Source organism: Ranitomeya variabilis, chromosome 1, assembly GCF_051348905.1.
Source record: "Ranitomeya variabilis isolate aRanVar5 chromosome 1, aRanVar5.hap1, whole genome shotgun sequence".
NCBI lineage: Eukaryota > Metazoa > Chordata > Amphibia > Anura > Dendrobatidae > Ranitomeya > Ranitomeya variabilis.
The window spans coordinates 783,810,245-783,954,423 of record NC_135232.1 but is presented as its reverse complement, the minus strand read 5'-3'; the positions used below and the strand labels follow the sequence as shown (position 1 = coordinate 783,954,423).

At 46.0% G+C, this 144,179-nt stretch overlaps 1 protein-coding gene across 2 annotated transcripts; it reads left to right on the top strand.

Moving 5' to 3' along the window:
* The first annotated feature begins 66,807 nt into the window (after window positions 1-66,807).
* Window positions 66,808-143,794, top strand: LMNB2 (lamin B2). 2 transcript variants are annotated; one of them, XM_077272722.1, is made up of 12 exons: window positions 66,808-67,175; window positions 84,339-84,475; window positions 92,688-92,844; window positions 94,871-94,996; window positions 95,269-95,439; window positions 96,473-96,598; window positions 96,746-96,966; window positions 119,749-120,052; window positions 121,108-121,215; window positions 123,828-123,951; window positions 138,205-138,305; window positions 139,591-143,794. In XM_077272722.1, exons 1-12 carry the CDS (start codon window positions 66,978-66,980, stop codon window positions 139,630-139,632), a joined length of 1,815 nt encoding a protein of 604 aa, XP_077128837.1. In that variant the 5' UTR covers window positions 66,808-66,977; the 3' UTR covers window positions 139,633-143,794. The 2 variants fall into 2 exon arrangements, with proteins under 2 accessions (XP_077128837.1, XP_077128829.1); XM_077272714.1 differs by having other exon boundaries at window positions 66,820-67,175; window positions 123,828-123,947; window positions 138,201-138,305.
* Window positions 143,795-144,179: the final 385 nt, after the last annotated feature.

Below are 144,179 nucleotides of genomic sequence, written 5' to 3'. Positions count from 1 at the left end.
GGCGCTGCAGGACCTGTGCAGGGGCGGTAATAGGGGAAGCCGCCGGAAGGTGACCGGGGACTTACATTTACACGTCACTCCAGAGCAGACAAAAAAAAAAAACACTGTAGAGTGGTGCATTAAAAGGGGTTGTCCCAGTTCAGTAAGGCTAGGTTCAGATTGCGTTTTAGTTTGAGCGCTAACGGACAGCGTTGCACGGTGAAATTAACGCCGTGCAACACGTCCGTTAGCGCTCCCATTGCCAGCAATGTTAAAGCGCATTGCTAGCGCGAGCCATTTTTGGCACGCGCCAGCGATGTGCCGTTCCTTTGTGGCGCGCCTCGGACGCTGCTTGCATCGTCCGCGGCGCGACCGAAGTCCGTTCCCCGCTCTGGCAGATCGGGGATCTGCGCTAGCGGGGACGTTTAACGCGACCCCTAAAAAGACATTGCGTTAGCGCAATCCGCTAGCGCTTAGCACTAAACGGATTGCCCTAACGCAATCTGAACCTAGCCTAAGGCTATGTGCACACGTAGGAAATGTGGTGCGGAATTTTCTGCACTAAATCTACATCTCCTGGCAGAAAACGCAGGTGCAGTTTCTGTGCAGATTTTTATCATGGAGGGGTGCAGAAACGCTGCAGAACTGCGCAAAAGAAGTGACATGCACTTTTTTGAAATCTGCAGCGTTTCTGCGCAGATTTTTCTGCATCATGTGCACAGCTTTTTTTTTTTCACATTGATTTACATTGTACTGTACATCACAGTGCAGTTCTGCAGCGTTTCTGCGCCAGAAAAATCTGCTGCAGTTCTGCACCAATTCTGCACTAAATCTGCATCGTGTGCACATAACCTTTAGCTTTTCCTAAACGCTTCATTAGTAAAAACAGGCTGAGCTTTCCTCCCCCTCCTCGGGTCCAGCACCGAGACCCCACTGCTGCTCCCCTCGTCTGATGCAGAGCCAGGACCCCAGCACTATAGGCGGGAGACCGCGCTGGACACAGGAGGCTGCAGAAAGGACGGCGGGCCTCCATTAATTGGAATAACAGGAAAACGGACGACTACGAGAATCACACACAGCGTGCAGACACGGCGGGGAGGACGGGCCCCACAGGAGAGCCAGCACTAACAGAGCGCCGTACACACGGCCCCCGCCAGGAGATAACGCACACCCAGACCCCCGGGGACGCGCCCCACCTAAGCACACTGACATGCGGCCGCTCAGGGAAAGGATGGCAGAGATATTACACGGATCTTACCAGCCGCTGCTAGGAACGTACCTGTGCAGTCTGATGGCGGACACACCGGAAGGAAGGAGCTGAACCGGAAGTGCTTTATTTAATACGTCGGCTGAGACCTCCAGAGCCTGGAAGGACGGCAAGAGCGGCGCCGCTCTATCCCAGCTAGCGTGCTTACGTCACCACCGCGCGCCAAGTTCTGCAGCACTGGGCGGGATATTGCAGATTGCAGAATAGATTGCGTCTAGCTCGGAGGGCTGTAGGGCATAGTTTAAGGACCTCGTTCCAGTCCATTCAGTGCAGTGCTGAGGTGACTACAGTGGAGGTGCTGCAGGGAGGTCCTCAAAAAATCCCCCTGATGCAGACACCTCATGACTGACAGCACAGAAGGGAGCTGGCTCCAGGACCCTCAGAGACCCCATCCTTTTCTCCTCATCTGGCTTTTTAAGGGAATTGTTTTTAATGGAGCAAACATTCAAAGTCATACATCAATTTTTTTCTGCTGTTGTATATTTTATGTAGGTGGGCAAAATTATTTTTATTCTTCCATATTAATAAAACCTGCATTTTTAGCATTGTTTTTGTAATATGAAAAATGGCACTCAGTGCTGATTGTTCCATTTTACCAGAATGTGACTTATGCTGTGTGTCCATCAGTCCCAGCCGCAGCACTGACATGGAGAGAGGCGTAAAAGAACCCAACCGACAGTCATCATAACAGAACGCAACTGACAGTCATCATAACAGAGCGCAACCGACAATCATCATAACAGAGCGCAACCGACAGTCATCATAACAGAGCAACCGACAGTCATCATAACAGAGCAACCGACAGTCATCATAACAGAGCGCAACCGACAGTCATCATAACAGAACGCAACCGACAGTCATCATAACCGCAACCGACAGTCATCATAACAGAGCGCAACCGACAGTCATCATAACAGAGCAACCGACAGTCATCGTAACAGAGCGCAACCGACAGTCATAACAGAACGCAACCGACAGTCATCATAACAGCGCAACCGACAGTCATCATAACAGAGCGCAACTGACAGTCATAACAGAGCATAACCGACAGTCATCATAACAGAGCGCAACCGACAGTCATCATAACAGAACGCAACCAACAGTCATCATAACAGAGCAACCGACAGTCATCATAACAGAGCAACCGACAGTCATCATAACAGAGCGCAACCGACAGTCATCATAACAGAGCGCAACCGACAGTCATCATAACAGCGCAACCGACAGTCATCATAACAGAGCGCAACCGACAGTCATCATAACAGAGCGCAACCGACAGTCATCATACTAGCGCAACCGACAGTCATCATAACAGAGAACAACCGACAGTCATCATAACAGCGCAACCGACAGTCATCATAACAGAGCAACCGACAATTATCATAACAGAGCGCAACCGACAGTCATCATAACAGAACGTAACCGACAGTCATTATAACAGAACGCAACCGACAGTCATCATAACAGAGCACAACCGACAGTCATAACAGAACGCAACCGACAGTCATCATAACAGCGCAACCGACAGTCATCATAACAGCGCAACCGACAGTCATCATAACAGAGTGCAACCGACAGTCATAACAGAACGCAACCGTCAGTCATCATAACAGCGCAACCGACAGTCATCATAACAGAGCGCAACCGGCAGTCATCATAACAGAGCGCAAACGACAGTCATCATAACAGCGCAACCGACAGTCATCATAACAGAGCGTAACCGACAGTCATCATAACAGCGCAACTGACAGTCACAACAGAATGCAACTGACAGTAATCATAACAGCGCAACCGACAGTCATAATAGAATGCAACCGACAGACATCATAACAGAGCGCAACCGACAGTCATCATAACAGAGCAACCGACAGTCATCATAACAGAGTGCAACCGTCAGTCATCATAACAGAGCGCAACCGGCAGTCATCATAACAGAGCGCAACCGACAGTCATCATAACAGCGCAACCGACAGTCATCATAACAGAGCGCAACCGACAGTCATCATAACAGCGCAACCGACAGTCATAACAGAGCGCAACTGACAGTCATAACAGAACGCAACTGACAGTCATCATAACAGAGCGCAACCGACAGTCATAATAGAACGCAACCGACAGTCATCATAACAGAGCGCAACCAACAGTCATAATAGAACGCAACCAACAGTCATCATAACAGCGCGCAACCGACAGTCATCATAACAGAGCAACCAACAGTCATCAAAACAGAGCAACCAACAGTCATCATAACAGAGCGCAACTAACAGTCATAACAGAACGCAACCGACAGTCATCATAACAGAGCGCAACCGGCAGTCATCATAACAGCGCAACCGACAGTCATCATAACAGAGCGCAACGACAGTCATCATAACAGCGCAACCGACAGTCATCATAACAGCACAACCGACAGTCATCATAACAGCGCAACCGACAGAAAAAAGCCCAACCGACAGTCATCATAACAACGCAACCGACAGTCATAACAGTGCAACCGACAGAAAAAAGCGCAACCGACAGTCATCATAACAGCGCCTCCGACAGTCATCATAACAGTCCATCCGAAAGTCATCATAACAGCGCCTCCGACAGTCATCATAAAAGTGCATCCGACAGAAAAAAGCGCAACCAACAGTCATAACAGAGCGCAACGGACAGTCATCATAACAGCGCAACTGACAGTCATAACAACGCAACCAACAGTCATCATAACAGAGCGCAACCGACAGTCATAATAGAATGCAACCAACAGTCATCAGAGCGCAACCGACAGTCATCATAACAGAGCTACCGACAGTCATCATATCAGAGCGCAACCGACAGTCATCATAACAGAGCAACCGACAGTCATCATAACAGAGCGCAACCGACAGTCATAACAGAACGCAACCGACAGTCATCATAACAGCGCAACCGACAGTCATCATAACAGAGCGCAACCGACAGTCATCATAACAGCGTAACCGACAGTCATCATAACAGAGCACAACCGACAGTCATCATAACAGCGCAACCGACAGTCATCATAACAGAGCGCAACTGACAGTCATCATAACAGCGCAACCGACAGTCATCATAACAGAGCACAACAGACAGTCATCATAACAGCGCAACCGACAAAAATAAGCCCAACCGACAGTCATCATAACAGAGCGCAACCGACAGTCATCATAACAGCGCAACCGACAGAAAAAAGCGCAACCGACAGTCATCATAACAGCGCAACCGACAGAAAAAAGCGCAACCGACAGTAATCATAACAGCGCCTCCGACAGTCATCATAAAGGTGCAATCGACAGAAAAAAGCGCACCCAACAGTCATAACAGCGCAAACGACAGTCATCATAACAGCACAACCAACAGTCATTGTAACAGAGCGTAACCGACAGTCATCATAACAGCGCAACCGACAGTCATCATAACAGAGCGCAACTGACAGTCATCATAACAGCACAACCGACAGTCATCATAACAGCGCATCCGACAGAAAAAAGCCCAACCGACAGTCATCATAACAGAGCCCAACCGACAGTCATCATAACAGAGCGCAACCGACAGTCCTCATAACAGAGCGCAAGCGACAGTCATCATAACAGCGCAACCGACAGAAAAAAGCGCAACCGACAGAAAACAGTGCAACCGACAGTCATCATAACAGCGCCTCCGACAGTCATCATAAAAGTGCAACCGACAGAAAAAACCACAACCAACAGTCATAACAGAGCGCAACCGACAGTCATCATAACGGCGAAACCAACAGAAAAAAAGCGCAACCGACAGTCATAACAGTAGTCTAAAAAAACTTGGCACTCAAAATTCAAAGAAAAAAGTGGTTAATTTATTATGTATCCAGACAATAATAGTTGAACATTTTCAGTCCTTACTTGGACCTTCCTCAGAACAAACTATTTCAGCAGTGTGGATATCTCCTTAATTATATTGTCTCAGTGGAAGATAAAAAGTGCCTGTGTGTCTGGTTAGAGGAGTCAGCTCTTCTGTTTGCTGCGTGCTGCATTGCTGTGGGTCTGCGCAGATGAAAAACAGGAAATGTGTCTAAGCACTAACAGGTGGGTAGTTACTACTTACCTGCCTGTGGTGCACAGCGGCGTTCTTTCCCGGCACAGAGCGGTCACAGACTGCTCCTGCCGAAGATTCAGCTGCCTCTGCTGACGTCATATCAGCAGAGCGGAGGCTTCTTTTCCGCTCCTCTATGTTGACAGGGCAGGACTGCTGACATAATTCTGGTTGACAGCCGGATTCCTGCTGCCTAACTGGGGGAGCCAGCTGTTAATCAGACTGATGTTGGAAGTCACTCCCTGTCGCATCAGCAGAGACAGCTGAATCCCTGGCAGGAGCGGTCTGTAAATTCGCTGTGCTGAGGAAGAACAGCGTCGGGCACAACAGTCAGGTAGATAGTAACTACCTGGCTGTTAGTATTTAGGTACATTTTTGGTTTTTCTGTAAAGTCCTGTATACCTTTAAGACTGGCATACAAAATTTTGTTCTTCAAGAATTGGGGCGTAATATTGTGTAACTGCTAAGAAATACTGCTCTGCAGCAACTTTATTCTAGCTGTCTCACTGCAGAAATGACTAGATCAGAGTAGCTGCACGGAGGCTCATGATTTCTGTGCACTTCGCACTGCCTATATGGACATCCTTCATACAGCAACTCCATTCTAGCTGTCTCACTACAGATGACTAGATTGGAGTAGCTGCATGGAGGTTCATGATTTCTGTGCACCAAAGGATGTCCTCTGTACAGCAACGCCATTCTAGCTGTCTTACAGCAGAGATGACTAGATCGGAGTTGCTGAACAGGGGTCAGGGGTGTAGCTAGGGTTTTGATTCAGGGGGGCGAAACTTCTGAGCAGGTCCCAAACCAGGTAACCTTGATTACAACTCGGTGACGCGCCCTAGTAGTGGAGGAGAACCTCAGCAGATGACCGCGCTGTTAGTGTAAATAATATCTATACAAAGACCAACATTGATATTACCACCATATGATATGGTCAGTGGTAGATACCAGCCCTACAGAACATATAAGAGATCACAGCACAGTTATAGATGGTGACTTACCGCTGACGTTCTTTCTGATGGAATCGTTCTCTTTTCCCGTCTTTTCTAACTGTCTGGCCCAGACCGACATGACAACTTCCAGCAATGACTAGGCTGCAGAGATTACAACAAAGACACATTTCACATCTCATATTTTCAGCACATCACCAACTCCTCATCCTGCTGATAGCCCAAATACTGAGCCGCTGCTGCCGTATGTGACCCTACTACTGCACCTGCTGTGTGGTTCTATGTGGCCTCTAAATTCTAAAGCACCCCTCTAGAATATAATAATGCCGGGTGCAAGTGCCCTAGAAAACAATGCCCACATTTTTTCCCCTAGAAAGTAATATTGCCCTGTATGCCTCTTTGACAGTCACAGTAACCTGAGTTCCCCTATAACAATAAGTGCCCACTTTAAATTGAATAATATCCAGAGTCTTCCCCCTGTACAGCTCCCCTATACACAGTATGATGCTCTCTTATACACAGTATAATGCCCCCTCACTGTATATATACTGACCCCTTAATATCCCCCAAACTGTGTGATGGCTCCAACACTGTATGATGCCCCCCTCCTCACTGTAATCTCCACACTGTATGATGGCCCCCTAGATAACCTCCATATAGTATAATGCACCAGATAGTCCTCAATATAGTATCATGCACTCCCCATAGGTCTCCATATAGTATAATGCACTCCCCATAGTTAGACTCTATATAGTATAATGCACTCCCCATAGGCAGACTCTATATAGTATAATGCACCCCCCATAGGCCTCCATATAGTATAATACACTCCCCATAGGCAGACTCAATATTATATAATGCATTTCCCATAGGCAGACCCTTTATAGTATAATGCAACTAATAATGCAGACTATAGTATAATGCAGCCCCCCATAGGCCAACTCTAGAATAATGCAGCCCCCCATAGGCAAACTGTAATATAATGCAGCCCCCCATAGGAAAACTGTAATATAATGCAGCCCCCCCATAGGCAGATTCTAATATAATGCACCCCTTTAGGCCTCTATAGTATAATGCACCTCCATAAAAAAATAAATACAATACTCACCTCTCTTCCTCCTGGTTCCTCCACTGTTCCGAGTGCCCGCACATCTCCGGACAGCGGGCGCCGAGTAGTGACGTCATAACGCCCGCTGTCAGTGTCTGCGTCGGACGTAAGACGCTGACAGGGGAATGATGGGAGAGCGAGCGTGACGCTCCTTCTCTCATCAATGTGGTCAGCTGTATCGGCATCTAGCCGATACAGTTGAACCTGCAATGACGAGGGGGCCACTGCTGGTATGGGGAGCCTACTGCTAGCATCGGGCCCTCCCGCCTGCTCAGGAGACACATAGCGGCCGCATGGCAGAGCAGGGAGACTCTCAATTACAGTAGCCTAGCTCTGGGTGGGCCCCCTCTGAGCGGGAGGCCCCACCATAGGCAGACTCTATAAAGTATAATGCACACCCCATAGGCAGACTCATTATAGTATATTGCACCTGACATAGGAAGACTCTATATAGTACAGTTGTGCTCAAAAGTTTACATACCCGGGCAGAATTTTTGCTTTCTTGACCTTTTTTCAGAGAATATGAATGATAACACCAAAACTTTTTCTCCTCTCATGGTTAGTGGTTGGGTGAAGCCATTTATTGTCGTACTACTGTGTTTTCTCTTTTTAAATCATAATAACAACCCAAAACATCCAAATGACCCTGATCAAAAGTTCACATACCCCATTTCATTATATGAAATGGGGTATGTGAACTTTATTATACCCCAATCAGTAAGCCCCATATAATGCTCCACCCAGAATGAGCCTCACATAATACTCTATACATAAAAAATAAATAGTCAAACACTGGCTCCGATCTCCTCAGCTCTGGTGTCATCAGCCTAGCCTGGCTCCCTGCACTGCTCAGCACAGAGGGCATGCTGTAGTGACGTCATCACACCCTCTGTCCTGAGGCGTCAGAGAGTCAGAAGACGTGTTAGAGACCGGACCTGCCACCAGCAGGGATTGAGGAGAGGTGAGTATTTCAAACCATTTGAATCTATGAGGGGTGCCCAGTGCCAGCGCCCCCTTCAGCATCAGACCCCCTGACTCACGTGCCCCATAGCGTGCCGGTGTCTCCGAAGGCGAGTGGGCCCCCCAGCTTGCTCAGGGCCCCGGCACTTGCCCTGTGCACCTGGTGGTGATGCCGGCCCTGCCCAATTAGCCCTTTTGAAAATTACAAACTTGAGGCTAAATCAACATTTTAGTGGAAAAAATTTAACTTTTCATTTTCACGGCCCGATGTTATACAATTCTGGGAAATACCTGTGGGTTTAAAATTTTCACTAACCCCTAGAGGAACTCAGGTGTAGTTTCCAAAATGGAGTCACTTGTAGGGGTTTCTACTTATTTGGAACCAAAAAAAATACAGGGACGTGTGCAAAAGTCCAAATGTTAAAATGGACAATCTTTATTAAATTTTTAATTTAAAATATTATTAAAATAGTTAAAAGAATTTGAGGGAGAAATATGGAGCAGAGTGATATCCACCCTAAAGACAATCACACAAGTGAATATAAAGTTATAGCACAGGTATGCACATAATTGCTGGAGAAAATCTTTATAAACATATAGAGATATACAGATCACATATCCAAGAGACTAAAAAAAATAAAAAAAATTGCATATTAGTGTCAACTAATGAACAACTTGTAAGAAAATCAAGGTACCAAACTGTCCTATGTATATAGTATGGCCAAGAAGGTATTTCTAGTGGTGTGATAGCACCCTCTAGTGGGCAACTATTAAAAAGGCAGAGTCTCAGCCTAAAATATCCATGAAGTGTATTATGCATAGTAGTTCACTAGCTCAATGCATCGACTGAAATACATAGATGAGATAAATGGTGTGTAAAAAGAATGTGCTGCATTGTTGATCTAGAATAAAGTGCAGAAGTGCAGAGTCGATCCAGTCAGTGTTGAAGTTTGACATTGATGGATAGAAAGTTGTTATGCCAGTATATAAATAAAACAAGAATAATACCTGTGAGTGAGGATTTTTTTTCACACTTCCCCGATTTTTGGTTGCTATGTGCTTTGGAAGTTATTCCATCTCCATATACTTTATGGACAAATTATAGGTGCTATTTGGAACCTTGATGGCTCTCCAAATGGGACATGGCGTCCACAATCTCTTCCAGACAATTTTGCACTCTAAAAATGAAATGGCGCTCCTTCCCTTCCAAGATCTGCTGTGTACCCAAACAAGAGGTTCTGACCACATATGTGGTATCCGCGTACTCAATAGAAATTGGACAACAGCAGGCAATAATTTATTAAATACCCTGTATTTCAAGAAGCAATGGCTACATCAAGTACCCTGGATGGACAATAAAGGTAAATAAAGAATAAAACCATTGCAAATAAATGCTGAGACAAAAAAATAACAATCTTTAGGATAATAAGGACATATATATGGCATATTAAGTGGATACATTTTTTTTATCTTTGCAAACTTAAAAAAAAATGGGTAAATGAAACATGCAATATTATCACATTGCCAACAGGTGGCAGCAACAGTTACAGATGTTTTATGATGCTTGGCCGAAGAGAATACTGGACTCAGAAACTTGGCTACAGTGAGTTTTGAAGCCAAGATATGGTCTGGTGGGCCTCCATTATGGCACTAGTGCTTGTATTGATGTTATAGGGGTGATGACATCATGTTATGTGAACTCAGTGATGGTATCTGACATTGCGCATGTTAAAGGTTGGGTCATGGCCGGCAGTGCCAAGGTGTTGAGCAAGTAAATTGAGTATCAGAACCCACAGACTTAAGACAGCCACAATTGCTGCTCCCATGGGTCCCATTATAGCACCAGTGTATGTGATAAAAACACAGCGGTCTATGGGGTGATATCACGGGGTGGATGATGTCACATGAGTCATATTATATTGGGCAAATTAGGTGAGAGTGCTTGATGTGTCCTCTGTATAAGTCTTATCCTCATTCACATCCTGTTCCTGGTCGCAGTTTGTCATACAAATGGAAACCGTGCTTTACTCGCGACCCCAGGGGTCCAACGATGAGTCTTCACTTCCGGTGTCTGCTATTGGCTGCATAGCTGACTTGCTATTTTATCCGGTTCTTAACCAGGCACATTTTCTTTTCTTTTTTTCGTACATGCAATTTAACCCTTTCCCGATATATGATGGACAGTACATCATATGCTGTGTCCCCTTCTATGATGTGGTCTCAGGAGCTGAAAAATAAGAGATTAGGGGTCTCAGAAAATGGCAACATAAGCACATTCTAATTTCTCTGCCTTCTCCATGTGGAGTCCGTTTGCTCCAAGTACGGTAGTGTACTTTTAGAACATAACAGCAGAGTAGAACACGGACCCCCAAGCGTTTAAAATCTATACTGTGCCTTCCTTTAACCCCTTAACGACAGCTGCTATGCCTTTTAATGGCAGTCATTAAGGGGCTTTATTCCTCAGCGCTGCTTTTTCACGGCATTAAGGAATAAGTGAATAGTGCTGCCCAACAGGTGCAATTCCCATGGGTGACAGCTGTACATGAGAGCTGACACACTGCGGCATCGCCCACAACCTGTTTTGGAACCGATAGGAACTGATTAGCCCCTTAAATACAATTGTCAATCTCAACAGTGGTATAAAAGTGTCACCCCCATGGCTGAAACCAGAATGTTGGCAAGAAGAATAAAGTTTGTTTTCTCCCCCCAGCGTTCTGCTAAGTGCGGGCAGGTTAATAACAATGTTAACCTCCAGATTAACCCAATATCTGCAGGTTAATAGCGTTTTTTTCTGGTGACAGGTTCCCTTTAAGGTTGAAATTGGCTCTGTCACTAAGGGGGTAAATGGGGTTTCCAACTTTAAAATGGTTATCTGGACTTTGCTTATTTTTCCCTATGTGGCTAAGATCTTACAAGCAAGTAGTTGCTAAATACCTGACTGTTATACCAGCACAGAGCGGTCACAAACCGCTCCTACCGGCGATTCTGCTGCTTACTTTCACCACACATTAACCAAGCAGCTCTTCCTCTTCTGGTCTGCTCTACAAACGGGGCAGCACTCCTGACATCTTGCTGATTGACAGCAGGGAGCCAGCTGTCAATCAGCATGACATTGAGCGAGACCAAAGATCAGAATACATGAAGTAGGTCTGTTGGCGTCACGTCACAGGAAGCGACGACAAGAGCTGTCCGTGACCGCTCTGAGATGGCAGATATTAACAGGCAGGTAGTTAGCAGTGATGAGCAAACGTGCTCGGATAAGGTGTTATCTGAGCATGCCAGGGTGCAATCCGAGTGACTTTGTTGTGCTGTTTGTTAGACAATCCCTGCATGTGCTGCGACTGTCAAATAGCAGCGAGACCGGCAGCCTCGGGGACTCGAACATATTTTTCGAGCACGCGGAAGACATTCAGTTAGCACTCGAACATACAAGGATAACACCTTATCCAAGCACATTCGCTCATCACTAGTAGTTAGTAATGTTACTGGCCTGTCAGTTTTTATCCCCATAGCAAAAACTAAGCAACGTCTCAGATAACCTCTTTAACCTTTTTAGTCCTAAGGTGTGACGCTGAGTCACGGCCCAACCAATCAAATCTTGATGACCTATCCTGAGGATATCAATGTAAAAGTCCCAGAAAAACCCTTAATTCTTTCTCTGGCCTACACCACCAGTGTTGTTTCCATTGACTACTTCAATATACTGGATTTGTGTTCCTCAACTATTGACTGTGAAAGCCACTTATGTCTATTTGCGTATAGCTTCCTAATTAGTGTTGAATGCAGATAATATTATTCTCTAGTTGCATCACATGAAGGTTAAAGCTTTACCAGATAAATTGGCACCAAAGGCAAAATTATATCTTTGCAGTTACCACCAGGGTAGTAGCCATTGCTAGGGACATATTTAATGACATCAGTGTATTGGGAAATTGCTCATGGCCTACACAGGTTCAGAGACATTAAACATCTGAGCAGTGGGGGTTTCGGATGTCGCACCCCAACCGATGAAATATCAATGACCTATCGTGAGGATAGGCTGTCAATGTACAAGTCCCGGACAACTCCTTTAACTCTTTCTCGGGCCTACACCACCAGTGTTGTTTCCATTGACTACTTGAATATACTACACTTGTGTTCTTCAACCATTGACTATAAAAGTTCAGAGACATCAAATGACTGTGTTAGAGCTCACCAGGTGAGATGGATCCGCTAAGCCTCTGAACCAGCTGGGCACATGGACCCCAGGCATTGATGCAGCTTCCAGAGGACACATGGAGTCGCGAAACAGAAGTACTCGGATTCCCTGAAAACTCAGGAGCAGATGGTCAGAAGTAAAGATAATGGAGCTTACCAAACAAGGAAAACTAGAGTCTCAATCACAAGACACAGGTGTCTGTCAATGGGCCCTAAATATGTCACGCACAATGTAAGAAGACTAAGTGCAACACGAAGGGATAAGGGAAAGGGAACCCAACACTAGGGAAGGGGAGAGTGGAGACCCCTAGACTGATCTAATTTCACCCTGTATGCCCTATCATCCATATATAGGTTCTGCACCTATCGCCGAGTGGGATACTTAACACCTGCCTGACCTGGTGATAAGCCCTACACAGGGGAGGACAGGATGTGCGCTAGTCAATCCCCACTACCACTAAAGACAGATGGGATACACAAACAAGGGGAATACTTCGCTTGAGTAGATTCAGAGAAACACAGACATCCTCAAAACACCAGAGAGGAAGATAGCCGACTATTATAGCTCCAAGCCTCAAAAGGGAAATGGAAATAGAAATATCACCCGCAGCTCCCAGCAGCAAGCTGGGAGTTATAAACACCCCAGTCCAGGTGTGTCAACTAGAGCCGGGGGAGGTTGCCGCTGGGTCCTAGAGTCAGAAGGACCAGGAAGAAGTCTGCAAAGCAAACTGCTGAGACCTTCTGCAGTCAGATGCAGCCTCTGACACACCCGTGATAAATAGATCTTAAGAGATGATGTCATAGATCCACGCTGGGAAACCTGCAAAACCCAACATGGAGCACAACAGAGGACAGTGGACCCAGGAGAAGGGAGAGGAGTCCAGAATACCAGGACAGGTTTGTAATAGCTTTATATTATTAAAGATGTTGGCATTTACTCCTTCAGTACTTGGGCCACTAGGGAATCTAATATTAGCCAATTAACTGTTCCAGCCTTTAGGAATGTGGACATTGACCGTTTAACTACTTAGATCAAATGGGATATTGAGCAGTAAAAGGTCTTTACTTGAAGTCATGGCCCCTTTTTTTGCAGATGGGATTTTCTGGTGGTAAAATTGGCAGCTGGCAGGTCTTTCCAGCTATCATGTAATATTTCTAATACTTGTGACTTTTTATGTGACAGTGGGGCCTTCATTCATTATGGTATACCTTACATGCAATTGGTGTCCCATCGACATTGCCATTGCCAAAAAACTAACATGCAGCCTGTAAATATGTTGTTATTTGTGCCTTCACTTAATATATCCAATATTTCAACTTGTGACATATACACTGGGCTTTTTAATAGCCACAAAAAGATACAGTATTTTTATACTAAGAACAGACAACTTTTAGTTTGTGATGCCATGTTTTTTAATGGTGTACTTCATAGTGTGTGCAAATACAGTTCTTACAACTATCATATATTAATGATTTGATAAGGAAGTTTATAGATGTATATGTCATTGCTTAGCAACGAAAGAACTAATAGTTACTGAAGATAGAAACGGAAGTTTTCGAAAGCATGACGTCCCGAACCACAGGACTTGTGAGAGAAACGTCAACCACAAAAGTATCTGTTTTACCAATATGTGGTTTGGAACAACAAAATGATGTATACTTCTCGTTACTGTAGATTCCCCTTTTTAACAAAAGCAAAAACCAACAAACGTAATACGAATGCAACAGGGCCATTACCATGACAATGACAAAAACGTAACAAACACTTTAATAACATGAAATTGCAAAATCTAAAGGCTTAAAAGCAAGAATTTCCATCCTATACAGCAATATTATATCAATAGAATATGCCATCACTTTATGAGGTGGGTATAGACATCTTGACATTTAAAACGCAGGCAAAAACAGTGAGACACAATTCAATACTTAATTCCGTTTCTGCAGTTCTTAGAAATGTCAAGTATGTGGCCCTAGTTTGCTACTTGAGTGAACCACCTTTAAGGGAATCTGTCTTCAGGTTTTTACTACATCATCTGAGAGCAGCATAATGTAGGCAAAGAGACCCTGAATCCAAAGATGTATCACTTATATTATTGGGTGCAACCGTTCTGACACAATCAGAGTTTTTGCATTTAGAAATGCAGCAGAGCTGAGATAGACATATATTTGCATTTTTTTTTTTAAGAAGACGAAAAGTGTCTCACAATTTGTTACACAGTTTCAGTATGACCAATACCCCATATGTAGTCATACATTACTATTTGGGCACAAGGCATGGGTCAGATCGGAAGGAGTGCCAGTGCATCCTATGTCAAGTCTCAGTGTCTCCTATGTGATGTATACACCTGAGTCTCAGGTATACTATGTGATGAATACAGTGTATCTATCTTATGTAATTTATACTGCAGAGTCTCAGTGTATCCTCTGTGATGTGTACAGTGTATCCTATGTGATTTATACACCTGAGTCTCAGGGTATCCTATGTGATGAATACAGTGTATCTATCTTATGTAATTTATACTGCAGAGTCTCAGTGTATCCTCTGTGATGAATACAGAGGTATCCTATGCGATTTATACACCAGAGTCTCAGGGTATCCTATATGATGAATACAGTGTATCTATCTTATGTAATTTATACTGCAGAGTCTCAGTGTATCCTCTGTGATGTGTACAGTGTATCCTATGTGATTTATACACCTGAGTCTCAGGGTATCCTATGTGATGAATACAGTGTATCCTATGTGATTTATATTGCAGTCTTAGTGTCTCCTATGTGATGTATACGCCTGAGTCTCAGGTATCCTTTGTAATTTATACACTAGAGTCACAGTGTATCCTATGTGATCAATACAGTGCATCCTATGCAATTTATACTGCAGAGTCTCAGTGTATCCTATGTGATGTGTACAGTGTATCCTATGTGATTTATGGTCGGACTATAAGACGCACCGGACCATAAGACGCACCCAAATTTGGGGTGAAAATTGCAGAAAAAAGATTTTTTATAAGATGGGGGTCCGTCTTATTGTCCGAATTTACAGTATCTTACCTGAGGGCTGGCGGTTGCAGAGCAGGGTCACAGGAGGCATGGTGTCGGCAGAGGTGGGGTGATGCGGTACGGTGTGCACCTGAGCAGGGTCCCTTCCTGCTTAGATGGGTGACGCCACGGCCTGGTGTCCATGGGAGGGTTGCAGCAGTGGTGTGGCGACAGCAGAGGTGCGGGGATAATGAGTGGTATGGCGTGCACAGGGTCCATTCCACAGGTGAGGTGATGCAGCGGAGCCGGGTTAATACAGGCTTACCGGCAGTGGTGTGGCAGCGGCAGAGGTGCGGGGATTAGGAGGCGCAGTGAGCGGTATGGTGTGACTATGGTTTCACTAGACTAGACTAAAGTCTAGTCTAGTGAAACTTCATAATAGGGTATGTTTATTTGTCTTACCTACCTGGGGATTATATGTCCTGTCTCTGGAAACCATCCTTCTCATGTCCAGGCACTATACAATGTTTACCAGATGTAACATGTACTTTATTTTGGGACTTCTATTTATTTATGGTGATTATCCATGACATGTATTCTTCAGTATGTATATAGGCCTTTGCGAATGTATATATTGTATATAGTTTGTAATTTGCTTATTTTTTTTTTTTTTTTTCTATTTTATTACAGCGATATTGTGATCAAGGCCACGAGTTGGCCGAAACGTTTTTGTGCCTATCGCTTCACCACCACTATTGTCTAAATAAACTTTTTCACCTGGAGCAAACAAAAAACCATACGAGTGCAGTGATTATTCTACTTTATGGTTTATGGGACTTAAGGCCCCTTTCATTGGCACCGTGAACCACAGTAGTCGAGTGCTAGCTTTTTATGCTTTCTGTGTATTAGATATTGCTATGTCTATAAAAGCCTGATCTATCAAAATATAAAAGTACAAAGGAGCGTGTCGTTTTTTTTCTACTGAATGATGCTTCCTTCATATGAGTAGTTAAAGGGAACCTGTCACCTGAATTTGGCGGGACCAGTTTTGGGTCATATGGGCGGGGTTTTCGGGTGTTTGATTCACCCATTCCTTACCTGCTGGCTGCATGCTGGCCGCAATATTGGATTGAAGTTCATTCTCTGTCCTCCGGAGTACACGCCAGCGCAAGGCAATATTGTTGCCACCCCCATGCTTCACAGTACAGTCATGGCCAAAAATTTTGAGAATGAGACAAACATTAATTTTTCCAAAGTCTACTGCTTCATTTTTTCTAATGGCAATTTGCATATACTCCTGAATGTCAGAGTGATCAGCTTAACAGCAATTACTGTACTTGCAAAGTCAATATTTGCCCAGAAAATGAACTTTAACCCCCAAAACACATTTCAACATCATTGCAGTCCTGCCTTAAAAGGAGCAGCTAACATCGTTTTAGTGATTGATCCATTAAGACAGGTGTGGGTGTTGATGAGGACAGGGCTGGCGATCAATCAGTCATGATTAAGTAAGAATGACATCACTGGACACTTTAAAAGGAGGCTGGTGCTTGGTATCATTGTTTCTCTTCAGTTAACCATGGTTATCTCTAAAGAAACACGTGCAGCCATCATTGCACTGCACAAAAATGGCCTAACAGGGAAGAGTATCGCAGCTACAAAGATTGCACCTCAGTCAACAATCTATCGCATCATCAAGAACTTCAAGGAGAGCTCTCTCCATTGTTGTCAAAAAGGCTCCAGGGCGCCCAAGAAAGACCAGCAAGCGCCAGGACCGTATCTTAAAACTGTTTCAGCTGCGGGATCGGACTACCAGCAGTGCCGAGCTTGCTCAGGAATGGCAGCAGGCTGGTGTGAGTGCTTCTGCGAGGCGGAGACTCTTTGAGCAAGGCCTGGTTTCAAGGAGGGCAGCAAAGAAGCCACTTCTCTCCAGAAAAAACATCAGGGACCGACTGATATTCTGCAAAAGGTACAGGGAGTGGACTGCTGAGGACTGGGGCAAAGTCATTTTCTCTGATGAATCCCCTTTTCGATTGTTTGGGACATCTGGAAAACAGCTTATTCGGAGAAGAAGAGGTGAGCGCTCCCACCACTCTTGTCTCATGCCAACTGTAAAGCATCCTGAAACCATTCATGTGTGGGGTTGCTTCTCAGCCAAGGGAATCGGCTCACTCACAGTCTTGCCTAAAAACACAGCCATGAATAAAGAATGGTACCAGAATGTCCTTCAAGAGCAACTTCTCCCAACCGTCCAAGAGCAGTTTGGCGCCCAACAATGCCTTTTCCAGCATGATGGAGCACCTTGCCATAAAGCAAAGGTGATAACTAAATGGCTCATGGAACAAAACATAGAGATTTTGGGTCCATGGCCTGGAAACTCCCCAGATCTTAATCCCATTGAGAACTTGTGGTCAATCATCAAGAGACGGGTGGACAAACAAAAACCAACAAATTCTGGCAAAATGCAAGCATTCATTATGCAAGAATGGACTGCTATCAGTCAGGATTTGGTCCAGAAGTTGATAGAGAACATGCCAGGGAGAATTGCAGAGGTCTTGAAGAAGAAGGGTCAACACTGCAAATATTGACTTGCTGCATTAACTCATTCTAACTGTCAATATAACCTATTGGTACTCATAATATGATTGCAATTATATTTCTGTATGTGATATAAACATCAGACAAACACTAATAAAAACCAGAGGGCAGCAGATCATGTGAAAATATAATTTTGGTGTCATTCTCAAAAATTTTGGCCATGACTGTAGGTATGGTGTTCTTTGGATGCAACTCAGCATTCTGTCTCCTCCAAACATGACGAGCTTTGTTTCTACCAAACAGTTCTGCTTTGGTTTCATCAGACCATATGACATTCTCCCAATACTCTTCTGGATAATCCAAATGCTCTCTAGTAAACTTTAGATGGGCCCGAACATGTACTGGCTTAAGCAGGGGGACACGTCTGGCACTGCAGGATCTGAGTCCCTGGCAGCATAGTGTGTTACTGATGGTAGTCTTTGTTACGGTGGTCCCAGCTCTATGCAGATCATTCACAAGTTCCCCCTTGTGGTTCTGGGATTTTTGCTCACTGTTCTTGTGATCATTTTGACCCCATGGGGTGAGATCTTGCGTGGAGCCCCAGATCGAGGGAGATTATCAGTGGTCTTGTATGTCTTCCATTTTCTTATTATTTCTCCCACAGTTAATTTCATCACACCAAGCTGCTTGCCCATTGCAAATTCAGTCTTCCCAGCCTGGTGCAGGGTTACAATTTTGTTTCTGGTGTCTTTCGACAATTCTTTGGTCTTCACCATAGTGGAGTTTGGAGTGTGACTGTTTGAGGTTGGGACAGGTGTCTTTTATACTGATAACAAGTTCAAACAGGTGCTACTGGTAATGAGGGGATGACAAAGGAGCCTCTTAAAGAAGAAGTTACAGATCTGTGAGAGCCAGAAATCTTGCATGTTTTTAAGGCCCCGTCACACATAGCGAGATCGCTAGCGAGATCGCTGCTGAGTCACAAGTTTTGTGACGCAACAGCGACCTCAGTAGCGATCTCGCTATGTGTGACACGTACCAGCGATCAGGCCCCTGCTGTGAGATCGCTGGTCGTGTCGGAACGGCCTGGGCCGTTTTTTGGTCGTTGAGGTCCCGCTGACATCGCTGAATCGGTGTGTGTGACACCGATCCAGCGATGTCTTCACTGGTAACCAGGGTAAACATCGGGTTACTAAGCGCAGGGCCGCGCTTAGTAACCCGATATTTACCCTGGTTACCAAAAAAAACAAACAGTACATACTCACCATCTGATGTCCGTCAGGTCCCTTGCCGTCTGCTTCCTGCTCTGACTGAGCCGCCGTACAGCACCCGGGTGCTGCAGGGGGACTTCGGCATCGTTGAAGACAGTTTCAACGATGCCGAAGTCGTTCCCCTGATCGTTGGTCGCTGGAGAGAGCTGTCTGTGTGACAGCTCCCCAGCGACCACACAGCGACTTACCAACGATCACGGCCAGGTCGTATCGCTGGTCGTGATCGCTGGTAAATCGCTATGTGTGACGGGGTCTTAAGGTGACTAAATACTTACTTTCCACCATATTTTGCAAAATAAATCTTGCCAAATCAGGCCAGGTGATTTTCTGGATTTTTTAAATCATTTTGACTCTCATAGTTGTGGTCTAGCTATTATGTCAATTACAGGTCTCTCTTATCTTTTTAAGTGGGAGAACTTAGACAATTGGTCGCTGACTACCGTATTTTTCCGACCATAAGACGCACTCTTTTTCCTCCAAATTTGGGAGGAAAGTGTGGGTGCGTCTTATGGTACGGATGTAGCATGTGGGGAGGGGGGCGCAGTGAGTGGGATCGCACTGTTATCCCACTTCAGGATGTCCCCGCTGCCCGGAATCAGCGCTGGGAAAACCACGTGGTCCCGATGATTAAGTGCAGTGAATATTCATTATCGGCTCCCCGCCCACCGATCAGCTGAGCGGTGAGCCGGGAGCAGCAAATGAATACTGCACTTAAGCAGGGACACGCATGGCCTCCTCAGCGCTGATTCCTGCAGCAGCTAGGGAGATTTGTGTGTCCTGGGGAGGAGGCAGCAGCAGCAGCAGGGGCCAGAGTGGAGAGGAGATCGCTGTATACCTGCCTACCATGCCTGGATGCCGAGTGCTGTGCACAAACAGGACCTGTGTGATGTCAGGAGTGGGCGGGCTGGAGCATCACATGGCAGCTCAGAGCCCTCCCTCTTCTTGATATCATCACAGGTCCTTCAGGCTCTCCACTAGAATCTGCTGGCTTCCTCAAAACCTGTGCTGTGGAGAGGCAACAAGAGGGAGGGCTCTGTGTGCAGTCATGGGATGCTTTTACCTCACCACAGTGGCTGGCTGGCTGCCACAATTAAGAGGTTAGTGTCTTTACAATACACAATAAAGCACTCTGCCACTCCTGTGGTGAACTATAACTCCCAGCATGTCATAGGAACTGCAGGACATGCTGGGAGTTATAGTTCTCCCATGGGATTTTAAAGCAGCACTCCAGTGCTATTTTGCAGTGCTGGAGTGGTGCTTTCAATATAAGCCCTGTGCCCCCATTCTTATACTCACCCTCCAGCATCTTCATATAGTACTGTACAGACACCACACTGGTTCTGCAGCTTCCAACATAATAACATACTATTATATGTAATAACACCACATATAATAGTATGTTATTTATGTTATTAAAAATTTTACCACTTTTTTTGCTTCAAATATTTTTTTTCCCTATTTTCCACCTCTAAAACCTGGGTGCGCCTTATAGTCCGGTGCGTCTTATAGTCCGAAAGATACGGTAAATACTTTTTTTCCCCACTGTACTTTTGGATGAAGAGGAAATGATAATTTAAACTTTACAAATTAAGAGTAATTAAAAAATATAAAACAGTATTTTTTCAGCTTTGCAGCCACTATTCCATGATGTGGCCAGTTTAACTTGCTCAGACTGGTGAAAGATCCTCTTTAGGTCACGTTCAATATTTTACATCAGTATATGTAAACCAAAACCAGGTGAGGAACAATCAGAGGAAAAGCATAACAGAAACAGTCACCACTTCTGTATTTATCACCCACTCCTGGTTTTGGCTTACAATATAAAATAGTGACCAAATACTGAATGTGTGTACGTAGATGTACAGATTTTATGCTTCACAGAGATGTTTCCAAACACACAATATTCATGGAACTACAACTTAGCCCAATTCACTTCAACGTTTGAGGGGTCTCAAAAATAACAACTCACCAATATTAATTTAATAGCAAAACTTAGTGAGAGTTTCCTTTTCTTGCTGCTTGCATTGCATTTTTTCTACTCTGTTTGTAGCTACAGTACCTTATATATAAAAAGTCCACAATACATATGGATAGAAACACTTTTCTGTACATAAAATTATTATTATTTTTGTGTCAAAAAAAGTTTCTTTACACATTTGATGACGACTCCCATTCCACTACAGGAACAGGTTCTGTATGTGAATTGAGATGTTGAACAGAAGACAGATGTGCAGGAATCTAGAGGCCCTTCTAGGGAAACTGCCAGCAAACTATAACATATTCACATTTCCTGCAGGAAAGGCTAAACATTTCGAGGGATCTGCAAGGCTGTCCCCAGTCAGAGCTTAACTGCTGCAGAAAACAATCTTAGTGCTCATTCTCATCATACCTATTGTACTCATCTCAAAGAGACCCAATTTAAAGAGAATCTGTCAGTAGGATCAACCCTAATCAGCCGTCTATATGGGCATGTAGGTCATGGGAAGCTGAGTAAAATGATACCTTGATATCTGTGATCTGATGTCTTATTCCAGAGAAATGCACATTTATCTTATATGTAAATGAGCTGCTCAGGGCTATGTGCTGGGCGTAGCCTATTTTTATATACAGACAGAGTTTTTGAAGCGTCAAAAATGACAAGTTTTCAAGTGAAAATCACTGTAGTAGAAACCTCCTTCTTCAACCATTTTCAACAGTTTTTCAAGCGATTTTGAACATTTTTTTCCTCAAGCCTTTATGGAGCCTTTTGATTGGATAGTGCCTGGTGTTCCATCAGGTTAGATGTCAAAGAAGTGACATGCAATTTCCTTTTTCACACAAGGTGTTATTCCAAATTCTTAAAAGACTGAACGTATGACTGTAAACCGTTTACTAGGATGCAACACACAGACAAATACAATGCGGAAGTAACCAGCTAAACTAATACAGAAATGAAAGGGTAAATTTTGCCAGGAGTCAATTATTTAAGTACAGTATATTAAGCAATACAATAATAGCAAAAATGACAATAAACACACTTTAACCCCTTCCCAACATTTGCAGTACATATACTTATATGCACGTCATGGCGATCGCCCACTCACAGGGGTCTGTGCTGGCAGTTCTTTTAGGCTGGTCAGCTGATGATGATTGGTGACCATTCCCACCTGCCTTTAAATAGTCACATGACCCAGCAGCTTATCGTCGGTTATAGAGTTCTTCTATGCAGACCTGCCTATTCAACCTGAAACGTATGCATATGGAGTGGAACCCATCCTGTCTGATCTGTCACGGTACTATGGAGTTCTTACAGCAGTACATGCGGCACTATGAAGTTTTGTGCCATCAGCCTTCTTCCAACCGGTTCAAGATGGGATTCCTAATGTCCTACCTATCAGGAGATGCCCCAGCTTGGCTCAATCACCCTATGAGAAAAAGGGGCTTCTATCACTTCAGACCTACAGGCCTTCCTGGAGGCCTTCCGAAAGGTTTTTGATGACGGGAATCTTCTGTGACATCTTCCCTTCCCAGCTTCCAGGAGCAGCCCAGAGAGGTGACGTGTGTGAGTAAACTTTTCCTTTTTTGCTAATAATATTTTCCGTTGTGCCCCCTTCCTCTTGATCCTTGCGTGCCAAATCACTATGTACTGTATATTGTATGTGGGTGGATTGTTGCCATGGAAATGGCTGGGTCCGCGTCTCCCTGTGGGCTCATATCCGGAGTGTCACGTTGATTCCCCGGGTGTGGAGCGTTAATTCGCCCCCTGGTGGATCACGTGACTATCCGGCTGGATGCTCTCAGTGATGACGCTTTGATAGTGACGATCGGCGCATGCGCTCTGCGCACTCCGGTGGTGATCACCTGCATGGGGTGTGTGTGTGCGCAGGCGCCGGCGTTCGCTGCCTCATGGACACCTCCTCTTAGGTATGTGATGATTTGCTGGCGATATTTTAAGCGCTCCTTTTTGGGGATAACCTATGATTGGTCAGAAGGTTTGTTTATTGACTCCAAGGCTAGGGATTGGAGGTAATGATACCATAGCAACGGAAAAGCCATTCTAGGATTGGGGCAATGATATGTTTACGCTGTTAACATGTTCCCTTTTTGTATTCTAAACATAATATCTATGTGATGTACATGTGATTAAGTGTTATTTAATGTGTATTCCACTTGAGTTTTGGTGCAGGCATATATTATGTTGTTTTTTAACATGTTTAATAAAGGCCGCCCCTTAGTGGTGATTGGTGACCGTATAGGCTCCACACTATTTAAGGTGGCCATATGTGACATATTTTATACTTGATAAAGGCCACTATGGCCGAAACGTTGTAATTTTATGATGGCAGAATAAAGACTTCTATGGATATTTTTCACCTGGAATGGTTGCTGCTCCTTCTTTTTCTTTTGTGAGTATTGGTCCTATTGGATCCCTGGACTTTGGAGCGTGCAGTGTAGCGCCCCCACTGTCGCAGGGCCGAGGGGTACCCGGTACCGGGCCTCTGAGTCTCTGTTCTGGGGTTGTCACGGTGGCTAGACCCGGTCCGTGACCCTGCTGAGGGGCGTACAATAAAGGTGGAGGGAATGGTGATGATGTTGTGGTGGTGCGGTGCAGGTCGCAGTAAATAACGAGGACACCAGGTTGCAGTCTCTTTACCTCTTTACTGAAGGTCCCAGGATCCTCAGTCCGGAATACGGTTAACCGGGCTGCGCAAGTCCAGCCGGTCCGATGGCACCTCCAGAGTTCCCTTTGCAGGTGGAAATCTGTGCCTACCTTCTAGCGCTTGTGTGTTGTGGTCCTCCCTGTTGTGAATTTGGATTCTGGGCTCCCCCGGTGGCTACTGGTGGAATTGAACTGGTGTCTTCATCTTCTCTGTTCACCTGTTCCCATCAAGATGTGGGAGTCGCTATATAACCTTGCTGCTCTGTTAGTTGCTTGCCGGTCAACAATGTTATCAGAAGCCTCTCTGTGCTTGTTCCTGCTCCTAGACAACTACTAGATAAGTTGGACTCTTGTCCATGTTTGTTTTTGCATTTTTGTTCCAGTTCACAGCTGTAGTTTCGTTACTGTGTCTGGAAAGCTCTTGTGAACAGGAATTGCCACTCTGGTGTTATGAGTTAATGCCAGAGTTTTAAAGTAATTTCTGGATGGTGTTTTAATAGGGTTTTCAGCTGACCATGAAAGTGTCCTTTCTGTCTTCTGCTATGTAGTAAGTGGACCTCAAATTTGCTAAACCTATTTTCATACTACGTTTGTTATTTCATCTTTATTCACCGCCAATACATGTGGGGGGCCTCTGTCTCCTTTCGGGGTATTTCTCTAGAGGTGAGCTAGGACTGATATTTTCCTCTGCTAGCATTATTTAGTCCTCCGGCTGGTGCTGGGCATCTAGAATCAACGTAGGCATGCTACCCGGCCACTGCTAGTTGTGCGTTAGGTTTAGTTCATGGTCAGCTCAGTTCCCATCTTCCAAGAGCTAGTTCCTATATATGCTTATGCTATGTTCTCTTGCCATTGAGATCATGACAGTTTGACCGGCCCACTAAAGGGTTAAAATCCTTGGCTGAGAAAGGAGAGAAATAAGTAGTCTGCTGAAATTTTTTTTTTTTTTTCTCTCCTTCTAATCTTTGAATGGCTCTGTGTCCACCTGTTTGTAATGGATCTTCAGAGTGTAACTGCAGGTTTGAATAATCTCGCCACGAAGGTACAAAATTTGCAAGATTTTGTTTGTCATGCACCTGTATCTGAGCCGAGAATTCCTTTGCCGGAATTTTTCTCGGGGAATAGATCTGGGTTTCAGAATTTTCGAAATAATTGCAAATTATTTTTGTCCCTGAAATCTCGCTCTGCCGGAGACCCTGCACAGCAGGTCAGGATTGTGATTTCCTTGCTCCGGGGCGACCCTCAAGACTGGGCTTTTTCATTGACACCAGGGGATCCTGCGTTGCTCAATGTGGATGCGTTTTTTCTGGCCTTGGGGTTGCTTTATGACGAACCTCATTTGGAGCTTCAGGCAGAAAAAACTTTGATGTCCCTATCTCAGGGGCAAGATAAAGCGGAAATTTACTGCCAAAGATTCCGTAAATGGTCTGTGCTTACTCAGTGGAATGAGTGCGCCCTGGCGGCGACTTTCAGAGAGGGTCTCTCTGATGCCATTAAGGATGTTATGGTGGGGTTCCCTGTGCCTGCGGGTCTGAATGAGTCCATGACAATGGCTATTCAGATCGATAGGCGTTTGCGGGAGCGCAAACCAGTGCACCATCTGGCGGTGTCCACTGAGAAGTCGCCAGAGAGTATGCAGTGTGATAGAATTCTGTCCCGAAGCGAGCGGCAGAATTTTAGACGGAAAAATGGGTTGTGTTTCTATTGTGGTGATTCTACTCATGTTATATCAGCATGCTCTAAGCGCACTAAAAAGCTTGGTAAATCTGTTTCCATTTGCACCTTACCGTCTAAGTTTATTCTATCTGTGACCCTGATTTGCTCTTTGTCATCTATTACCACGGACGCCTATGTCGACTCTGGCGCCGCTTTGAGTCTTATGGATTGGTCCTTTGCCAAACGCTGTGGGTATGATTTAGAGCCTTTGGAGACTCCTATTCCTCTGAAGGGGATTGACTCCACCCCATTGGCTAATAAAAAACCACAATACTGGACACAAGTAACTATGCGTATTAATCCGGATCACCAGGAGATTATTCGCTTTCTGGTGCTGTATAATCTACATGATGATTTGGTGCTAGGATTGCCTTGGCTGCAATCTCACAACCCAGTCCTCGACTGGAGAGCTATGTCTGTGTTGAGCTGGGGATGTAAGGGGGCTCATGGGGATGTACCTGTGGTTTCCATTTCATCATCTATTCCCTCTGAAATTCCTGAGTTCCTGTCTGACTATCGTGACGTCTTTGAAGAATCCAAGCTTGGTTCGTTACCTCCGCACCGAGAGTGCGATTGTGCCATAGATTTAATCCCGGGTAGTAAATACCCAAAGGGTCGTTTATTTAATCTGTCTGTGCCTGAACATGCTGCTATGCGAGAATATATAAAGGAGTCCTTGGAAAAGGGACATATTCGTCCATCGTCATCTCCCTTAGGAGCCGGTTTTTTCTTTGTGTCAAAAAAAGACGGCTCTTTGAGACTATGTATTGATTATCGGCTTTTGAATAAAATCACTGTTAAATATCAATACCCATTGCAGTTGCTGACTGATTTGTTTGCTCGCATAAAGGGGGCCAAGTGGTTCTCTAAGATTGACCTTCGTGGGGCGTATAATTTGGTGCGAATCAGGCAGGGGGATGAGTGGAAAACCGCATTTAATACGCCCGAGGGCCACTTTGAGTATTTAGTGATGCCTTTTGGTCTTTCAAATGCTCCGTCAGTTTTCCAGTCCTTTATGCATGATATTTTTCGTGATTATTTGGATAAATTTATGATTGTGTATCTGGATGATATTCTGATTTTTTCGGATGACTGGGACTCTCATGTCCAGCAAGTCAGGAGGGTTTTTCAGGTTTTGCGGTCTAATTCTTTGTGTGTGAAGGGTTCTAAGTGTGTTTTTGGGGTACAGAGGATTTCCTTTTTGGGATATATTTTTTCCCCCTCTTCCATTGAAATGGATCCTGTCAAGGTTCAAGCTATTTGTGATTGGACGCAGCCCTCTTCTCTTAAGAGTCTTCAGAAATTTTTGGGATTTGCTAACTTTTATCGTCGATTTATTGCTGGTTTTTCGGATATTGCTAAGCCATTGACCGATTTGACTAAGAAGGGTGCTGATGTTGCTGATTGGTCCCCTGATGCTGTGGAGGCCTTTCGGGAGCTTAAGCGCCATTTTTCCTCTGCCCCTGTGTTGCGTCAGCCTGATGTTGCTCTACCTTTTCAGGTTGAGGTCGACGCTTCTGAGATCGGAGCTGGGGCAGTGTTGTCGCAGAAAAGTTCTGACTGCTCCGTGATGAGGCCTTGTGCCTTCTTTTCCCGTAAATTTTCGCCCGCTGAGCGGAATTATGATGTTGGGAATCGGGAGCTTTTGGCCATGAAGTGGGCTTTTGAGGAGTGGCGCCATTGGCTTGAGGGGGCCAGACATCAGGTGGTGGTATTGACTGACCACAAAAATTTGATTTATCTTGAGACCGCCAGGCGCCTGAATCCTAGACAGGCGCGCTGGTCATTATTTTTCTCTCGGTTTAATTTTGTGGTGTCATACCTACCGGGTTCTAAGAATGTTAAGGCGGATGCCCTTTCTAGGAGTTTTGAGCCTGACTCGCCTGGTAACTCTGAGCCCACAGGTATCCTTAAGGATGGAGTGGTATTGTCAGCCGTTTCTCCAGACCTGCGGCGGGCCTTGCAGGAGTTTCAGGCGGATAGACCTGATCGTTGCCCACCTGATAAACTGTTTGTTCCTGATGATTGGACCAGTAGAGTCATCTCTGAGGTTCATTCTTCTGCGTTGGCAGGTCATCCTGGCATTTTTGGTACCAGGGATTTGGTGGCAAGGTCCTTCTGGTGGCCTTCCCTGTCACGAGATGTGCGAGGCTTTGTGCAGTCTTGTGACGTTTGTGCTCGGGCCAAGCCTTGTTGTTCTCGGGCTAGTGGATTATTGTTGCCCTTGCCTATTCCTAAGAGGCCTTGGACGCACATCTCGATGGATTTTATTTCAGATCTGCCTGTTTCTCAGAAGATGTCTGTCATCTGGGTGGTGTGTGACCGTTTCTCTAAGATGGTCCATTTGGTTCCTCTGCCCAAGTTGCCTTCTTCTTCCGAGTTGGTTCCTCTGTTTTTTCAAAATGTTGTTCGTTTGCATGGTATTCCTGAGAATATCGTTTCTGACAGAGGGACCCAATTCGTGTCTAGATTTTGGCGGGCATTCTGTGCTAGGATGGGCATAGATTTATCTTTTTCGTCCGCTTTCCATCCTCAGACGAATGGCCAGACCGAGCGCGGATTAATCAGACCCTGGAGACATATCTGAGGTGTTTTGTGTCTGCTGACCAGGATGATTGGGTTGCTTTTTTGCCATTGGCGGAGTTCGCTCTCAATAATCGGGCCAGCTCTGCCACTTTGGTGTCCCCGTTTTTCTGTAATTCGGGGTTTCATCCTCGATTTTCCTCTGGTCAGGTGGAATCTTCGGATTGTCCTGGAGTGGATGCTGTGGTGGAGAGATTGCATCAGATCTGGGGGCAGGTGGTGGACAATTTGAGGTTGTCCCAGGAGAAGACTCAGCTTTTTGCCAACCGCCACCGTCGTGTTGGTCCTCGGCTTTGTGTTGGGGATTTGGTGTGGTTGTCTTCTCGTTTTGTCCCTATGAGGGTCTCCTCTCCTAAGTTTAAGCCTCGGTTCATCGGCCCGTATAAGATATTGGAGATTCTTAACCCTGTTTCCTTCCGTTTGGACCTCCCTGCATCCTTTTCTATTCATAACGTTTTTCATCGGTCATTATTGCGCAGGTATGAGGTACCGGTTGTGCCTTCCGTTGAGCCTCCTGCTCCGGTGTTGGTTGAGGGTGAGTTGGAGTACGTTGTGGAGAAAATCTTGGACTCTCGTGTTTCCAGACGGAGACTCCAGTATCTGGTCAAGTGGAAGGGATACGGCCAGGAGGATAATTTTTGGGTGAATGCATCTGATGTTCATGCCTCTGATCTGGTTCGTGCCTTTCATAGGGCCCATCCTGATCGCCCTGGTGGTTCTGGTGAGGGTTCGGTGCCCCCTCCTTGAGGGGGGGGTACTGTTGTGAATTTGGATTCTGGGCTCCCCCGGTGGCTACTGGTGGAATTGAACTGGTGTCTTCATCTTCTCTGTTCACCTGTTCCCATCAAGATGTGGGAGTCGCTATATAACCTTGCTGCTCTGTTAGTTGCTTGCCGGTCAACAATGTTATCAGAAGCCTCTCTGTGCTTGTTCCTGCTCCTAGACAACTACTAGATAAGTTGGACTCTTGTCCATGTTTGTTTTTGCATTTTTGTTCCAGTTCACAGCTGTAGTTTCGTTACTGTGTCTGGAAAGCTCTTGTGAACAGGAATTGCCACTCTGGTGTTATGAGTTAATGCCAGAGTTTTAAAGTAATTTCTGGATGGTGTTTTAATAGGGTTTTCAGCTGACCATGAAAGTGTCCTTTCTGTCTTCTGCTATGTAGTAAGTGGACCTCAAATTTGCTAAACCTATTTTCATACTACGTTTGTTATTTCATCTTTATTCACCGCCAATACATGTGGGGGGCCTCTGTCTCCTTTCGGGGTATTTCTCTAGAGGTGAGCTAGGACTGATATTTTCCTCTGCTAGCATTATTTAGTCCTCCGGCTGGTGCTGGGCATCTAGAATCAACGTAGGCATGCTACCCGGCCACTGCTAGTTGTGCGTTAGGTTTAGTTCATGGTCAGCTCAGTTCCCATCTTCCAAGAGCTAGTTCCTATATATGCTTATGCTATGTTCTCTTGCCATTGAGATCATGACACCTCCCCTGCTGTGCTTACGGGATAGTCCCCACAACTGTTGTGTCTGTTTCTGAAGTTCCCTCACAACTCGATTATGATGTTCTGCTTCGTCCCCCAGATGATATGGCTAGGACGCACCCGTATGACGGGTAGGCTCGGAGTTCTTCCGGGACCCTAGCGTCGCCCCTCTCCTATTGTTGCCCCCTGTGTCTTCGTAGGTGATTTGTGTGAGACAGCCCGCCTATAGCTGACTGTCCTGCCGTAGGTTTGAAGTATTGCTTGGAGCCTAGTACTTCCTCGGCGTTCCGGCCACCGGCTACGCGCCTCAGTAGGATGTTGCCTCGTCTTACAGCACGACTCCTACTGGTATTTCTCCTTGTTGCGTTGATCTCGTTTCTCACTCAGCACAATGAACCTCGCTTCTTGTCCTTTCTTGGGGTACCGCCGCTATCTCGTGCAGGCGCGGTCCCGTAACGTACTCTCTGTTCGCTAGGCCTCTGTCAGGATCCCACCCCTGACAGGGACCCCCCTGAGTCTCTCCCCGCAACACCCTCTGCCACAGGGTGTTGCCTGTTCGATTCCCAGTCAGCTTCTCACTAACTTTCTGCCTAACCCCCAGTTTTACCAGATTGTGAGGAGTGGCCTAATACATAGCACCCTTAGCTCCCCCTGGAGGCCAGACTGTGAAGTGTATTGGTGACTGTGATACCTGGTCAGAAGAACTCCTTCAGTGCCATCAGACGTACCATAGCCCCCCTTAGCGGCGGAGCATCAGTACTGCAACGACCAGGACTCTGGGGCGCTGCACTCCCCCCCGGTTAAATCCAGTACTCCTGGACTGGGAAGAAAACAACAATACATGTCAGCAAAAAGACATACAATTTTGGAAATGCAATAACAATAAGTAAGTTTGAACAGAGCTTCCCTTTATGGGAGGTGAGGACACTTAAACGTTACAAACCTAGTTAAATATTTTAAATAACATACTATAAATAACTTTGCTTACCCAACCGGGTATTCTACTTAGTGCAATTTCTGAACAATAATTTAACATTGCCTTTAAGGATGTACACGCTGAATCCACTAAAGACCTTCTTATAAAACATTATAAGGCTAATCAACTTTTTCTTCATTTTCCACCTTTACATCTGCAGGACCGCCTGTCTATCTGCCCCAGGCCTACTGCCTCTCGTTCTGTTGCAGGACCGCCCCTTTCAGCCCGGGCCTACTGCCTTTCTGCCACTATACACAGTATAGAACATATCATCCATCTCTCAGTTCAAGATCACCGAGCCATCTCTGTATGGCTCCTAGGAGGACTCACCAACTAACCCCGTATGGGTTCACTTCCTGTCCTCATTCTCTGACACATCATTAAACATTTCTCACAATTAACTAGCTCACTACATATAACTTTTTTATACGTAAGCATTATTAATACTCTCTTTTAAAGCATCATCATTCTTTAAGTGCTATCGATGAACGTTCCCTTTAAGAAGGAACCAAGTCTCTATGAGGTAGTGCAACTTCTCAAGCTGCAAGTCCGTACGCAGCAAGGACTCCGGTACTGCTTCCAGGAACAGTTTCTTCGCAAAGAGTCCTTTCTTTTATAAAACCAGTAGAGGGCACCTTTAAGAAGGTGCAAACTATTTACAAGGAGTTTGTAATCATGCAGTGTTCATGATCCAGCAGTTCTTTCAACAATGATAAGACAGAAACAAAAACAAAAAGCAGAAGAAGGGATCCCGGGTAAACAAAGGGATCCCTTTAAGAGTTACCCTGTTCGGGTCATAGCAGCAAGAGGACAAACAGTTAACTATTTACATTCTGTAAAGCATTTATGCTTACTCAGTTTTTGGCTGAGCAGGAGGCGGCCTCCTTCCGGGCTTCACCTGGCAGACGGGTCGTGGTGGCGTGACAAGGACTGGTCCGGGATTCAGCAACGACAGGATTCCTCGTCGGGACAACCTCCTCGCTCGTGGGTGAGCACGACCCGTAGCTACACGGTGGGCCTGGGTTCCCTGGGGTTCCGCGGGGGCAGGCTCCGGCACCTTCCCTGCAGGAGGCTCGTCCTCCGACGTTCCAGCAGCAGCCTGGAGTGCGACGCACCGTTGGACGCCCTGAGCTATCCAGCCAACCTCCCTCCTCCACCGGGTGTAAGTTACCGCGTCTCCGGGCTCCAGGTCGTGACTGTACCTTCCCCCGCAGGGTTCCACCTCTTCCCGATCCACACGGACCCGCAGTGGCTCTCCGATTTCCTGTATAACTCCCCGTCCTTCCCGGGAGTTGAAGAACACCACCACACCCCAGTGTGACGGGGGAACCTCCTCAGCATCCGTCAGGTCAATCTGGACCGCAGGTTGGGGTCTATTCCTCCACGCCGTCATCAGGCGCCGCAGGTGTTCTGCCTCCGGCAGGATCCTCAGGCCCTGTGCCTGCAGCTCACACTCTGCCGCTGCCGGGATGGAGGAAGCAGGGGACACCGGAGTTAGGCGGACCTCCGTAGGCTGACCCAGTCGAGCGATCACACGAGCGTCGGCCTCAAGGCGACGTGCTATCTGCCGGGCCTCGGCTATGGCCACACACTCCTCAGACGGCGGCCAGTTGGGTCTGCCCATTGGTAGCTCCGTAAGGGCCAGTCCCTGCAACGATGGCGCATCTGGGGCTGTGTCGGGTGGTGCAGCCTCATGCTGGGTCGGGTCGTCCCCACGCGGTGCTCCCGGCGTCGCCATCTTTGCTTCCTCTCCAGTGTCTTCTTCTCGCTGTCTCTTTTGCGGGCGGCCCCGTCTCCATGGTCTCCACCCTCCAAAGAGGATGAGAAGGTGGACCTCAGCTGCTGATGGACACGTCCTCAGGATGCAAAAATGTTTAGACTGGGCGGCCATTGTCTTTCGCGCTCTTCAGCTGGTCCACACCTACTCCACACCCCTCTTCTTCTCCTGCGCTCTCCTCAGCGCTGTAATGGCGGCTGGTTTTGGCGGCAAATGGCAATCCACAGTCTTTGCAATAAGTCACAGTCCAAGTACAATAAATCACAGTTCCAAGGCACACATGACCTGATTCTTCAGGCTTAAGTAGATCCTGTTCGTGACACCAAGTTGTAGCGCCCCCACTGTCGCAGGGCCGAGGGGTACCCGGTACCGGGCCTCTGAGTCTCTGTTCTGGGGTTGTCACGGTGGCTAGACCCGGTCCGTGACCCTGCTGAGGGGCGTACAATAAAGGTGGAGGGAATGGTGATGATGTTGTGGTGGTGCGGTGCAGGTCGCAGTAAATAACGAGGACACCAGGTTGCAGTCTCTTTACCTCTTTACTGAAGGCCCCAGGATCCTCAGTCCGGAATATGGTTAACCGGGCTGCGCAAGTCCGGCCGGTCCGATGGCACCTCCAGAGTTCCCTTTGCAGGTGGAAATCTGTGCCTTCCTTCTAGCGCTTGTGTGTTGTGGTCCTCCCCTGCTGTGCTTACGGGATAGTCCCCACAACTGTTGTGTCTGTTTCTAAAGTTCCCTCACAACTCGATTATGATGTTCTGCTTCGTCCCCCAGATGATATGGCTAGGACGCACCCGTATGACGGGTAGGCTCGGAGTTCTTCTGGGACCCTAGCGTCGCCCCTCTCCTATTGTTGCCCCCTGTGTCTTCGTAGGTGATTTGTGTGAGACAGCCCGCCTATAGCTGACTGTCCTGCCGTAGGTTTGAAGTATTGCTTGGAGCCTAGTACTTCCTCGGCGTTCCGGCCACCGGCTACGCGCCTCAGTAGGATGTTGCCTCGTCTTACAGCATGACTCCTACTGGTATTTCTCCTTGTTGCGTTGATCTCGTTTCTCACTCAGCACAATGAACCTCGCTTCTTGTCCTTTCTTGGGGTACCGCCGCTATCTCGCGCAGGCGCGGTCCCGTAACGTTCTCTCTGTTCGCTAGGCCTCTGTCAGGATCCCACCCCTGACAGGGACCCCCCTGAGTCTCTCCCCGCAACACCCTCTGCCACAGGGTGTTGCCTGTTCGATTCCCAGTCAGCTTCTCACTAACTTTCTGCCTAACCCCCAGTTTTACCAGATTGTGAGGAGTGGCCTAATACATAGCACCCTTAGCTCCCCCTGGAGGCCAGACTGTGAAGTGTATTGGTGACTGTGATACCTGGTCAGAAGAACTCCTTCAGTGCCATCAGACGTACCATATCCCCCCTTAGCGGCGGAGCATCAGTACTGCAACGACCAGGACTCTGGGGCGCTGCAGCAGCCTTCAGCTATGTGCTGTTGGTTACTTCTTTGGTATAGTGAGTGAGTAAACTGTCACATCTGGCTCTGTCCTTCCAAAGACCGTCCAGTGTTTGGCTGACTGGATAGAATCCGGAACTCAGATTGTGGTATTGCTGCGGTTGTGTATAAGTTCTTTGTCCTAAAAAGCATAAAAAAACTCATGAGCCTTGGGCCAGCAGGGGAGGCGGTCTTTGGCAGGAGTATTTCCTCTCCAATGATGACTGTGACTGTATCCGTGGCAAGTAGAGACTTTGGTTCGGCAGGAAAATTCGTGCTGCAGGATGTGAAGAGTCGGTGACCTGTCCAACAGCTCCAAAATCCGGTGAGGGTGTTGTCAGGTGAAGGACGAGCCCTACCAAGAGACAGTCAAGTAATGTCCAAGCAACTAGAAACTCCAAATTGGAACAATGTATACAGAGAAGGTCGCCTTCCATGTACTGTCTGATTTTCCCATAGGTCGTCCAGAGCTGAGAACTCAAGTGCTGGTTCTTGTCTGGAGGCCCCGTGTTGTGCTTCGTTGGGGACAGTCACAAGAGTTGTCTGGTCCCCATATGTCCAGGTCAGTCAGCAGTGTCGCCATCTTCTCTGCCATATCTGCTAGTTGCCGACTCGCTGTGTGCTGGCATCTCTCAAGGAAGGAAAGCGGAGGCAATGTCCCCACATTCTGACAATTGTTCCAATGATCTGCTTTCAGGAACCTCCCCACCTCGAGGATGTGTCGTCTTGGAGACCAGTCTGAAGTTGTACCCAGAGGAGGTATCTTCAGTTTCTAGGTGGTCTGGTGTAGAGAACATCAAGGCAGTGGTGTCTTCCTAGACTCTGCAATCCAACAACCAGAGGGAGGAAACTCAAGTTGGCCCTTGAATCCTTCGGGTGGTAGCTGATCTCAACAAACGGAGAGACTTCCCAATGCCCAGTTCCTGGTACTACACCCAATTCGTCTTATGCCGAGGATAGCTTTATGGAGATAAGCATCCTAGTCATAAAGATGGTGAGAGGTGTCACTTTTCTTCTAGTAAACAAGAGAAGTTGTTGTCCTGAAGGGAAGTCGTGGGAGTCCATGAAGAGGTGTCGGCCTCCAACTTCTCTGCAGAAAGTCCACTCAGGTTTGAAGAGAAGGGCGCGTACTTTAATGCTATTTCCGAAGCCCCTGCATGGTTACCCTCCCAGCCATTAACTGGCAGGCATCTTGTTTAAAAGTCACCCTCCCCAATAGGAGGTGCCAAGCAACATAGTGAATCATTAGTGAGTGAGCGCCTAGTGAAGTTGTGAGATCCCATGGTCCTGGTGTGCCCAGAGTCCTAAACCAGAAGTTCCCTCTTCCTGGTGTGTGACCAGTCCTGAACCCGAAGTCCCTGGTCCTTGTGCAGCCAGTCCTGAGCCTGAAGTCCTTGGTCCTTGTTAGGTCAGTCCTGAACCCGAAATGCCTGGTCCTTGTGGGGCCACACCTAAACCCAAGGTCTCAGGTCCTAGTTCCGCCAGTGCCTGAGCCTCGTCCCCCGTTCATGTGCGGCCAGTCCCAGAATCAGTACCCAAGACCTGTATGTCTGATAGTGTGCCTATCCGAGTACCCTGTATATCGGGACTGCTGCAATAAGTCTCCGAATCAGCCCTGTCTGAGTCTCCGTGTCAGTAAACTTTGTGCAGAGGATCCTGAACCTAGTAGTCTGAAAGGAGTCCTACCCGTGTGTTATTACCTGGTCCATGGGGTCAGTAGCTGCAGTATCGGGAACTGACTAGAAGTGGTACCTTGCGGCTACCTGCAGTCAAGTTTGACTCCACCATCAGGAGTTCCAGTGAACACCTGGTAGTCACTTAGCTACACCTCTTCCTAGGCTGGCCTGGCTCTGTGGCACAGTGGGTCCACAAACCACATGCGCCACCTGCAGGTGTGACAGAACTGCAATTTATGGTACAAAGTGAGCATACTACTTTACAATTACTACTCTCATCATCACACTCTAGTGCTGGAGATCTCCACACTATGGAACACAGCATTGTAAGAAATCTTATTCACAAGCTGTGAAAATTTCCACAGCCTAAACTAACAGAAGCTGCAGATTTCAGGCCATATCAATATTTGATATAGATGAAGGTGTGAATTTCTCCCTTTGCAGCACAGTGTGACTCTCTCTTAGTATGGTGGCTCAGTGGTTAATACTGCACCCTGGCAGCGCTGGGGTACTGAGTTCAAATCCCACAAAAAACAATATCTGCTATGGGTTTCTTCTGGGTACTTTACTGTAAATGTGGCATCTCCACTGAAGGAGGTCCTCAGCGGAGATGCGACAAGCCTTAGACATGTAATAAATAAGTCTAAAACTAGATGCCACAAAACTTGGGCCTTTTTTCTCCAATGTTGAGGTACACAACACACCACATGCAAGGATGTTGTCCGGCCAGCGGAGAAACAGGAGACTCTGGTTCTCATCTTCCAATAGTCAACTATAGTATTAAATCTATAAGACTGTATAGCAGAAATCACAATCTCCTATGAACGCCGACAATGGATCATAATGACAGGCATGGGGGGCATCAGCAGACCACCGGTTATCATGGAGGAAAACCATCAGCACCACACGATTACATCACGGGTGCCCTGTTGGGAGCGTGGAATGATGCACCCTCCACCAGTGCCTGATAAATGCCGCTGTCAGAGATTGAAAGCAGGATGTAACAGGTTAACAGCCACGGATGGAGCTCCACACCACCCTCTGCTGTTTCTCAGCCATCATGTGCAGAGAAAGATGTTGAATCGGTGTGGGAGCCTGCATCAAAGGCAGGGATCCGACTTTTGACGTACAAGTATGTCAAAGGTCATGACTGGGTAAATCTATGCTTGTTATCAGTGAACATTTTTTACTACAATGAAAAGCTATACAGATCATGTCCTGCCGGGGATTATTACCTGAGGGCAGGTGCAGATGAGCATATTGCAGTCCGAGTGTGATCCGCCAAAACATCGGATCACATTCAAACCAATGTTAGTCTCCACGGCCATGCACATGAGCTTTTCCTTGAACAGAGACTATCCGATGGAAAAAAAAAATCACTGCATGCCTGAGTTTGATCTGATATTCAGATCGCACCCAGCCATGTAAGTCAATGAGTCTGAGAAGAAAAAAAATTAAAAAAACGGACTGCACGCGGATGCCATCTGAGTGCAGTTCTATTTTTGTGCATTGACAAAATGGAGAAGACTTCTCCTTATCTGAGAGAATCGGACATACCATGATCACACTCTAATAAAACTCTGATCACACTGGTACTATAGTGTTATTAGCATAATCAGCCAGATTCTGTTGAATACAAAGTCATGTGCACCTGCCCTGAATGTGCAAATTTTGGAAAATGGTGTATTCATAGTGAACTCTTCATGTATAACAGAAGAAATATTAATATATCAATTAATATATCACAAAAAGACTTGTCCGGTCTTCTGCTAAAAGTCTGCAATCACCATGTGACTGTAGACCAGGGCTGGGACGAGGGGTAGGCAGGATAGGCATCCGCCTAGGGCACTGACTCCTGCCTCCCCGAGGGAGGCACACTTTGTGGAGAAAAAAGTGACATAGCGGAATGCCTGCGGCCGCCCAGTGTCTTCCTCTGGCCACAGTCATTCAGCACAGTGACAGCCGGGGCGCGGGCATGCATTGAAGCAGAGTCAGTCACGGGCACTGCTCACCCCTCTCTCTCCTGCTCTCCGGCCGCTGCTCCTGCAGCGCCCCAGAGTCCTGGTCGTTGCAGTACTGTGGCTCCGCCGCTAAGGGGGGCTATGGTACGTCTGATGGCACTGAAGGAGTTCATCTGACCAGGTATCACATACACCAATACATTTCACAGTCTGGCCTCCAGGGGGAGCTAAGGGTACTATTCATTAGGCCACTCCTCACAGTCTGGTAAAACTGGGGGTTAGGCAGGAAGTTAGAGAGAAAGCTGACTGGGTTGGAACCAGGCAACACCTTGTGGCAGAGGGTGTTGTAGGGGAAGATTCGGTAGAGTCCCTGTCAGGGGTGGGATCCTGACAGAGGCCTGGCAATCAGAGAGAAAGCTACGGGACCGCGCCTGCACTTCATAGCGGCAGTGCCCTAAAAAAGGACAAGAAGCGAGATTTATTGTGCTGAGTGAGAAACGAGATCAACGCAACAGGGAGAAATACCAGTAGGAGTCGTGCTGTTAGACCGAGGCAACATCCTACTGAGGCGTAAATAACCGGTGGCCGGAACGCCGAGGAAGTACAGAGCTCTAAGCATTACTTCAAACCAACGGCAGGACAGAGAGCTATAGGCTGGCTGTCTCACCTACATCACCTACGCAGACATAGGGGGCAACTTTTGGAGAGGGGCGACTCTAGGGTCCCGGAAGAGCTCCGAGCCTTCCCGTCATACAGGTGCATCCTACCATAAGATCTGGGGGGCGAGAAGAAGAAGAACATCAGAATCGAGCTGTTGTGAGGGAACACGAGGAACAGACACAACAGTTGTGGGGTACTATCCCGTAAGCACAGCAGGGGAGGACCACAACACACAAACGCTAGAAGGAAGGCACAGATTTCCACCTGCAACGGGAACTCTGGAGGTGCCATCGGACCGGCCGGACTTGCGCAGCCCGGTTAACCGTGTTCCGGACTGAGGACCCAGAAGCCTTCAGTAAAGAGGTAAAGAGACTGCAACCTGGTGTCCTCGTTATTTACTGCACCGCACCACTACCACCACTACCACCATCCGCATCTATTACTGTACGCCCCTCAGCAGGGTCACGGACCGGGTCTAGCCACCGTGACAACCCCAGAGCAGAGACTCAGAGGCCCGGTACCGGGTACCCCTCGGCCCTGCGGCAGTGAGGGCGCTTCACTCCCCTCTGCACTCAATTGTATTTGCATCTGTCACACGGGAATACAATTGATGTCAGAGATGCGACGCCCAGGACTGGAGCAGAACAGCTGTACTCAGCTCCCTGCCCTGCCGGGATCTCCTGCAGAACACCGGCCACCTCTGCGCATGCAGGGAACATTGGATACCATGATACGGTGATGTTATCGCGCCATCCAGCGTCCACTGCATTACATGAAGCAAGAGGAGACAGCAGCTGTGGGGCACATGGAGCCTGGATTAGGTGAGTATAAGGTTTTTTATTGATATTTTGCCAATGAATAGGGGACATATGAGGGGCTGGCTATGGGGAAGAAGAGAGGTGCTGGCTATGGGGGACATATGAGGGGCTGGCTATGGGGAAGAAGAGAGGTGCTGGCTATGGGGGAAATATGAGGTGACTATGGGGAGAAGAGGGGCTGTCTATGGAGGACATAAGACGGGCTGGCTGTGGAGGACATAAGACGGGCTGGCTGTGGGGGACATAAGACGGGCTGGCTGTGGGGGACATAAGACGGGCTGGCTGTGGGGGTTCTAAATTGAGCTGACTATGGGGGACCCAAGTTAGGCTGATTGCGGGAACTATCACAAGAGGGGCTGTGGGGGACATCATATTATATCAGAGACTGTAAGGAACATTATACTGGGAGTTGTGGGGGACATTATACCTGGACTATGAGGACGTTATACTATATAAGATATGTGGAGACATCATACTGTATAATGGGGTTGTGGTGGACATCATAGTGTATATTTGGGTGATGTTGTGGATATCACACTGCATGGACAGCTGCGGTCACCATTATACTGTGTACAGGAACAGTGTGAGGGAGAGGATACAGTTTGGAGGGGACAATATGGTGGGCAGTATGAGGGCACAGAATGGATATGAGAAGGGGCGTGTGAAATGGGGGTACAGTATGGAGAGAGGTTAGAATGGCGGGAGAACAATGTGGAGATACAGAGAGTGTAAGGGAAAGCTAGAGAGGGCACAGAAGATGTACAGGCCGTGGTTCATAAGGGTTATTGATAAGGGTGGACGTTACACCTCATTAAGGCAGACAGTGTGGCCATATACCATAGGAGGCTTACTTAGGTCATAATACGGACAGATATTTCTTATGCAGACCGCATTTTAATAACCATTATTTTTAAAGGGCACCATGTTGGGAAGTGCTTCAGAAGACCTGAGGAGAGCAAATCTGGAGAGATGAGCTGTGGATGTGAAAAGTCATCCTGGCGTCTGAACAACATTGAGAGGAAAGAAAAGACTCAGAGGTCACCTTAAGGTACCTGGATATAAATGTTTATACTTGTGATCCAGCCTGAGTCTCATCAGTACTGTGGTTCCTGTATGGTCCGCACTCTGATAAAGACTGATAACTCTCAGCATCTCCTTACCATTGTTAAGGACATACTGGGAGTTGTAGGTTCATGAGATACAAATATACTGTATATGGGCCTGACTTAGGCTAAGTACACACCTGCGTTTGGCTGGTCTGCGCATGGCTGTGTACTTCCTCCCTTAAGCTCCGCCTACTTCCTGCATCCCTATTTTTATCATTGGTTATGCAGGGACATACGTTGCATGCGGATGCGTCTGCATGTGGCGTTTTGACGTACCCACTGACCACATGGGAACGCAACTTTCTGCATGTGCACTGCGGATTTTATTTTCCATAGGTTTACATGGTACTGCACAGGCAGGTGCAGGAGGAATGTGGAGAAGGACGATGGCCGTTTCCTCCTGCACCTGCCTGTCCCATGAACTTTGTCCACAGATCCACAATTGTTTAATAAAGGACTTCATTGAAATAGCTCATTGGCGAGTGCTGCTTCTTTTCTGCTCTTGCACATTTTTTAGACGGATGTTTTTCCTTTATGCTGTGCACCTATGCCCAGAGCTTATATACCGCTGTTCTTAAAGTGCCGGCCATCCAGAGCAATAGGTGTTAAATTTGCATGACCTTGGTGCCATTCATTTTTTTTCTTTTTTGTGGACTATATATAAGAAGGCTGAGTGGGGCTCATGCAGTTTATGGGGAGGCTGTGTGGGGCTCATGCAGTACATGGGGAGGCTGTGTGGGGCTCATGCTGTACATGGGGAGGCTGTGTGGGGCTCATGCTGTACATGGGGAGGCTGTGGGGGCTCATGCTGTACATGGGGAGGCTGTGTGGGGCTCATGCTGTACATGGGAAGGCTGTGGGGCTCATGCTGTACATGGGGAGGCTGTGTGGGGCTCATGCTGTACATGGGGAGGCTGTGTGGGGCTCATGCAGTACATGGGGAGGCTGTGTGGAGCTCATGCAGTACATGGGGAGGCTGTGTGGGGCTCATGCTGGACATGGGGAGGCTGTGTGGGGCTCATGCTGTACATGGGGAGGCTGTGTGGGGCTCATGCTGTACATGGGGAGGCTGTGTGGGGCTCATGCTGTACATGGGAAGGCTGTGTGGGGCTCATGCTGTACATGGGAAGGCTGTGTGGGGCTCATGCTGTACATGGGGAGGCTGTGTGGGGCTCATGCAGTACATGGGGAGGCTGTGTGGAGCTCATGCAGTACATGGGGAGGCTGTGTGGGGCTCATGCAGTACATGGGGAGGCTGTGTGGGGCTCATGCTGTACATGGGGAGGCTGTGTGGGGCTCATGCTGTACATGGGGAGGCTGTGTGGGGCTCATGCTGGACATTGGGAGGCTGTGTGGGGCTCATGCTGTACATGGGGAGGCTGTGTGGGGCTCATGCTGTACATGGGGAGGCTGTGTGGGGCTCATGCTGTACATGGGGAGGCTGTGTGGCGCTCATGCTGGACATTGGGAGGCTGTGTGGGGCTCATGCTGGACATGGGGAGGCTGTGTGGGCTCATGCTGTACATGGGGAGACTGTGTGGGGCTCATGCTGTACATAGGGAGGCTGTGTGGGTTTCATGCTGTACATGGGGAGGCTGTGTGAGGCTCATGCTGTACATGGGGAGGCTGTGTGGGGCTCATGCTGTACATGGGGAGGCTGTGTGGGGCTCATGCTGTACATAAGGGGCAGTGGTGGGGTTCGAAAGTATATAGGAGGTGTCAGCATAATTATGCTCAATATTAAGGCTTCTTTTACCCATACCGTTGTTTTGTGGCCCCCAATAAAATTCTATGGATTTCTATGCAATAATTCCATAGCGCGCCATGAGGGCCGTATTTACGGCCATGAAAAAAGATCAAGCCTGATCGATCTGTTTCACGGCTTAGAGACACAGCCCCATTGTAAATCAATAGGGCTGCAAAAACAACGGAAGGTTGTTTTTGCGGTGCTCCATGACTTCCGGGTTTGCGGGTTTTTTCCCAATACTTTTGCTATAGTATTGGGCACCCGAAAAACGGCGATCCGCAAGTTTTTTGTGGTCCGTTATTGCGGTAGATCGTGAAAATTGCAGCAATACGGCCTGCAAAAAAGGCCCGCAATAACGGTACGCAAAAGCACGGTAAGTGTAAAAGTAGCCTAAGTGATACAATTAATATTAATTAATTTCAAGCTATTAGTTCAGCCCTCCACAACAGTCATGGTCTCTCATGTGGCCCCTCGGGAAAATGAATTGCCTGGTATAGAGGGAAGAGGACCCTGTCCTTGCACAGCAGCCACCAACTGTGGGGATTTTTCTTATTGGTTCATTTTGATCACTGTGGTAGACCCTATCAAAAGACAATTAGTATGTCATCGCTGGTCAACTTTTAACCCTTCAAACTTCTTAACAAAAAAATGGTATGTTTCAAAAATTGTGCTGATGGAAAGTAGACATGTGGGAAATGTTATTTATTATCTTGTGTGGTATTACTATTTGATTTAAGGGATAAATACCAACTTATATGACTACTCACCATGGTAACACATAATATAACAGAAATCTGTACCATGTGTGAAAAGGACCAACAAGACCTATCATCAGAGATAGACTAACACCAGACAAAAAAAGGGATGACAACTGGTCAAGTCAAATATAGAAAACCATAAACTTTATTAATAATGTATAACAATATTAAAACCAGGTGATAGGAGGGAAGGTAGTAACAACACAGAAGACACTGCTGAAAGATATGCAGGAGGAACGCCTCCAGAACTAACAGTCCTCCCGGTTTGAAAGTTGTGTATATGTGAAGATAGAAAAAAATAAGCAAAAATAGTAAAACATAATAAAAATCTAAGCAAACCAAGAAAATAATAATGGATAGATTATACAGCGGGGGAAAGAAAGAACCGAGCAACAGCACAATTCACCAAATATTAGGCACATAGACAGAAGCCGCTATAATACTGCCACATGTGTATGTCATAGTCTATCAAATCAAAGTAATAAAAGCTGCTGCAGCAAGGTACCCACCGCACTGAGGACTGAAGTACTGGAGACGCGCCTCCGCCCCAACGCGCGTTTCGGCGATCACACCTTCGTCAGGGGGCAAAGAAAGTGTGTGCACATGGGTTTAAAAGCACCCGGACCGGAAATATGGAGGTATACGGGTGCGACGACAAAGAATGCCCGTGCAGCAACGTGGAAACAAGAAACAGCATCCGCATATGCAGGAAGTAGAGGGGCATGGCAATCGGGAGTAGTCGCACGGCACCATGGAAACCACAGCGCCGGCAGCGTCCGAGAAAAGCCGAAGGAAGCCGAAGATCACTGGGGCCCCAAGTGATCAAAAGCGACCAGCGGCCACCGCGGAAGCGCGCAGGCGCATAGGAACCACACGGTCAGTGCAACATAATTATAAAAGGAATATACTAAATTATAATGACTGCTTCAATATGAAGCAGCCATACCGCGGATTAATACTCTGGACCTAAATATCATATGGGTAGATGTCAGTTATAGAGGCAATTAAATAGAGATTAACATCATAGAATCTACCCCTCACAAAAATGGTAAAAACAGCCCAACTTAATAAAAGCATCCAGATGTGACAAAAAGGCACACCAGTAAGGACACATATTCAAAAAGGGGGCGCAATTTGCATAAGTGGTAATCTAATAATAATAAATACATCTACAATTATATAAATATTGGCCATAGCTACATCCACTCAAGATCTAAATACACATTAATACAAATTGGTTGGTGTAGACAGTATCTCAAAACCTCTGTAAATAAATAACAATATAACATTTTTGCCACAGTCATATATAATAAAATCTGAATAGACGCAGTAAATATAATTAGAAGTACAGATCTTAATTGGTTATGGCAATAGTCCATATATCCTTTAATCCTTCTAGATCTTTCATTTCTCACAGATTGTCATCCCGTCTCAAAACTTGAACAGATGATGTCCCCATCATAACGCTGAAAGACAAGGATCCAAACGAGCCACACAGCAATACAAGGTCGACATGTGCTAAAAATAAAAAAGGTGAGTTAAAAACACAATAAAAACAACAACAGCATCCAAGTGCTGGCACTACACAAACATGGCCAACAACCACAGATGTGGGTCTGAGGGATACACATTAAGATGGAACATTTAATTAGAGAAAAGGAGCATAGCTAATATTTTCATTTAAACCAGCCGGCTGTACCGTGCCCAAAGTCCAGATCCACCTAGACTCGACACGGGCCAGCCTCTGGAAAGTACCACCACCACGGATCCCCACATCAAGTAAATCAATTCCTCTAGCCCTGAGAAGGCCAGCATTGCAGTCATGAAAGATCTTGAAGTGGCGTGGTATTGTTTTGAGGGTGGACGTGTCCTCAACGGTAGCCGCTGCGCTATATATAGCTATATATATTTAGGTCCGTGCTTATGATTAATACAGGTGTACAAGGACTCGACGTCTGCAGTGACTAGAAGAACATTATCGTCCACAAGGATGCCGTCAACCCCCCGTGCCAGGACGTCCGTTGTGTCACGGATATATGATGGTAAGGTCTCAACTAATGGTTTCAGGTAGAAGTCAATATACTTACAGATTGGATCACACAGACCCTCTATTCCAGACACAATGGGACGTCCGGGTGGGTTGAGGGCGTCCTTGTGGACTTTCGGCAAAAGATAGAAGGTAGGTATTTTTGGTGATCTGACTGTTAGACCCTCAAGAACTTCACCCGCCATCATTTGGGGCTCATTACCATCTGAGTAGTGTTGTGCACTGGGCTTGGTAAGTTTTTGCCCTTAATTTATGATACAATCCCTTTACTCTGCGGATCTCCAGCTGGGCTTGATCTATGTTGATTTACCCTGACCTTTTTTTTTGCCTTACTTTTGGCTTTAAACCTTGCTATAGAGCTCCCTCTGCTTCTGTGGATCCCCGCATTATTATACAATACTTGGGCTTTATTTATTGTGCCTTATTTTTGGCTCTACTTACCTAGCACATGGACAAGCATTCAAATGTAAATCAGATAGATGTACTACCTCTGAACTCCCATGTGCACCTCACTACTGTATGTACTTCCGTGTCCTTGTCCTGATTGACAATTTTATTATATGTGTTTTTCTTTGATTTTTTGAAATAAATTTTGTACTTTCTTACTTATTTATTGGTTACTCCAGTTTTTCTCCTATTTATATAGTTACATTACGGAGTCAATAAAATATTGTGAATGTGGGTTGATACTATTTAGTATCCCCACTTTTGGCATATTAAATATGCAATGGGGTTTTTTTCTTCTGGGTTTCCATATATACAGTCCGTGTTCTGAAGTTGTTGCCATGGACAATAACACCTGCCGTTTCTCTTGGGTGCGTCAGCCACCTTGAGTTACCTGGCTGTGTGTTAGGCCGGTTTCACACGTCAGTGGCTCCGGTACGTGAGGTGACAGTTTCCTCACGTACCGGAGACACTGACACACGTAGACCCATAAAAATCAATGCATCTGTTCAGATGTCATTGATTTTTTGCGGACCGTGTCTCCGTGTGCCAAACACGGAGACATGTCAGTGTTCGTGGGAGCGCACGTTTTACACGGACCCAATAGAGTCAATGGGTCCGCGTAAAACACGGACCTCACACGGACATTCTCCGTCTGGGGTCCGTGTGCGTGCAGGAGACAGCGCTACAGTAAGCGCTGTCCCCCCCACATGGTGCTGAAGCCGGTATTCATATCTTCCCTGTAGCAGCGTTTGCTATAGAGAAAATATGAAGAATAGTGTTAAAAATAAAGATCCATGTGTCCGCCGCCCCCCCACCCCCTGTGCGCCCCCCCGCTGGTCAGAAAATACTTACTCGCTCCTTCCTGGTCTGGCCGCGCCTCCTACTGTATGCGGTCACGTGGGGCCGATCATTTACAATCATGAATAGTCGGCTCCGCCCCTATGGGAGGTGGAGCCACATATTCATGACTGTAAATGATCGGGCCCACGTGACCGCATGCAGGAGAAGCCGCGGCCAGACCAGGAAGGAGCGACAGCCGACGGGGGACCCGGGTAAGTATTTTCTGACCAGCGGGGGGGCGCACAGGGGGTGGGGGGGCGGCGGACACCTAAATCTTTATTTTTAACACTATTCTTCATATTTTCTCTGCAGCAAACGCTACTGCAGAGAGGATATGAATCGCAGCTTCAGCACCATGCAGAGTGGGTACCACACGCTCCGTGTGGTACCCACTCGCCATACGGGCGGCACACGTGTGCCTCACGTATGGCCTCCGTGAGTTCCCAGGCACACGGACACGGATAACTCCGGTACCGATTTATTCCGGTACCGGAATTATCTGGACGTGTGGGACAGCCCTTAGTTCCACATAGTCCTGGGTTGCACAGAGCCTCCTGCTCTGCAGCTTGCAAACTCTAAACAGACACACCCAAGGCAAAACTGACAGATTTAAATGGAAGCGAGCCACTTCTAAAACCCGTAATGGAGAAAAGGTTTCGCCCCACCACCAAACCTGCAAATACCTCTAAAAATAAAAGCCCTTAACGGGTTTTCCTAAAAATCTGACTGAGTCACTACTTGGACCCAATCCACTCCTTCTTTTGTTTTGCATGTGACTCACAGGCATCCTGCTGTGAACACAAGGCACTCCAGCGAGTTTAATAGGATTCCGTCCATCCTGCGGGACACATCGACCCTTGCATATGATCCCCCTCACTGCCTCACAGGGCATAAATATGTAAAGTTTGAAAATTGCGAAATGTTCTAAATTTTTTTTTGATGTTTCCATAAATAAAAGCAAGTCATATCAATCAAAATTCACCACTTAGGCTATGTGCACACGTTCAGGAATTCTTGCAGAAAATTCTTGAGAAAAACCTGAAATTTTCTGCAAGAAATCTGCATGCGTTTTTTGCGTGTTTTTGGTGCGTTTTTGATGCGTTTTTTTCCGGACATTTCCCAATGCATTTTATAGTGGGAAATCCGCAAAAAAAACCCGCAAAATTAATGAACATGCTGCGTTTTTTACCGCGATGCGTTTTTTTTGCGGGAAAAAAACGCATCATGTGCACAAAACATGCGGAATTCATTCTAAATGATAGGATGCATATTGTATGCTGTTTTTTTTTGCGGTTTTATAGCGTTTTTATCAGGAAAAAACAAGAAAAAACTGTGAAAAATCAGCAACGTGTGCACACAGCCTAAAATGAAGTACAATATGTCACAAAAAAAACAATCTTGGAATCAGTGGGATCCGTTCCAGCGTTCGAGAGTTATTACCTCATAAAGTGACAGCAGTCAGATTGAAAAAAATTTGGAATGGTCATTAAAGGGTTGTCAACTACTAGGACAAACCCCTTCTTGAACTAAATGTTCTGTCCTGATAAAATAAACCTATACTCGCCTCCCGTGCCAGCTCTGTTCCAGTGATGTTGACACTTGCTGTGATGCCATGGAATGACACATGGTGCCTGGCGCCCAATCAGCACTGGCATCACTGGCTCCGCCTCGTGTCAAAATGAAGATGAAGTCCGAGATCAGCTGCAGCCCGGACTTCTGCTTCATGTTCAGTTCGTAGGAAGGAGGGGACAGTGGCGCCAGCGCTGATTGGGCGGCAGGCATCAAGTGTCATTCCACGGCATCACGGCCACGGCACTGCAAGTGATGACACCACTTGAACGCAGTCGTCACAGGTGGTGAGTATAGGTTTGTTTATTTTATTGGGGCCGAACATTTAGTTCAAGAAGGGGTTGTCCTAGTAGTGGACAATCCCTTTAAGGTCAAAATTGGCTCCATCACTAAGAGGTTAAATATTGCAGTGACATGCACTTAATTCATTTTGCTACACAGGGTGATGCAGACATCTACACTTATAACAAGAGGTCACTTCTTATCCAAACTGCATGTGTTAAGGCTATGTGCACACGCTGCGGAATAGTGTGCGGATTTTTCCGTACTGATTTTGGTAAATCTGCAGGTAAACCGCATTGCGAATTTACCACGGAATTACCGCGGTTTTTGTGCGGATTTCACCTGCGGTTTTACACCTGCGGTGTTCTATTATGGAGCAGGTGTAAACCGCTGCGGAATACGCACAAAGAATTGACATGCTGCGGAATATAATCCGCTGCGTTTCTGTGCGGTATTTTCCGCATGTGCACTGCAGATTTTTTTTCCATAGGTTTACAGCGGATCCGCTGCAAAATCCACAGCATGTGCACATAGCCTAATACTGCTGTGAATGATGCACATGCCACAGCGGATGGGGTCTGCTGTATGCATGCACTTATATACTATTACTAAAATCGAAAGTAACCTGTCTGTAAAAGTGCCAATTTTCATTGCATGATCCTTTTATTGTCTTCCATCAGATACAGTAAAAGTGTGTGCAGGCAGTCTGGCCACGAAGTGGGTCAGCTACTGTCACACCCGCCCCTTGGCACCACATAGCCTGCCAAAGTCCCCACCCCACTCATCATGCAGCTGTCTTCTGTGTCTGTTCCTTTCTGAAAGGCGCCAAGATTCAAATACAAATATCCTGGATGACATACACATCTAGCAACTTGGCTGTGCTCCAAGACTGTCAGATGTAAACGCCTCCATATTAGAGAATGCCGGGATGTGGAGCGTTCTTTCCCAGGACGCACATATGCAGCAGGCTACCTGCTTAGCTGGACAAAGTTTCATAATAATAATAATAATCTTTATTTATATAGCGCCAACATATTCCGCAGCGCTTTACAGTTTAACAGTTTCAAACACAACAGTCATAAGTAACAATGTTAACAATACAATAATTAAAGAAAAGAGGCTAGGAAATCATTCTCAGTCACAAACTGCTAAAAGCAGGGGAATACAGGGGGGAGGGGGGATTGTATTCTGTCCTTTTCTATAGGACTTTATCTTGTGAATGACATGCTTCAAATCACAATGCAGTCACATGTAAACCAATGTTTATAGTGGGAGTCACCCCACTGCTTGCTAAGCAGAAACATGCCTAAGGCTGGAGTCACATAGCCTATAAAACATCAGCCCCGTGTTGATCCATAAAAGAAGGATGAGTATCAAGCGAGTACAATGCAAATTTAACATCATCTTTTACATACTGTACTTTTCTGTCATTTAAAGCTAGTTTTCAAACTAATAAAGCAATCTTATATAAACACATAGATAGATGATGGATGGATAGATAAACAGATATGAGATAGCTATAGATGGATAGATATGAGATATATATACACTACTGTTCAAAAGTTTAGGGTCACTTAGAAATTTCCTTATTTTTGAAAGCAAAGCACAGTTTTTTTTCCAATGAAGCTAACATTAAATGATTCAGAAATACACTCTATACATTGTTAATGTGGTAAATGACTATTCTAGCTGCAAACATCTGGTTTGTAATGCAATATCTTCATAGGTGTACAGAGGCCCATTTCCAACAACCATCACTCCAGTGTTCTTATGGTACTTTGTGTTTGCTAACTGTGTAAGAAGGCTAATGGATGGTTAGAATACCTTTGAAAACCCTTGTGCAAGTATGTTAGCACAGCTGAAAAGAGTTTGGCTGCTTAGAAAACCTATAAACCTGACCTTCCTTTGAGCTAGTTGAGAATCTGGAGCATTACATTTGTTAGTTCCATTAACCCCTTCCCGACCTTTGACGCCACGTAGGCGTCATGAAAACCCGTGCCAATCCGACCCATGACGCCTATGTGGCGTCATGGAAAGATCGCATCCCTGCAGATCGGGTGAAAGGGTTAACTCCATTTTCACCCGATCTGCAGAGACAGGGGGAGTGGTACTTCAGCCCAGGGGGGGTGGCTTCACCCCCCCCCGTGGCTACGATCGCTCTGATTGGCTGTTGAAAGTGATCAGCCAATCAGAGCGATTTGTAATATTTCACCTATGAAAATGGTGAAATATTACAATCCAGCCATGGCCGATGCTGCAATAGCATCTGCCATGGCTGGAGACCCCGATCTGCCCCCCCCCCACCCCACCGATCGCCCCCCCAGTCGTCCTTTCTGCCCCAATCTCCTGTCCGCTCCCCTCCTCCCTCCTGTCCGCTCCCCCGGTCCTCTTGTCCGCTCCCCCGGTCCTCCGATCCCACCCCCGTGTTCCGATCCCACCCCCCCATACTTACCTAGCTTCGATGTCCCTCCCGGTGTCCGGCCGTCTTCTCCATGGGCGCCGCCATCTTGGAAAATGGCGGGCGCATGCGCAGTGCGCCCGCCGAATCTGCCAGCCGGCAGATTCATTACAAGTACATTTTGATCGCTGTGGTAGGTTCTATCGCAGCGATCAAAATAAAAAAATAATAAATAAACCCCCCCCCTTTATCACCCCCATGGGTAGGGACAATAATAAAATAAAGAAATTTTTTTTTTCTTTTTCCACTAGGGTTAGGGTTAGAACTAGGGTTAGAACTAGGGGTAGGGTTAGGGGTAGGGTTAGGGTTATGGGTAGGGTTAGGGGTAGGGTTATGGCATGTGCACACAGTGCGGATTTGGCTGCGGATCTGCAGCGGATCTGCAGCGGATCGGCCGCGGATCGGCAGCGGATCCGCAGCGGATCGGCCGCGGATCCGCAGCGGATTGGTCGCGGATCCGCAGCGGATTGGCCGCGGATCCGCAGCGGATTGGCCGCTGCGAATTCGAAGCAGTTTTCCATCAGGTTTACAGTACCATGTACACCTATGGAAAACCAAATCCGCTGTGCCCATGGTGCGGAAAATTCCGTGCAGAAGCGCTGCGTTGTATTTTCCGCAGCATGTCAATTCTTTGTGCGGATTCCGCAGCGTTTTACACCTGTTCCTCAATAGGAATCCGCAGGTGAAATCCGCACAAAAAAACACTGGAAATCTGCTGTAAATCCGCAGGTAAAACGCAGTGCCTTTTACCTGCAGATTTTTCAAAAATCGTGCGGAAAAATCTCACACGAATCCGCAACGTGGGCACATAGCCTTAGGGTTAGGGTTGGAATTAGAGTTAGGGTTGGAATTAGGGCTAGGGTTTGAAATAGGGTTAAGATTAGGCTTGTGGTTAGGGTTACGGATAGGGTTAGGGGTGTGTTGGGGTTACAGTTGTGGTTAGGGTTGGGATTAGGGCTACGGTTGGGATTAGGGTTAGGATTAGGGTTAGGGTTGGAATTAGGGTTACGGGTGTGTTGCGGTTAGGGTTGTGGTTAGGGGTGTGTTGGGGTTAGGGTTGTGATTAGGGTTATGGCTACAGTTGGGATTAGGATTAGGGGTGTGTTGGGGTTAGTGTTGAAGTTAGAATTGAGGGGTTTCCACTGTTTAGGCACATCAGGGGTCTCCAAACGCAACATGGTGCCACCATTGATTCCAGCCAATCTTGCGTTCAAAAAGTCAAATGGTGCTCCCACCCTTCCAAGCCCCGACGTGTGCCCAAACAGTGGTTTACCCCCACATTTGGGGTACCAGCATACTCAGGACAAACTGGGCAACAACTGTTGGGGTCCAATTTCTCCTGTTACCCTTGCAAAAATAAAAAATTACTTGCTAAAACATAATTTTTGAGGAAAGAACAATTATTTTTTATTTTCACGGCTCTGCGTTATAAACTTCTGTGAAGCACTTGGGGGTTGAAAGTGCTCACCACACATCTAGATAAGTTCCTTGGGGGGTCTAGTTTCCAAAATGGGGTCACTTGTGGGGTGTTTCTACTGTTTAGGCACATCAGGGGCTCTGCAAATGCAATGTGACGCCCGCAGACCATTCCATCAAAGTCTGCATTTCAAATGTCAGTACTTCCCTTCCGAGCCCTGACGTGTGCCCAAACAGTGGTTTACCCCCACATATGGGGTATCAGCGTACTCACAACAAACTGGGCAACAAATATTGGGGTCCAAATTCTCCTGTTACCCTTGTGAAAATAAAAAATTGCTTGCTAAAACATCTTTTTTGAGGAAAGAAAAATGATTTTTTATTTTCACGGCTCTGCGTTGTAAACTTCTGTGAAGCACTTGGGGGTTGAACGTGCTCACCACACATCTAGATAAGTTCCTTGGGGGGTCTAGTTTCCAAAATGGGGTCACTTGTGGGGGTTTCTACTGTTTAGGCATATCAGGGGCTCTGCAAACGTAACATGATGCCCGCAGACCATTCCATCAAAGTCTGCATTCCAAAACGTCACTACTTCCCTTCCGAGCCCCGGCATGTGCCCAAACAGTGGTTTACCCCCACATATGGGGTATCAGCGTACTCAGGAGAAACTGCACAACAACTTTTGGGGTCCAATTTCTCCTGTTACTCTTGCAAAAATAAAAAATTCTGGGCTAAACAAATATTTTTGAGGAAAGGAAACACATTTATTATTTTCACGGCTCTGTGTGTTAAACTTCTGTGAAGCACTTGGGGGTTCAAAGTGCTCACCACACATCTAGATAAGTTCCCTTGGGGGTCTAGTTTCCAAAATGGAGTCACTTGTGGGGAGTTCCTACTGTTTAGGCACATCAGGGGCTCTGCAAACGCAACCTGATGCCCGCAGAGCATTCCATCAAAGTCTGCATTTCAAAACGTCACTACTTCCCTTCCGAACCCCGACGTGTGCCAAAACAGTGGTTTACCCCCACATATGGGGTATCAGCGTACTCAGGAGAAACTGGACAACAACTTTTGGGGTCCAATTTCTCCTGTTACTCTTGCAAAAATAAAAAATTCTGGGCTAAAAAAATATTTTTGAGGAAAGGAAACACATTTTTTATTTTCACAGCTCTGCATTATAAACTTCTGTGAAGCACTTGGGGGTTCAAAGTGCTCACTACACATCTAGATAAGTTCCCTTGGGGGTCTAGTTTCCAAAATGGAGTCACTTGTGGGGAGTTCCTACTGTTTAGGCACATCAGGGGCTCTGCAAACGCAACCTGACGCCCGCAGAGCATTCCATCAAAGTCTGCATTTCAAAACGTCACTACTTCCCTTCCGAACCCCGACGTGTGCCAAAACAGTGGTTTACCCCCACATATGGGGTATCAGCGTACTCAGGAGAAACTGGACAACAACTTTTGGGGTCCAATTTCTCCTGTTACCCTTGGGAAAATAAAAAATTGTGGGCTAAAAAATCATTTTTGAGAAAAGAAAAATTATTTTTTATTTTCATGGGTCTGCGTTATAAACTTCTGTGAAGCACTTGGGGGTTCAAAGTGCTCACCACACATCTAGATTAGTTCCTTGGGAGGTCTAGTTTCCAAAATGGGGTCACTTGTGTGGGAGCTCCAATGTTTAGGCACACAGGGGCTCTCCAAACGCGACATGGTGTCCGCTAATGATTGGAGCTAATTTTCCATTCAAAAAGCCAAATGGCATGCCTTCCCTTCCGAGCCCTGCCGTGCACCCAAACAGTGGTTTACCCCCCACATATGGGGTATCATCGTACTCAGGACAAACTGGACAACAACATTTGGGGTCCAATTTCTCCTATTACCCTTGGGAAAATAAAAAATTCTGGGCTAAAAATCATTTTTGAGGAAAGAAAATATTTTTTTTGTTATTTTCACGGCTCTGCGTTATAAACTTCTGTGAAGCACCTGGGGGTTATAAGTGCTCACTATGCATCTAGATAAGTTCCTTGGGGGGTCTAGTTTCCAAAATGGGGTCACTTGTAGGGGAGCTCCAATGTTTAGGCACACAGGGGCTCTCCAAACGCGACATGGTGTCCGATAACGATTGGAGCTAATTTTCCATTCAAAAAGTCAAATGGCACGCCTCCCCTTCCGAGCCTTGCCGTGCACCCAAACAGTGGTTTACCCCCACATATGAGGTATCGGCATACTCAGGAGAAATTGCCCAACAAATTTTAGGATCCATTTTATCCTGTTGCCCATGTGAAAATGAAAGAATTGAGGCTAAAAGAAATTTTGTGTGAAAAAAAAGTACTTTTTCATTTTTGCGGATCAATTTGTGAAGCACCTGGGGGGTTAAAGTGCTCACTATGCCTCTAGATGAGTTCCTTGGGGGGTCTAGTTTCCAAAATGGGGTCACTTGTGGAGGAGCTCCAATGTTTAGGCACACAGGGGCTTTCCAAACGCGACATGGTGTCCGCTAACGATGGAGATAATTTTTCATTCAAAAAGTCAAATGGCGCTCCTTCCCTTCCGAGCCTTACCATGTGCCCAAACAGTGGTTTACCCCCACATGTAAGGTATTGGTGTACTCAGGAGAAATTGCCCAACAAAATTTAGGATCCATTTTATCCTGTTGCCCATGTGAAAATGAAAAAATTGAGGCTAAAATAATTTGTTTGTGAAAAAAAAGTACTTTTTCATATTTACGGATCAATTTGTGAAGCACCTGGGGGTTTAATGTGCTCACTATGCTTCTAGATAAGTTCCTTGGGGGGTCTAGTTTCCAAAATGGGGTCACTTGTGGGGGAGCTCCAATGTTTAGGCACACGGGGGCTCTCCAAACGCGACATGGTATCCGCTAAAGATTGGAGCCAATTTTTCATTCAAAAAGTCAAATGGCGCTCCTTCCCTGCCGTGCGCCCAAACAGTGGTTTACCCCCACATATGAGGTATCAGCGTACTCAGGACAAACTGGACAACAACGTCCGTGGTCCAGTTTCTCCTTTTACCCTTGGGAAAATAAAAAAATTGTTGCTAAAAGATCATTTTTGTGACTAAAAAGTTAAATGTTCATTTTTTATGTTGCTTCTGCTGCTGTGAAACACCTGAAGGGTTAATAAACTTCTTGAATGTGGTTTTGAGCACCTTGAGGGGTGCAGTTTTTAGAATGGTGTCACTTTTGGGTATTTTCAGCCATATAGAACCCTCAAAATGACTTCAAATGTGAGGTGGTCCCTAAAAAAAATGGTTTTGTAAATTTTGTTGTAAAAATGAGAAATCACTGGTCAAATTTTAACCCTTATAACTTCCTAGCAAAAAAAAAAATTGTTTCCAAAATTGTGCTGATGTAAAGTAGACATGTGGGAAACATTATTTATTAACTATTTTGTGTCACATAACTCTCTGGTGTAACAGAATAAAAATTCAAAATGTGAAAATCGCGAAATTTTCAAAATTTTTGCCAAATTTCCGTTTTTTTCACAAATAAACTCAGAAATTATCACCTAAATTTACCACTAACATGAAGCCCAATATGTCACGAAAAAACAATCTCAGAATCGCTAGGATCCGTTGAAGCGTTCCTGAGTTATTACCTCATAAAGGGACACTGGTCAGAATTGCAAAAAACGGCAAGGTCATTAAGGCCAAAATAGGCTGGGTCATGAAGGGGTTAAACTCTCAAAATGGCCAGAAAAAAAAAGAACTTTCATGTGAAACTCGACAGTCTATTCTTGCTCTTAAAAAATGAAGGCTATTCCATGCGAGAAGTTGCCAAGAAACTGAAGATTTCCTACAATGGTGTGTACTACTCCCTTCAGAGGAGAACGCAAACAGGCTCTAATCAGAGTAGAAAGAGAAGTGGGAGGCCCCGCTGCACAACTGAGCAACAAGACAAGTACATTAGAGTCTGTAGTTTGAGAAATCGATGCCTCACAGGTCCTCAACTGGCAGCTTCATTAAATAGTACATGCAAAACGCCAGTGTCAACGTCTATAGTGAAGAGGCGACTCCGGGATGCTGGCCTTCAGGGCAGAGTGGCAAAGAAAAAGCCATATCTGAGACTGGCTAATAAAAGGAAAAGATTAATATGGGCAAAAGAACACAGGCATTGGACAGAGGAAGAGTGGAAAAAAGTGTTATGGACAAACAAATCCAAGTTTGAGGTGTTTGGATCACACGGAAGAACATTTGTGAGATGCAGAACAACTGAAAGGATGCTGGAAGAGTGTCTGACGCCATCTGTCAAGCATGGTGGAGGTAATGTGATGGTCTGTGGTTGATTTGGTGCTGGTAAAGTGGGAGATTTGTACAAGGTAAATGTAATAATTATAGGGGATAACTCAGGAGACTCTTTGTGTGGAACAAGACAACTACAGGACACAGTTTTATAAGTGGTAAAGTCTATATTATCACACGGTGATTCAAACAGGTGCAGAGAGAAACTCAAGTCCACAACACTTGGAGTAAATATCAAATGCAGCTCAGCAGTCTATAGGAAACTTCAGAGGATAATGCAATCACGCATAAAGTCTATGAAGCACAATTATTCTTGAGGATACTTGACACGAATAAGTCCTTGCTTAGTCCAAAACACAGATAGATATGCTTATAAGGCAGTTCAAATAATATCTTAGCTCAATCAGGGAGGTCTGGGTAATTGTTGTGAATTTGGATTCTGGGCTCCCCCGGTGGCCGCTTGTGGAATTGGACTTGTCATCCTCTTTCCTGTTTCACCTGATTCCATCAGTAGTGGGTGTCGCTATTTAAGCTCATTTCTCTGGTGGTTTCTTGCCGGTCAACAATGTTATCTGATGCCTCTCAGTGCTTGTTCCTGCTTCTAGACTACTACTAGATAAGTTGGACTTTTGTCCATGTTTTGTTTTGCCTATTTGTTCCAGTTCACAGCTGAAGTTTTGTTACTGTGTCTGGAAAGCTCTCGTTGATCAGGGATTGCTACTCTGGCGTTATGAGTTAATGCCAGAGTTTAAGGTAATCTCTGGATGGTGTTTTGTTAGTGTTTTTCTGCTGACCATGAAAGTATACTATCTGTCTTCTGCTATCTAGTAAGCGGACCTCAAATTTGCTAAGACTATTTTCCTGCTGCGTTTGTTGTTTCATCTGAACTCACCGTCATTATATGTGGGGGGCTACTGTCTTCTTTGGAATATTTCTCTAGAGGTGAGCCAGGTCTTATATTTCCCTCTGCTAGCTATTTAGGTCTTAGGCCAGAGCTGGGCATCTAGCGATAAATAGGAAATGCTACCTGGCTATTTCTAGTTGCGCGGCAGGCTTAGTTCATGGTCAGTATAGTTCCATCTTCCGAGAGCTTGTCCCTCTATAGGCTTGCTATGATCTCTGCCTGCAGAGATCATGACAGTTTGACCGGCCCATAAAGTGTTAAAGACCCAGGTTGAGAAAGGAGAGTTATAAGAAGTCTGCTGAAATTTTTTTTTTTTTTTTTTTCCTCCAGTCTGCCTTGCTGCAGTCTTTTCTCTCTCTCTCCTCCTAATCTCTGTATGCTCTGTGTGCACCTGACAATAATGGATCTCCAGAGTGTAACTGCGGGTTTGAATAATCTCATCACGAAAGTACAAAATTTACAAGATTTTGTGGTACATGCTCCGGTATCTGAGCCGAGAATTCCTTTGCCGGAGTTCTTCACAGGGAATAGAGCTAGCTTCCAGAATTTCCGAAATAATTGTAAGCTTTATTTGTCCCTGAAGTCTCGTTCAGCTGGAGACCCTGCTCAGCAGGTTAGGATTGTGATTTCCTTGCTCAGGGGTGACCCTCAAGATTGGGCCTTCTCATTGCCAGCAGGGGATCCTGCGTTACGCGATGTGGATGCGTTTTTTCTGGCCTTGGGCTTGCTTTATGAGGAACCTCATTTGGAACTTCAGGCAGAAAAAACTTTGATGGCACTATCTCAGGGGCAAGACGAAGCTGAAGTTTTCTGCCAAAAATTCCGTAAATGGTCTGTGCTTACTCAGTGGAATGAGTGCGCCTTGGCGGCAACTTTCAGAGAAGGTCTCTCTGATGCCGTTAAGGATGTTATGGTGGGGTTCCCTTTGCCTGCAGGTCTGAATGAGTCCATGACAATGGCTATTCAGATTGATAGGCGTCTGCGGGAGCGCAAACCGGTGCACCATCTGGCGGTGTCTATGGAAAAGACGCCAGAAAGTATGCAGTGTGATAGAATTCAGTCCAGGAGCGAGCGACAGAATTTTAGACGGAAGAATGGATTGTGTTTCTATTGTGGGGATTCTACTCATGTTATATCAGCATGCTCTAGGCGTACAAAGAAGCTTGATAAGTCTGTTTCCATTAGCACCATTCAGTCTAAGTTTATTTTGTCTGTAACCCTGATTTGCTCTTTGTCATCCATTGCCACGGACGCCTATGTTGACTCTGGCGCCGCTCTGAGTCTTATGGATTGGTCCTTTGCCAATCGTTGTGGTTTTGATTTAGAGCCTTTGGAGACTCTTATTCCTCTGAAGGGGATTGACTCCACCCCATTGGCTAATAATAAACCACAATACTGGACACAAGTAACCATGCGTATCAATCCGGATCACCAGGAGATTATTCGTTTCCTGGTGCTGTATAATTTACATGACGATTTGGTACTGGGATTGCCATGGTTGCAGTCTCACAACCCAGTCTTGGACTGGAGAGCAATGTCTGTGTTGAGCTGGGGATGTAAGGGTATTCATGGGGACGTACCTTTGGTTTCTATTTCGTCGTCCATTCCCTCTGAAGTCCCTGAGTTCCTCTCTGATTATCAAGACGTCTTTGACGAACCCAAGCTTGGGTCGTTACCTCCGCACCGTGAGTGCGATTGTGCCATAGATTTGATACCGGGTTGTAAATATCCAAAGGGTCGTTTGTTTAATTTGTCTGTGCCGGAACATGCTGCTATGCGGGAATATATAAAGGAGTCTTTGGAAAAGGGACATATTCGTCCATCTTCTTCTCCCTTGGGAGCTGGGTTTTTCTTTGTCTCAAAAAAAGACGGCTCTTTGAGACCATGTATTGATTATCGGCTTCTGAATAAGATCACTGTTAAGTATCAATACCCATTGCCATTGCTTACTGATTTGTTTGCTCGTATAGAGGGTGCTAAGTGGTTCTCTAAAATTGATCTTCGTGGGGCGTATAATTTGGTGCGGATCAGGCAGGGGGATGAGTGGAAGACCGCATTTAATACGCCCGAGGGCCACTTTGAGTATTTGGTCATGCCTTTTGGTCTTTCTAATGCCCCTTCAGTTTTCCAGTCTTTTATGCATGATATTTTCCGCGATTTTCTGGATAAATTTATGATAATATATCTGGATGATATTCTGATTTTTTCTGATGACTGGGACTCTCATGTCCAGCAGGTCAGGAGAGTTTTTCAGGTTCTGCGGTCTAATTCTTTATGTGTGAAGGGGTCTAAGTGCGTTTTTGGGGTCCAGAAAATTTCCTTTTTGGGGTATATTTTTTCTCCCTCTTCCATTGAGATGGATCCCGTCAAGGTGCAAGCTATTTGTGACTGGACTCAGCCCTCCTCTCTTAAGGGTCTTCAGAGATTTTTGGGCTTTGCCAACTTTTACCGCCGATTTATTGCTGGTTTTTCGGATGTCGTTAAACCACTGACTGATTTGACCAGACAAGGCGCTGATGTTGCTAATTGGTCCCCTCATGCTGTAGAGGCCTTTCAGGAGCTTAAGCGCCGTTTTGCCTCTGCCCCTGTGTTGCGTCAGCCTGATGTGAATCTGCCTTTTCAGGTTGAGGTTGACGCTTCGGAGATCGGAGCTGGGGCAGTGTTGTCGCAGAAAGGTTCCGACTGCTCCGTCATTAGGCCTTGTGCCTTCTTTTCTCGCAAATTTTCGCCCGCAGAGCGGAATTATGATGTTGGGAATCGGGAGCTTTTGGCCATGAAGTGGGCGTTTGAGGAGTGGCGCCATTGGCTCGAGGGGGCTAGACATCAGGTGGTGGTATTGACTGACCACAAAAATTTGATTTATCTTGAGACTGCCAGACGCCTGAATCCTAGACAGGCGCGCTGGTCTTTATTTTTTTCTCGCTTTAATTTTGTGGTGTCATACCTACCGGGTTCTAAGAATGTTAAGGCAGATGCCCTTTCTAGGAGTTTTGACCCGGACTCTCCTGGTAATTCTGAACCCACAGGTATCCTTAGGGAGGGAGTAATTTTGTCGGCCGTTTCTCCTGATCTGCGGCGGTCCTTGCAAGAGTTTCAGGCGGATAGACCGGATCGTTGTCCGCCTGATAGACTGTTTGTTCCGGATGATTGGACCAGCAGAGTCATCTCTGAGGTACATTCTTCTGCATTGGCAGGTCATCCCGGAATTTTTGGTACCAGGGATTTGGTGGCAAGATCCTTCTGGTGGCCTTCTCTGTCACGAGATGTGCGAGTCTTTGTGCAGTCATGTGACGTTTGTGCTCGGGCCAAGTCTTGTAGTTCTCGGGCTAGCGGACTGCTGTTGCCCTTGCCTATTCCTAAGAGGCCTTGGACACACATCTCGATGGATTTTATTTCAGATCTGCCTGTTTCCCAGAAGATGTCTGTCATCTGGGTGGTCTGTGACCGTTTCTCTAAAATGGTCCATTTGGTTCCTCTGCCCAAGTTGCCTTCTTCTTCTGAGTTGGTTCCTCTGTTTTTTCAGAATGTTGTCCGATTGCACGGTATTCCTGAGAATATTGTTTCTGACAGAGGTACCCAATTTGTGTCTAGATTTTGGCGGGCATTCTGTGCTAGGATGGGCATAGATTTGTCTTTTTCGTCTGCTTTTCACCCTCAGACTAATGGCCAGACCGAGCGGACTAATCAGACCCTTGAGACATATCTGAGGTGTTTTGTCTCTGCTGACCAGGATGATTGGGTTGCTTTTTTGCCATTGGCAGAGTTCGCCCTCAATAATCGGGCCAGTTCTTCCACCTTGGTGTCCCCGTTTTTCTGTAATTCGGGGTTTCACCCTCGATTTTCCTCCGGTCAGGTGGAATCCTCGGATTGTCCTGGAGTGGATGCGGTGGTAGAGAGATTGCATCACATTTGGGGGCAGGTTATGGACAATTTGAAGTTGTCCCAGGAGAAGACTCAGCGTTTTGCCAACCGTCATCGTCGTGTTGGTTCTCGGCTTTGTGTTGGAGATTTAGTGTGGTTGTCTTCTCGTTTTGTCCCTATGAGGGTCTCTTCTCCTAAGTTTAAACCTCGGTTCATCGGCCCTTATAGAATATTGGAGATTCTTAATCCTGTTTCTTTCCGTTTGGACCTCCCTGCGTCCTTTTCCATTCATAACGTTTTTCATCGGTCGTTATTGCGCAGGTATGAGGTACCTGTTGTACCTTCAGTTGAGCCTCCTGCTCCGGTGTTGGTTGAGGGTGAGTTGGAGTACGTTGTGGAGAAAATTTTGGACTCTCGTGTTTCCAGACGGAAACTCCAGTATCTGGTCAACTGGAAGGGTTACGGCCAGGAGGATAATTCTTGGGTCAATGCATCTGATGTTCATGCTTCTGATCTTGTTCGTGCCTTCCATAGGGCTCATCCTGGTCGCCCTGGTGGATCTGGTGAGGGTTCGGTGCCCCCTCCTTGAGGGGGGGGTACTGTTGTGAATTTGGATTCTGGGCTCCCCCGGTGGCCGCTTGTGGAATTGGACTTGTCATCCTCTTTCCTGTTTCACCTGATTCCATCAGTAGTGGGTGTCGCTATTTAAGCTCATTTCTCTGGTGGTTTCTTGCCGGTCAACAATGTTATCTGATGCCTCTCAGTGCTTGTTCCTGCTTCTAGACTACTACTAGATAAGTTGGACTTTTGTCCATGTTTTGTTTTGCCTATTTGTTCCAGTTCACAGCTGAAGTTTTGTTACTGTGTCTGGAAAGCTCTCGTTGATCAGGGATTGCTACTCTGGCGTTATGAGTTAATGCCAGAGTTTAAGGTAATCTCTGGATGGTGTTTTGTTAGTGTTTTTCTGCTGACCATGAAAGTATACTATCTGTCTTCTGCTATCTAGTAAGCGGACCTCAAATTTGCTAAGACTATTTTCCTGCTGCGTTTGTTGTTTCATCTGAACTCACCGTCATTATATGTGGGGGGCTACTGTCTTCTTTGGAATATTTCTCTAGAGGTGAGCCAGGTCTTATATTTCCCTCTGCTAGCTATTTAGGTCTTAGGCCAGAGCTGGGCATCTAGCGATAAATAGGAAATGCTACCTGGCTATTTCTAGTTGCGCGGCAGGCTTAGTTCATGGTCAGTATAGTTCCATCTTCCGAGAGCTTGTCCCTCTATAGGCTTGCTATGATCTCTGCCTGCAGAGATCATGACAGGTAATAGTCTCAGGTTCTTGCAGAGCAGAAACAGCTTACATGTCCAGTAAATGCAGATGGAAGCAAAACACGAGCAGCAGATGAAGGAGGATTACTGGAACTGGTGTATGCAGCAGGAACTCAGAGCAGAGTAGCAGGATAACCCCACAGGTTCACAGGAGCAGGTATATAGCCAGGGAGTCACCAGAGGTCAGGAGCTGGATGCAAGGCAGAATACTCTAGCACATACTGAAGGCTGGGGTGGAGTTTCACAGCAGGAAGACACAGTGCACATGAGACCAAAGACGCCATCTTGGAAAAGGGCAGTAATGCACAAAAAGGTAATAAAAAATGTTCAGAGTCCTCACAGTAAAAGGGGTTTGAATAAGGAAGGCTATGGCTATGTGCACACGATGCGGATTTGCTGCGGTTCCGCAGCGGATTTTTCCACGCAGAAACGCTGCATATCCGCACTGTGATGTACAGTACAATGTTATTCAATGGAAAAAAAAAAAGCTGTGCAGATGGTGCGGAAAAATCAGTGCGGAATTGCTGCGGATTTCAAAGAAGTGCATGTCACTTCTTTTTGTACGGATCTGCAGCGTTTCTGCACCCCTCCATGATAAAAATCCGCAGTGGCACAAACCGCTGAAAATCGGCACAAAATCCGCATCAATTCCGCATAAAAACCGCACAAAATCCGCATAAAAACTGCTGCAAATCCGCAGCTGTGGATTCTGCCAGGAGATGCGGATTTTGTGCAGAAAATTCTGCACCTCTTTTCCTAGGTGTGCACATAGCCTATCACTCCATTTTGCAACGCCATGCCATAACCTGTGGACAGCGCATGATTGAAGCCAATTTCATCCTACAACAGGACAATGACCCAAAGCACACCTCCAAATTATGCAAGAACTATTTAGGGAAGAAGCAGGCAGCTGGTATTCTATCTGTAATGGAGTGGCCAGCGCAGTCACCAGATCTCAACCCCATTGAGCTGTTGTGGGAGCAGCTTGACCGTGTGGTAGGCAAAAAGTGCCCATCAAGCCAAACCAACTTGTGGGAGGGGATTCTGGAAGCATGGGGTGAAATTTCTCCAGATTACCTCAGCAAATTAACCCCTTTCTGCCAGCTGACGGAATCTTTAATATTGGGTATGCACACCATGCGAATGTATGCGGATGAGTCCACATGCGTCGTTTTCACGCTGCGCCGACCGCAACAAAATGCAACATGTTGTGTTCGATGCAGTTCGGCGCAGCGTCAAAACTACGCATGGCCTGTGTACCCAATGTTAAAGATAGATGCGCAGGACCCATGCCGACGTAGGTGGCGCTGAAAGGAAGAGGTGCGGCAGTGGGTGGGGCTTAACGGAGGAACTACACAGCCCTCCGCAGCTCTGCCTAAAGTAAGTGTGAAACCAGCCTAACTGTAGCGATTCTTCCACAGCGGCCGTCTATGTGGTACTGATGCGGTACACAGTTGCCATACATGTGCAGCACGTATTACACACACGGACATGGATATCTCCGGTACTGGTTTTTTCCAGTAACGGTTTTTTTCCAGGAACGGTTTTCCGTTTACTTCCGTTACTGGATGTGTGAAACCGGCCTAACACTTTACGTGCGCACTAAAGGAATCTTTTCAGGCAGTGCACTCTCTAGCCAAGGGAGCATGGTCAATCAGCACAAAGGAATTAGGCAGCTCATGCTAATTGAGGGGCAGAACTGTGCAACAAATCTGTTGAATACGCTAATGGTGCACCCAGCAGTCTAAGGCCTCATTCAGATTTCCGTGTTTAAACAAGTACGTTAAACCATACCTCCCAACTTTTGAAGAAGACAAAGGGGGACAAAGGTAACGGCGTGTGCAGCGCGCCACGGCAAGTTTTAGGCCACACCGCCTGACCATACCCATTTCACAACTAGTCACACCCATAGCCGCACCCCAACCACACCAATTTAGCACTGTTGATCACACTGTTTCATAAACAATAATTATAAACAGAAAAAAATATGGCCACACATGATGCTCAATACTGTATAATGGCCACACATGATGCTCAATACTGTATAATGGCCCCACATGATGCTCCATACTGTATAGTGGCCCCACATGATGCTGCGTACAGTATAATGGCCACACATGATGCTCAATACTGTATAATGGCCACACATGATGCTTCATACTGTATAATGGCCACACATGATGCTCCATACTGTATTATGGCCACACATGATGCTCCATACTGTATAATGGCCACACATGATGCTCCATACTGTATAATGGCCACACATGATGCTCCATACTGTATAATGGCCACACAGTGCTCCTTACTGTATAATGGCCACACATGATGCTCCATACTGTATAATGGCCACACAGTGCTCCATACTGTATAATAGCCACACAGTGCTCCTTACTGTATAATGGCCACACATGATGCTCCATACTGTATAATGGCCACACATGATGCTCCATACTGTATAATGGCCACACAGTGCTCCTTACTGTATAATGGCCACACATGATGCTCCATACTGTATAATGGCCACACAGTGCTCCATACTGTATAATAGCCACACATGACGATGCCAGTGTACAATCAGGGCTGTAGATGTGTCCCAGCAGCTCTGCTTACAAAGCAGGCAAAGATTTTACCACCTGTTGCTGTCCACACTGCTGCCTCACCGATCCTGCACATTGCAATGTAGCCCAGCTCTGCGAACTCTGCATGCACGCAGACATCACTATCTACTGCATCCACTCCATAACTGCTGTAGTATATAAAGGATGTGTGTGTGTATATATATATATATATATATATATATATATATATATATATATATATATATATATACACACACTGTGCCTATGACTAACAGGCTGCACTAGATTGCTCTAACTGCTGCCAGTACTCCTCGTTATAATTCCTTGTACTGTAAGAACAGCAGGGCCAGCTGCATGAACGTATGTTTGCAACACAAACACGCACGCACACACACGTACCTCGCACCACCGCCCCGGAAGAAGATACACAGGGGCGTGGCCTAATACAAGGGGCATGTCGGCTGCTTCTCCTGCTGGCTGTGCGGGAGAAGTGGAGTCCCGTGTGGGACTGCGGGGCACAGCCTCAAAATCAGGACAGTCCCGCAGTATGAGGGATGGTTGGGAGCTATGCGTGAAACAATGGTACCGGTGTCAGTGTTATGAATCAGTGTGTCCTCAGTGTGTGCTTCCATGCCCATTTTTACCATAAGTGTGTCCGTTTTTACTATCAATTTGTCAAGCTGTCAGTCACTGATAGGCCCGCCCACCGGTCAGAAAACCCAATCAGTGACTGACATAGCTCTGTGTGCACTCTTAAGAGTATGTGCACACGTTGCGGTTTTGACGCTGCGGATTCGCAGCAGTTTTCCCTGAGTTTACAGTACCATGTAAACCTATGGAAAACAAAATCCGCAGTGCACATGCTGCGGAAAAAAACGGGAGGAAACGCTGTGTTGTTTATTCCGCAGCAAGTCAATTCTTTGTGCGGATTCCGCAGCGGTTTACACCTGCGCCATAATAGGAATCCGCAGGTGTAAAACCGCAGGTGGAATCCGCCCAAAAACCGTGGAAAAACTGCGGTAATTCCGCAATTCAGATTTACCAAAATCAGTGCGGAAAAATCCGCACACAATTCCGCAACGTGTGCACATACCCTAAATACGTATCCTTTGGACAGACCTTCGAGAGAGGTGAGAGTAGCGCCCATTGGCTGAGATTCCTGGCATAACAATGGCACACGAGTTTTGGGAGAGCCAACACTGCGGGACTGTTGCTGGTGCAGGAGGCAGGGCTATTATCAGTGACCCTCCTGCTGTAGATGCTGGGGGCCCCTAGGCAGCTGCCTAGTCCGCCCTGCTGTAACGCCGGCCCTGGCGGGAGGGATCTGCGATTTCTAATTTACACTAGTGAAGACAGTATATCACTAGTAGCTTTCTAGGAATGTACAACCACTTTAATAAGGCAAATTGGTTATATGCGTCCCAAAAATAGTGCTACTGACCAAAACATAAGACTAAGGCTGCTTTCACACTAGCGTTGGTACGGGCCTGTCGCAATGTGTCGGGCTGACGTACCGACGCATGCTGTGAAATAACTGCAAGACGTGGGCAGCGGAAGCAGTTTTACAACGCTTCCGCTGCCCATTGTGAAGTCCGGGGAGGAGGGGGCGGAGTTCCGGCCGCGCATGCGTTACATTTTTTTTGTGCCGACGCTTCCAGTGTGTGACGCTTGCGACGTATGGACATACGTCGCAATGCGCCGTTAATGTAAGTATATGGGCAAAAAAACGCATCCTGCGGGCACGTTTGCATAATGCATTTTTTTGCCACAGCGGCGCATTGCGACGTATTCCAAACGATGCTAGTGTGAAAGTAGCCGAAGAAAAAGTAAAGAAGTTATAGCTCCTGCAACAAGACAACACAACGTGTGGGGGATAAAAAGGCGAGTCCTAAAGGCCGAACGTGGTTCCAAGGGTTAATAATGTTTTTATTGTTATCATAAAAATCGTAACAATAAGGTGACACTGCAGCAATAATAAAAACCCGACGCTGCCTAAAATGGCGGCGGTCCATATTCAAGGACTACATTTCCCATGATTCCGCGCTGCATGGTACAGTGTGCAGCGGCGCAGCTATTTACTAGGCGTATATGACCCTACTAGACATGGCCGCGCCTGCTTCCGAACAGTCGAACGACGTCACACGCTGCCTCTCCTGTGATTGGTTGGAATCTCTTACTCCCGCCATTCAATGAAAAGTGACCGTTGCCTGAGGAGAAAGGAGCTGCACGGCGAGTCTTGAGGCGCTCACTACTTCTCCAGCGGGATACCCCCCTGTATTCTGACATGGCGACCTCGACCCCGACACGTGGAGCCTCCACACCGCTGTCTCCGACTCGCATCACCCGGCTCCAGGAGAAAGAGCAGCTGCAGCATCTCAATGACCGCCTGGCCGTCTACATAGACCGGGTGCGCTCCCTGGAGCTGGAGAATGACCGGCTGATGCTGCAGGTCTCTGAGAAGGAGGAGGTCACCACGCGGGAGGTGAGTGCAGGATGTTCGTTGTGCGCGCGACATGTCGTGACAGGTGACACTGGCGTTCTCCGTGCGCGGCCTCAGTGACTTCCCCGTGGGCCAGCAGAGAACTTTCCCCCTTGACATGTAGTTTCTGGCAGGTGCGGTGTCCACATGTCACCGCTGTCGTCTTGTGAGGAGCTTGTCCTGCTGGCGCCGCCATCTGGCGTGTGTGGGTATCACATACGGTTTCCTATGTACTGTTTCTGTGGCAGTCTGTACCAAAAACTAAAGCAAAACCTGCGTTTTTGCCGCAGTTCCTGCCAAGCACGCAGGTTTTGAGGCAGAAAAAAAAAACCCATTGTGAACTTAGCTTATGCAGCACATTTAAAAATATTAAGGCTATGTGCACACGTAGGAAAAGAGGTGCAGAATTTTCTGCACAAAATCCGCATCTCCTGGCAGAATCCGCAGCTGCGGTTTTTATGCAGGTTTTTATGCAGAATTGATGCATTTTTTCCTGCGGATTTTGCCACTGCAGATTTTTAACATGTAGGGGTGCAGAAACGCTGCAGATCCGCACAAAAGAAGTGACATGCACTTTGAAATCCGCAGCAATTCCGCACTGATTTTTCCGCACCATGTGCACAGCTTTTTTTTCGCATTGAATAACATTGTACTGTAAATCACAGTGCGGATCTGCAGCGTTTCTGCGTGGAAAAATCCGCTGCGGATCCGCAGCAAATCCGCATCGTGTGCACACAGCCTAAAGGGTTCTGTCTCCAGGTTTTCACATTTTAAAGGGAACCTGTCAGCAGGATTGTAAACAGTAACCTACAGACAGTGTCAGGTCGGCGCCGTGTTAGGCTACTTTCACACTAGCGTCGGGCCGAGGTTCCCGACGCTAGCGTTGTCTCCGCCGCACAACGGGGGCAGCGGATGCATTTTTGCAGCGCATCCGCTGCCCCATTGTGAGGTGCGGGGAAGTGGGGGCGGAGTTCCGGCCGCGCATGCGCGGTCGGAAAAAGCGGACCGTCGGGAGCAAAAAACGTTACATGTAACTTTTTTTGCTCCCGACGGTCCGCCACAGCACGGCGCAACCGTCGCACGACGGTTGCGACGTGTCATTGCATCGCAAATGCGTCGCTAATGTTAGTCAATGCAGAAAAAACGCATCCTGCAAGCACTTTTGCAGGATGCGTTTTTTCGGCAAAACGACGCATTGCGACGTAATGCAGTTAACGCCAGTGTGAAAGTAGCCTTACTGGATAAAATATGATACCTTGGCTGATGAAATCCGTCTTGTGGTTGTTGTGTAATCTTTATTTTCAGCTTTGTGTTAATGATATGCTCGTGCCCTAAGGCGGGGTCTTCACGTGGTGCTCTGATTGTATATTCATAATGCAGACTGCTGACAGGACACTGCTCCCTCACTGACCTGCCCCCTAGTTTGCATAATGAATAACATACTGAATAAAAAAATAAAAAACCCTTCTGCAGGCGTCAGCCGTGGCCCCTGCGCTGCAGCATAATCGCATGGTTACTGTGCACGTAATAATCCCTTTTGCTTTTATTAATTGAGCGAGGGGGGGAAAAGTCAATTTGAAAATGGCGCCTACACAGTAGCAGCTATCAGTGTGTATAGAATTAACCTTTTATTCTACCCCCGTACAGTGCTGTCTGGTCCAAATATGTGTTTTGGATTTTTTTTCTCTTTTTAGAGCCTTTTGGAGTTTTTTTTTTCACCAACAGAACATGATCTGTGGTAGTGTGGCTTGAGACAGCTATCTACCGTATGTTTTTCTATATGCTTCACTTTAATGGAAAAGAGCTTGTTTTAACAAATAAAAATTTTACCAACATCAAGAAGTACATACCGTATTTTTTCAGACCATAAGACGTAAAGTTTTTTTGGGAAATGGGGGTGCATTTTATGTTAGGAATATACTTACAAATTCTTTTGGCGATGATGCAGCCGCCCTTCCCAGGTTGGTGCGTCGGTGGTGCTCCTCTGTGGGGCGGCGGGACTCCGGCATTTCATGAAAGCCCGGAGGCCCCTGCAGATCCAGTGCAGCGATGCGGTGGCCTCCAGGAAAATGGCCACTAGGGGCAGCGTATGCACACATTCAGATCTCGGTGGCAGCACTAGATCTGTGGGGGCCTCCGGGCTTTCACAAAATGCCGCCCCACAGATCACACACGCACGCGCGCCACCACCACCACCACCCTGGGATGGGATTTCTCGGAGGCCACCGCACCAGCCTGAACCACCGAACAACCCCCTGTGACTGCTCCTCCATCTGTACCGATTTTCTCCAGCGTCCAAACCCCCCCCCGTAAGCTGAAGTCGGACTGTTAGAGACGGACCCCCATTTGGCCCATTATATTTTTTTCCCTATTTTCCTTCTGAAAATTTTGGGGTTCATCTTGTGGTCCTGTGCGTCTTATAGTCTGAAAAATACGGTACCTTTGTATTGTCAGATGGCATCAAACCCAGGGCTTAGTAATGGAGAGGCGTCTATAGGACACCTATCCATTTCTAATCCTTTAGCTGTATGGTGAATATGAATAGTCTTTTATTTGAAATAAAAACACCAATTTTTTTTTTCCATTTTTATTTAACCCCTTCATGACCCAGCCTATTTTGACCTTAATGAGCTTGCCGTTTTTTGCAATTCTGACCAGTGTCCCTTTATGAGGTAATAACTCAGGAACACTTCAACAGATCCTAGCGGTTCTGAGATTTTTTCGTGACATATTGGGCTTCATGTTAGTGGTAAATTTAGGTCGATAATTGCTGAGTTTATTTGTGAAAAAAACTGAAATTTAGCGAAAATTTTGCAATTTTCACATTTTTAATTTTTATTCTGTTAAACCAGAGAGTTATGTGACACAAAATAGTTAATAAATAACATTTCCCACATGTCTACTTTACATCAGCACAATTTTGGAAACAAAATTTTTTTTTGCTAGGAAGTTATAAGGGTTAAAATTTGACCAGTGATTTCTCATTTTTACAACAACATTTACAAAACCATTTTTTTTAGAGACCACCTCACATTTGAAGTCAGTTTGAGGGTTCTATATGGCTGAAAATACCCAAAAGTGACACCATTCTAAAAACTGCACCCCTCAAGGTGCTCAAAACCACATTCAAGAAGTTTATTAACCCTTTAGGTGTTTCACAGCAGCAGAAGCAACATGGAAGAAAAAATGAACATTTAACTTTTTAGTCACAAAAATGATCTTTTAGCAACAATTTTTTTTATTTTCCCAAGGGTAAAAGGAGAAATTGGACCACGAACGTTGTTGTCCAATTTGTCCTGAGTACGCTGATACCTCATATGTGGGGGTAAACCACTGTTTGGGCGCACGGCAGGGCTCGGAAGGGAAGGAGTGCCATTTGACTTATTGAATGAAAAATTGGCTCCAATCTTTAGCGGACACCATGTCGCGTTTGGAAAGCCCCTGTGTGCCTAAACATTGGAGCTCCCCCACAAGTAAGCCCATTTTGGAAACTAGACCCCACAAGGAACTTATCTAGAAGCATAGTGAGCACTTTAAACCCTCAGGTGCTTCACAAATTGATCCGTAAAAATGAAAAAGTACTTTTTTTCCACACAAAATTTCTTTTAGCCTCAATTTTTTCATTTTCACATGGGCAACAGGATAAAATGGATCCTAAAATTTGTTGGGCAATTTCTCCTGAGTACGCCGATACCTCATATGTGGGGGTAAACCACTGTTTGGGTGCACGGCAAGGCTCGGAAGGGAAGGCGCGCCATTTGACTTTTTGAATGGAAAATTAGCTCCAATCGTTAGCGGACACCATGTCACGTTTGGAGAGCCCCTGTGTGCCTAAACATTGGAGCTCCCCTACAAGTGACCCCATTTTGGAAACTAGACCCCCCAAGGAACTTATCTAGATGCATAGTGAGCACTTTAAACCCCCAGGTGCTTCACAGAAGTTTATACCACAGAGCCGTGAAAATAAAAAATAATTTTTCTTTCCTCAAAAATGATTTTTAGCCTGGAATTTTTTATTTTCCCAAGGGTAACAGGAGAAATTGGACCCCAAATGTTGTCGTCCAGTTTGTCCTGAGTACAATGATACCCCATATGTGGGGGTAAACCACTGTTTGGGCGCACGGCAGGGCTCGGAAGGGAAGACACGCCATTTGGCTTTTTGAATGGAAAATTAGCTCCAATCATTAGCGGACACCATGTCGCGTTTGGAGAGCCCCTGTGTGCCTAAACATTGGAGCTCCCCCACAAGTGACCCCATTTTGGAAACTAGACCTCCCAAGGAACTAATCTAGATGTGTGGTGAGCACTTTGAACCCCTAAGTGCCTCACAGAAGTTTATAACGCAGAGCCATGAAAATAAAAAATAATTTTTCTTTCCTCAAAAATGATTTTTAGCCCGGAATTTTTTATTTTCCCAAGGGTAACAGGAGAAATTGGACCCCAATAATTGTTGCCCAGTTTATCCTGAGTACACTGATACCCCATATGTGGGGGTAAACCACTGTTTGGGCACAAGTCGGGGCTCGGAAGGGATGTAGTGACGTTTTGAAATGCAGGCTTTGATGGAGTGGTCTGCGGGCGTCACATTCCATTTGCAGAGCCCCTGATGTGCCTAAACAGTAGGAACCCCCCACAAGTGACACCATTTTGGAAACTAGACCCCCCCCAAAGAACTTATCTAGATGTGTAGTGAGCACTTTGAACCCCCAAGTGCTTCACAGAAGTTCATAACGCAGAGCCGTGAAAATAAAAAATAATTTTTCATTCCTCTAAAATTATGTTTTAGCAAGCAATTTTTTATTTTCGCAAGGGCAACAGGAGAAATTGGACCCCAATAATTGTTGCCCAGTTTGTCCTGAGTATGCTGGTACCCCATATGTGGGGGTAAACCACTGTTTGGGCGCACGTCGGGGCTCAGAAGGGAGGGAGAACCATTTGACTTTTTGAACGCAAGATTGGCTGGAATCAATGGTGGCGCCATGTTGCGTTTGGAGACCCCTGATGTGCCTAAACAGTGGAAAGCCCTCAACTCTAACTCCAACACTAACCCCAACACACCCCTAATCCCAACTCTAGCCATAACCCTAATCGCAACCCTAACCCCAACACACCCCTAACCACAACCCTAATCCCAACCCCAACCCTAACCACAACTTTAACCCCAACACACCCCTAACCCTAACCACAAGCCTATTCTTAACCCTATTTCCAACCCTAGCCTTAATTCCAACCCTAACTCTAATTCCAACCCTAAGGCTATGTGCCCACGTTGCGGATTCGTGTGAGATTTTTCCGCACCATTTTTGAAAAATCCGCAGGTAAAAGGCACTGCGTTTTACCTGCGGATTTACCGCAGATTTCCAGTGTTTTTTTATGCGGATTTCACCTGCGGATTCCTATTGAGGAACAGGTGTAAAACGCTGCGAAATCCGCACAAAGAATTGACATGCTGCGGAAAATACAACGCAGCATTTCCGCGTGGTATTTTCCGCACCATGGGCACAGCGGATTTGGTTTTCCATAGGTTTACATGGTACTGTAAACCTGATGGAACACTGCTATGAATCCGCAGTGGCCAATCCGCTGCGGATCCGCAGCCAAATCCACACCATGTGCACATAGCCTAATTCTAACGCTAACCCTAGTTCTAACCCTACCCCTAACCCTAGTTTCACCTTTCTTTATTTTATTATTGTCCCTACCTATGGGGGTGATAAAGGGGGGGGGGGGGGGTTCATTTACTATTTTTTTTATTTTGATCACTGTGATAGGTTTTATCACAGTGATCAAAATGTACATGGAACGAATCTGCTGGCCGGCAAAGCCACACCCCCCTGGGCTGAAGTACAACTCCCCCTCTCCCCGCAGATCGGGTGAAATTGGAGTTAACCCTTTCACCCGATCTGCAGGGACGCGATCATTCCATGACGCCACATAGGCGTCATGGGTCGGATTGGCACCGACTTTCATGACGCCTACGTGGCGTCATGGGTCGGGAAGGGGTTAAAAATAAGTTAGGGGAGTATAATGCCTTTTCCATTGAACCAAAGTCTCCTGTGTTAAAATAAAACAAAAACAACAATATCCCTCACCTATCTGTCGTTCTGTCCCATGCAATAATCCATGCCTGGGGGATAAACAGTTTTCAACCTGGACGGTGCCAAGGTGCGACCGTCCAGGCTGTGAATCGCTGATGAATGAGCGAGCACAGCATCAGTGAGGTGTTTTCTGGGCGGCTGTGGGCTGTTATTTTTAAGCGGGGGGAGCAGTATCCATGACCCCTTACCAGCCTGAAGATACCAGTCCCCAGCTGTCTGCCGCTGGTTCTTAAATTATTATTTTTTTAATAACTTTTAAAAACCAGTGTGGGACCCCTCAATTTTTGTGAACCAGCTGACAGCTGAGAGATACATCCTAAATACAGGGGAATCCACGCCGGTTTCTTTTTTTAAATTATTTGTTTAGGCCACGTTCACACGTTGCGGCTTGCTCTGCGGGTTAATCCCGCAGCGGAATTGATAAATCTGCAGGGCAAAACCGCTGCGGTTATCCCTGCAGATTTATCGCGGTTTGTTCCGCGGTTTCCGCTGCGGGATTACTCCTGTACTATTGATGCTGCATATGCAGCAATATGCAGCATCAATAGTAATGTAAAAAATAATAAAAATTGGCTATACTCACCCTCTGACGTCGCGATCTCCCCGGCGCTGCACGCGGCTGTGCTGACAAGGACCTTCGTGACGTCACGGTCATGTGACCGCGGCGTCATCACGGTCATGTGACCGCGTCGTCACCACAGGTCCTGCAAGCACAGTAACTGAGACCGGACGCCGCGGGCAGCGCTGAGAGGTGAGTATAGCTTCATTTTTTATTTTAATTCTTTTTTTTACACCAAAATATGGTTCCCAGGGCCTGGAGGAGAGTCTCCTCTCCTCCACCCCGGGTACCATCTGCACATTATCCGCTTAACTTCCCGCAACGTGGGCACAGCCCCATGCGGGAAGTGAGCGGATCAATGCATTTCTATGGGTGCAGAACCGCTGCGATTCTGCACCAAGAAATGACATGCTCCTTCTTTTTTTCCGCAGAAAAGCCGCGCGGCTTTTCCCGCGGAAATCCGCAGCGTGGGCACAGTGGGTTTTGTTTTCCATAGGGTAACATTGTACTGTACCCTGCATGGAAAACTGCTGCGGATCCGCAGTGTCAAATCCGCTGCGGATCCGCAGCAAGACCCGCAAAGTGTGAACATAGCCTTACAGCGCAGGAGCCAGCTGATGAATACTCCCATCAGCCACCCCTTGCTTTCTCTTAGAAGCAGCAGGTGTAGGCTCATGGGAGTAATGGTCGCATTAGCCATTGCCTGCTCTCGCTATTACCGTGTTTCCCCGATAGTAAGACAGCGTCTTACTTTCTTTTACCACTCAAAAGTCCCACTATGTCTTACTTTCGGGGGGGTGTCTTACATTGGGAAAAAAACCTGTGTGGTCGCTGGAGAGCTGTCACACAGACAGCTCTCCAGCGACCAACTATGCGAAGTCCCCTGGTAACCAGGGTAAACATCGGGTTACTAAGCGCAGGGCCGCGTTTAGTAACCCGATGTTTACCCTGGTTACCAGTGTAAATGTAAAAAAAAAAAGAAAAAAAAGTGAGGTGTCATATCTTGTTTTTTTCCAGAGATGATTTTGGAGTTTTTGGGCTGTCGGGACAGAATACAGTGGCTCTTCCTTTGCCTTTTGGTGTTTTTAATCCTTCCATCTCCAAGTTCTAATGGTCGCTTCGCCGGAGGGCGCCCCAGTGCAGGCTGCAGTAGGCCGGCTCTGGCGGCGGGTCCATGCGGGGTGGAGTAGATGAAGCTGGCCGCTGCTTGCTGCTCCGGAGCGCACAGTCCGTGCTGGGGATGGTGCACCGGGCTGGGGGAGGACAGGACGTGCAGGTATCCGCCGCCTCCTGCGCCAACCACAGCGCCGCCCCCGGCCACGAACCCCCCCGGAGAAGCTGGAGCATTTGTCGGGGAGCAGCAGCTGGTCGTGCCCGAGGTGGCTTCCCTTTCTCATGGTACGGAGCCGCCGCCGCCTTCTCCGCTCTCCTCCTTGTGAGGCGGATTGTACGGCTGTGTGTGCTCGGGCCCCAGCTCTGACCTTCGCGCGTAAACCGCATCCCTTCATTCATTGTCAGCTGACCTGGAGCCATTTTTCAGCCGCGGCGGTGGCAGGGAGGTCGGAGCTGGGGCCCGAGCACACACAGCCGTACAATCCGCCTCCCCGGTGCTCGATAGCCCTCCGACGAGCTCACCTCAGCACCTGCTCTAACTGCAGCCCCGGCTATTTGTAGGGTGCAGGCCGGGCAGTGCGGATTACTGGGGTCACAAGGAGGAGAGCGGAGAAGGCGGCGGCTCCGTACCATGAGAAAGGGAAGCCACCTCGGGCACGACCAGCTTCTGCTCCCCGACAAATGCTCCAGCTTCTCCGGGGGGTTCGTGGCCGGAGGCGGCGCTGTGGTTGGCGCAGGAGGCGGCGGATACCTGCACGTCCTGTCCTCCCCCGGCCCGGTGCACCATCCCCCGCACGGACTGTGCGCTCCGGAGCAGCAAGCAGCGGCCAGCTTCATCTACTCCACCCGGCATGGACCCGCCGCCAGAGCCGGCCTACTGCAGCCTGCACTGGGGCGCCCTCCGGCGAAGCGACCATTAGAACTTGGAGATGGAAGGATTAAAAACACCAAAAGGCAAAGGAAGAGCCACTGTATTCTGTCCCGACAGCCCAAAAATCACCTCTGGAAAAAACAAGATATGACACCTCACTTTTTTTTCTTTTTTTTTTTTACACTGGTAACCAGGGTAAACATCGGGTTACTAAGCGCGGCCCTGCGCTTAGTAACCCAATGTTTACCCTGGTTACCAGTGGCTGAATCGTCCGCATCCCGCAGTTAATGCAGCAAAAGGTACCGGTACGGCTTATATTTTTACAACGTACAGTACTATGTCTTACTTTCGGGGGTGCGTCTTACATTAGCCGACCCCGCTAAAACCCCCACTACGTCTTACTATCGGGGAAACACGGTAGTTAAATACAACTCTCAACATGGGAGAATGATGAGAGCGGTCTTCAGCACCAGGGAACAGTGCTAAGGGTACGTGTCCACGGTCAGGAAACGCTGCGTGTTTGACGTTGCGTGGGGCCGCAGCGTCAAACACCCAGCGTCCAGATGTTCCAGCATAGTGGAGGGGATTTTTTTAAATCCCGTGTCCACTATGCGTGGAAACACGCAGGCGGCGGCCCTGCGACTCCGGATATGCTGCGCGTCTTTCACATCGCAGCATGTCCGTGTTCCTTGCGGCGACGCTGCGGCGACGCAAGGAATAACACAGGGCCCTATGCGAGGGGTGCGATGATCCCGGATGTGTACAATGAACACATCCGGCATCATCGCGTCCCAGAAGGGGGCGGGGCTTAACGCCGAGCGGCTTCGCCGCTCCGACGATACCGCCGGCCATCCTGATTGTGGACACGTACCCTAACTGTACCGCTGCTTCCCTTGGTCCTGTACGTGTGGTACTGATGCTGCAAATGGTTGCCACAAGTATTACACACATGGACACTGATATCTCCAGTACCGGTGTAACAGGCCAGATTAAGCCCCCCCCCCCCCCCCCCAGAATATACCTGGGGTGAAAGTGGCCTAGGCCAGATTATACCCCAGGTATATTCTGGCCTAGCCCGAACTATACCCCGGGGTACAAATTGGACTAGTCCAAATTATACCCCTCCAGGTCAGAATATACCTCAGCTGCTGTAGATCAGATTTTTCAGCCTTTTAAGAACCATTGAGTGATATAATCAATAACGGAGCCTCAGGCAGCGCACAGGGGCCTCAGGCAGCCCACAGGGGGGTCCCAGATAGCGCAGGGGGGGAAATAGACAGAGCGCATGTCCCCTGTGCGCTGTCTGGGACCCCCCTGTGCGCCATTTGGGTCCCACTGTACGCTGTGTGCGATGTTTGGGGCCTTGCTCTTGAGTATATCACTCAATCCTGTAAGGCTAGTTTCACATTTGCGTACAGCCGTGCGCATGCGTATGCTCTCAGTGAAGCCTTGACCACTGCTGTGCCCTGCCGGTTAAGCTCCGCCCACATTTTGACGGTGCTGCAACCCGCGGCGAAGGCAACAAGTTGGATTTTCTTGCGTTCACCGAATCGTCGCAACCACGCATGCGGACGCAAACATCCGCAGGGCCTGCGTACCCAATGATAAAGATGGGGTACGCAGGCTGCATGCGTACCTGGGCGGAGCTTAACTGGCAGGCGCGGCAGTGGGCGGGGCTTCACTAAGAGCGTACACAGCTGTGCGCAAATGTGAAACTAGCCTAAGATGTCTAGGGCCCCTGTGCAATGTCCCTGTGCGATGTCTGGGGCCCCGTTCTTGAGTACATCACTCAATGGTTCTCATAAGCGTGAAAAATCTAATCTACAGCAGCAGGGGTATAATCTGGCCTAGGTATAATATGCCCATGGTCTATACTCCTCTAGGGCAGAATATTAGTGTGTTTTTGCTGCTGTAGTGCTACAGTATAGATGCACATACACAAGCCATATACCATTTCATGCAGCTTTTGTCAGATTTTCATGCAGTCTGCAGCAGATTTCCCTCTTCCACGTGACGCGGAGAAATCTGCTGTGCTTCTGCACAAAAAAAATCCACATCGTTGGGATGCGGATTTTGATGCAGATTGACTGCTGATTTTTTCCCTGTTAGGCTATGTGCACACTTTGCGGATTCCACTGCGGAAACCCGTTGCGGTTTTTACTGCGGTTTCTTCTGCGGATTTTCATCTGCAGTTTCCTATTGGAGCAGGTGAAAATCCGCAGAAAAGAAGTGACATGCTGCGGAATGTAATCGGCTGCGTTTCCGCGCGTTTTTTTCCGCAGCATGTGCACAGCGTATTTTGTTTCCCATAGGTTTACATTGTACTGTAAACTCATGGGGAAACTGCTGCAGATCCGCAGCGGTCAAATCCGCTGCGGATCCGCAGTGGAATCCGCAAAGTGTGCACATAGCCTTAAAAATCAACAGCAAATCTAGTGCAAGGGAACAGGTGGACTAGACTTATAGCATGTGTTGAAGGCATTACATTGAACTGACAGTAGATGGTGCAGTTCCATCAGTGCATAGTTAATGTTATGTGTTGTAACTTTTTATGTATGTTTCTCCCTGCTCTCTATGATATGTACCTTAAATTCTCCAGTGTGAGTTCCTATTCTATCCTGATAAGGTAATATAAAGTGAACTTGGAACACCTCCAACAAAAAAATTTTTTTTTCCAATTTTGACAACAATGGAAGACCAACTATATGATCAGCTTTTGAGATTCTACACTGCAACAGAGGATCTACGATCTACCTCCAGAGAAACGTTCAAATGCCAAGTCCCAGTTTAGAGAAACATCTAAGCCATATCGAGCAGAGAAAGGGATAATTTACTATGGAAAAAAGGAGGTTCTCACTAAAAGTCGACTGCCAAATATCCTGAAGGCCTGTCACGACAACCAACTTCTGGTGGCCATTTTGGCAGAGATAAAATATTTGCCAAAATTTCTGACTGTTATTACTGGAAGGGAATGAAGAATGATGTTTACCAACATGTCAAAGCCTGTCAAAAATGTTTTGTCACATGTCCCAAAATCAGCAAAGAAGCTCCACCACTCAACAGTATACCAGTGCCTGGAAAAGTAAGGAGCTTAGTTGGGACTGATATGATTGGTCCTCTTCAGGAATCATCAAACGGCAACAAATATATAGTTGCTGTCACTGATCATTTCTCGAAGTGGACTGAAGCAACAGCTGTTCCAGACAAGAGTGCCATGTCAGTAGCAAAATCTTTGTACACCATTATTTGCCGCTTAGGCTGTATGGACACTCTCATTAGCGACCAGGGAAGAGAGTTTGTGAACTCAATCATTGAAGACCTGATGGATCATTTTAAAACAGATCACCGCATTTCATCTGCCTACCACCCACAAACAAATGGCCAGCGGGAACGTGACAATCGAACACTCGAATCTCTTTGCAAGCTTGTCAATGACCAAGGAACCAACTGGGACCAGTTCATCCCTGGTGGTTTGTTTGCCTATCACGCATCTGTGCATGCCTCAATCAAGTGCACTCCATTTGACGTCATGTATGGACGAAAGGCTAAGCTTCCTATTGACCTCAATCCATCAGCAAATGACACTGTGGATGTCATGTCTCTTTCAGATGATGCCAACCCTGATGTGCTAAATACACTCACAACCATTCATAACAGGATCCTCTCAACTGTAAGTACCAACATCCATTCTGCTCAGGAACACCAAAAGTGTGCCTTTGATCGCCGACACAAGAGCAACAAAGAAATCACTGCTGGCACCATTGTTTATATCAAGAATCAATGTCGTATTCATCGCATGGGTTCAAAGATGGCACCACGCTGGGTTGGACCCTACTTAGTTGTGGAATCCTTAATTAAGGGACGAGTAAAACTTAAGAACAATAAGACTGGCAAGATACTAAGCAACACCTACCATGCCAGCAACCTTAAGATTTACCAGGATGAAGAGACTTCTCTACCACCCCAGTCCCCTGATGACTGTCCCAGTGACTCTGCCACACAAACGCCAGCAAACCAAGACTTTCAACCCACTACCAAGTTCAGGAAGGAAGTATCTTACCACCACTCTTGACCTTACGTTTAATAGGGTTGTGTACTTTGGAGGCACAAGAGATCTTGGACAACCACAGCATACATATAAAACCAAAGGTGATGGGAACTGCTATTTTCGGGCCATCAGCTATTTCCTGACAGGAACAGAGGACAACTACTCCCTTCTCAGAGCTAAAGTCATCCACCACATGAAAACTGACTTGTCCAAAAAACTACAGGGCTACTGTAATCAAGATGTGAATAAATATGTGAACACCTCTGGCATCTCTCGTGATGGAGTCTGGGCAACTGATGCTGAAATCATGGCCACAGCAAATCTGTTGAGTTGTGACATCGTCATCCACACCAAAGTTGGTGACACCATGGATTGGTTGACCTATCCCGCAAGCTTCAATCTGCAGTCAACAGAACATGCACTTTATCTTGAAAACAATCATGATCATTTTAATGTTATCAGTGATTACCTTTGAACGTTTATATTGTAGTGTCCTATCACCAGCCATGTGTACGATTATCAGCCGAAAGCCTCTCTGGAACCAATAATCGCTCCATGTAAAAGTACCTTTATAAGTTGAAGTTTCAGAATGTTATAACTTTTATTATATCCTGACCAGTTTTTTTATGAACAGTCAAGGCTTTCAGGTTGAAGTAAAAAAAGTTTGTGTATTTAGAGTTTTAAACACTAAAATGTTGAAAAATTATGTAATTCTTGAGTATATCACTCAATGGTGCTCATAAACGTGAAAAATCTGATCTTTAATATGCTTTAATCTTTAATATACTCAAGAACGGGGCCACAGACATCACACAGGTGGTCCCAAACAGCGCACATGGGATCCCAGACAGCGCACAGGGGGCAGAGACAGCGCACAGGGGTCCTGTGGTCTGCCTGGGGCCCCGTTATTAAGAATGTCACTCAACTTTTCTCAAAAGCCTGAAAAATCTGATCTACAGTAGCTGGGGTATATTCTAACCTGGAGGGGTATAAACTGGACTAGTCCAATTTGTACCCCGGGGTATAGTTTGGGCTAGTCCAGAATATACCCGGGGTATGATCTGGCCCAGAGGGGTATAAACTGGACTAGTCCAATTTATACCCCAGGGTATAGTTTGGGCTAGGCCAGAATATACCCGGGGTATAATCTGGCCTAGGCCACTTTAACCCTGGGTATATTCTGGGCGGGGGGTTAATCTGGCCTGTTACACCGGAAATATCAGGACATGTGAAACCGCCCTTAGGAACACACTCAAATATATTGCACGTGCCCAATGGAACTGCGTGGGAGACCTTTTTTTTTTTTTTTTTTTTTTCTTTAAAAGCAGTGAATGAGGGAACGTAGCTTTGTTCCTTATTTGTGTGCTTTACGTGTATGATTTCAGGTTTCTATTTGTGGACTACTTGGTTCTGCTATCCTCCTGCTCGTCCCTGCGGCACGGTGGGATTGGCTACAGGAACGTTCTGAATGGGGGGGGGGGGGGCGCGGCGGCAAATCCTTTGGCCACGCACGCGCGCTGACCCGGATACAGGGTGAGGGCTATAAAAAGCCACAAAACATGCTGCAGGGCTGCTTTTGGCCCATTGCAGCGATGGATGAGCCGGCGGCTCCCGTGGAGCAGGAGCGTGCCTCAGAGAGGTCCCATGCAAACCCCCAGCTGAAAAACCGAGGACGAAACAAGCAGCCCAGCTGCAAAGGTACTTCTAGGCTGAAGGATCCTCTCGCTCCCCCCGTGATCCGGTACCTACCGCTACTGCTTGGGTAAGAGATCTTCGTGCATGTACCCTGATGCAGTATTTCCCCTATTTATTTTTCTAGGGCATGAAATGCTCTGGTAGGGTGTACTTTCTTAGGTTACGGAAAGTAATTTTATTTTAACCCCTTCATGACATGACGTATCTTTTATGGCACATGACAGCTGATTTGATCATGTCATGTTCACCTAACAGCCGCCGTGGAATCGCGATTCAGCTGCGGTTGTTAACATCGCGCCGTAAGTGCGTCACTAACTCCACCCATCGGCACCCCTGTCACATGATCGTGGGGAATCAATGGGTTGGCATGACAACCAGAGGTCTGCAGGAGACCCCCATGGTTGTCATTGCCAATTTGTGATGAGTCCCTCTTCGTGGTCAGCTTTCATAGATGAAATAAAATTGTTTGATATTCTCATTTGGTGAGAAGCACCTGTATTATACTGAATCTTTTCTTTCAAAACTACATATCAATCTGCTCAACTCCCCCTGCTCTGTAACATGGTGCCAGCAGAATAGACGGCATTTTTGTGGTGACAGCTTCCCTTTAAAAGTTATGCTTTGCTTTCATCTTGTGGCATATACTTTCAATAGATTCTCATCTATTTCTCAATTTTCTAAGTTGCACATGACTGTAAATGAGCAAAAGCTCATGTCTGCGGCTACCGCTTGAACTGCCAAGCATAGCCGAATCGTGGCAGTGTATGTTACTATTAGAACCACAAACAAATTGGTGGAAAAAGTCCATGAATAGCACAAACTAATGCAAAATCAGAATATCTTTATTGATTAAAACCACATATACCAAAGTACAAAACAGGGGCATGACAGAAGTTGGTGGTGAAAAAGCACATCACAGATGAGGGACCACATATGCTGCGAACACATCACAAGTGCAAATGCGCAATATAGCTAAAGTATGGTGACCGCATATGCTAAGAACATATCACAAGCGCAAATGCGCAATATAGCTAGAGTATAGTGACCGCATGTCAGCGTTACCTACCCGGAGGTATGTGAACCAAGCACGTGTGGACCTCAGCCCTCCCCGACGCGCGTTTCGGAAGCGCTAGGCTTCCTTCCTCAGGGGGCGCCCCTGAGGAAGGAAGCCTAGCGCTTCCGAAACGCGCGTCGGGGAGGGCTGAGGTCCACACGTGCTTGGTTCACATACCTCCGGGTAGGTAACGCTGACATGCGGTCACTATACTCTAGCTATATTGCGCATTTGCGCTTGTGATATGTTCTTAGCATATGCGGTCACCATACTTTAGCTATATTGCGCATTTGCGCTTGTGATGTGTTCGCAGCATATGTGGTCCCTCATCTGTGATGTGCTTTTTCACCACCAACTTCTGTCATGCCCCTGTTTTGTACTTTGGTATATGTGGTTTTAATCAATAAAGATATTCTGATTTTGCATTAGTTTGTGCTATTCATGGACTTTTTCCACCAATTTGTGGTTCTAATAGTGTTTTTCGGTGGGTCCGGATTTGTCCCATGATTTGGGTGTGAATGCCTTCCATTTACTACATTGGTAGCTATTTATGGTACCATGTGGCATTCCTCCCATTGTGTGCGTTTATCTGTTTATTACAGTGTATGTTACTGTAGCTGGAATATTATGTAAGTAATACACACTGGTCAGAGTATTTTGTTGATTTATCAGGAGACAACCTCAAGTCGAACATAAGTTTGGCTAGTTTCACATCTTAGAGATATTATAAGGCTATGTGCACACGCTGCGGATTTTGCTGCGGATCCGCAGCAGTTTTTCATGAGGTGTACAGTACCATGTAAATATATGTTAAACAAAATCCGCAGTGCACATGCTGCAGAAAAAAAACTCAGCGGTTTATATTCCGCAGCAAGTCAATTCTTTGTGCGGATTCCGCAGCGGTTTACACCTGCTCCTCAATGGGAATCCGCAGGTGGAATCCGCACAAAAACTGCGGTAATTCTGCTGTAAATACGAAGTGCAGTTTACCTGCGGATTTACCAAAAACAGTGCTGAAAAATCCACACACCATTCCGCAGCGTGTGCACATAGCCTAAAAGCTTCTAAATGTTTCTAAATTCAAAATGGCTTTGAGTATTGGCTGAAAGAGAAACTTTTCAATTACCCCATTTCTCCTAGTTTTGGCTTACAAATGCTAATACAGAATCCTATGCAAATTGTGTGGAAGTGACCTACGTCTGTGTGTTACATAAGGCTACTTTCACACTAGCGTTAACTGCATTCCGTCACAATGCGTCGTTTTGCCGAAAAAACGCATCCTGCAAAAGTGTTTGCAGGATGTGTTTTTTCACCATTGATTAACATTAAGCGACGCATTGTGACAGATTGCCACACGTTGCACCCGTCGTGCGACGGATGCGTCGTGCAGTGGCGGACCGTCGGGAGCAAAAAACGCTACATGTAACGTTTTTTGCTCACGACGGTCCGCTTTTTCCGACCGCGCATGCGCGGCCTGAACTCCGCCCCCACTTCCCCGCACCTCACAATGGGGCAGCGGATGCGCTGGAAAAATGCATCCGCTGCCCCTGTCGTGCGGCGGAGACAACGCTAGCGTCGGGAACGTCGGCCCGACGCTAGTGTGAAAGTAGCCTAAGTCTTGCAGTATTTCTACATTCTTCACTCCTGCAAATAATGCTTAATAGAATTTTAATATGTGCAATGTATGACTCAATACTAATTCTGAATGACTGTTTTCCTGTCTTGCAGGTTAGTGGAATCAAACTGCTGTATGAATCTGAACTTGCTGATGCTCGTAAAGTGCTAGATGAAACCGCAAAGGACAAAGCAAGGCTACAGATTGAGTTGGGGAAGTATCGGTCAGACTTTGATGAAGTAACAAACGCGTAAGTATGCGTATGTTGTCTGCACACTTTGTATCAGCTTACAGTTTATTAAAGCTAATGTCACTAGTGACATTGCATTGTAATATGGCTATTTTGAGGGTTGAAAATGGATAAATCTTTCTCATTTGATAAACTGTTGCTTCAGTATGTTTCCCTATGTAAGGGATGGATGGTACATCCTACTATAAGACCAACTTTTAAGGGGTTGTCTGGTCCAAATCGATAAGTCTGCAGTGACTGTGTGAACGCAGACTTATGAATTTCCCCCAGCACACCCACTGTGCACTGCGGGAATTCGCCTGTTTCTGAGCCGGGATCAGAGATTATGTATGCGTTATACATACTCCCAGCCAGAGCTCGTCTAGTGGGCGCAGCCTCGCTTCATACACTGGTATGGAGCGAGACCGTGCCCTCTAGTCAGCTACGCCCACTGGCTGCCTGCCATACCGTCTGGTCCAGGTGACACCCTGCAGTGCACAATGCGTGCACTGGGGGAAATTCATAAGTTTAATTTAGGCTACATTCACATTAGCGTTCGGTGCTGCAGCGTCGCCGCATGCGTCATGCGCCCCTATATTTAACATGGGGGCGCATGGACATGCGTTGCACTTGTGTTTTGTGGTGCATGCGTCAGGGCGCAGAGGACGCAGCAAGTTGCAGTTTTTTCTGCGCTCAAAACCATGCAAAAATGGACGCATGCGTCACCAAACGCTGCGTTGTGCATGCGTTTACATTTGCGTTGTGCATTGCGTCGCCGACGCTGCGGCGCACAACGCAAATGTGAACGTAACCTTAGTGACACCCAGTAGGTGAGCTTTTTTTTTTAATTCTTTTAATTCTTTTTTTAATGCATAAAACTGGTCTATTCACTTTAAAATGGATCTGTCGCCAAAATTTACAATGCAAACTTTATACATTATTAAATAACCTTTAGGTGTGATGGGACTAGTGTGTAATTTAGAACGTGTTTTCAGAATAGTTGTAGAATCCTGATATTAGCATTTTGAGTTCAGCTATGCAGTGAAAATAGCACAAAGGGTGCAAAATGTATTCAGTCTCCACCAACCCAGCCTGACAGTTGCAGCTTGTACTGAGCAGTGTGAGATCTCAGGGGAGAGGAGGGACACTGATGAGCTGTCAATCAGGGTTGGTGAGTGGAGATTGAGATTAACATTGTTAATAAAGATTACACAACCATTCTGAGATGACCTTTCAAACCAAGTGAACTAGCCTCATCAGGACCAAATGATCTGTTTTATTATGTATGCAGATTTGTTGTGTGAATCTAATGACTGACTGATTTGCCTTTAGTACTTATGTTGATTCAAAGAAAGATTCTATAGTTTCCTGAGTTTTAAAAAAACGTCTGGAATTTATGCACCTGTTTAGTTGTGTAATCCAGCAAATGTTTTCCATAAAGGCAACTTTCTGTCCCTTACAAAAGAGCTTCTATCCCAACTGTCAAGACAGCAACTGGAAAGTGTGGTCACATTAGCTCTGTCAGCTTTGGGAAACTTACAGAAGCTGCACTGTTGTACTGTTTCCCTGTAGCTATTGCAGTTAGTACACTATTAATGGTGATGAGCCTTTTTATTTTAGAATAGTTAGAAAATAAGGTACAACTACAAGTGCATCTCACAAAATCAGAATATCATCAAAAGGTTAATTTATTTTGGTTCTTCAATATAAAATGTGAAACTCATATATTATATAGTCATTACAAACGGTGATCTATTTCAAGTGTTTTTCTGTTAAAGGGAATCTGTCACCTCATTTTGGCCCTATGAACTGCGGCCAACGCCATCAGGGGCTTATCTACAGCATTCTGTAATGCTGTAGACAAGCCCCCGATGTAACCTGAAAGATAAGAAAAACAAGTTTGATTATACTCTCCTAGGGTCGGTCTCGGTTCGGGTCCGATGGGCGTCGCTGGTCCGCGTCCGGCGCCTCCCATATTCATATGATGTTGTCTTCCTCCTTGCTTCTGTTGCAGCTCCTGCGCAGGCGTACTGATTTGCCCTGCAAAGTATTGCAGTGCGCAGGGCCTTTCTGACCTTTCCCGGTGCCTGTGCACTGCAGTACTTTGCTCTGCCCTCAACAGGGCAAATCAGTACGCCTGCGCAGGAGCTGCTACAGAAGCAAGGGAGAGGACGTCATCGCATGAAGATGGCAGGTGCCAGACCGCGATGCCCATTGGACCGGACTGCCCCGGGTGAGTATAATCTAACTTTTTTCTTATCTTTCAGGTTACATCGGGGCTTATCTACAGCATTACAGAATGCTGTAGATAAGCCCCTAATGGCGGTGGCCGCAGTTTATAGGGCCAAAATGAGGTGACAGATTCCCTTTAATGTTGATGATTATGGCTTACTACCAATGAAAACTGAAGACTTTATCTCAGTAAATTAGATTACTTTATAACACCAGCTTGAAAAATGATTTTACAATCTGAAATGCATATTCAGTAAATGCACTCAATACTTGAAATACTCACCTCAAAAACTCCCACGCCGTCCGTTACTAACCTTAAACCGAGAAAGGTGTCAGACGTCCATGGAGCTGATGGTGGACGTCCTCCTCTCCTCCAACTGACACGCTCTGGTGGGCGAGTGGGTGGGGGACGGAGCTAGGACCGGACTTCTGAGCACGCTTGTGTGCTAGGATCATGGTCCTGCTATCGGATCTATGAGGATACGGGGTGGCAGTACACACCGTACTCATAGTCCATAATGTGGGATTACAGGTGTGGCTGTTCACCCTGTATCCCTCCGGAAAACCTGAAAGAAAACGACGCACATTGAGGTAGATAAGGGTCTAATGAAAGACCCGTGTCAACCTCCTACTGACACTAAGCTAAACTGAATATCTTACTTCCTGTCGGTAGGGTGTATACTGCAGAGGAGGAGCTAACTTTTTTATTTGCATAGTGGCAGCCTCCTAGTGGCAGCAGCATACACCCATGGTTCCTGTGTCCCCCAATGAGGCGATAGAGAAATGATTTTACAATCTGAAATGCATATTCAGTAAATGCACTCAATACTTTGTTGTGGCTCCTTTTGCATCAGTTACCTCATCAATGTGGCATGGAGGCGATCAGCCTGTGGTACTGCTGAGGTGTTATGGAAGCCCAGGTTGCTATGATAGCAGCCTTCAGCTCGTCTGCATTATTGGGTCTGGTGTGTCTCATCTTCCTCTTGTCAATACCCCAATCTATGGGGTTAAGGTCAGGCGAGTTCTCTAGTGTGAACTTTCCTCAATCAGTGATGTTTGGGGAGCCATGTTATCTGCTGGTGTAGGCACAGTGTGTTTTATCAAGACCAAAGTCAGCGCAGCCATCTGCAAGGAAATTTTAGAGCACTTCATGCTTCTCTATGCTGATAAGCTTTTTGGCGATAAAAATGTCATTCTCCAGCAGGACTTGTCACTAGTGTTGAGCATTCCGATACCGCAAGTATCGGGTATCGGCCGATATTTGCTGTATCGGAATTCCGATACCGAGATCCGATATTTTTGTGGCATCGGGTATCGGTATCGAAACAACATTAATGTGTAAAAGAAAGAATTAAAATAAAAAATATTGCTATACTCACCTCTCCGACGCAGCCTGGAGCTTACCGAGGGAACCGGCAGCGTTGTTTGCTTAAAATTCGCTCTTTTCCTCCCTTACGTGAAGTCCCGGCTTGTGATTGGTCACGTCACATTTTAAAATGCGCGCTTGTCCTGCCTCCCGTGACGTCACGGCTTGTGATTGGTCGCGTCGCCCATGTGACCGCGACGCGACCAATCAAAGCCAGAACGTAATTTTAAAATCCTGAAGGACCTAAAATTACGTCACGGCTTGCTGTGATTGGTCGCGTCACGGCCACATGGGCGGCACGCGACCAATCACAAGCCGGGACTTCACGTAAGGGAGGAAAAGCGCGAATTTTAAGCAAACAACGCTGCCGGTTCCCTCGGTAAGCTCCAGGCTGCGTCGGAGAGGTGAGTATAGCAATATTTTTTATTTTAATTCTTTCTTTTACACATTAATATGGTTCTCAGGGCCTGAAGGAGAGTTTCCTCTCCTTCAGACCCTGGGAACCATCAGGAATACCGTCCGATACATGAGTCCCATTGACTTGTATTGGTATCGGTATCGGATTAGACCTGATACTTTGCCGGTATCGGCCGATACTTTCCGATACCGATACTTTCAAGTATCGGACGGTATCGCTCAACACTACTTGTCACCTGTGAACTGGTGCATTGTCTTGCAGAAGGCGGACACTTTTGGCGAACACATCACATCTCTTGGTTTTGATGGCCTCCCGCAATTTCCTCAGCAGTGAAACATATGCCCCAGTGATCATGGTATCCTTTGCTGGGAAATCCATCAATACTACTCCGTGTTGGTCACAAAATACTGTGAGCATGACCTTGCCTGCCGAGGGATGGACACGTGCCTCCTTTGGAGGTGGTGAGTCATGATGATTTCATTGCATCGACTAGATTTCAGTCTCAGGATCATACTGATGGACCCAGCTTTCATCCTGTGTGATCAGTCTGTTGAAGTCCTCCTGGTTTCCATGGCACATCGTCAATAGAGCCTGAGGGCATTCGACTTGTTCCTGCTTCTGGAATGGTGAGAGTAGCCAGGGAACTCAGCGAGCGGATACCTTATGCATGTGAAGATGGTCTTGGATGACTTTTTTTCCACGGACCTTACACTAATCTTGACATTTCGGGCTAGGTGGCGAATGGTTACGTGGCGATTTTCCACAACGGTGACCTCCACTTGCTCGATTGTGTTCATTAATAGCAGAGTGGGGTCGCCCTGGAATTGGAGCGGTTTGCACCGAAGTCCAACCACATTTGAATTGATGATGCCAGTTCTTGACTACATCTTATGCTGGGGAATCATCACCATAAACCTTTCATCTCATCGTCTCCTTTGGTGTGTGGTCTTTCAAGTAAAGTAACTTGATGACTGCTCTGTATTCCACTGGGTCCATTATCAAACCTCACACCACTTCAGCACCTGTAAAATCAAGACTTATTAGTTATGAGTTGCAAATTGTCACGTAACCTATAGAGACTTGGATCATTACACATGTGCAGTTTCATTTTCTTGTGGTAAATAGAAGTGGGTCAGGGGAAATCATTAATGAACGCCCCTCATACTCCTTACTATTGTTGAATTTACAAATGTACGTAAGAAGCCTCTTTGACAGCAGCCTCTTTGACTATCAGTCCAGCCTCTGTGACTTTTTACCTTAGATCATGTGTGGAATGCCCTTGGGAGAATCGCAACGGATCACAGTGCAGTACATGTGAATATAAAGACACAATCTGCAAAAAAAAAATTAACTTCTAAATGACACTTAAAATAACAGAAAGCACTTGGGGTACAGAACCATAGACTAATAGTAGCAGGTATAAAACCTAGCCTTAGAGGCCAAATGGAGACTAGATGAGTGATGTGTCCTCCCCAGACCCAACGCCCCCGGGTGAAGCAGTGGCGAAATGGCGTCTGGTCTGGGGGACAGATCACTGATCTGGTCACTATTTGGCCTCTATGACTTGGTGTTATTCCTACTACTATTAGTCTATGGTTAAGTTCCCTAGGTGGTTTCTGTTATTTGGGCATTCCTTTTCTCTTTAGGTGTTGGGTATGCTACCACTGTGATTACTATTGGTTATGCTGAGGTAGCACCCTGAATAGACAGACTTTCTTGTCTAGGATAGACATACACTCCCATTTATGTTAGGGACAGCATACATTTTTATTGCACTTTAAATGTGGCCTATATTCAAACATGCATGTGCTCTCCTGATAAGTGAGGTGGGGGTATTTCATATTTGTTGTCTAGCCCTGGAGTCATGTATGAGATTTATTACTATCCTTTACACTTAACTGGATGTTTAATTCTTGGACTGTGTCCTTCCTATTAAGAGGTTTTGTTGCCCTGTCTTTTTTTTTTTAAATTGTTTTATGAATATAAAATCTGTAAAAATCCTTCTATATTTCTAAACACTCTTTTCGGTGATTACTTTGTATCTCCGTTCATACTGCACCCACAATCACAAATGATACACCATTTGAAAGGTAAACTTGCTCCCTTCAGCAAGAAAATAGCCAAACAAACCACACATCCACGATGTGATCACAAAATACACTTTAAACATTAATTTACGTAAACCTGCAGTAAGGAAAAATGACATGCAGCTGGCACCACACTACCCCAAAGCACAATACCACAAAGCTGTTTACAGACATCACAAACAAATCCTAACATTTGCCTTGGGCTTTCCAGCTTGCCAAACTCCTTGCACAGCCGACTTCAGGCACATTGGAGGATTGCACACTTCACTGCAGGTGAGTCACTTATGCAAACACATTTGTAAACATGCACTGCCTATTCAATTGCATACTTGCTCCGTTTATACTTCACCGACACACAAATGATACACCATTTCAAAGGTCAAATTAACTGCAGGTGGCATTTGCCTTGGGGTCTTTCCAGCTTGCTCAGCCTATTTCAGGCACATTCGAGGATTGCACACTTCACTGCAGGTGAGTCACATGTGCAAACATTTGTAAACATGCACTGCTTTTTACGTGATTACTTCGCCCCACACACACACATACACCATTTGAACTAGGTGAACTTAAAGTCTTCCTTCAACCTTAATAACTATGTATTTGAAAGGTAAACTTGCCCCTTCAGCAAAAAATGACACCAACAAGCCACACATTCACGATTTGATCAATAAATACAGTTTCATTCATTTTTAGAAACCAGCAGAAAAAGCTGCAAGTGGGACCACAACCTCAAGACATTGTTTAAGCCTCTGCTTATCTAACCAATTTATTGTTACCAATCTACATATATATAAATACCTCTGTGTTCATCATCTCATTAAATACATTTACATTTGAGCAGCTTGATTTTCCTGAAATTGTCTGTGCCCCCAACAACCAATGTGTGAAAATTTCACATGAGCCAACTAGTTTTTATATAACTTGAGTGTATTCAATTCATGTCTGCCAGCTTTCCAGTGCTGTTACAGATGCAGGTTGTGTGTATGTACTGTATGTATACATATATATATATATATATATATATATATAATGTGTGTGTGTGTATATATATATATATATATATATATATATATATATATATATATATATATATATATATATATACATACATACATACATACATACATACATACATACATACATACATACATACATACATACATACACACATACACACATACACACATACACACATACACACATACACACATACACACATACACACATACACACATACACACACACACACACACACACACACACAACATAAACCAGCATTGCTCCACTTCTAGATTTATGAAAAGCCGTGCACCAGTTTTCTGATGTTAATTTTCCTAAATTTGTGACTTCACGCTTTTCCACAGCCGTTGCTACTCTTCTTCTAAAGTGTGTCGGGGTGCTAATTCCCTGCCAAGTTTACTTTTATTTATGCCATGAGGTAGCATAAATATTAGCAGGAGCCAAACCTGACATTTTTTGTGTTGTGACACATGGGCTGCCCGAGATGTGCCAAATCTAATAAGGGGCATACACCTCTTCATAAATTTGATGCATTTTACTCCCACACTGTTGGAGAAAAAAATGTTCAGATTCTATAGGTAGTAAACGGCCGCCTGCATTCTGTTGGAGTACTGAATGATTGATGTGGCTTATGAATGGAGCAATTGAAATGGTGTAATAGATCCAGAATTGTGCTATTGTGCCTAGATGCCAGGCTTTGGAGTCAGTAATCCAAAGTCCCAACTCCTCAATCCACATCCTTTCCCCAGAAATGGCTAATATTTGTTCCCAAAGTCCATGAGTATACCCTTTTCTGTTCACTTTTATAAAAGAGTGCTAGCTGCCTTATGTACAGTTAGCTACCACAACAAGCTAATATTGTGCACATGCCTTTAGAGATTTTTTCCAAAGGGACGGTTTATGAATGGAGTTTATGATTAATAGGAAAAGTTGTATTTTGACACTGACTATTGTCGAATGAGCCGGGTTAATTTTCATTGTGCCAAATGATGGCATCCTAGATAATTAGTATAATCTATAGTGCTTAAGATTCTGTGCCTAATGCCAAGGAACTTCATCATCTTGTATAGTATTTCAATAAAAAAAAAATTCTGTTTCTCTCTTATCTAGCTTGAAGAAAAAAGCTGCAGATCTGGCTCACGTTAAGCAGCGTAATAAAGAGCTGGAGGCCTTGAATGTGAGAAATGAAGCCACACTCAATGCTGCCCTTAATGATAAACGCGATCTTGAAGCAGACTTGGCCAATCTGCATAGTCAGCTGACTAAGGTACTGTTTTACTATTCATCTCTGTGAAAAATATCTAAAGGGTATGCCAGCGCTCCACTGTTCTTCACCAGTGCATAGATGTCATTGCAAACAAACTGCTGAAATGAGTCACTTCTGTATCAATACCCTGTAATATTACAATACAGCTGATAATGTGATTAAACAAACTGATATAGTATATTCATATACTGTAACTAAGTTCATATATTCATAAGTCATTTTATACTGTAATAATTACAATAAATACTGTATAATTGTGCGGCATCGAGATCCATGACCGTTCCATTTATTGTGTCTGATAGTGATAGTTCACATTATACTCCTCCTCCCCCTCAGTACAAAAGCCATACTTACCAGTGCAACGTACTGATGGAGCTAGTTACCATTCAATAAGGGGTGACCGCTTCGTAGTCTAATTGCACACATATAAAGGATAGTTAGAAAAGTGGTAATTCAGAAGGACTGTAAGAGAAAAGACAGACAAGGCAGTACTGTTTAAGGCTATTTTGAGTTTTTGCCTGTTCAAACTTTTTCTAAATAAGTGAGAAAAATACTTACTCTGTCACTTCATTGGGGGACACGGGACCATGGGTGTTATGCTGCTGTCCACTAGGAGGCGACACTATGCATAATCTGAAAAAGATTAACTGTGGCTCCTCCTCTGCAGTATACACCCCTGGACGGCGTCAGCCTTCTCCAGTTTTTGCTTAGTGTCTGAGGGCTGCATCTGGATATAAAACAGATTGAGGTGCCTTTTGGCTCTAAAATGTCTAAAACATCAAATTTATGGAGTTTCTAACCACAAAATAACCATTCAAACCAAGTTCAAGAGCTCGATGCACCCTTTCCTTGGCGTGACCAAACTTTCTAATACCTCTTCCCACCCTCTATCTCTGCCTCCTCTGAGGAGATGTTTTCAAAACAGACCATGTTCTGCTATTTGGAGCTTCCTGTGGCAATCAGACATAGATATAATATCTAAGGCTAAATAAAAAGCAGATCCTTGCCACCGAAATGCCTGTAGACCTGTACTTGGATTTGCCTCATTGTGACACAATAGTGTTTTAATCCAAGGTTTTTGTGTGTATTTTCCATGCCTAAATTATAAACAAAAAAAAATGCCATTGCACATTTCCATAGGAAATGTTTGACAGATATGAGCTAAACAATTGATTATTTTGTGTACGACGCATTGCTGTAGACTACAATACAGTGCGGCAAAAAAATACCTTGCATGTAGAATCCGCATCATGATTTCTCTTCTTAAAAAGTGCACACAATGGGGGAGAGACAATTTTTGATTAATATCAAAACTGACTTTGACTGCAAATGGTGATAAATGTAAGGGTGAACATTATGAAATATCCACAATAATACGCTTGAATGTTAAGATTTTGTGGTTTAGTTGAACTTGTATAAAGATTTTTTTTTTTTTTTTTGCCAGCTCTGTAACACTGCTTGTCAAAACATAAATATGAAATCGTCCTAATCATACTGACCTACAGAATAGAAAAAAAAACAAGCCCACATAAAGTTATGTTGCTAGAAAAATATAAGTTGTGGCTCCTGGAACTTGATCGTATTTTTCGGACTGTAAGACACACCGGACCAGAAGACACACCTAGGTTTTAGAGGAGGAAATTTAGAAAAAAAAATAGAAAAAACAAATGTCATTTCTGTACTTAAAATCACTTTTCCCGGTAGGCACGGGCCCCCTCATCCCCGTCCTGGTAGGCACAGCCCCATCAGAAAAACATAAAGTAAAAAAATAAATAAACCATCCTACTTAAATTTCTGCGCTCCCTTGCAGCGTTCTGTTGTGATGCCAGCAACTGATTTATACTTGTAAAATACTGAAAAATACAGTAGGCCTGGTCCATAAATGGGTAAAGCAATTAGGGCTGCTAATTATTATTTTAAAGAAACATTACCGGTCAATAAACTAATTTTTAGCTCTTTATGTGCTGAATCCTTTAATCACTAGTATATGTGTGTGTGTCAACATCTTGCTTTGTCATTCCACCAGGCTGAAGATGCTCACTCTGTTGCTAAAAGGCAACTGGAAAGTGAGACTTTGATGCGTGTAGACTTGGTGAATCGTTGCCAGAGTTTGCAGGAAGAGCTGGAGTTTAGAAAGCATGCACATGATGAGGTACGGACGTTGTATTGAATAAACTTCATTATCAGAATAATAATCATTATACCCGAAGAATGTAAGTTCGCAAGGACAGGGTCCTCTCCCCTCTGTATCAGTCTGTCATTGTAAATTTGTTTACTGTTAACGATATCTATAACCCTGTATGTAACCCCTTTTCACATGTACAGCACCATGGAATTAATGGTGCTATATAAATAATAATATTATAATCAGAACTGGTTAACACTCGACTGCTGTTCCAATTATCTTTATATTGAAACTCCTAGGAGTTCAGAGAGACAAGGAAGCGGCATGAGCGCAGTTTAGTAGAAATAGATAAAGGCCAGAAGTATGAATATGAATCGAAGCTAGCCCAAGCCCTTGATGAGCTTAGGAAACAGCATGATGAACAAGTTGGACTTTACAAAGAAGAGATGGAACACACTTACCAGGAAAAGGTAATATTAAAGTATTGTTAATAAATATATACATACATACATACATACATACATACATACATACATACATACATACATTAAAAATTATGAAGGCAAAAAAGGAGCTCTATACGCTTGCTGATCTGGCATATAGCAGAGAACCTTGTAACTGGAGGCTGCTAGAATCCAGCTGGTGTAGCGCGTCTGTCCGGTGAGTATATAGATAAAAAATACTACTTTAAAACAACGTCCTTAATCACAGTATGATATGATATACTATGATTAAGGGCGTTTTTCACCAAAAAATGTATCGGTTTTAACATTTTTCCTGGACATTGTTCGTTTTAATGGGTTTAAGAAGTACGGTAGTTATTTTATAGTTCCCAGACGGACGTGCTGCATTTTTCCTTCCTCCTTTTCCACATTTTAGTTGCCAAAATATGGCGGATGGTTTAATGGTTGGTATAGTAAAGAACTATTCTGTAACATTTGGCTATTTGTTTTCTTACCCCATTAAGTGTCCCATTTAAGTTGTAGGTCCCAATTCATTGTTGCCTTTGCTTTTTTTTTTAGGCTATTTTATGTGCTCTAGCCTGTGTTTGTTTTTTTAGTTTTTTTTTTTTTCCCCCCCTTTATGTGGGCGGAGTTTAGCATTTCCAGATGTTTGTTTAATTCATCAAGTGTGACGTTTTATAAAGTCGCAAAACTTGGTGCAACTCCATTCTAGTTCCCCCTGGTGTATTTTTGAGTATGAGTATTTTTTTGCATCAGTTTATAAAACATGCAATTTTTGGTGCCAAAAATTTGCAAAAACAGTAGGGGAAAAATAAAAATGTGACTTTGTTCAAAAGCGCTTTTGCCATTTGAAGATTTTTGGCACGAAAATGTAAACTTATTAATACTAGAGGACAAAAAAGGGAAAGTGACTTAAAAATACCGCAATTAATGTTCGATTATTGGAATATATAATGTAGTCTTCGTTATTATTGTCTTACTGACACCCTGAGGCTTGCCAAATTTTCTATTTAATTAAGTAATATCTGCTACTTTTCAGTTGGACAACATCAGGCGTTCCTCTGATCACAGTGACGAGGAGGCAAAAGCAGTCAGAGAAGAGCTGAGTGAGGCACGAATGAGGGTGGAGGCACTCAGCTACCAACTTACAAATCTGCAGAAGCAGGTAGAATATTTGACTAGTAACATTTCTCTCATACCAGGTAATGCTAAGCTTCTGATTAATTGTGCAGGTGGATACTCAAAAAAACAATCAAAAAAAACCCTTAGAACTTTGCTGACATAACTTTTTAATTTTTATTCTGCATTTCAGTTAAATGCATCAGAAAATCGTGTCCATGAATTAGAGGAGATGCTATCCAATGACCGTGACAAATATCGTAAACTTCTGGACAGCAAAGAGAGAGAACTGGCAGCCATGAGAGACCACATTCAGAGACAGTTGACTGAATATCAAGAATTGCTAGATGTGAAATATGCCCTTGATATGGAGATAAGTGCATACCGCAAGTTGTTGGAAGGAGAAGAGGAGAGGTAACAATGGCACATGAATTTGCATCTTAAATTGCTGTGAGAATTGATTGCCGCAGTCAATTTTCTTTTTTTTTTTTTTTCCCCCTTCATCCAAGAGTCATAACTATTTTCTCTCCATTAACCTAGCTGTATGAAGGCTTGTGACTTTTAACCTTTTCAGATTTTCCGATGTCTGATCGCAATGCATGGAATGACCACACGTGTCTTTACCCGAACATGACAGCTGCATATATTTCTTTGAGGCTGAAAGAGCCCTTAAGTGAAATGACCTGTCTACACTTCAGGCAGCTTCCACTTGAAAGCCAAGTGATAGTTTATACAAGTAAAAAAGAGATTTCTCCTTCGCCTCATTGCGGGACACAGACCATGGGTGTATGCTGCTGCCACCAGGAGGCTGACACTAAGTATTACAAAGAAAGTTAGCTCCTCCCCTGCAGTATACACCCCTCTGCTGGCTCCCAGCTAACCAGTTCTTGCTTAGTGTCCGTAGGAGGCACACGGACTGGTCTGCTATTCAGACCCGAAGAATCTTTTTACTTTTACCGGACGAAGGGGGCGACGGATTTTTTCATGTTCCGATCTCCCCCGAACCAACAACAGGCGAGCACGGGAGTTTCACCTCTCCGTATCCTCTCCTGCGACGTGGGAAGCCACTGCCTGAGCTGATTCTAGGGGCGACGGGCCCCTTCATGGGACCGATCTCCCCCCTCCCTTATCAGACGAGCACTGGAGTTTCACCTTCAGTATCCTCTTCTGCAGCCAGGCCTATTGCCGGACATCAGCCCTGCCCACCAGGTTTTACCCTCGGCTGTTCAGAGGCACAATCCAATGTGGCGTCCGAGCAGCCCCCACTGCACCACCACTATTAAGAGCGGATGGTACAAGGAGGCGGACGGTTCCTCTCCTCCTCCCTAACAAACGGATGATGGATTGAGGTTTATCCCTGCACCGTCCATGCTGCACAGAACAGCGCTGAAACCCACATCCGCGGCGGCTCCATGCCGGGACGCGCAACGATGGTGAGTGGACCCATCTTCAGAGGGATATCCATAAAGGCGCAGGCAGCCTCAGCCACTTTCCTGTGGCCCACCTCTCTGAGGTAACGCTCTGGCTGGCTAGAAAAATTTAGCCCCTGGCTTCGGCCGATGTGTAGGCCGCATCCCGGAAGTCTCCTGAAACGCCCCGCTGGTGTCGCCCGCCTGCTACAGAAATTTAGGCCCCGGCTTGGGCCTATTCAGCATCGTGTCAGTCGCTCCGCCCCCCGAGTTGGCGCTTCTCGCTCTCTGCGAGATTTTATCTACTCTGCAGCTCACAGTGGCCATCTTGGTCCACCCGGCCGGCTCACACTGAGGCAACGATTTTTAGCATTAAGGGGGCACAACCACTCTACATCAAGGCATTAAACGCGCAAGTATTCTCCCTTCTTAAAGGCACATGTAGTATTGTCTGGTTTTAAAGGCGCATGTCCAGTATTGTCTGTTCTTAAAGGCGCAGGTCCAGTATTGTCTGGTCTTAAAGGCGCATGACCAGTATTCTCTGTTCTTAAAGGCGCATGTCCAGTATTGTCTGGTCTTAAAGGCACATGTCCTGTTTTGGCTGGTCTTAAAGTCGCATTTCCCGTATTGTCTGTTCTTAAAGGCGCATGTCCAGTATTCTCTGTTCTTAAAGGCGCATGTCCAGTATTGGCTGGTCGTAAAGGCGCAGGTCAAATATTGTCTGTTCTTAAGGGCGCATGTCCAGTATTGTCTGGTCTTAAAGGCGCATGTCCAGTATTGTCTGGTCTTAAAGGCGCATGTCTAGTATTGTCTGGTCTTAAAGGCACGTGACCAGTTTTCCCTGGTCTTAAAGGCGCATGGCCAGCATACCCTGGTCTTACGCACATGGTCAGTATGCCCTGGTCTTAAAGGCGCATGACCAGTATTCCTGGTCTTAAAGGCACGTGACCAGTATTCCCTGGTCTTAAAGGCGCATGACCAGTATTCCTGGTCTTAACAGCACGTAACCAGTATTCCCTGGTCTTAAAGACGCATGACCAGTACTTCTTGGTCTTAAGGGCACATGTCCAGTATTACCTGGTCTTAAAGGCACATGACCAGTATGTCCTGGTCTTAAAGGCACATGACCAGTAGGCCCTGGTCTTACGCACTTGGCCAGTATGCCCTGGTCTTAAAGGCACATGACCAGTATGTCCTGGTCTTAAAGGCACGTGACCAGTATGCCCTGGTCTTAAAGGCACATGACCAGTAGGCCCTGGTCTTACGCACTTGGCCAGTATGCCCTGGTCTTAAAGGCACATGACCAGTACGACCTGGTTTTAAAGACACATGACCAGTATGCCCTGGTCTTAAAGGCACGTGACCAATATGCCCTGGACTTAAAGGCACATGACCAGTATGCCCTGGTCTTAAAGGAACATGACCAGTATGCCCTGGTCTTAAAGGCACGTGACCAATATGCCCTGGACTTAAAGGCACATAACCAGTATGCCCTGGTCTTCAAAGCATATGACAAGTATGTCCTGGTTCTTGAAGGCACATGACCAACATGCCCTCCTCCTAAAGGCACAAGACCAGTATACCCTGGTCTTAAAGACGCACGACCAGTATTCCCTAGTCTTAAAGGCGCATGACCAGTATTTACTGGTCTTAAGGGCACATCATAAATCCGAAGCTGGTCACCCTAACTGAGCTCTGGAGCCTTCGCCACTCATCCCCTAACCGCAACCCATGGTTTTCTCAGACCAAGAGATTGAATCCCTCTGTGAACCCTCTGTGGCTCGGAGTGCTCGCAGGACCGAGATACATGGTCCCTCTCCTACATGGGAGAGTCCGCTAGCAGGGGCCGCAAGTGTTCTAGAAAAACGTACAGGCGTCTGCAAAACGGAAGTTTTTCATTTCCTAATCTCTCCCCCATGATTTGTTGAGAACAACGCTGAATATGGATCACATATTGCCTTGGATTGCAAGAGCTTCAGAAAAGGAGGGACTCTCCTATTTATACCATCAACAAATCGACGAGCAATTCACTGGACAGAAGCCGCTAAGTAGGTTGCCATACCTGGTCTGATTTTTATGGGCGACGGGTCCTTTTAAGGGCACCGATTCCCCCCACATCTTCAACAGACGAACACATGCAGTGTCGCCTCCATGTATCCTCTTCTGCATCCAGGCCTAATGCCAAACAACCTGCCCTGTCCACCCGGGGACCTCAACTCTGAGGATGTACAGAGGCACACATCTTTGGCATCCGAGCACCCCCCTTTGTATCAATTTAGGGGATGATGCAAGAAAGCGGACGATTCCTCTCCACGTCCCTGTTAACAGAATGGTGGATCGAAGGTTCCTAATTTTCTACTCTGCACGAAGATGGCAAGAGGCCTGCTGGTTGCAGCCCCGCATTCTGCCACTTGGCAGTCTAACCGGGTGGAATTTCTTGTGGTATACCTACCAGTATCCCTGCCCTATGTATCATCAATTAAAAAACCACAGACGGTCGGATAGCAAATCTGGTTCGTTCCGTCTGTGGCTTCGGGTTCAGCGCTCTACCCTTCTTTAGCGCCACATGATGTTGCTTGACCAATAGTCTCCTGGTCAGAGACCTTATCTACTTCAATTCAAATCAAATCTTCTGAGCGGGAGACTAACAAGGGATCGTATTTTTTCTACAGACCCATCCAGCAGTAGAAGCATTGTCCTGGACAGTCTAGATCTAAGAGATCTTGGTTTCATGAAGGAGAAAATGAAAAGTATGATCATTCCTGGACCTCAAACTTCTAACAACCTTTGACAAGGCCCTCCTTTTTCAGATGCAGTTCCTCCGCTCAGCCATTACTTCAACAAAAAAAAAAAAAAAAGTGGAGTTTTCTGGCATCCATCGACATTCGGTTTTCTTACCCTCACATGCCTACTTTTTTCCCCTCTACAATTATCTCTTCTCCTTTCCATTCGCGAACAGCATTTTCAAGTCACGACCTTGCCCTTCAGCCTGGCTACCGCACCACAGTGGTCGCAACGCTCATAGCAGTTGTCATGTGCTTCTTGCACCCTAGAAACATGGTCGTCCTGCCCTACTCGGTCGACTTTCTAGCCGCTCTACAAGGACTACGCTAAGTCGTCTATATCACTTGCAATACCCTCTCACTTGGGCTAGCAGCTAAACTTAGACAAGTTTTTTCCTCATTCCCAGCCCAGCAGATCCTCTTTGACGATGATCCTGCACAAGAAGGATGGTAATTCTCTCTCTCGAGTCAAGGTCGTGGCCCTTCAACACGGAGCTTGTGCACTTGATCACTCATTCCCTCGGTTCATTCAATTAGCTAGGAGGGTTCTGAGCAATAAGACGAAAACGGAAGTAGTTTTCTTTTGCTCCGCTCGTTTTCAGCAAGTCAATCAGGCTTTCAAAAGGTAGTCTCTAAGCTCCTTCCTCATCCAGAGCCTTCTTCTGGTCCAATGGTTATTAGGGATACCAATGCCCGTCTTCTTCTCCCGATCATTTCTCTGGGGATCCGAACAGTACGGCTAATCCTACAGCAGGTCCACTGCCCTTAGGCGGGTCAACCATCCGTCTTCAATTTGGATAATGCCACGGCTGTGCCATACGTCAATCATCTCGCAGGTACCCACAGTCAAGCGCCATGGCCGAGGTACCTCGCACTCTCTGATGGGCCGAGATCTATCATTCGGTGATCTCAACAGTACATGTCCCTGGAGTAGAACACTGGGTGGCTGACATATTCAGCCGTCAGGGTTTTCTCCTCAAGTGAGTGGGAACTTCACTCGGAAGTCTTCCTTCACATCTGCCTTCACTGGAGTACTCCAGATGTAGGTCGGATGGCGTCCAAGCTGAACGCCTATGTACTCCAGTTCATGGTTTGGCTTCAAGATCCAAGTTCATCGCAGTGCATGCTCCGTTTCTTCCACGGTACCAATTTCCATAACTCCTCTTCCACTACGTCTTGAGATCTTTTTGGAAGCAGAAAAGGCCCCCAGTGATCCCGGGAGACCCGCACTGACCATGTCAGGTTTTCTCGCTTGCGGTACTAGTATTTCTCCGTCTTATTTCGTCAAAACTGGAAATATGGACCTTCTCGCAGGGAGCCTTCACCTGTAGTTCTCCCCTACCGCGTACCGTTAGATCTGGGGGATCTTAATGGTCCTGGGGATCTTACAGTAGACTCCTTTTTCGATCCAGAAAGACTTTACTATCAGGGAACGTCACTCCGCTTTTTTCTCTGCGTTCTTGTCATCCTGATGAGTCTTCAGAGCTTGCCACTCTGTTCCTTTCAGTCTTTTTTCCTTATTACCATCAATGCATCGTTGCCCTCAAGCCATCCCCTTCCCTCGTTGCCAAGGTGGTTTTGTATTCCCACTGTTGCAGGGGCATCGTCCTCTCATCTCTTTCGGCTCCAGTCCACACAACGGAATGGGTTCTCCATAATCTGGAAGAAGTGAGTGCTCCAAGTGGGTACGTATCGAGGACGGCGTCCTTCCGAAGGTTGGACACTTTGCTTGGGCTTCTCGATGGTAAGTAGGCTTCCCGACGGTCACAGGAAGGGTTTAGCCGTGTTCATCGGCCACGTTAGCCTGGTGGATTCTTTTCACCATCCAGGAGTCCTTCCGTGCTAGATGTCAGCCTATCTCCCTGTCTCAGGGCTCTAGGCACCAGGCGTCGGCAAGCACGACCGCAAGCTTGCAAATTCCTCCAGTCCGCATGCATTCTTGAAGCACTATAATTCACACACTTCCACAGATGTGAGTCTGGGCAGGCGGACTTTGCAGGCCGCCTTGGCGCACTTGTAAGTAGCGGTTACACGGCCTGATCTGATGTTGTCCCCCACCCAGGGACTGCTTTGGGACGTCCCATGGTCTGTGTCCCCCAATGAGGCGAAGGAGAAATAGGGATTTTTGTGTACTCACCGTAAAATCCTTTTCTCCGAGCCATTCATTGGGGGACACAGCTCCCTCCCTATTATTAGTTGTATTTGTTTTAATCATTTGATATGTTATACTCTCATATATAATGTGACATGCTATACGCTTATATGTTGTTATTGATCTCCTACTGCTTTTGCACCGAACTGGTTAGCTGGGAGCCAGCAGAGGGGTGTATACTGCAGGGGAGGAGCTAACTTTCTTTGTAATACTTAGTGTCAGCCTCCTGGTGGCAGCAGCATACACCCATGGTCTGTGTCCCCCAATGAATGGCTCGGAGAAAAGGATTTTACGGTGAGTACACAAAAATCCCTATGTCGGCAGTCAAATATGGCCTTTTTGTCCTGAAGCGTTTTCCTCATGAAAAACTAGGCATGTACACATACATCCAAAAGAGATTGTATAGTGGTGTGAAATTGTTTGGTCATTGTGGTGTTAATTACCGTATTTTACGGACTATAAGACGCACTGGACCATAAGACGTTCCTAGGTTTTAGAAGAGGAAATTGGGGTGAAAAAAATTAAAACCAAATCATGGCATGGTCACTGCACAAGTGACTGCACAGCAGCTGCAGGAAGGCTCCAGCTGACACTGTGCATGCTAATAAAGAGCAATGAATACTCACTGCTCTCCGCGCACACAGTTCTGGTGTGCAGAGCAGTGAGTATTCTGGCAGTTGTCCTTTGGCTTGCAAGCAGCACATGACGTCTCTGCCATATGCTACTTACAAGGGTAAAGCAGCTGCTGGCATCGGAACAAGATGCTACGTGGGAGCGTCAAGAAGGGTAATGGTTTGGGTTTTTTAATGTTTTCTGATGGGGCCGTGCATACCAGGATGGGGGTGGGGGCCAATCATACTAGGATAAGGATGGGGCCATGCATACCAGGATGCTATTAAAGAGAAATCAATATTCATTACCCTCCACGCCCATTGGCCTGGTATGCAGTGAATATTCATTTCTCTTTAGCCGCTGGCACAGGAGTGAGCCGCAGCCACCGACTCCTGCCTCTGTGACCCGCTGCTCCGCCAATGCCGCTCCCCCACCACAGTCAGAGCCGGTATGTCCGGACTATTAGACGCACCCCCCATTTTCCTCCACGAAAAAAGTGCGCCTTATAGTCTGACAAATACGGTAAACAGTAAAAATTAGCTGGTAATTTGACGCTTCATGTCCATACAATTTTGGACATGCTCAATTATAAAGTACTTTATTTAATGCTTTTAAAAAAAAATTGAGATCTTCATTCATAATAGCCATAACTTTTTATCGATGGAGGTACACAAGTGCTTGCTTTTTGCGTGGCGAGCTATCGTTTTTATTGGTACCATTTTAGAAGATGTACAACTTAATTGTTTGTTTTGTCACCTTCCCTGGCCTTTTTCTTTAAAGGGAACCTGTCAGCAGTTTTGGCCGATATAAGATACTGCCACTGCTTATCTACAGCATTCTATAATAATGTATATCTGGCCCCTACCCGACCTGAAAGATAAGAAAAATAAGTTTTATTATACTCACCTGTGGGTGCGGTCCGGTCTGATGAGTGTCGCAGGTCCGGCGCCTCCCATCTTCTTGCGATGCCGCCATCCTGTTGCTTCATGGCTCCCCGGCATCGCGCTCCTGCGCAGGCGTACTTATCTGCCCTGTTAAGGCCAGTAGAGGTCAGAGGCCCAGCATTCTTTTTTCTCCTTTGCCTCATTGGGGGACACGGGACCATGGGTGTATGCTGCTGCCACTAGGAGGCTGAGTGAATATAACAAAATTAGCTCCTCTTCCTCTGCAGTATACACCTACCTACCACTTGCTCTATCCGAACCAGTTCATGCTTGGTGTCTGTAGGAGGCACATGGGTCTGGTCTTCAGACCACAATTTTTATTCTCATTTTATTCTTACTTTTTTTCATTCTTATCCTTTTAATGGATTATAAGGGGCGAAAGATCCCTTCAGGGTTCCGATCCCCCCCCCCAACCAACAGGCGGGAATGTTTAGTGTCGCCTCCACGTACCCCGTCCTGCACCGTTAAAACGTATGCCTGAGCTCTCTTTAGGGGCGACGGGTCTCTTCAGAGCACCGATCTCCCCAAACCAACAGAAGGGAACATTGAGTGTCGCCTCCACGTACCCCCTTCTGCGCCAGGCTTATTTTAGCCGGACTAACAGCCCTGCTCCATCCTAAGGGTGTTAACCCCTAGGATCTTCTGAGGCATTTATGGCGTCGGTGCATCCCCCACTGCATCACCACTGACAAACAGTAGCAATGAAAGGAGGAGGACGGTTACTCTCTACCTCACTGTCAGTAGGATGGTGGATGGAGGGTTCCCTGCAACATCCACAGCGGGGACATAGTATTGCAGCAGCTGACCTGCAAACAAAACAGTTTGAACTCTGCGCTTCATCTTCTGGTTCTGTGTGGGACACCATCCACACTGAAGCCAGGCAGTCACCTTGGCGGCCCCATGCCGGGTGGCGCACTGCAGGTAAGGGAATCCACGACTGTGGTGGGCTCCTGTCCTGCAACAGAGACTCTCCGTGGGGGACGAGTGCAGAAATGTTTGGTCACCTGCAGATGACTGCGGCTGGTATGACCTGATGGGAGCTGGATGTGAGGACGTCTCCCATGCCCCTGTGGCGTTCCCCTCCCCCGCCGAGTAACGCTCCAGCCAGCCACAGTAATTTAGGCCCCGGCTTGGACCTATTCACGGAGCCATCCTGAGGCCCCAGCCCCCAAACTGGCACTTCTTGCTCTCTGCGAGATTTCCGCATATGCAACTCCCGGGGGCCATCTTTTATACACCTGGCCGGCTCTTCTCAATGCTGACGTGGCGACAAGCAGATCCCAGGGCACTTCTAAAGGGGACGCAATGGATCCGCTGCACTCACGGGCAGCAGACCTGGGTAAGAGACCTGACTCTGCAGTAAACAGATCAGCCCACATTGGCCCTTCCCTGCATTTCCTTTACACTCCCTGTTGGAGGATGTTAACAGTATAAGAAGTCAGGGGGCATACTGCGGTGCATTATGTCACTCCCTAAGACATCTTTGTTGCCACAGGGACATAGTATCCCACCCTGCAGGGACTGTGATCACGGCTGCGCTCAGGAGCCCTCCGCCACTACTGAACCAAGGTTACCTAGCCCCCCTGAGCGGACTTCGTCGCTGTCACAGTCCATGAAGTCACTGGCAGAGATACAGCCTCTCCTCTATTCAGGGGCCTTCGCCAGCCTCTCTGAGGATTCCTTGACTCACATTACAGAGTGGCGACGGACCCCCTTAAGGGTTCCGCTCTCCCCTGACCTGCAACAGGCTGAAACGCGGAGTGTCGCCTCCACATACCCCCTCCTGCACCATTTTTTTTTTTTTGTTATGGGCCTGCCTGTGATCTTCCAGGGCAACGGATCCCTTCAGGGTACCACTCTCCCTACACCATCAACATATGGGAACATGGAGTGTCGCCTCCACGTACCCACCTCTGTACCCAGGCTCATACCGTCCTTTTTTCCCTGCGCCAGACCAACAGCCTGACCCATCCTTGGACAGTTAGCACCTTGGATGTTCAGAGGCTTGTCCGTGTAGCCCCCTCCCCATCGCCCCTGATGAACAGTTGCAATAGCAGGAAGACTGAAGGTCCTTCTATCCTCCTCTGACCTCGGAGTGGATAGATGGAAGGCTAGGACATAGTTCGCTGGCACAGAGAGCGACCTTACAAACACTTCACAAGTCAGAAGCCTATAGAGGCGAGATACTCCTTTCCCCTGATTGCGGAAGGAATGAGAAGAATCCCCTCCGGTGGATCCGCTTGGCCTCAAAAATCCTTCTGTCCTCACCGGATGGTTCCTCAATTCAAGTCCTACGGACTGACCGAGAACCTGGCTCGTTCGGTTTTTTTCAAGGTTTCGGGCTTGGCACTATCCCTCTTTGCCGTGGTGTGAGTATCTAAAGCTTTGGTCTCTTGGGCTGATAACGTAAGCAGGACCATACAGGACAGTGACCTTCCTCTGCATGCAGCAGAACTAGCCAATCACATCTCCTCGGCTGGGGAATATTTGTTGCACGTGTCCCTAGACATGGCTAACACTGCTGTGCTTACAGCCGCTAATGCCATCACCATCCGATGGGCACTGTGGCTCAAGGAATGGCGAGCGGACTCTGCGTCCAAAAATGTCCTTGACGTCTCTGCCCTAGCAGGGCGGGCGTTTTATTCAGTGAGAAGCTGGATCAGCTTATCTATGTCGCCACAGGAGGAAGCGGTGAATTCCCTCCCCAGCAAAGACTACGCATTCTTTTCGTTGTCAGCAGCATACGTTTCCGGTTCTTTAGTAGCAATTCCAGCTGTTCCAAGGCTGCCACCTCTGCCATCTCGGCGCGTTCCCCTCGTGGGGACAGGAGTACCCAGGTCTCGCTTAAAATCAGCCAACCATGGAAGGTGTGAACCACGCAAACTAGATCTTAGGGACACAAGTCCCATAGATTCTCGGCCCAATGACTCGCTGTCTTATCCAGTCGACTCCAGAGGGTAGGCAGACATGTACTCCTACTTCGATTTATCTGGCTCTCCAGTCATTAACAACAAATGGTCAGAGACCCGGGGTCTTTTGGATACAAGATAATTTCCTCCCACTATCCAGCATGGTTCTTCCCTTTTGGTCCCCCCAAAAGTGGGCTCAGCCTTTCTACCGAGCCATTGCTTTGTTACGCCAAGACGGGGTCATCATTCTGGTTCCAGAAAGCGAGAGGTTTCTAGCGGTTCTATTCAATCTTAGACGTGGTCTCGAAGAAGGACGAAAGGTACAGCCCATCCTGGACCTGAAGTTACTCAACAAGTTCGTCAGGATCCGGCACTTCAGGATGGAGTTCCTCCGCACTGTCATCACTACCAAAGGTTCCCACGCTTCACCGTCTGAGAGGAACATTTCCAGTTTATGGCTTTGCCCTTCAGCCTCGTCATCGCTCCCAGGGTGTTCTCAACGGTCATGGTGGTCGTCATGTCCATTCTGCACTCTCGGGGCGTGGTCGTTGTGCCATACCTAGATGACCTCCTGATCAAGTGGCCGTCTTTCCAAGCCTGTGCAGAGGCATCCGTATCTCTTCGTACACATTTCCTCGCCTGGGCTGGCTGATGAACTTAAACAAATCTTGCCCGTTCCCGGCTCAGCAGATATCCATTTTAGATATGACCCTGCACACCTCCCGAGGGTTAGTAATTTTCCTTTAAGACAAGGTCCTAGCCCTTCCAACAGGAGGCCCGGGCACCTTGTCGCCCATTTCCTCACCATCGGCCTGGGACAGGAATCAATTCTCTCTCTCGACCAGGTATGCCGCTTGTTTCCATGGGTCAAGCAGGCGCTCAGGGGGTGGACTTTGCGGTCTTCCCTCACCCAGGGGAAAATCTGTTCTCCCAGTAAAATAGCTGGTGGTCACCACCGACTACAGTACTACAGTATTCATACTCAGGCCTCAGCAGATGCGAGCCTGGGAAGACTGATCTTTTAGGCGGCAGTAACGCATCTCTTGGCAGCTGGTGTGAGAGGTTTTGGCAGTCCTGTCGTTTCCCCACCCAGTGACTGCTTTAGGACGTCCCATGGTCCTGTGATCCCCAATGAGGTGAAGGAGGAACAGGGATTTTTGTGTGCTCACCGTAAAATCCTTTTCTCCAAACCAATCATTGGGGGACACAGTACCCACCCTGTTGGCTTCATGGCTGGATTTGTTCTTTGGTTTGACATGTTGTACCTGTATTTGATGGGTTTGATCTATTACTGGTTCGGATAGAGCCCGTGATAGGTGTATACTGCAGAGGAAGAGGAGCTAATTTTGTTATTTTCACTTAGTGTCATCCTCCTAGTGGCAGCAGCATACACCCATGGTCCTGTGGTCCCCCAATGATTGGTTCGGAGAAAACAATTTTACGGTGAGTACACAAAAATCCCTGTTTCCTCTAACTTGGACCTGTAATCACTTGAACAATGCACGGCTATATTTCTGTACTGTACCATATTGTTTATCAATCTCTAATGGAGACCAGCTGCAGCTCTGTTTAATTGGGTTTTAACCCCTTAGTGACAGAGCCAATTTGGTACTTAATGACCGAGCCAATTTTTACAATTCTGACCACTGTCACTTTATGAGGTTATAACTCTGGAACGCTTTAACGGATCCTGCTGATTCTGAGGTTGTTTTTTCGTGACATGTTGTACTTCATGCTAGTGGTAACATTTCTTCGATATTACTTGCGATTATTTATGAAAAAAATGGAAATATGGTGAAAATTTTTTACATTTTGCAATTTTCAAATTTTGTATTTTTATGCCCTTAAATCAGAGAGATATGTCACACAAAATAGTTAATAAATAACATTTCCGACATGTCTACTTTACATCAGCACAATTTTGGAAACAACATTTTTTTTTTGTTAGGGAGTTATAAGGGTTAAAATTTGACCAGCAATTTCTCATTTTTACAACACCATTTTTTTTAAGGGACCACATCACATTTGAAGTCATTTTGAGGGGTCTATATGATAGAAAATAACCAAGTGTGACACCATTCTAAAAACTGCACCCCTCAAGGTGCTCAAAACCACATTCAAGAAGTTTATTAACCCTTTACGTGCTTCACAGGAACTCAAACAATGTGGAAGGAAAAAATGAACATTTAACTTTTTTTGCAAACACTTAAATTCAGAACCATTTTTTTTTATTTTCACAAGTGTAAAAACAGAAATTTAACCATACATTTTGTTGTGCAATTTCTCCTGAGTATGCTGATACCCCATATGTGGGGGTAAACCACTGTTTGGGCGCACCGCAGAGCTTGGAAGAGAAGGAGCGCCGTTTGACTTTTTCAATGCAGAATTGGCTGGAATTGAGATCGGATGCCATGTCACGTTTGGAGAGCCCCTGATGTGCCTAAACAGTGGAAACGCTCCACAAGTGACACCATTTTGGAAACTAGACCCCTTAAGGAACTTATCTAGATGTGTGGTGAGCACTTTGAGCCCCCAAGTGCTTCACAGAAGTTTATAACGTAGAGCCGTGAAAATAAAAAATCGCATTTGTTTACACAAAAATGATCTTTTTGCCCCAAAATTTTTATTTTCCCAAGGGTAACAGGAGAAATTAGACCACAAAAGTTGTGCAATTTCTCCTGAGTACGTTGATACCCCATATGTGGGGGTAAACCACTGTTTGGGCTCACTGCAGAGCTTGGAAGAGAAGGAGCGCCGTTTTACTTTTTCAATGTAGAATTAGCTGGAATTGAGATTGGATGCCATGTCACGTTTAGAGAGCCCCTGATGTGCCTAAACAGTGGAAACCCCCCACAAATGACACCATTTTGGAAACTAGACCCCTTAAGGAACTTATCTAGATGTGTGGTGAGCACTTTAAATCCCCAGGTGCTTCACGGAAGTTTATAACGTAGAGCCGTGAAAATAAAAAATCCTTTTTTTTTTTCACTCAAAAATGATTTCTCCTACGTATCATTGGGGGACACAGGACGAATGGGTGTTATGCTGCTGCCACCAGGAGGACACTAAGTTAAACACACACAAAAGATTAACTCCTCCCCTGCAGTATACACCCACAGGCTGGACAATCCAGAGCCAGTTCTTACTTAGTGTCTCAGGAGGCACTTGGGTCCTCAGGACCCCACCAATTTTTGTTTTTTTTTAACGGAAGGGAGCGACAGGCAAATTTTCAGCTCTGATCTCTCCCGCACCAACAACGGGCAAGTACATGGAGCGTTCCTCCTGTATCCTTTCCCGCGACGATGGATGCCAGCCCTGGCTCACTTTCCAGTGTGGCGACGGTTCCCTAGCGTTCCGATCTCCCTCCCTCCCTGTCAGGCGACCACGGGGACTAATCATCCACCTAAGTTTCCTGGAGCCAGGGCACAGCCGGACAGAATGCCATGGCGTCCGTGCAGCCGCCCACTGCATCACCACTGAACATAGCGGATGTTGCACGGCGGCAGAAGCTCTCCACCCTCTCCCTACTAAGGTGAAGGTGGATGGAGCATCGGCCCCATCGCACAAGGTAAGTGCGGGGGCCGACCAGCTGACGGGACCGCCCGTTCAGGGATCCACTTTCTAATGCGGCGCTGCAGCCGCGGAGCACGGGCAATTCGGCGCTCTGTTAGGGCGGCGGCACTGTTTACCGTCTCTGGTCCGGATTCCACCACGGACATTCTGTGGCAATGGCAGCGTTCCGACGCGTATAGCAGGGAATCCACCGCCCGCCCATGACACGCCCCCCTCCCTCTCTCTCTTCCTCTCTGGGCGCTTCTCGTTCCCGAGAAGCGCCCTTCTCACATCTCGGCGGCCATCTTGGACCAGGAAGTGCGCTGGCGGCTCTGCAGCACCACAGCGCACAGGACTTCAGGATCTCTCTGCCAAGCACCGCGGAACTTGGTGAGACGCACTCATTAGGATTGTCTCTTCCCCTGCCAGTACGCTCACTTTATGGCAAAGATGTCACAGTCCAGGCAAAAACGGACTGGAAAGACCCACTCTGTTATTTTTGCTGTGTGCACCTCCTGCAAGGTATCTCTGCCCCGAGGTCACACTACCCCGCTGTGCTCCGCCTGCGAAATGTCTGCGGCACAGGATACTCCGGCCTCTGACCCGGAATGTAGTGAGCCTAGTACCCCCGCATGGGCGTCCTCCCTCGCTCGATCTGTGGCATCCTTGGAAAGGACGATACAGTCCCTCCGTGACCCGTCCCTTACCCAGGGCGCTTCCACGGATGATGTAACGCGGCCTAAAAACCCCTCTCGGCCTAGAGGTCGTACCGTTTCCAGAAGCCCTCTCTCATCTAGAAAGAAGTCCAGGGTAATATCTCCGGTCCGTGATCAGCCCTCCGGCTCAGAGAGCGAAGTCTCTCGTCACTCATCCCCAGCTCATAGCAGGGAATCCTTTCTGGACGACGCATCCAGCGTGTCCTGTTCCCCAGAGTATCGTCACGACCAAGAGACCCTAGATTCTCTCATAGACTCGGTAAGTCAGACGCTACAGTTAGAGGAGGAAACCCCGTCCAAGGCGGTTCATCCCGTGTCATTCGGGCGAACCACAAAGGCTCATAGATTTTTTCCTACGCATCCTCAATTTAAGGACATTGTCGATCTCCACAGGGTCCGTCCGGACAAACGCTTCTCAGGTCAGAAGGCTATGCAATTGAAGTATCCGTTTGCTCAGGACCTTGCTAAGGAGTGGTCTCAGTCACCCTCCGTGGACCCGCCAGTGTCGCGGCTAGCCACCAAGGCGGTTCTATCCTCCTCCGAGGGCGCGTCCATCAAGCATCCCACTGATAGACAAATTGACCAGATGGCTCGCTCGGCTTTTGAAGCTTCCTCGGCTTCTCTCTTCCCTTCTTTTGCCGTCACATGGGTTGCAAAAACCATGACCCATTGGGCCGAGTCTTTAGCCTCTACAGCTCTACACGCCGACTTACCCCCCGAGGTTTTACACCTGGCCACTCAGATTGCCAGAGCGGGGGACTTTGTAGTTTCCGCATCCTTAGACGCGGCCAATTGTGCCTCACAGGCAGCGGCCAATGCTGTCACGATCCGCAGATCCCTTTGGCTCAGGGACTGGAAAGCGGACTCAGGATCCAAAAAATCTCTCACGTCCCTTCCATACCAGGGCGAACGCCTTTTTGGGGATAAACTAGATAAAATTATCGCAGACTCCACAGGGGGAAAGAGCAAATTCCTTCCCCAGCAACGGACCTTTCGTCCCTTTCGCAACCAACAGGGCCGAGGCCGATATTTCCGTTTCGGCTCCAATTGGTCCAATTCTCCCTCCGCGCCACCCGGCGCCGGGAGAGGTCAGCGCAAGGACAGAACCTCCCAGCCATCTTACAAACCTTCTCCCTCTTGGAGAGGCAGACCCAGACAACAGGGGTCCAGGGGGCCCAGACCCAACAGGTCTCCACCTCAATGACTCTTGGCAGACGCCAAAGGACACCGACAGAGTTGGCGGCCGCCTACTCTTCTTTCGGGACGCGTGGCTCTCGGTAGTTCCCGACCGATGGGTCCGCGACCTAGTGTCCTTCGGTTACAAGATAGAGTTTGTCTCTCTTCCCCCATCTCGTTTCTTCCAGTCCCCTCCCCCCAGAGCAAGGGTCCGTCAGTATTTTCAGGCCATAAGATCGCTATGGGAAGACGGGGTCATCATCCCGGTACCTCAGAACGAGAGGTACCAAGGTTTCTATTCCAATCTTTTGATTGTACCAAAGAAGGACGGCTCAGTACGTCCAATATTGGACCTCAAGCTCCTCAACAAGTACGTCCGTGTACGTCAATTCCGTATGGAGTCCCTCCGCTCGGTAATTGCCTCTCTGGAAGAGGGCGAGTTCCTTGCATCTCTAGATGTTCAAGACGCTTACTTGCACATTCCCATCCTACCGTCTCATCAGCGCTTCCTCCGCTTCGCGGTCCAGGGGCACCATTTTCAGTTTGTCGCCCTACCTTTCGGGCTGGCCACTGCTCCTCGGGTGTTCACCAAGGTCATGGCAGCTGCCGTGGCCATTCTACATGCTCGGGGCATAGTGGTGTTGCCCTACTTGGACGACATCCTCATAAAAGGCCCCTCTTTCCGGTCCTGTTCAGAAGCGGTAGACGTCACTATAAATACCTTTTTGCGCCTGGGCTGGAAAATCAATTTCAAAAAATCTTCCCCAGTCCCGGCCCAAACCATATCCTACCTGGGAATGATCTTAGACTCCTCTCAGGGTCTAGTACTTTTGCCTCCGGAAAAGGTATCCACTCTTCAGAGAGAAGTCCGGAAGCTTACTCAACCTCGCTCTCACTCCCTACGCTTCTCCATGAGGGTACTCGGCAGGATGGTGGCGGCAATGGAGGCAGTGCCCTTTGCGGTTTTTCACCTCCGTCCCTTACAACACGCCATTCTGGCAGTATGGGACAGGAATCCCGCCTCGCTCGACCGCCGTCTCCTTCTCTCTCGCCCAATCAGACAGTCCCTCAGGTGGTGGACCAAGAGGTCCTCCCTGACTCGGGGGAAGTCTTTCCTTCCGGTGCACTGGCTGGTTGTCACAACGGACGCCAGTCTCTTCGGCTGGGGTGCAGTGTTCCAGCGTCACTCGACTCAGGGTCGCTGGTCTCCGCAGGAGTCCCAGCTGCCCATCAATATCCTAGAGATTCGGGCAATCAGACTGGCTCTCCATCATTTTCAGCCGTTCCTCTCCGGCCGTGCGGTCAGAGTCCAGTCCGACAACGCCACTGCGGTAGCCTACATCAACCGCCAAGGGGGCACTCGCAGCAAGGCGGCCATGGTCGAGGTGACGCTAATTCTCCGCTGGGCCGAGACACATCATTCCATACTCTCAGCAGTCTTTATCCCAGGCGTGGAAAACTGGGAAGCGGACTTTCTCAGTCGCCACAGCCTCGATCCCGGAGAGTGGTCTCTCCATCCCGCAATCTTTCACCAGATATGCTCTCGATGGGGGACCCCGGACGTGGACCTAATGGCATCTCGCCTCAATTGCCAGGTTCCCGTCTTCATGGCCAGGTCTCACGACCCCTCAGCCTTCGGAGCCGACGCTCTCGTCCTCTCATGGCAGGGTTTCAGACTCCCATACATCTTTCCCCCAATTCCTCTTCTGACAAAGGTGATCAGGAAGATCAAGGCAGAACGGATCCCAGTACTTCTCATCGCTCCGGACTGGCCGCGCAGGACATGGTATGCCGAGATGGTTCAACTGGTCTCAGACGTACCTTGGAGGCTGCCGAGTCGTGCAGACCTCCTGTCTCAAGGGCCCATTTACCACCCGAACTCAGAGGCCCTGTGTTTAACGGTGTGGCCGTTGAGTCCTGGGTACTGAGGCAGAAGGGGTTGCCCCAGACGGTGATATCTACCATGCTCCGCGCACGCAAGCCTTCTTCTATGCGCATCTACCACCGTGCCTGGAAGGTATACTTCACCTGGTGCAGGAAGCGGGGACGTTTCCCCCTCCGTTTTTCTATCCCTCACATTTTGGAATTCCTCCAATCAGGCGTAGACTTGGGTCTTGCTCTCAGCTCTCTTAAGGGCCAAATTTCTGCTCTCTCGGTTCTTTTTCAGAGAAAGATTGCAAACAGATTGCAGGTCAGGACCTTCATCCAGGGTGTTTCTCATATGGCTCCGCCTTACAAGATGCCCTTGGAACCATGGGACCTGAACCTAGTTCTCCGTGCTCTTCAAGAGCCCCCCTTTGAGCCCTTGCATGAAGTGTCTTTGCTGTTCTTGTCTTGGAAGATTGCCTTCCTCGTGGCTGTCACGTCTATTAGACGTGTCTCTGAGCTGGCAGCTCTGTCGTGCCGACCTCCTTTCCTTGTGTTCCACCAGGACAAGATGGTTCTGCGGACATGTCCGACTTTTCTTCCGAAGGTTGTTTCCTCCTTCCATCTTAATGAGGAGATTGTCCTTCCCTCACTGTGCCCTGCTCCTTCCCACCGCACGGAAAGGGCGCTCCACACTCTGGACTTAGTGAGGGGTCTTAGACGTTACGTCTCCAGAACTGCGTCTCTCCGTAGGTCAGACGCCTTGTTCGTTCTTCCGCAGGGGCCACGGAAGGGACTACCTGCTTCCAAGGCCTCCATTGCCAAGTGGATTCGTTCCGCCATCCAAGAGTCCTACCGTGTCAAGGGTCACGCCGCACCTCCGGGGATCAAGGCTCATTCTACCCGGTCAGTCGGCGCGTCCTGGGCCATCCGGCACCAGGCATCGGCAGCGCAGGTCTGCAAGGCTGCTACATGGTCCAGCCTGCATACATTCACGAAGCACTATCATGTGCACTCTCAGGCCTCGGCAGATGCGTCCGTCGGTAGGCGAATCCTACAAGCGGCAGTGTCTCATCTGTAGCTCGTAGGCACGCACAGCATTTATAACTTCTTGTTGGCCCACCCAGGGACTGCTTTGGGACGTCCCATTCGTCCTGTGTCCCCCAATGATACGTAGGAGAAAAGGAGATTTTTGTGTACTCACCGTAAAATCTTTTTCTCCGAGTCATCATTGGGAGACACAGCACCCTCCCTGTTAGCCTAGTTGGCTCAATTGTTCTTTTCAGTCTGTTTTGACTATGACATGTTGTCTGTTTGTTAACTGGCTTACTCCTACTGCTTTGTTACCGAACTGGCTCTGGATTGTCCAGCCTGTGGGTGTATACTGCAGGGGAGGAGTTAATCTTTTGTGTGTGTTTAACTTAGTGTCCTCCTGGTGGCAGCAGCATAACACCCATTCGTCCTGTGTCCCCCAATGATGACTCGGAGAAAAAGATTTTACGGTGAGTACACAAAAATCTCCTTTTTTTTAGCCTGCAATTTTTTATTTGATCAAGGGTAACAGGAGACATTGGACCACAAAATCTGTTGACCAGTTTGTCCTGAGTACGCTGATACCCCATATGTGAGGGGAGGTCACTGTTTGGGCACCCATCAGGGCTCGGAAGGGAAGGAGCGCCGCTTGGAATGCAGACTTTGATGGGATGGTCTGCAGGTGTCATGTTGCATTTGCAGAGATCCTGATGTACCTAAACAGTAGAAACCCCCCACAAGTGACTCCATTTTGGAAACTAGACCCCCCAAAGAGCTTATCTAGATGTGTGGTGAGCACTAGGAACCCCCAACTGCTTCACAGAAGTTTATAATGTAGAGCCATGAAAATAAAAAAAATCATATTTTTTCCACAAAAATGATCTTTTCACCCCCAAATTTTTACTTTCACAAGGGTAACAGGAGAAATTGGACCCCAAAATTTATTGTGCAATTTATGCTGAGTAGGCTGATACCCCATATGTGGGGGATAAACCACTGTTTGGGCGCATGGCAGAGCTTGCAAGGGAAGGAGTGCCGTTTTGGAATGCAGACTTTGATAGAATGGTCTGCAGGCATTATGTTGCGTTTGCAGAGCCCCCGATGTACGTAAACAGTAGAAACCCCCCACAAGTGACCTCATTTTGGAAACTAGACCCCCCCAAGGAACTTATCTAGATGTGTTGTGAGAACTTTGAATGCCCAAGTGCTTCACAGAAGTTTATAATGCAGAGTCGTGAAAATAAAAAATATTTTTTTTCCACAAAAAAAGATTTTTTAGCCCCCAAGTTTTTATTTTCACAAGGGTATCAGGAGAAATTGGACCCCAACAGTTGTTGTCCAATTTATCCCGAGTACGCTGATGCCCCACATGTGGGGGTAAACCACTGTTTGGTCGCACGGCAGAGCTCAGAAGGGAGGGAGCACCATTTGACTTTTTGAGTGCAAAATTGGCTGTGGCGTTTAGAGACCCCTGATGTACCTAAACAGTGGAAACCCCCCAATTCTAACTCCAACCCTAACCTCAACACACCCCTAACCCTAATCCCAACCCGATCCATAATCCTAATCACAACCCTAACCCCCAAAACACCCCTAACCCTAATCCCAAAGCTAACCATAACCCTAATCAAAACCCTAAACCCAACACCCCCCTAATCCTAATCTCAACCCTAACCTCAAAACCTAACCCTAATCCCAATACACCCCTATCCTTAATCCCAACCCTAGCCTTAACCCTAATCCCAAACCTAACCCTAATCCCAAATGTAACCCTAATGCCAACCCTAATCCAAATCCTAATCCCAACTCTAACCCTAACTTTAGACCCAACCCTAGCCCTAACCCTAACTTTAGCCCAAACCCTAACTTTAGCCCTAAACTTAGCCCCAACCCTAACCCTAACTTTAGCCCCAACCCTAGCCCTAACCCTAGCTCTAACCCTAATCCTAGCTCTAACCCAAGCCCTAACCCTAAGGCTATGTGCACATGTTGCGGATTTTGCTGCGGATCCGCAGCGTTTCCGCAGCTGTGGGTCCGCAGCAGTTTCCCATGAGTTTACAGTACAATGTAAACCTATGGGAAACATAAAACGCTGTGCCCATGCTGCGCTGTTTACATTCCGCAGCATGTCAATTCTTTCTGCTGATTCCGCAGCGGTTTTACACCTGCTCCATAATAGAAAACCGCAGGTGTAAAACCGCAGTGGAATCCGCACAAAAACCGCGGTACATCCGCGATAAATCTGCAGGAAAAACGCAGCGTTTTGGTCCTGCGGATTTATCAAATCCGATGCGGAAAAATCCGCAGAGAACCATTCTATGTGTGCACATATCCTAACCCTACCCCTAACCCTATTTGGAAAATAGAAATTCATACATTTTTTTTATTTTATTATTTTTTTCTTACTAAGGGGGTGATAAAGGGGGGGGTTATTTACTATTTTTTTTATTTTGATCACTGTGATAGGATCTCACAGTGACCAAAATAAAAAAAAGAGGAAGAATTTTCTTCGGCCGGCCGGCAGATCATGGCGGGCGCACTGCGCATGCGCCCGCCATTTTCTTACCGGAGCAAGAAGCCGGCGGCCAGCAGAAGAAGCAGGAGGACCCAGGGACACCGGCAAGTATAACAGGTTCCCCGAATCCCCCTATTTCTCTGTCTTCTGATGTGCGATCACATCAGAGGACAGAGAATGACATCGCTTTTTTTTTTTTTTTGCGGTCGCCGGTAAACAGTTAATTACCGGCGATCGCAAAACAGGGGTCAGTAAAAACCGACCCCGATCATGTTCTTTGGGGTCTCGGCTACCCCCGGCAGCCGAGACCCCAAAAAACATCCGGGCGGCGGGCGCACTGCGCATGCGCCCGCCATTATTTCCCCGGAAAAAGATGGCGGCGCCCATGGGGAGCCACGAGGAGCACCGGGGGAGGTAGGTGAGTATCGGGGGCTATCGGGGACCACATTTCTCTGTCCTCCGATGTGCGATCACATCGGAGGACAGAGAAATTAAATGGCAAATCGCGGTTTTTTTTTTTTTGTTTGTTGCGACCGCCGGTAAACTGTTAATTACCGGCGATCGCAACTCGGGGGTCGGTAAAAAAACCCCGAATCATGTTCTCTGGGGTCTCGGCTACCCCCGGCAACCGAGACCCCAGAGAAAATCCGACTCTGGGGGGCGCTATTCACTTTTTCCACAGCGCCGTTAATTAACGGCGCTGTGGTTTAAGTACCCTTAGCGGCCGCCGTTAAAAGGCGTATTGGCGGTCGTTAAGGGGTTAAAAAATTTCTGAAAGTTAGATAAAAAAAATAAAATTGGAATAAGTCACCAGTTTGAGACTTGTTACCTTTTTTATTTATCTGTTGCTTGAGCTGTGTGAGGGTTGTTTTTTTTGTTGTTTTTTTTTGCATGGTTTGTGATTTAGAAAGGATTTTTGGCTATCGGGCCACACCTTTACCTTCCTGATATGTTCAGGTAACAACACACGTACATGGCAATGGCCATTATGAAGGAAGGGGGGGGTATGGTCAGCTATGACATCACCTATTGTGATTGGTGGATCCTTCATCAGCTTTGTGTAAAGGTGTTGCATGTCATTGTAATTTTGCTGCTTATAATGAGCCTTGCTGTAAACTCTTCTGCAAAGGACAAGAAGCATGGGTTTAAAAAAAACTAATGGTCAGTGTGAAGATTGCAAGGTAACTAATTTTTTTTTTTTTTTTGTAATGAAGATGAGAATTTTAGAACATTTCCCCACCTCCAAAATAAAATGTAGAACAAAAACCTGATTAAAACAATAGATCATTTTCTGACTACATATTTCTGATGCGAGGGATAAGATAGCGATGAGCCTCCATTTTTGATATTTTAGGTTTGTTGATCTGGTCAACTAAATCTACCTGGCTGCAGTCGTGCAGGCTCAAAGCCTTTCTTTAATTCATGCTTCCCATGGTTTGGGCAGCATAAATAAATTGACAGGGTACCTTTTTAAATGTAGAGAAGTCTCTTATGTCTCACAAAATAACTTTGTTAAATACTTTTTTTAAGGTTGAAGTTGTCGCCAAGCCCAGCTCGTGTTACAGTGTCTCGAGCCACTTCAAGTAGCAGCTACGCTACCACCCGACAGTCTCGCAACAAAAGAAAACGCATGGAAGCTGGAGGAAGTGAGGAAGCCAGCAGCATTCAGTCTTCTGCTAGCTCTGCTACAGGGCATCATGCTTCCAGCAGTGTGGGGGAACGAAGCGGGAGTAGGTTTCACATGTCTCAACAGTCCACTGCAACTGGTAGCATCACTATAGAGGAGATTGACTTGGAGGGAAAGTTTATTCACCTAAACAATAACTCTGATAAGGTGATTGTCACATTATTTTTTATAGGCTTCAGCTGTGTTAATATTTTGTTCCTTATCCTTCCTTCTGTAAGCATCATCCAAGATAAGACAACCAACCGCCACATTGGTTTCTGAAATGCTCAGCCACTGCAGGTGGATATGTATAGGTAATGATCTGCATAAGCATTTATGGAAGATTATGTGCTTACTCATAAAGGGGACTGTATTGACTGACCTGTTCACTTCTTACCAGGATTGAATTATTGCAATTATGTATTCAACTAATCCAATTTGCTCATTAAAGCTTCAGTCTAGTGAGCATCCCCTTCTTGATCAGTTTTTGTGCAAGAAAGCAGAACTCTTTTAGCAAACTTTTCATGTAGACTACTATTACATAAAGGGAATCTGTGATTAGGTTTATGCTGCATAATGTAGGGACGGAGACCCAGTTACCAGTACAGGGCTGCAATAAAATCCATGATTTATCAGCAGGTGATTATCACTAGAGGACTGGTAAACCTGCTGCCAGGTAGTCCACCATATTCATGAGCGCTGTATAAACCCACCAAGGATTGATAGATTTCTATATACACTGTGCATAGGCAGAAAGCCACCACTCGGTGGAGGTGGGGGGTTATACAGAGCTTGGCATTCAGAGAGCTGCTAGATCTGCAAAAGATAAGTCATTTTATAAAAAAAAAAATGACACATTGCTAAAATCTGTCTCTTCCCTTACCTCATCAGAGAGCAGCATATTATAGAAAAACTTGCTGACAGTCCATTTAAAAAAACAAAATCAAAGAAATTTAAATAGGTTTGCCAGCCTTTTGATAGTGGGGTGCGGCACCTGTCACATTGTTTATATTCTGAAAACCGCTGATCAATGTACAGATCTTTCAGCTGATAGAGCCCAATGAATTCTGTTGTCACCATTCGCTTAATTTGGGTCTAAGCTATTCTAAAAATAAAGCCTGACAAAATCTATGTATTACCCATGTGACAGCGCTTAACACTGTACAACACTAATGTGTGGCCCTGCAGTCGGACTATATTAGATGTTTCAACTTGTCTTACAGGATCGATCTCTAGGCAGCTGGAGGCTTAAGTTGAGCATTGGAGACCTAGAAGAAATGGTATATAAATTCACCCCCAAGTATGTGCTGAAAGCAGGCCAATCTGTTAAGGTGAGTAGTCTATATCTTTCTATGGAGACATGTCCTCTAAAGTAAAGAACAGCCTACATAGAAAGGGGTGGAGATGTGAGTAGTTATTTTTTTTTTCCCCACAATCCAAACTATTATAAAAGCAACTCTTTATTTAAAGGGAACCTGTCACCCCGTTTTTTCAATATGAGGTAAAAATAGTGTTCAATAGGGCCTGAGCTGTGCTGTACAATGGTGCCTTTATTATCCCCCGATTCCCCACCTTTGCTGCCAAAATACCTTAGTAAAGTCGCCATTTTCGGCTGTCAATCACGCAGGTCTGGTCAAATGGGCGTGGTGAAATCGCTGTTTCTTTCTCGCTTCATTGGGGGACACAGGTAACCATGGGTGTATGCTGCTGTCACTAGGAGGCTGACACTATGCAAATAAAGAAGTAGTAGCTCCTCCCCGGCAGTATACACCCTCCGACAGGCACCAGGCAACTCAGTTTTTGCTTAGTGTCTGTAGGAGGCGGACCTGGATCTAACCCCAGATCCGCATTTCTTTTACAGGGATTTGTTTGTTTTTAATCATTTCCCCTTTCTTTTTCAGATATTTTCTTCACGGTAACAGGGTGCAGTTTTTCTCACCCTGTTTTCCCCACTTTGAGCGGCCGAGAGAGCAGTGTGGTATCACCCACATCGCACCCTCTCGGATTCGCTGGGCAGGGCTTCGTCCCCTGTCACCCATTCGGGTGTTCAGGGTGACTCTTTCCTCGGTGGCCAGTCCTGCCCGTTTTCCCCTCCTCATCCCTCTCCTCGGAGAGGGCTGAGAGGAAGACGACGGTCACTTCCAGTGAACCTCTCCCCCTGGTTAAGGTTCGACGCCGTCTTCTGCGTCAGAGTTTGCGGCGCGGGAAGGAGGACTTTTTCCAGGACCCTCCATCTTCCAGGGATCCTGATGTTTCCGCATCTTCAGGTAGGGAGTCTTCAATCAACAAACCATCCCCCCCTCCTCCACCACCTGCCCAGCAGCTGATAATGGGACCGAAGAGGGAGAGGGCCGCATTCTCAGCGCCGGGCGCGCTATCGCAGCAGGAAGGGGAGCAGAAACGCTAGCATCTTTAACCCTCTTTATTCAAACTTGCGCGCGCCCGCCATTTCTCCCTGTCTCTCCCAGCTTTTTCTTTCTTTTTGGCGCTTGAGCACCCTCTTGTGGCGGCCGGCGTTATTGCAGCTGGAAAAAAAAGACAGGATTTTCTCTGGGAACACAGGCACCTGCGGCTACCGCTGTTGCTGTCCGTCAGCAGGCTCAGCGCTACGAAGTACTCCACCTGGCAGTATTTCTCCGTGGACAAGGCAATATCCACCTATGTCCGACCCCACCCCGGTCTTTGCCCCCTCGGCCATCCATTACGCCTGCGCTCACTGTAAGAAAAAGTGGGCCTCAGGTCAGCCTTCTCCTTTCTTCCCGTCCTGCGTTCCTCCTACCATGTCAGTGCCCCAGGAAGCTCCTAGGTCCCGGGATGACTGCACCCCCCCCTCCCCCGGAGTGGGCTGTTGCTATGTCTCAATCAGTGTCCGACCTGACTAAGGTTTCTCAGTCCCTGGTCCAGGCACTTGAACGTATCCCGTTTCTCTCTAATGCCACCAGTGCCACGAACACTTCACACGGCGATTCGCTCGCACCTGTCCTGGTCCAGGCGGTCCTGACCGCGGGATGCGCAGATGGAGATCGCGGCGGCCATTTTCCTGAAGCCGAGATGCGAACTCTGCTTCAGGAAAATGGCCGCCGCGATCTCCATCTGCGCACGCGCGGCATCCCACGGCCATTTTCCTGAAGCCCTGGGAAGCAGAGCACTCCATCTGCGCACGCGCAGCCTCAGGAAGATGGCCGCCCCCACCGATAACTAGGGGAATAGCACAGATCGCGCTCTTTTTCGGCCATTGCGCAGTGCATTCGGCTGCTGAGCATTCGCGAACCTCTACGCCAACGCCGGGAAGAAAAGCAAGAGGTGGGGGAGAAACAGCGATTTCACCATGCCCATTTGACCAGACCTGCGTGATTGACAGCCGAAAAAGGCGACTTTACTAAGGTATTTTAGCAGCAAAGTTGGGGAATCGGGGGATAATAAAGGCACCATTGTACAGCACAGCTCAGGCCCTATTGAACACTATTTTTACCTCATATTGAAAAAACGGGGTGACAGGTTCCCTTTAAAGGGACATGTCCGTCTAAGAAACATGCCCATGAGAGATCCACAGAACAGGGAGCTTTTATCCCCATTTGAATGGAGCAGCAGTGCACATGCTTGACCGTTGTTCCATTCATTATTTTTTTTACAGCAGCCCCATAGAGAATGAGTTGCGTGTAGGTTGGGTGTCCAATCTACTGGGCCATTTTGTAACTAGGATAAAAGTTCCCAAGTCTGTCGATGGTTGCAGATGCCAGCAGTGGGTCACCCACCAAAGAAGCTATCACCTATCCACTATATCACCGGATAGCCCTTTTAAATTCAATCAACTCCAGCAGTTTATATCCTTTGAGAACTGTACTTCCTGTGTAACTGCAACTTCTTTAACCTTTTTGTACCAGGAATATTTTTTTTCAGTTTTTAACTTTAATGTATAATATTCTGAATGTTTCTGTTTCAGATATACAGTTCTGATGCGGGGGTTGCCCATAGCCCTCCTTCTGTCTTGCTTTGGAAAAACCAGAGTTCTTGGGGAGCAGATGACAATATCCAAATCTCCTTGGTTAACAGTGATGAGGAGGCAAGTCAAAATAATTGCTGATTAATATTATATACTTTAGTAGGATGAAGTAAGGAGAAATATTAATGTATTTTTGTGAAAGTGTATGATAAATTGTCTATCACCATGGAACAGTCTTAAAAAAACTACTGAAAAGGGGATCTAGTTGTACAATACTAACTTATTTGTGCTTTATAAAATTGTTAGTAAGCTTTTACCCCTTTACTTTAACCCCGTAAACACTAGTGACCGGTATAGCACATCATGAGAAGGTGGTAGTTGCATATACCAGTCAAGTACTTCATCTGTCACTGTGTGAAGACCGTAACGGCTCCATGCCGACAGCAGTCACTGACAACTGACTGGCACGGCTAGAGATGCGCTCTCAGATCGCTGTGATCAGCAAGTCAATCTGACTAACCGATCACCGCATGTAATCTGCTGGAGGTGCTGAAATATCTGCATTTTCCCGCTTGGCCCAGCTGACAACCGAGCTGCAGTAAAAGCCAGGGCTTGTGCTCGCACTACCCCTGGTTGATTAACCCTCTAGATGCTGTGATTGTGGCATTTAGAAGATTGTGAGGGTTGGCTCCCTCTGTCACCCCCATCAGCACCCCGTGATGAAATCACTGGATCTGATGGTTATCACAGCACCCAGAGGTCAAACAATGACCTCCTGGTGTGCCGGGTACGGTGGCCTGTTAGACCCAACAGAGTGTAACAGGTGATCTGCCTGTGTAATCTTACAGGTCTCATACATTGCAGTACATGTGTATTGCAATGCATGAGACCAGTGGTCAGACAAATAAAAGCCCCATAGAAAGATGAAGTAAAAAAGTAAATACAGTTAAAAGAAAAATTTCAACAATTCTAAAATAAAAAAACACGAGTCCACCAAAATATAATACCAATCAAAACACATATTTATGTAAAAACTAAGCTAATAAAGTACACATTTGGTATCGCCGTGTCCAGAGCGACCCAACCTATAAAGCTGTCACACTAATTAACCCTTTCAATGAAAACTTAAAAAAAAATAAAATAAATTAAAAAACAAGGCAAAAACCTATTCATCACACCGCTGGGGAAAAAAGTGGAATAAAATGCGATCAAAAGACAATTGTAATTAAAAATGGTATAGTTGAAAGTGACAACAAACAAGCTGCCATACAGCTCCATCAGCGGAAAAATAAAAAAAGCTATAGGCTCTCAGAAAACAGCAATGCAAAAACATTTTTTTTTTTTTTTTATAAAGTACTGTATATACTCGAGTATAAGCCGACCCGAGTATAAGCCGACCCCCCCTAGTTTTGCCACAAAAAATTGGGAAAACTTATTGACTCGAGTATAAGCCTAGGGGGGGAAATGCAGCAGCTACCGGTGAATTTCAAAAATAAAAATAGATGCTCCATACCGTTCATTATGGCCCCATAGCTGTGCCATATAGTGCTCTGCACCGTTCATTATGGCCCCATAGCTGTGCCATGTAGTGCTCTGCACCGTTCATTATTGCCCCATAGCTGTACCATAGAAAGCTGTGCCATATAGTGCTCTGCACCGTTCATTATTGCCCCATAGCTGTACCATAGAAAGCTGTGCCATATAGTGCTCTGCACCGTTCATTATTGCCCCATAGCTGTGCCATATAGTGCTCTGCACCGTTCATTATTGCCCCATAGCTGTGCCATATAGTGCTCTGCACCGTTCATTATTGCCCCATAGCTGTGCCATATAGTGCTCTCCACCGTTCATTATTGCCCCATAGCTGTGCCATATAGTGCTCTGCACCGTTCATTATTTCCCCATAGCTGTGCCATAGAAAGCTGTGCCATATAGTGCTCTGCACCGTTCATTATTGCCCCATAGCTGTGCCATATAGTGCTCTGCACCGTTCATTATTGCCCCATAGCTGTACCATAGAAAGCTGTGCCATATAGTGCTCTGCACTGTTCATTATTGCCCCATAGCTGTACCATAGAAAGCTGTGCCATATAGTGCTCTGCACCGTTCATTATTGCCCCATAGCTGTGCCATATAGTGCTCTGCACCGTTCATTATTGCCCCATAGCTGTGCCATATAGTGCTCTGCACCGTTCATTATTGCCCCATAGCTGTGCCATATAGTGCTCTGCACCGTTCATTATTGCCCCATAGCTGTGCCATATAGTGCTCTGCACCGTTCATTATTGCCCCATAGCTGTGCCATATAGTGCTCTGCACCGTTCATTATTGCCCCATAGCTGTGCCATAGAAAGCTGTGCCATTGCTGCTGCAATAAAAAAAAAATGACATACTCACCTCTCTTGCTTGCAGCTCCTCAGCGTCCCGTCCCGGCGTCTCTCTGCACTGACTGATCAGGCAGAGGGTGGCGCGCACACTATATGCGTCATCGCGCCCTCTGACCTGCACAGTCAGTGCGGAGAGACGCCGGGAAGATGGAGCGGCGCCCGGCGTGTGGAACGCGGACAGGTGAATATGTAATACTTACCTGCTCCCGGCGTCCCGCTCCTTCCCCCGGACAGCTGGTCTTCGGTGCCGCAGCCTCTTCCTCTATCAGCGGTCACCGTTACCGCTCATTAGAGAAATGAATATGCGGCTCCACCCCTATGGGAGTGGAGTCCATATTCATTTCTCTAATGAGCGGTCCCACGTGACCGCTGAACAGGGGAAGAGCTGCGGCACCCGGAGACCGTGGGACTGCAGGGACAGCGCCAGGAGCCCCGGAAGCAGGTAAGTATGCCTCAGCGCCCTCACCCGCCGACCCTGCCGCCGACCGTGACTCGAGTATAAGCCGAGAGGGGCACTTTCAGCCCAAAAATTTGGGCTGAAAATCTCGGCTTATACTCGAGTATATACGGTAGTTTGTGTCCAAACATCAAAACATAAAAACTAAATGTGGTATCACTTTAATCGTATTGACCCAAAGAATAAAGCTGCGTTATCCATTTTACCACTTGCAGAGCGACATAAAAAAACAAATCCTGAGTTGCTGTTTTTTGTTTATTCTTAATCCCAAAAATTGGAATAGAAAGGGATCAAAAAAATATTGTGCCCAAAAAAGGTAGCAATGAAAACCTTGATTCGTCCCTCAAAACACAAGCCCTCAAATGACTCTATCAGCTGAAATATGGAAAAATTATAGCTCTCAAAATATGGCATTGCAAAATTTATTTTTTTTTATCCAATTTTTGATCTGCTGTTGATTTGCTTATTCTGCCTCTGAAAGATCTCGGTAAGACTCGGCTCACATTTTATATGTTGTGCTTACACTGAGCAATATGTGATTCAGATAGCGTCCACTGTGGCATTACTGCAGCGAGGAGAGCCTGCCTAATTTATGGGGTGCGTGTCTCCAGAAGCTGGGCATAATGTACAGGCACTACAATGGCATATTTCCAGCTTCACTCTGCTGCTTGTTTCTGGAAAACACCCATGTAGTCAAAATCATTACACCTGTATATGAGGGGTGTAGTTTCCTAATAACGGGGGATTTTTGCTCTGCTGGCACTTGGAGTCTGCAAACTATTCTAGGAAATTCTGCTCTTCAAAAGTTAAATAGCGCTCCGTTCCTCCCAACTCGCCGAGTGACCAAACAGTACTGTACTACCACATACGGAGTATTGCCATGTTCACGAGAAATTGTGTAACATATTATACAGTTATTTTTACCTATGTAAAATCTGGGGCTAAAACATAATTTTAGTGGTAAAAATTGAATATTTTTTGTTCACTGCGGAATGGTGTAACTTATTGTGAAACACATGTGGTGTCAATATGATCAGTTCACCCCTAGATGATTTCATTAAGAGGAGTGGATTGTAAAATGGGGTACTGCTTTCCTGACACTTCCGAGGCTCTCCCAATGTGACATGGCACCTGCAAACCATGCAAATCTGCACTTGAATATGGCGCCCCTTCACTTTGAGGCATAAAATTTAAAGATTAGAAATTGTCACATTTTTTTATTTTTTTTGGTCAAGTTTTTGATATTTTCATAAATAAATGAAAATTATATCTACCTAAATTTACAAGTAGGATGATGTACCATGTGTCACGGAAAAACAATCTCTGAATTCCTGGGGTACATTGAAGCGTTCCAGAGTTCTCATAAGGTGACACTGGTAAGATTTGAAAAATGAGGCTTGGTCATTAAAATACACGTGGCTCTGTTCCTAAGGGATTAAAATTGGCTACAATTCTAGCTAACAAGTAAAAACCAACAACTCTGAAAACCTAAATATGTATACAGTATTAGTATATAACACTTGTACAGAGATATTCAAAAAGTGACATTGTCTTTTGGGCTACCTGGAAACCAGCAATGATCTGATGTTGGGCTGTGATTGCACTTTTGGAAGGCTCTGCTGGATTTCTCCTACCACAGGTATCATTTGGCTCCATTGACTTACAATGTGCTCCACTGGATTTCATTTTTATGGGATGACTAGTGATGCATGCCTCTTTTGGAATTTAGACCAGATCTTTCAGTGCATATGTGAACAGTGCCTCAGTTCTGCCATGCATCTGTTTTTAGCACTGTGGTAGTATAGGGTTATGTTCAGTTGTGGGTTTGATTGCCGTATCCTGAACAGCTACGATACTCATGAATGCCCAATGCAACAATTAGTCATATTTACTTTATTCTGTTTTATTTAAAGGGAATCTATCAGTAACATCAGTTTCACTTCAAGCACTCCCATTAACTTTTATTCCCCTAAACCTGTGTAAATGCTAGGTGAGTATCTTAAAAAACCTACACTACACTGTTGCCGTCTTCTCCGATATCCAGCCCCTTTCCGGTCCCCTCCTGAGTCACTTGACTATTCGGACTCCCCTGGATCATACTGCACCCTATTTAGTGTTAGAACACGGCTCCATAGACTTACATTGTAAAAGAAACTTCCGGCTGATGTAAAGAGTGAGCTAAATTGCTGTATAGTGACTCGGAATAGGAGTGTAACGATACTGGAGAAGACTGTTATAGGTGAGTTTACCTCTACGCTACACTAGTATTTACACAAGTTAGGCCGGTTTCACACGTCAGTGTGTCCTATGGGAGGTGGAGCCGCATATTCATGACTGTAATGGGCGGCACCACGTGACCGCTCATACAGGAGAAGCTGCGGCACGGAGAGGACGCTTCGAGGGAGCCGGGTGAGTATTTTCTTTCCAGCGGTGGGGCGCACAGGGGGTGGGAGGGGGGTGGTGACAAACATCTTTATTACAACCGCAAAAAAACCCATAAAACAATGATTTTTCATTTCTTCTCTAAAGCGAACGCTGCTGGAGAGAAGAAATGAATGGCGGCTTCAGCACCCAAAGCAGGGGACAGCGCTTACTTTAGCGCTGTCTCCTGCACGGTCCGTGTGGTACCCAGTCGGCACACGGCTGCCGCACTTGTGCCACACTGATGTGCCACGTGAGCTTACGGACACGGATAACTCCGGTATCGATTTTTCCAGTACCGGAATTATCTGGACGTGTGGGACAGGCCTTAAGCAAAGACAAGAAAAAACATAATGGGAGTGCTTCTTTAACCCCTTCACTCTGTGGCCATTTTTTTTCATTTTATTTATTTTTTTTAATTTCCTCCGCTTCTTCCAAGAGCCATAACTTTACTTTTTTGTCAATATAGCCGTATGAAGGCTTGTTTTTTTGCAGGACGAGTTGTACTTTTGGATGGCAAAATTGATTTTACCATATAGTCTACTGGAATATGAGAAAAATTCCAAGTGCTTTGAAATTGCAAAAAAAGTGCAATTCCACAATTGTTTTTATTTATCATATTCACTATATGGCAATAAGATTCACAAGGTCCGTACGAGTATGCGGGTACCAAACATGTATTGTGCTGATAAAGGCATATCATAGCTAATTAAATCAGCCATCCTGTGTCAGGGAAAAATGTGAGCTCATCATATAAGCCATCATCAAAGTCAGGGACACAACATATGATGTTAATGTCTTGTCATGAAGGGTTTAAAGGGAATCTGTCACCATGTTTTTGCTACCCAATTTGAGAGCAGCATAAGATAAAGGCAGAGACCCTGATTCCTATAATGTCACTTACTAGGCTGCCTACTGTAGTTTTTTTTTTTTTTTATAAAATCATTTTTGTATCGCGTTTCACTAGAGGACTTTCCTGCTTTCAGATAGTCTAGCCCCAACCCCACCATTGTTTGGCAACTTTCTGCTTATGTACAGTGTGCACAAAAAGCTGCCAGTCAGAGGTGTGGGCGGGGTTATACTGAGCTCAGCTTTCAGAGAACTGGTAGATCTGCAGCAGAACCATTTTTAATGAAACCTGCATCACCCAGTAAAATTACAACATTACTGCAATAAGGGTCTATGCCCCTACATTATGCTGATCTCACATGGGGTGGCAAACACCTGGTGACAGTTTCTTCTTAAAGGGAACCTGTCACCCCCAAAATCAACGGGGAGCTAAGCCCACCAGCATCAGGGCTTATCTACTGCATTCTGGAATGCTATAGATAAGCCCCCGATGTATCCTGAAAGATTAGAAAGAGAGGTTATATTATACTCACCCAGGGGCTGTCCCGGTCCAGCACCTCCCATCTTCATAAGATGACGTCCTCTTCTTGTCCTCACGCTCCGGTGCAGGCGTACTTTGTCTGTCCTGTTGAGGGCAGAGCAAAGTACTGCAGTGCGCAGGTGCTGGGAAATACACAGGGCAGACAAAGTACACCTGCGCTGGAGCTGCAGCGTGAAGACAAGAAGAGGATGTCATCGTAAGAAGATAGGAGGCCCCGGACTGCGACGCCCATCATACCGGGACAGCCCCTGGGTGAGTATAATCTAACTTCTTTTTCTCATCTTTCAGGATACATTGGGGGCTTATCTACAGCATTTCAGAATGCTGTAGATAAGCCCCTGATGATGGTAGGCTTAGCTCACCGTTGATTTTGGGGGTGACAGGTTACTTGGGAGTGACAGAGCTTGGAAGAAGCCACTATCTCCTCAGCACTAGCTTGTTAATGGGTCACTGCCTGAGTGACATCAGCAGCCAGGCAATGAAAGAAGACTGCCATCAATCAAGCTAGATAACTTAAGGTACCGTCACACTCAGTAACTTAGCAAAGAGAACGACAACAATCCGTGACGTTGCAGCGTCCTGGATAGCGATCTCGTTGTGTTTGACACGCAGCAGCGATCTGGATCCCGCTGTGCCATCGCTGGTCGGAGCTAGAAGTCCAGAACTTTATTTCGGCGCCAGGTCGGCGTGTATCGTCATGTTTGACATCAAAAGCAACGACGCCAGCAACGAGCATGGGGGGCGTCGCAGCGTCTCCTTCTAGCCAGTCGGTACACTCCGGCTGTTTGACATGGAGCTAACAACCAGCGAGAACGAGAAGTGAGTCGCCGTTACGTCACTGGATCGCTCCTGCATCATTCTGGAGCTGCTGTGTTTGACGTCTCTACAGCGACCTAAACAGCGACGCTCCAGCGATCTAGTTTAGGTCGGCTCGTTGTCTATATCGCCGCAGCGTCGCTGAGTGTGACGGTACCTTTAGTCCTTGGTGGGGCAAAGTCATGGGAAGTGCTAGGTCACTGGAATTGCACTTAATGCCTAATTAGTGGATGCACTAACTTAAATAATTTGGCTGCTGCTAATCAGTTGGGATGTATAGGCCCCCAGGTCTCACTTCTGTGACTCTCACTTTTAACCCCTTTACCACCCAAAGCTGTTTGCACGTTAATGACCAGGACAATTTTTAAAATTGATCAGATCCCACTGATTGAGACAGGTTTTTTCGTTACATATTATGCTTCATTATAGTGGTAAAATTTCTTTTATATGACTTGCGTATATTTGTGGGGAAAAAAATGGAAGTTGTGAAAATTTTGAACATTTTGCAATTTTCAAACATTTATTTTTTGTACCCTTAAGTCGGTTATAACACACAAAATAGTTAATAAATAACATTTCCCACATGTCAACTTTACATCAGCACAATTTTTGAAACGTTATTTTTTTGGTGTGTGTGTGTTAGGAATTGTATAAGGGTTAAAAGTTGACCAGACATTTCCAATTTTTCCAACAAAATGTACAAACCTTTTTTTTTTCGGGAAGACATCACATTTGAAGTGACTTTGAGGGGGGCCTATATGACAGAAAATAACCAAAAGTAACAATACAAATACCCCATATGTGGCAGAAATCACTGTTTGGGTGCACGGCAGGGATCGGAAGGGAAGGAGCGCCATTTGACTTTATGAATGTAAAATTTGCTGGATTAATTAGTGGACGCCATGTCGCATTTGGAGAGCCCCTGATGTACCTAAACAGTGGAAACCCCCCCACAAGTGACAACATTTTAGAAACTAGACCCCCTTCGGGAACTGATCTAGATTTGTGGTAATTACCTTGAACCCACAGGTGCTTAACCGAAGTATATAACGTTGAGCCATGAAGATTAAAAAAAAAAAAAAAAAAAAAAAATCATTTTCCCCACAAAAATGTTGTTTTAGCCCCTAATTTTGCATTTTCACAAGAATAACAGGCGAAATTGCACCTTACAAATTGTGCAATTTCTCCTGAGTACGCAGATACCCCATATGTGGGGGTAAACCACTGCTGAGGCTCACGACAGGGCTCAGAAAAGGAGTAATGGGACACAGACTGTGTTGGAACACAGACTTTGATGTATTGGTCTGCTGGTGTCATGTCTCGTTTGGAGAGCCCTTGATGTGCCTAAACAGTGGTGAATCCCCACTAGTGACACCATTTTGGAAACTAGACCTCCTCAAGGAATGTATCTAAATGTGTTATGAGCACCTTGAGCTCTCAGCTGCTTCACAGAAGTTTTTAACATAAAACAATGAAAAAAAATCAAATTTTTCCCACAAAAAAAGTTATTTTAGCCCCAAATGTTTTATTTTGACAAGGATAGCAGGACAAAATGGACCCCAAAATTTGTTGAGCAATTTAACTTGAGTTCGCAAATACCCCATATGTGGTCGAAAACTACTTTTGAGCAGAGCGCAAATCACAGAAAGGAAGAAACGCCATATTCAAGTTCACATTTTGCTGGACTAGCTTGAGCATGCCATGTCACATTGGCAAAAGCCCCTGAGGTGCCAGAACAGCAGAACCCCCTCCCCACCCCCTCCATAACTGACCCTATTTTGCAAACTAAATCTCTCAATGAGTTCACCTATGGGTACAGTGATAATATTGATAACACAGGTGGGTCACAGAATTTTATACCATTGGGCAATGAAGAAAAAAATAATTACATTTATACCCCGAAAATTTTGTTTTGGCTCCAGATCTTACATTTTCACACTGGGAAATGGGTCGAAATAGCACCAAAATATGTCTCACAATTCTGGTTGAATGTAGAAATACCCCACATATGGCTGTACAGTACTGCTTAGCCATACAGCGACTGCACTTTTATGCACTCTTATTAAATAGACTGTCACCGCCGGATCACAGACCAGACAGGTCCACAGTGCCTCCATCTGCCTCATTATAGGCAATCTCCCGCCGGGGGTTCTGTCTGAATCACATATTTTGGAGATTTACACGGAAACCCCGGTGTGAGCGCAGGATAAATGTGCGCCAAGCCTTACTGCGATCTTTAGGAGGAAGAATGGACAAATCAGCAGCTGAAGAAATTTTTATTTTTTACGCTGTTCCTTGTGTGGTATAAGTGATTAGGCGACTTTATTCTTCGGGTTGGTGTGATTAAGAAATTTAATTTTCCTTCACCATATTTGAGAGCTATAATTTTTCCACATTTTGGACCGACCGAATCAATACCCCATTTATTTTTTTATGTATGATTTGGTGCTTTTACACAATAGAAACTATTTTATAGAAAAAATATTTAGCATCGCTTTATTCTAAGCTATAACTTTTTTGGGTGGCTAATGGAGCTGTATGGCAGCTTTTTTTTTTTTTTTTTGCGGGACAAGATGACTTTTTCAGCTGTACCATTTTACTTTTGTCTTTTTAATCGCGTCTTAGTACACTTTTTAGTCAGTGATAGATGATAAAGCATTGTTTTTTGCCTTGCTTTTTTTGTGGTCACTAAAGGGGTTAACTAGTGGGACCATTTTAGAGGTTGGGTGGTTCTGGATGTGGCAATACAAAATGTGGTGTTTTTTTTCCTCCCCATAATATTTTAGGTACAATAATTTTTTTTTATTTTTTTTTTAACCCCTAAATCCCATATGACGTACTATCCCGACGAGGTGGGGTGGGCCTTAATTCCCACCGACGGGATAGTACGTCATATGCGATCGGCTGCGCTCACAGGGGGATTGCGGCCGGGTGTCAGCTGACTTTCGCAGCTGACATCCGGCACTATGTGCCAGGAGCTGTCACGGACCGCCCCCGGCACACTGCGATCAAACATGATCGCAGTGTTCCGGCGGTATAGGGAAGCATCGCGCAGGGAGGGGGCTCCCTGCGGGCTTCCCTGAGACCCTCGGAGCAACGTGATGTGATCACGTTGCTCCGAGCGTCTCTTACCTCCTCTCCCTGGATCCACAATGGCCGCGGGGCTGCATCCGGGTCCTGCAGGGAGGTGGCTTACCAAGCGCCTGCTCAGGGCAGGCGCTGGTAAGCCAGGAGCGCTGTAAGTCAGATCGCTGATCTGACAGTGCTGTGCAAACTGTCAGATCAGCGATCTGTGATGTCCCCCCCTGGGACAAAGTAAAAAAAAAATAAAAATTCCACATGTGTAGTAAAAAAAAAAAAAAAAAATATTCCCATAAATACATTTCTTTATCTAAATAAAAAAACAAAACAATAAAAAGTACACATATTTAGTATCGCTGCGTCCGTAACGACCCAACCTATAAAACTGTCCCACTAGTTAACCCCTTCAGTGAACACCGCTTTATTATCATACCACCGAACAAAAAGTGGAATAACACGCAATCAAAAAGGCAGATATAAATAACCATGGTACCACTGAAAACGTCATCTTGTCCCGCAAAAAATGAGCCGCCATACAGCATCATCAGAAAAAAAAAGTTATAGTTTTCAGAATAAAGCGATGCCAAAATAATTAATTTTTCTATAAAAGTTTATCGAATAAAAGCGCCAAAACATAAAAAAATGATATAAAAGAGGTATCGCCGTAATCGTACTGACCCGAAGAATAAAACTGCTTTATCCATTTTACCAAACGTGGAACGGTATAAAGGCCCCCCCAAAACAAAAAAAGAAATTCATGAATAGCTGTTTTTTTGGTCATTCTGCCTCACAAAAATCGGAATAAAAAGCGATCAAAAAATGTCACGTGCCCGAAAATGTTACCAATAAAAACGTCAACTCGTCCCGCAAAAAACAAGACCTCCCATGACTCTGTGGACCAAAATATGGAAAAATTATAGGTCTCAAAATGTGGAGACGCAAAAACCGTCTTTTAGTGTGACAGCTGCCAATCATAAAAATCCGCTATAAAAAAAGCTATAAAAGTAAATCAAACCCCCCTTCATAACCCCCATAGTTATGGAAAAATAATAAAATTAAAAAAATGTATTTATTTCAATTTTCCCATTAGGGTTAGGGTTGGGGCTAAAGTTAGGGTTGGGGCTAAAGTTAGGGTCAGGGTTTGGATTACATTTACGGTTGGGATTAGGGTTGGGATTAGAGTTAGGGGTGTGTCAGGGTTAAGGGTGTCGTTAGGGTTACTGTTGGGATTAGGGTTAGGAGTGTGTTTGGATTAGGGTTTCAGTTAGAATTGGGGAGTTTCCACTGTTTAGGCACATCAGGGGCTCTCCAAACGCGACATGGCGTCCGATCTCAATTCCAGCCAATTCTGCGTTGAAAAAGTAAAACAGTGCTCCTTCCCTTCCGAGCTCTCCCATGCGCCCAAGCAGGGGTTTACCCCAACATATGGGGTATCAGCGTACTTGTGACAAATTGGACAACAACTTTTGGGGTCCAAGTTCTCTTGTTACCCTTGGGAAAATAAAAATTTGGGGGGCTAAAAATCATTTTTGTGGGAAAAAAAAGATTTATTTTCACGGCTCTGCGTTGTAAACTGTAGTGAAACACTTAGGGGTTCAAAGTTCTCACAACACATCTAGATAAGTTCCTTGGGAGGTCTAGTTTCCAATATGGGGTCACTTATGGGGGGTTCTACTTTTTGGGTACATCAGGGGCTCTGCAAATGCAACGTGACGCCTGCCGACCAATCCATCTGCATTCCAAATGGCGCTCCTTCCCTTCCGAGCTCTGCCATGCGCCCAAACAGTCGTTTACCCCCACATATCAGGTATCAGCGTACTCAGGACAAATTGCACAACAACTTTTGGGGTCCAATTTCTTCTCTTACCCTTGGGAAAATAAAAAATTGGGGGCGAAAAGATCATTTTTGTGAAAAAATATGATTTTTTATTTTTACGGCTCTGCATTATAAACTTCTGTGAAGCACTTGTTGGGTCAAAGTGCTCACCACACATCTAGATAAGTTCGTTAAGGGGTCTACTTTCCGAAATGGTGTCAATTGTGGGGGGTTTCAATGTTTAGGCACATCAGGGGCTCTCCAAAGCAACCTGGCGACCCATCTCAATTCCAGTCAATTTTGCATTGAAAAGTCAAATGGCGCTCCTTCCCTTCCGAGTTCTGCCATGTGCCCAAGCAGTGGTTTACCCCCACATATGGGGTATCAGCGTACTCAGGACAAATTGCACAACTACTTTTGGAGTCCATTTTCTCCTGTTACCCTTGGGAAAATAAAACAAATTGGAGCTGAAATAAATTTTGTGTGAAAAAAAGTAAAATGTTCATTTTTATTTAAACATTCCAAAAATTCCTGTGAAACACCTGAAGGGTTAATAAACTTCTTGAATGTGGTTTTCAGCACCTTGAGGGGTGCAGTTTTTAGAATGGTGTCACACTTGGGTATTTTCCATCATATAGACCCCTCAAAATGACTTCAAATGAGATGTGGTCCCTAAAAAAAAAAAAATGGTTTTGTAAAAATGAGAAATTGCTGGTCAACTTTTTAACCTTTATAACTCCCTAACAAAAAAAAAATTTGGTTCCAAAATTGTGCTGATGTAAAGTAGACATGTGGGAAATGTTACCTATTAGCTATTTTGTGTGACATATCTCTGTGATTTAAAGGCATAAAAATTCAAAGTTGGAAAATTGCAAAATTTTCAAAATTTTCGCCAAATTTCCATTTTTTTCACAAATAAACGCAAGTTATATCAAAGAAATTTTACCACTATCATGAAGTACAATATGTCACGAGAAAACAATTTGAGAATCGCCAAGATCCGTTGAAGCATTCCAGAGTTATAACCTCATAAAGGGACAGTGGTCAGAATTGTAAAAATCGGCCCGGTCATTAACGTGCAAACCACCCTCAGGGCTTAAGGGGTTAAATTCACAACTTTTTTTCACCTGTTTGTTTGTTTTTTTGTTTTTTTTTCAATTTCCCTTTCTTTACTTAGTGCCACTATGGGACTTTCACTCTATGCAGTCTGATTGCAGTTATAAGATATAGCAATGCAGAAGCTTTGCCATACCTTTTATAGCCTGTCGGCCCTGCAGACACAATTTAGTTAGTTAGATCATGCGCTGTGCATGATCTAATCTAACTTCCTAGTGCTTGGTGACACAAATGTCGTCATGATATTGTCACCATGGCAACAATCGGGACCCCACAATGACGTCTCAGGGTCTCTGATCCAAGAGTAGAGGGGCTTTCTTCCCTCTGCCTGCTCGCTGAATGCTGTGATTTAGGGGGATAAAGTGCCAGGAGCGGTGCAGGCACCGCTCCTGGCACTTAGTTGGGTGTCGGCTGTCAGAATCAGCAGACACACAGCGGCGATTGTGTGCACACAGCCACCTAGAAACATCCATGTGTCAATGTCTGTAAGTACCAGGCGACCTGGATGTATGGGTATGTCTAAGGTCGTAAAGGGTTTAGATTGTTAATATAACCTTAACCCAAGGTTATATTTTCTAATTCCTTGAGCTATTGAATTTCAATTAAAGATTATAGAAGAAAAAAAATATTGAGCAGGATTGTATGTCTTTTATCACTGCAGAGTGACTTTCACACTGGTAAATTATTGTATCACTGTCATTTATTTGGTTTTGATTCACTCAGTTGTTTGACTGGTGTTTCCCTTTAGCTTCTACACAAAGTATTAACATCCAGGCCTTTCTCCTCCATATGTGTAATGATGCTTTAGATTGATTCTGAAATTATACTAGTTTAGTTAATGTCGGTCTTTTTTTTTTTAATGATAATTATATCCTCATTTATTCATAAGGAAGTAGCTGTTAGAACAGTAACAAAGACCATGGTGTCCACTGTTGATGAAGATGGAGAGGATGAAGAAGCTGATTTTGGGGAGGAAGACCTATTTCACCAGCAGGTAACCTTGACATAACCCATTTATATACAGCATACTGTCAAGCTGGACAGGGGTTGCTGTCGCTGCTCACCAGGCATACAGTATCTCCTGAATCCGGCACATGGCACTGGCTCAACCTGTGTTTAAGGTGTAATGTGTTAGTCAGAAATTGGGAGGACACGTGTTTCTACTGGGAGACGGCAACATATCAAGGTTGTCCACTACTTTTTACATTAATAACCTATCCTTAGGCTAGGTCACCAATGTCTGATCGTCCGGCATCCGTCACTCCCGCTTATCAGCTGCTAATGGTGGAGGTGGCAGCTGGCCGGAAGTAATCACTTGCCGAACTGGCCATCTACTTGCAGTGGCCGGGGCTTGGTACCAAGCTCTGGCCACTACAAGTAGATGGGCACCTCCGCAAACATTCCGGACGGCAGCTTCTGCCACTGATAGCAGCTGATCGGCGGGGGTGCTGTGTGTCGGACCCCTGCCGATCAGACATTGATCACCTAGCCTAAGGATAGGTCATTAATGTAAAAGTAGTGGACAACCTCTTTAAATGTTGCTCCATGGGTTTAAAGGGGGTTTATCACAATAGAGAAATGTATCCCATCTAATAGGTATTTGAAAAATAATACACTTCCCAAATAGAAGTCAATACCAGGCATGTACCTTTTTTTTTTTTTTTCCTACATTCGTACCTACGTATCTGATCACTGGTCTTATAATTCCCTTCTAACCGTGTAGTTTGTCCTCCAGCTGGCTTTTCCTGCTGTGACTGAGCATGTACAGATGCTATTTGTAGTATTCAGATGGAGAGCACACACCCTTTACATGGTCCTGGCAGACCAGAGTTCTCATAGCGGACTGTCAGACATGTGGCTGAGCCGGCCAATGAGCGTTCTAACCAGAGCTGATGACCATGTGATGCAGACCCAGGGCGATGTTCTATGCAGCTGTCTGCCTGTACTGTGCACCCTGGGCTCTCGGCCATAATGCACACAGAGCGATGCATAGTACTTTGCTGTGTGCCTGCGTCATATCAATGCTCTGACTGGCACGTCATTGTACTGTAAGTAGCGCTGATGACTATGTGCCAATCAGAGCATTCATATGATGCAGACACGGATCGCTTCTTCAGTGTCTGTTAGTACAAGCCAGCGGGCTGAATTTTTTTCTATATGCTCTGAAAAAAACCCAAAGGAACATGCTTTGGGATAGGCATTAACATTAGTTGTATGGGTATTTGTTTCTGGTAAATGGTCCTTGCTATAACACTTGTTCAATTCCTGTCTTTATACAGGGTGATCCTCGTACAACATCCACTGGCTGTTACCTGATGTAACCAGTCTCTCCAGTGTTTTCTGCCAGAGCTATTTTTATACCTTTTAGGCGTTTAGTTGCACATATAAGGAGCAAACTACTGCCAGACATGTTTGCAAAGGTTTTTTTGTGTGTGTTTTCTATTATATATATATATATATATATATATATATATATATATATATACTATGATTATTGTTCTCTCTGTGGTTTTATTAACACTATACCTCTCAACGAGGGTGCAAGTTTAAGTTTTAGCTTTCATATGGGAGAACTCTTGTGAAGGAAAAGTTGTGTGGCTTGTATGCACAAAATGTTTTATGTTTAAGGCTACTTTCACACTAGCGTCTTTTGTCCTCTGTCGCTATGCGTCGTTTTGGAGAAAAAACGCATCCTGCAGAAGTGCTTGCAGGATGCGTTTTTTTTTTCTCCATTGACTTGCATTAGCTACGCATTGCGACGGATTGCCACACGTTGCATCCGTCTTGCGACGGATGCGTCGTGTTGCGTCGGACCGTCGGCACAAAAAAAGCTACATGTAACATTTTTTTGTGCGACGTGTCCGCCATTTCCAACTGCGCATGCGCGGCCGGAACTCCGCCCCCTCCTCCCCGGACATTACAATGGGGCAGCGGATGTGTTGAAAAACTGCATCCACTGCCCTCGTTGTGCGGCGCCTTCAGCGCTAGCGTCGTTACGTTGGCACGTCGCATTGCGACGTGCAGTGCATGACGCTAGTGTGAAAGTAGCCTAACTTTACAGTTGAACGACAACTTTTAGCTTTTGATACATTTTATAGTACTTCATATAGCTACTTGGAGGTGTTCTACAAATGAGAGAAATCTTCACATTGGAAAGCAATCAGTGGCAACTTATTTTGGCCATGTCTACCTCTGTTGTAGATTATCTTGACCAGTAGGAATGACCAAATGTAAGCATCTTAAGTGTCGTGGATTCTTCTTTGTTTTCTGGCACATGTATAATTGCAACCTTTTTGATCCCGAAATTCTTAGAGTAAGTTCACACAGGACGTTTTTGCTGCTTTTTTTCTTCTGCAGCAAAACCTGATCTTGGCAGGAAAGAAGCTGCGTCAAAAAGGCAGGTTTAGGTGCCTATTTGGTGTTGGTTTTTTTTTGGGTGCGTTTTTTTCTTTGTCCATCCTAATGTCCTTGGATTTTAATCAACAAAAACGCAGCAAATAATACCTGTGTTTTTGCTGCATTTTTTTCAACACCCATTCAAGTCAATGGGTGAAAAAACACAGCAAAAACGCTGAAAGAAGTGACATGCGCTATGTCCAAAAAACGCAGCCAAGCACAAAATACTGAAAACACAAAAAACCAATGTGTGTGCATGAGATTTCTGAAATCTCATAGGCTTTGCTGGTACTTAAAAAGCATCTCATCTAAAAATTCGTATAAAAAGCAGCAAAAAACTCCTAGCCTGTAAACTTACAGCCAAGTTATGTGTCATAACCTGTAGACAAGATACACGGCACTCTGCCCTGGGTGCAAGTGTAGGATATCACCCTGCTATATACACAGTAGGAGAACCCCCAGTGCTTCAATAATGTAAATTTTGAAAAGGTTAATGTGCAGAAAATCCAAAATTAAACATGTGATCTTTCAGTTTATATCCTCTGACCTTTATTGGACTTGTGGGTTGCTAAGGAGAGAATTCTGAAAAACTCATTAAGATTAGAGTGCCCCCCTCAAGCAATGGACGTCACATCTAGTGATTGTGCTGGCTGAGGATATAGGCCGAAATGTCAAATGGGTTATTATACATCGCCTGCACGTTCTCTTCTAAATCTGCATTATTAGAGGCTGAGATTTTTCCACGGTCTGTCTGCTTGATAGTTATATAAAGATACGTTGTCCAATAATGTGTTGCTGTAAAAGGGAATTATCCACCACTTGTGTGTTTTATTTCTTATGGAGCCAAGAAGTTCCAGGCAGGTAGTCATCAGCTACTTGCCTGTTATGCCCAATGCCAACCTTTGCTGGCTCAGAGCGGTCACAGACCGCTCCTGCAGCTTGCATTGACGTCACATCGACAGAGTGGCCGTTTCTCTTCTGCTCTGCTCCTGTGACCAAGCATTACTTTCAATGTCATGCTGATTGACCGCTAGTTCCCCGCTGTTTAACTTTAGCTTGACAACCCATCATCAGAGCAGACAAAGCAGCAGAATTGCCTGTCTGGAGCAGTCCATGAACACTCTGAGCTGGCTCGGGGCAGAACAGGCACCTAGTAAGCAACTTCCTGCCTGCACGTTCTTAACCCCTTGAGAAAAGAATGCAAAAGTCCTGGATAAACCCACTCAAATTGTGCCCATGTGTTACTGGTGGGTTCAACTTCACCTGTTTGCAAGCACCAAACAAGAAATACTAGAAAACTAAAGGGTGCAATGTAGTTTTTTTTTTTTTTTTTTTTCTCATTGTATGATATCTTTACATTCTGTAGATTGGTCAAAAGAGTATTGGGGCAATGAAAGTGTGTTTTTCTAAATCTTGAATTACAAAAAGAACTTAAAATTTACCTAACGATTTTCAACCTGCAATTAAGAGAAGTTCCCGATCTTGTTTGTTACCATGATGTTTCAGCAGAGGTTTTTTCTTTTTGTTCACGAACCATTGTCAGTCATATTGGGACCTTTTATATTGCCTATAACTGTGTTAACAGCTGGCAGTCCAAGACTTGTGCTTTGTACACAGAGTATTACATCCAGTATGTTTTACAAGAACACTTGGCTTCAGAACACCAGATGAATAAGCTTTGTAACAATACTCTCTAAAAGGGAACCTGTGAGCTGATTTGTGCTGCTCAAATCACAGGCAGGTGCCAACTCCTGCACATTCAACACCTAGGTTTTACTATGAAACGATGTAGTGTTTAAGAGAAGCATCTATGAAAGTGTGACCAGTCCAAGAGGAAGGTCCCCATCCCCTCAGCTAACAAGTGTCTCCTCATAGATGGGAGGAAGCCTGCTGGGACATACGGTTTTTGGACGAGCCCTCTCGAAATGCGTTTCAGAGTAAATCAGATGTTTGTGATGCCAGAGCTGGTCTCTTGATTCACGTTGCCTGTATTTCAGGCCACGTTAATTGGCTGATAAGTCCCCTTTAACTTGGTCCCAGAATTTAAATCCTGTGGAAGGCACTTTTTAGATGTTTCCATGTACTGCATTGCATCCAGAGACTGTGTAGATGTACATTTGAAAAAGACCTCCACTTAAGGACCAAGTTACTAAGTTTATTCGTCCTGTTATGAAAGTATTTGATCTTTGCTTCAGTCTTAAGTAACACATTATTATAGTGAACTGCTCCCCTGATTTAAAAAAAGAAAAAGAAATAAAAAATCTTTAGATTTCAAGGCATCACACACTTAAATAACCAGTGCTGCCTGGATTACAGTTTAATTGTCTATGCAAAAAAATTGAGGTGACTGTTGAAAATAAGTATTATGTTCTACATTATCTGTAATGGGTTGGAGAAGGGTTTTCTATGTAATGATGTGCATCTTGTAACTTTCAGTTCAGTGATCAGGGAAGAAAAGAATATCCTACCTGAATAAACAATGCTATTTTGTTACTATGAGGCAGAATTGATCCATACTTACTGTCAATAACATGAAAAACTGCAATAAATGTTTCTATCCAAGTATTCTTCAGCTTATTATATATTGTAATTTGCATTATTGTGCCTTTTTTATAGAAATATTTTATTATTTGAAGCGGTTTTCCAGTTATAAACAAGCGCCTATAGAATATTATTGTGTTCCTGGCTCCCACGAGTTGCTAGAATGGTTGGCAGCCCCAATATTCCTGACTGCACGGAGGCAGATTTTCAGTGGTGCAGCTGCCAAGCATGCACACGGTCCCATTATGAAAACTCCAGGAGTTATTTTGAAAGCTGAATACTTCCCTATTCAAACAGCTGTTTGCAGCCATTGTGTGGGGTCCCTGTGTTACAGCTCACACATCCTGGTGATAGATTATTGTATTTCACCTTAAGAGTCAGGGGTGATTTCCCACCCACTCATCCCAAACTGTTTATATGGTCATTTTGCTCTGTGAAAGATGTCCTCCACATCGTTACTTGTACATTCGCTGCTCCCCATCTGAAAAAAATCACTGCTATACTTAATATGTAAATGAGGTTTAAAAGAGATTGCCGCCCCCCCCCCCCCCCCCCCTCAGAAAAAAAAAAAAAAAAAGTTTAACTTAATCAGTAGATTGTGGAATATTAAGAAGTTCCACAATTGACAGTGCTGAACAAAAAAAAAAAAAATTGTTGTGCTGAGAATATTATACATGTGACCCTGATAGATAGATAGATATATATATATACATATATATATATATATATATATATATATATATATATATATATATATATATATATATATATATATATATATATATATATATATATATATATATATATATACACATATATATATATATATACACATACACATACACATACACATACACACACACACAGTGTAATGGCTGAGTACGACCATGTAGAGCTGCAGCTCATGGTTACGCATACACACGTCCTGGCC

Bases quoted from the DNA above. Each gene is read 5' to 3' on its own strand.
- LMNB2 (XM_077272722.1), top strand. From the start codon at position 66,978: ATGGCGACCTCGACCCCGACACGTGGAGCCTCCACACCGCTGTCTCCG. The intron at 92,845-94,870 runs GTACTGTTTTAC...TCATTCCACCAG, and splicing joins TGCATAGTCAGCTGACTAAG to GCTGAAGATGCTCACTCTGT. The intron at 123,952-138,204 runs GTCAAAATAATT...TTCATAAGGAAG, and splicing joins TAACAGTGATGAGGAGGCAA to TAGCTGTTAGAACAGTAACA.